Source organism: Acomys minous, assembly GCF_964271855.1.
Source record: "Acomys minous genome assembly, chromosome: 2".
Lineage (NCBI taxonomy): Eukaryota > Metazoa > Chordata > Mammalia > Rodentia > Muridae > Acomys > Acomys minous.
The window spans coordinates 135,028,266-135,172,444 of record NC_140484.1 but is presented as its reverse complement, the minus strand read 5'-3'; the positions used below and the strand labels follow the sequence as shown (position 1 = coordinate 135,172,444).

At 38.4% G+C, this 144,179-nt stretch overlaps 12 protein-coding genes across 14 annotated transcripts; 5 read left to right on the top strand and 7 right to left on the bottom strand.

Annotated features, from left to right (window-relative positions):
• Nucleotides 1–3,570: 3,570 nt before the first annotated feature.
• Nucleotides 3,571–4,596, bottom strand: OR51T1 (olfactory receptor family 51 subfamily T member 1; the record flags this gene model as incomplete). Its single annotated transcript, XM_084753733.1, has 1 exon — nucleotides 3,571–4,596. The coding sequence occupies exon 1, from the start codon at nucleotides 4,576–4,578 to the stop codon at nucleotides 3,571–3,573; it is 1,008 nt and encodes a 335-aa protein (XP_084609859.1). The 5' UTR covers nucleotides 4,579–4,596.
• An 8,608-nt stretch (nucleotides 4,597–13,204) lies between these two features.
• Nucleotides 13,205–14,155, top strand: LOC311578436 (olfactory receptor 51H1-like; the record flags this gene model as incomplete). Its single annotated transcript, XM_084748256.1, has 1 exon — nucleotides 13,205–14,155. The coding sequence occupies one exon, from the start codon at nucleotides 13,205–13,207 to the stop codon at nucleotides 14,153–14,155; it is 951 nt and encodes a 316-aa protein (XP_084604382.1).
• An 8,579-nt stretch (nucleotides 14,156–22,734) lies between these two features.
• On the bottom strand, nucleotides 22,735–23,691 carry LOC311580980 (olfactory receptor 51H1-like; the record flags this gene model as incomplete). The annotated part of the gene is made up of 1 exon (XM_084752815.1): nucleotides 22,735–23,691. One exon carries the CDS (start codon nucleotides 23,689–23,691, stop codon nucleotides 22,735–22,737), a length of 957 nt encoding a protein of 318 aa, XP_084608941.1.
• Nucleotides 23,692–45,933: 22,242 nt separating this feature from the next.
• Nucleotides 45,934–46,902, top strand: OR51S1 (olfactory receptor family 51 subfamily S member 1; the record flags this gene model as incomplete). Its single annotated transcript, XM_084752631.1, has 1 exon — nucleotides 45,934–46,902. One exon carries the CDS (start codon nucleotides 45,934–45,936, stop codon nucleotides 46,900–46,902), a length of 969 nt encoding a protein of 322 aa, XP_084608757.1.
• Nucleotides 46,903–51,552: 4,650 nt separating this feature from the next.
• Nucleotides 51,553–52,491, bottom strand: LOC311581370 (olfactory receptor 51A7-like; the record flags this gene model as incomplete). The annotated part of the gene is made up of 1 exon (XM_084753533.1): nucleotides 51,553–52,491. One exon carries the CDS (start codon nucleotides 52,489–52,491, stop codon nucleotides 51,553–51,555), a length of 939 nt encoding a protein of 312 aa, XP_084609659.1.
• Nucleotides 52,492–66,014: 13,523 nt separating this feature from the next.
• Nucleotides 66,015–90,889, top strand: LOC311578427 (uncharacterized protein; the record flags this gene model as incomplete). The annotated part of the gene is given in 8 exon segments (XM_084748249.1): nucleotides 66,015–66,957; nucleotides 74,440–74,502; nucleotides 75,058–75,297; nucleotides 78,749–79,024; nucleotides 89,926–89,996; nucleotides 90,000–90,341; nucleotides 90,345–90,450; nucleotides 90,453–90,889. Coding segments are annotated over 8 exon segments (2,478 nt in total).
• On the bottom strand, nucleotides 74,153–98,497 carry OR51F2 (olfactory receptor family 51 subfamily F member 2). 3 transcript variants are annotated; one of them, XM_084753016.1, is made up of 2 exons: nucleotides 98,373–98,497; nucleotides 74,153–75,325 (listed from the first exon to the last, which is right to left on the bottom strand). In XM_084753016.1, exon 2 carries the CDS (start codon nucleotides 75,315–75,317, stop codon nucleotides 74,367–74,369), a length of 951 nt encoding a protein of 316 aa, XP_084609142.1. In that variant the 5' UTR covers nucleotides 75,318–75,325; nucleotides 98,373–98,497; the 3' UTR covers nucleotides 74,153–74,366. The 3 variants fall into 3 exon arrangements, with proteins under 3 accessions (XP_084609142.1, XP_084609143.1, XP_084609144.1); XM_084753017.1 differs by lacking the exon at nucleotides 98,373–98,497 and adding an exon at nucleotides 98,195–98,302; XM_084753018.1 differs by lacking the exon at nucleotides 98,373–98,497 and adding an exon at nucleotides 97,715–97,746.
• On the top strand, nucleotides 98,136–99,095 carry LOC311580892 (olfactory receptor 51F1-like; the record flags this gene model as incomplete). Its single annotated transcript, XM_084752719.1, has 1 exon — nucleotides 98,136–99,095. One exon carries the CDS (start codon nucleotides 98,136–98,138, stop codon nucleotides 99,093–99,095), a length of 960 nt encoding a protein of 319 aa, XP_084608845.1.
• An 11,192-nt stretch (nucleotides 99,096–110,287) lies between these two features.
• Nucleotides 110,288–111,232, top strand: LOC311578423 (olfactory receptor OR51C1-like; the record flags this gene model as incomplete). Its single annotated transcript, XM_084748235.1, has 1 exon — nucleotides 110,288–111,232. The coding sequence occupies one exon, from the start codon at nucleotides 110,288–110,290 to the stop codon at nucleotides 111,230–111,232; it is 945 nt and encodes a 314-aa protein (XP_084604361.1).
• A 7,865-nt stretch (nucleotides 111,233–119,097) lies between these two features.
• LOC311581095 (olfactory receptor OR51C1-like) lies at nucleotides 119,098–120,048 on the bottom strand (the record flags this gene model as incomplete). The annotated part of the gene is made up of 1 exon (XM_084753106.1): nucleotides 119,098–120,048. The coding sequence occupies one exon, from the start codon at nucleotides 120,046–120,048 to the stop codon at nucleotides 119,098–119,100; it is 951 nt and encodes a 316-aa protein (XP_084609232.1).
• A 10,321-nt stretch (nucleotides 120,049–130,369) lies between these two features.
• On the bottom strand, nucleotides 130,370–131,320 carry LOC311581096 (olfactory receptor OR51C1-like; the record flags this gene model as incomplete). Its single annotated transcript, XM_084753107.1, has 1 exon — nucleotides 130,370–131,320. One exon carries the CDS (start codon nucleotides 131,318–131,320, stop codon nucleotides 130,370–130,372), a length of 951 nt encoding a protein of 316 aa, XP_084609233.1.
• A 6,577-nt stretch (nucleotides 131,321–137,897) lies between these two features.
• LOC311581236 (olfactory receptor OR51C1-like) lies at nucleotides 137,898–138,842 on the bottom strand (the record flags this gene model as incomplete). Its single annotated transcript, XM_084753335.1, has 1 exon — nucleotides 137,898–138,842. The coding sequence occupies one exon, from the start codon at nucleotides 138,840–138,842 to the stop codon at nucleotides 137,898–137,900; it is 945 nt and encodes a 314-aa protein (XP_084609461.1).
• Nucleotides 138,843–144,179: the final 5,337 nt, after the last annotated feature.

Sequence of the window (144,179 nt, the reverse complement as noted above, 5' to 3'; positions counted from 1 at the left end):
TAATGTGGGCCCACTAGCAAATGGTGAGGGGACTGTCTCTTACATGGACTCATTTACCTGCTTTTAGATCACTTGCCCTAGCTGGGCTGCCCTGTCTGGCCTCAGAGGAATAGGATGTGCTTAATTTTGATGCTAATTGATGTGCTTGGGTTGGGTGGTAAGAGGCTTTCCTTTTCTGAGGAAAAGGGGAGAAGGGAAAGGGGGAAATGGTGGGAGGGTGGGACAGGGAGGAGAGGAGGGAAGGGAAGAGTTCAGGGTGTAAAGTGAATAAATAAATAAATGAATAAATAAGGAAAAGGGCAAAATAATTAATACAGCCAGTAGTCTAAATACCATGTGAACATAAGATTCATGTGAGAATTGACATGTGAGGGATGAAGTTATATAAATGATGGAAACTGAGTTCACATACTTATATGATATTTTGTCTTCACTGTTTACAACGTGAAGTAGTTACTATCTCCTTACAGAGTATCCAAATAAGTTGTTCCCAGTTTCTAGCTATTATGAATGAAGCTGCTATGAACATCGTTGAACAAGTGTCCTTGTGGTGTAGTGGAGCATCTTTTGGGTTATCCCAGCAGTGATATAGCTGGGTCTTGAGGTAGAGCTATTTCAAGTTTTCTGAGAACCTTCCAGATTGATTTCCAAAGTGATTATAGAAGTGTGCACTTCCACACCTTGGTTTTCTAGCATGGCCTCAGTATGGCTCGGGTTGGCCTTGATTTAACTATATAGCCCAGGTCAGCCTCTAATTGCTACATGCTAATTTCTGAATCTCTACTTCTACATCTTAATTATGGAGATAACTGGCCTGAAAAAAATCACACTCATTTTAGAACAGCCATATTGTTAGAATTGAGAAATGGGTAGCTTAATATTACACTCAATATATTTGCACCTAAAAATGTCACATGCTTTCACTTTATGAATACATTGTCATGGAATAAACAAGAAAAATGATTATATCGCTCTTAATTATTTAAGCTGTATAAATTCAAATCTCTGTCAGATAGGCTATTTCTGCACCAAAAGAGTAAGTAAGGTAAGACAAGTCATTTCCCTTAGCTTTCTTATGGATTCCAAACATTTCCCAACAAGTTTACAATATCAGTCCATTTGGAATTTACCCAAATAACTCCAAAACTTAAGTTAAAACTGTGTATGGATTAAAAACTAATAAAAACAAGTGGAAACTGATTTAAGCTGAATGTGATAATGGCATTTATTAAAAAGTTGTAAATTTCTGTATTTCCTTAGTAAATAAATAAAGATAATAGGCAAGAACCCCAATACATTGTTGAAGTCTGCAAACCTAACACACTGAGAAATATCACATGATGGAAACAGATCACTAGTCGGATATCACTGAAAAGACAATGACAACCTATTTAGGTGTAGCTTTGATATTTTTGTCACATGGAAATAAAACAAAATATGTTAAGTCAACTACAGAGATCACTTTACATTTTACTTAGTTTAGAAGCATACATAAGAGAAGTTTTACAAGGAAATAACATGCAAAAGAAAATGGTATTTTCATTTAAAATGTCAGTTACATGAATAACGTGTGAGGTACTACAATTAAACAATGGATGGTTGTAGGACGTAGCTGATGGTTACCAGGATCAGGCACTGGGCTCTGAGTCCATTAATACCAAGAGATGCAGTATGAGCATGTGAAAGAGGAACTAATTGCTTACTCCTCTTCCATAGTAAGAACTTAAAGCTTAAAAAAAATAATTTTAAAAATCTTTTCAAAGAACTAGATTTTGAAAGTATTTAGATATTGAATCTGAGCCCAGAAACTATGAATCTAAAGCATACAACTTTAGACACTTGTCAGTCTTTCAATAATTTTACTTCCTTCTAAATTTGGGATCTCAATTTCTAAGAATCTAAGGATATAATTGGTGGTTTTATATACATATATATGTAAAAATTTATATAGGCAGTCACTAAAATATTAAAAGTAGTAATGAGTAATATACATTATAATTAAATACATGTCACACTGTATTAACTAAGTGATATTCACTAAATCAAATGCTAGGGATTACCTAAAGATGTGGACCCACTACCAAACATGTTAAAGTGTGGTGTTGGAAAGAACATTACATTTCCTGACTGAATGTGGAAACTTTAAGGATTGCCTATTCTGATGGAGAGTGAGCCTTGTGAAATACCAAAACACTTGAATGTTTTGCCTGAGGGGAACCAATACAAATAATTTTAATCATAAGTAATGTGACCATTGCTTGTTAATTATTAACTGAAGAGATATAGTGAGCCAAGCAAAGCAGAATCACTTTACCATCAGTGTTTCATCAAAATAATGGAGTTAGGGCTGGTACTCCCTGCTTTCCAAAGGAGCAGATGGCTCAGACCAGGCAATCAGTTGGTTTACTGTGTCTATTCATGTTTTATTCTAGGTAGAAATAAAGTTTTGTAATCCTATGAGTAAAAAACAAAATATTTTAGAATATTTTAAAGTGGTCTCATGATGTCAGAATTGCATCAAAGCTATTGATTATACACAGCATGAAGTTTCTCATTCAGCAGCACTGACGTCACTGTGTGATGCTGCCTGTCTAGTGCAGTAAAGGGTGGAGCCAGCTAGCTAGGTAGAAGAAGGCATCAATCACTTTCATCCAAAGGCTACTGGCCTGAGGCGGAGTCTGCACTAAGGGGGAGTTGGGAATTAAGAATAAGAACCTATCCTAACATGTCTAGGCCATGAGGCAACCGTGAAAGGCAATGTGTAACTTTATGTATTGCCCTGAATTGAAGTATACAAGCAATTTAAACTCTAAAGGCATTACTTTTTTTTTTAACAAAGTAAAAGGGATTTACAAAAGAGGCATAAAAGCACTTGTGCAAGGAAGCAGGACTCTAAGTAAAACAAGCATGTAAGATTTTTTACTAGACTTTTAATTACACATATCTATGTGTGTGTCTTTGCACATATGAGCAGCTTTTCCTTTCACCAGCATGAGCAGGAAAAAAAATCATCACTCCCTAGGGAATATGACCTTCAGTGGAGGAAAAGAAATGTTTATTCCTGCTTTACAGTGAGCTAGTAGTCCTATAGGAAGGATTTTCAGGGTTGTTTGTTTTTTGTTTGCTTGTTGTGTATGTGTACATATGTATGTTTTCATATGTGTACATATGTGCCATGGTATATATAGGCAGATAAGAGGGCAATTAATGGAAGTCAGTTCTCTCCTCCCTGGGATAGGCCCAGGGAATAAACCCCAGGTATTTGGGCTTAACAGCAGGTGCATCTACCTATGCAGCCATCTCACTGACTGGGGCTTAACAGCAGGTGCATCTACCTATGGAGCCGTCTCACTGACTGGGAAAGTATTATTTTGCATATGAGATTCCATATAAGTGGAATCATCATTTTACACATTTGCTCACAAAATGGCTTTGAAATATGTCTTTAAAAGCCCTCATATACTCAAAGACATGTGGTCCTTCTCTCTCCTGTGATCAAGTTGGAATTTTGTTATTAACTATCAGGCCTGGGGATAACACTAACCAATTATCTTCCCCTTAATCCATAACTCATGTACTAGAAAATCGACTCCTTCTATCCCACCCTTCTCTGAGGTTCCTCATACCGTAGCCCCTTGAACCCTTGAGCCGGAACAGCTGGAATATGGCCTGGCGAATGGCCTTGGTCTTCAAGCTGTAAATAATTGGATTGAGAACAGGAGGCAAGAGCAAATACATATTGGCCAAAATACTGCATATCACCCTGGGTGTAGAACTGAAGAGACGGTGTGCCAAAGACAGGGTGATCATTGGCACGTAGAAAATGGTCACAGCACAGATGTGACAGACACATGTGCTAAGAGCTTTCTGTTGCTTTTGAGGGGCCACAATGCTCAGAACGGTACGAAGGATCAGGACATAGGAGAAAAGAATGAACAACAAATCGGTGCCGTTCAGGTAGAGCTGGAGAAACATTCCCCAGAAGCTGCTGATCCAGGGGTTGGTGTACGTGAATTTGATCACATCTGGATGGAAGCAAAATGGGTGGGAAAGCTCTTGGCCTCCCTGGAAGGACACACTGTTCACAGCCAGAATCGAGGGAAACATGAAAACCACTTGTCTTATGCAGATGATCAGTCCAATCACCAAGCTCATTGTGTCTGTGAGGAAAGTAGCGTACTTCAGAGGGCTGCAGATGGCGATGTAACGGTCGAAGGCCATGGCCACCAACACCGAAGACTCCAGGAATGAGAAGCTATGCACGAAGAACATTTGAATGAGGCATGCTTTGATACTGATCTCCTGGGCATGGAACCAAAGGACGCCAAGGACTGTGGGGAGGGTTGTGACGGTCAGACCCAGGTCAACAACAGAGAGCATGGAGAGAAAATAGTACATTGGCTTATGGAGTCTCCGTTCAATGATAATGACAAGCAAGATAATACTGTTTCCAAAGAGTGCAACGGTGTAGAGACCACACACAGGAATGGAGATCCAGACATGCACAAGTTCCAGTCCAGGGAAGGCGGTAAGAAAGAAGCTGGATGAGGAAGACGTAGTGTTATTGAAGTTCAGCATGGCGAGTTGAAGACACACTCTGAAAAGAAGCAGTCATACTAATATCTGTCATCAGGTCCTTCTCATAAGCCCCAATGTCTTTATACCTCTTTCTCAAATTGCACTACTGTGTTCTGTACTTAGAACTCCCTAACCTCCATAATAGAAAGGGATTAAAACCTCTGATCTACTTTTTACAGCACCTTAGAGTATTCTTGCTAGAGTCTGGTGCTATTTTCTTGCCTCCACTCTCTCTAGATATAACCACCACTTGCATTTCACTCTCCAAATAGCTTCAAAAGTTCACGTGTTAAACTCTTGGTCCCCAGTACAGCATTGTTTATAAGTGAGCTTTTGAAAAGTGATTGAATGACAAAATCTCTGAAATTTGCATGTGATGATCCATTTAGCTTAATAGGATATGAAGTTTAGGTGATGGGATCTGCTTGAAGGAAGCTAGTCGCTGAGGGTGTGCCATAGAAGGATGCCTTTTGATCCTTGCCCCTTCTTCGTTTTCTCTGTATAGTTTCACAAAATGATTAATTTTCCTTTGCTTTGGACTTGCATCATAATATATTTCCTCACCGAAGGCATAGGCAACCAAGACAAATATTGTGGCCTAAAGCCATAAGATTATTTGAGCCCTTCCCCTTTATAAATTATTTCTCTTAGTCTCCCTAGGAGTGTTCTCATCTTATTTTCCAGCCCTAGCTTGAAATAAAATCTTATATATATATATATATACACACCACATAATTGTAGAGTATGAAATAACACTAATCATATTGTAACCTGATAGGGCTTGGCACTGAGTCACTGGGCTGAATTGTTCCAGACTGCTAGAGAATCACATAGAAGCCACACTGCACTTACGATACACACCATACACACCACAAGATGCCCCTGGTAGTATGTTTTAAGATGTTGCTGTGCAGATGAATCCTTGTACCAGAATAGTGGCTCAGCCTCTCATATTCTCCTAGTCTATTTTTAGTATCATAAATTCTTTATTTCACTTCCTATATTGAAATAATTCCAATGTCTTCCTTTTCCCACCACACATATTTGTAAGACTACCTCACTACCTCTGTTTCTGTTCCTCTGTGCGGCTTCCAAACTCTACTAAAGCACCTAGACTCTAGTATTTCCTCCTAATTACACTTTTGCACTATTGGTGATAGCCCTTCCCTTTGAGATGCATCATGCGACTTTAAACTCACATACTGCAATATACCATTTTTAAAAACCCTATCAAGATTCTGAGCATTATTCTAGAAGAATTCTTATTTTCCCTACACGTCCTCCTAATCATAAAAGAAGAAATTTGTGCTCTCTATCTGAACAACCAGGCTGGAGGTTAGCCCATACAAGAAGCAAAAAACAATGACTCAGATAAGAGCCACTGGACTATTCTTTAGTAATTCAAAGACTTGCATCACTGCCTCAGCACCAACATTGACAGCGCCCAACCTCTGCAGTTCCCAGACCTTATGGCACTTTTCAATTTTCAACACTCTGTTACATATTTCCCACAATGCACAACACACTTTGACAACCCCAGAGCTTGCTAAATTGAAATTTCTCCTTTGCTGATAATTTTTTGGACCACAATCTTTGGGCATAAATTTAGATTCGTAAAATATAAGGCAGACATGACACATGACACTGAGAATTGTACAAGCAAGTGTCATCCTTTCATGCTGAAGTGTTCATTTCTTGAAACATATGGCATGTGTGTCTTACATTTCTCAGTGCTAGCTAGTAATATAAGATCTGCAAGAAGAGAAAGATTTGGTTAATACTATTGATTGCAGAATTCAAACTCACTTTCTCTTTCTTCTCTGTCTACCTGTCCTCTGTCTCTTTGTCTCAATAATTATGAGGCTCTAACAATGCCCCCTCTATTTCTTCAATCATATAAACCACACTCCAAGATTTTCCTGAGTTTTCTTCCATCTTTCTCCTCCCATCTCTCACTCTTTAGTCATCCACCCTTTCAATCCTTTCTCTTATACACACTCCACTTACCCGGCCACATCTCTTGATGCTCTTCACAAAGCAGAGATTAAAACAGTTCCCAAGGAGGGGACTATATAGAGAGTCTCACAGAGTCACCAGGCAACAGTAATCTTGATTACTGAACTACACTAGATAAAACAAGACTGATGAGATCAATATGAAATGTCCCCTGAAACCATCTCAGACACAGCTTAACACACTGCTTTCAGACTCAAACAAGCCTCATCAATCAAAGCTAGGAGCAAAGGCCTGGCCCTGGAGGCTGCCCTTAATAGGTGTCTACAAAAACAACCTGCCTATGTCAGATAACTACATCCATTTTTCTTCACTCAGCTCTGGGCAACAGATTCTCAGCCAAAGAAGCTCCCTAAATGTCAGAAATTAATTAGGACTAACAAGCCTCCTTTCCTTTCTCTTATACAGAAACCCTTCCTGAGAAGCAATACTAGTCGAGTCACACCTGCTCTACTTAGCTCCTATGTATAAGCAATTTAATAATTTTTCATCTTTTTAAAACTTTTAGCTTATCCTAATTTATTCAGATTACATCCTGAATGTTATGTCTTGGCTTTTATCTTCCCATTACCAACCTCCCTCTGTCTTTTGCCCTATTCCCCTCCCCTAGACTTCTGACAGAAAGGGACCTTTTACCCCATCACATGACCACAACGTATCAGGGCTCATCCAGATAGCTTCCTTCCCCTTCCTCAGTGTGCCACCAGGCCTCCCCACCAAGGGGAAGTGATGAAAGTGTGGGCAACAGAGTTCATGTCAGAGGCAGTGCCCACTCTCCCCACAACTGTGGAGAATGAGCTGTACGTTGGCTAGATCTGAAGAAGGGCTCTGGGTTTACTGCATACATTGTCCTTAGTTGATCCAACAGTTTGTGCATGCTTGCACAAGCAGAAGCAGATCCACTAGCTTGATGGTCTCCTTGTGGGGTCCTGAAACCTCTGGGTCCTTCCAAACCCCCAATCTTTCATACCACTCAGCATTTCACCCAGAGTCCAGCAGCAACTCTCAACATCTATACCAATCCTGATGGGTGCGGTCTCTCAGAGGACAGCTATTTGGGCTAATATCAATTTATAAGTGAGTATCTACCATGCATGTCTTTATGGAAATGGGTTAACTTATTCAGAATAATTATCTCTACTTCCATCCACTTGCCTGCAAATTTTGAGATGTCCTTGTTTTTAATAGTTGAGTAGTATTCCATTGTGTAAATGTATCACAGTTTCTTTATCCATTCTTGGGTTGAGGGACATCTAGGTTGTTTCCAGATTCTGGCTATTACTAGTAAAGCTGCCATGAATAAGATTAAGCAAATGTCCTTGTTGTATGTTGGAACATCTTTCAGGTATACGCCCAGAAGTAGTATGGCTGGGTCTTGCAGTAGAACTATTCCCAATTTTCTGAGAAAGCACCAGATTGGTTTCCAAAGTGCTTGTATAAGTTTGCATTCCCACCAGTAATGGAAGAGTGTTTCCTTTTCTCCACATCCTTGCCAGCATGTGCTGTCACTTGAATATTTGATCTTAGCCTTTCTGGTAGGTGTAAGATGGAGTCTCAGAATCATTTTGATTTGCATTTCCTTGATAACTAAGTAAGTTCAGCATTTCTTTAGGTGTTTCTCTGCCATTTGATGTTCCTCTGTTGAGAATTCTCTGTTTAGTTATGTACCCCCATTTTTAATTGGATTATTTGGTTCGGTGGTATTTAATTTCCTAAGGGTATGTATATATATATATATTTAGGATAGTAGACCTTTGTGAGATGTAGGTTTGTGAAGATCTTTTCCCAGTATGTAGGCTGTTATTTTGTTCTGTTGACAGTGGCCTTTGTTTAACAAAAGCTTTTCAGTTTCATGATGTCCCACTTATTAATAGATGGATTTGCTGAAGGAGGCAGAGGCAGGAGGATGACAAGCTTGAAGCTAGACTGGGATACACATTTTAAGCCATTTGTGGTGGCATGTAGTTTAATATTTAATAAGTACAGAAAATACACTATACTTTTAAAATATGTTTTTACGTGCATTCATAATGAACCTAGTGAGTTAAGTGGTAGTCCTACAGGTTCTTTTTGTACATACCATTGCTTCCAATTTAACATTTTTGTGGGATTCTTGAGGATTGGAGTGAGTGTGTCTCTGCAGCTATATGTTTCTTATGCTTTTTCTTGGGCTCTTTTCCTTCTGTTTGTATTGTCCTATTACAATGTATTATTTTTGCTTTATTGTAATGTAGTTTATTTTATTTTATTTTCCCTTAGAAGCCTGGTTGTTTCCTAATAAGAGACAAAATGGAGTGAACATGGATGAGAGTGGAGGCTGGAAGGCACAGGAAGGGGTACAGGGAGGGGAAAGCGTAATCAGGATATATTTTGTTTAGGGGAAGAAAACTATTTTCAATAAAGGGGAGAAGTAGTTAGCATTGGTTATTACATTAAATTCAGTGTAACAAGTTCATCCTGTGGATGCTGAGCTAACTGGGCACATGGAGTACACTGTGCTGGAAAAGATTTTGATTACTGTGTAGTACGTAGGACAGTAGAAAAGGAACACACACAGCACACGGTTAGGGCATCATAGCTCAGTGTAAGAATCCAGCATAATAAAACGGAGAGCTTGTTAGACATAGGTTGAAATTGAGATCCAAATTCTGGAAATGCATATTCTTCTAGCTCAACACATGTGCCATTCTTTGCATATGCAATTTCTTGTTAATTTTTTTGTCTTTTGTCTATAACTCTTTACATACAAGACACTTTATAACATATATTGAAATAAATATATGATGACACAAGAAAACATAGCCACATATAACATTGTATACAGAGTGGTTATAATAGACTGAGGCTAATTTAAACGCAGAGTAGGTATGACTACAAGCTGGGAAAGGCAGGAAGGTAGGAAAATACATTCTAATCTTCTATAGCACAGTGGGGTGCTGTGGGGGTTATAACAAAAATAACATTTTATCTGTTTTGCGATAAGCTAGAAGACAGGTGCTTAAAGCCTCCAAACCAATTATAAAAGAATGCTACTTAGGAGTCCTTACTTGATCAGCACACTATGGAATGTGCTTAAATTAAGCTCCATTATTGTGCCAATGAATATGTATTAAGCAGATTTTTTAAAACTATTATAAAGAAAGAATAACAAAAAAGAGATGTTAATATATTATTTTAACTTGCTTCCAGATAGTGTGTGGAGCCTCCTGGGAACATCTAACTAGTTTACAGTCCCAAGGGCACTTAATGCCAGTATTGCTTGTGTTCTGGGTTCCTTATAGACATGCAGGTCCATGAGCCATGCACACGCATACTTGGCTGGGCAGTAAATGGACAGAGAACCTCCTCTTCTGGTGAGATCCAGGTAGGATGCTAGAGCCAGGTAGAACAACCACATTGGGCGGAGATTGGTGAGACCTGAGATGGAAGGAACAGAACAGAGCAGAGAAACTGAGGAAGGGTTGGGAGGGCAATGCCTAGAGGTAAAGGACTGCAAATCAAAGCACAGAAATGTTGAGAGGATGGGTTGGAGAAAGATACACAAACTGAAGGTAGTGGAAAATGAATGAGAAAGCTGCAAGAAACTTGCAAACCTTACTTTTTTCCAGAAGAAAGAAAGAAAGAAAGAAGAGTAGATATGGCATAGATGTGTGGGCCCTAACGTGACACTGTATACTTTATTTCCTCACAGTGGCTTTAAAGTTGGCTAATATCCCTATTTCTCTGAGTTCTTAATAGACTTCTTTTTTTATTTTATTAATTCATTCATATTATATCTCAATAGTTATCCCATCCCTTGTATCCTCCCATTCCTCCCTCCCTCCTGCTTTCCCCTTACTCCCCTCCCCTATGACTGTGACTGAGGGGGACCTCCTCCCCCTGTATATGCTCATAGGGTATCAAGTCTCTTCTTAATAGCCTGCTATCCTTCCTCTGAGTGCCACCAGGCCTCCATATCAAAGGGACGTGGACAAATATGGGACACCAGAATTCGTGTGAAAGTTAGTCTCCACTCTCCACTCAACCTATGGAGAACGTCCTGTCGATTGGCTAGATATGGGTAGGGGTTCGATGTTTACTGCATGTGTAGTCCTTGGCTGGTGCCATAGTTTGAGCATAGCAGCCTTATTCATAATAGTCAGAACATGGAAACAGCCTAAGTGTCCCTCAGTAGAAAATTGGATAAAGAAACTGTGGTAGGTACATTTACACTATGGAATACTACCCAGCTATTAAAAAAAAAGGAATTTCCAAAATTTGTGGACGAATAGATTGAACTAGAAATGATCATAATGAGTGAGTTAACCCAGAAGCAGATAGATTTAATAGACTTCTTTTCATTTGACCCCATCTCTACCCTTTTATGGGGCCTACTCTCTTAGTAATGGTTATTCTTATGTTGAAAGGTATAAAGTTAATCATGATACTTTAGCCATCACATAAACAACTTGAAATAGGCAGAACAGAGATAGATATTTTTAAATTGTCAGTGAGACTCAGTTGGAGGTCAGTAGGATAACATGCTTTTAAAACACACAGTGCCTGAGTTCAATGTCCATGTGGAGGAAGGAAGGAAAGAAGGAAGGAAGAAAGGAAGGAAGGAAGGGGAAGGGAGGAAAGAGGAGGGGAAGGGAAGGGAAGGGGAGGGAAGGGAAGGGATGAGAAGAGATGGGAAGGGAAGGAGAAATAGTAATATGAGGTTAAAGAAAATAAAAATAAGACAATTGATATATGTTCATTTGTGGCATAATAGGTTCTTTTCCCAACTGATATGGTACTAATATAAGACACTATATTTTTTTCACTGAATTTTGAAAGCTCTCATGTTTTGTGATAAGTATTTTTATACATCATCAATATTATGCTTTGTTAATTAAAGTACCTTTATACTGCAAAGTGAAACAGCAAAGAGTCTTCCTTTTTACTCTCAATATTATACAGAATTTATCTGTGCCACTATGTCATGTTTTTCCCTTGAAACCATTAGCCATATCACTCATAAATTTCTTAATCTCTATGGATTTATTCACAGGACAATGATACAATTGTAATGCGGTAGCCTTTATATACTTTGCATCCAACTTATAAATATGTTGTTTATAACATTTGTGTAGGTCTTCATAACTAACTTTGTTTAAGTAGAATGGTTTAAATTTTGGCAGCTTTAAATTTCAATAATTTCAGGCATCATTGCCCTCTGTCTCACTCTACAGTTACGAGTTACCTTTAAGAAGGCCCTGGAAAATAGCTGTTCTGGCAATGATGCAATGTAGGTATAAGAAAATAAATCATACAACAAAGTCATTATATGGAACTGAAATACAAAAAGATAAAATTCCTTTATGAGTCTATGACAGTCCACCATTCCCTATTATGTAAATAACAGCCATATGACAATTTGATTTTAAATCAGAAATAAATATACTGACCAAAAACCCATTCACCATACTTTGCTTTTTCAGTAATTTCTTTCAACTTCCTTCCAGAATAAACATTGCAAATACATGGACACTGAGACAACATACCTGTCAATGTGTATGAATTTAAGATATTAAAGGGAAAAATAAATGGTGTGGTTTTGTGCCAGCAAGGTACATAGGGTTTGAACAATGCTACCTTGAAAGCAAAGATGGTCTAGGACTCTGGAGAGCCTTTAATGAAATTTCCGCTTGTACAGAATATATCACACTTTTGAAAAACTAACATTGACTGCACAATAAAGAACTCACTTTAGGAGAACCTTAGTGGATGCAAATGATCATTAAGAGAATCACACATCACAGATTCCTAACTCTCAGGAAGTCAGAATCTTGTAGTAGTCTTTGTGTTTTATAGAAATGTTTGCAAATAGGTTCATGCTGTGTATCAAGAATAGTTTCTAAATTATGGTGTTAGAATTTTTCAGGTGACATATTCTTGTATGTTTGACATGTGAGTGCATATGGACTGGTAAGTTTTATACCATGCTACTAGCTATATTAAAATAAGATAAAAACGAATTACATATACTTTTTAAATTTATGATGATAAAATGTTAATTTGAACAATTATATCCAATGAAATGTCATTGTCTACATAACTCATTGTGATTACACTTGAGTCAGTGTAAGGCAAATGAGTGAACATATGTACAGGTGGCTTGTATGTATATATTCAAATATTCATACATATGAATATATGTGCATGGGTTGTATAGATGTAGGCTTATGAAATTGGACATCACAGTGGAACTGAGTTTAGTGGCTTTTAAATTATTTTTAACTCACTGGTCTAGGCTGATAAGAAGTTGTATGTTTCTTTTCTTTTACACCTTGAGAATTGTCTAAAGAATAGAAAATTAATTTTTTATAATGTGTAAACATGAAATGTTTAATCTCATTTGCATTTTACAGGTGAACAAATAAATCCCCCGAAAAGGCACCTCATCACATATGAACTTTTGGTAAAAGATAAAAACAACAGAATATAAAAGACATGCGGACACGGTTTTTTTAAACCCTCTGTTGTTCTACGTACACAGTCATCAAGCCATTTACTACTTCTCTCATATGAGACTGTATTTCAGTTTGGGAGGGTGAAGAACTGAGAGAGTTATCTCAGTGGAGAGAACGTCATGGTAAGCTTGAATGGATCACATGCCGGGCGCCCAGTTTTCATTCTGACAGGCATCCCAGGGATGCCGGAAAAGAACCCATGGATGGCCTTTCCCCTGGGGTTTCTCTACACACTAACCCTCCTGGGAAATGGCACCATCCTAGCAGTTGTCAAGGTAGAGCAGAGCCTCCATGAGCCCATGTACTACTTCCTCTGCATCTTGGCTCTGACCGATGTCAGTCTCTCCATGTCTACCTTGCCCACTATGCTCAGTGTCTTCTGGTTCAACGCCCCCGAGATTCCGTTTGATGTATGTGTGACACAGATGTTCTTCATCCATGTGTTTGGATTAGTAGATTCTGGAGTCTTATTATCCATGGCCTTTGACAGATTTGTGGCGATCCGAGACCCTCTGCATTATGCTTCCATCCTCACTCATGGCGTTATTGGAAAGATTGGACTGGTTGTCTTTGCCCGGGCAGTCTGTGTGGTCTTCCCTGTGCCCTTTCTTATAAAGCGGCTGCCCTTCTGTCGTCCTAATGTCTTATCTCACTCATACTGTCTTCACCAAGATATGATGCGCCTCGCCTGTGCCAGCACCCGTGTCAACAGCCTCTATGGCCTCATCGTCGTCATCCTCACATTAGGGCTCGATGCTCTCACCATTCTCTTCTCTTACGTACTCATCCTGAAGACAGTGCTGGGCATTGCTTCCCGGGCCGAGAGGCTCAAAGCCCTCAACACCTGCCTCTCGCACATCTGTGCTGTGCTTCTCTTTTATATCCCTTTCATTGGTGCCACCATGATCCACAGATTTGGGAAACATTTATCACCAGTTGTGCATATGCTCATGGCCAATGTCTACCTTCTCCTTCCCCCTGTGCTGAACCCCATTGTCTACAGTGTGAAGAATAAACAGATAAGAGGTCGAGTCATGCGAGTATTCCAGGGGAGAAAAAGCAGAGCCTAGACAAATGGAATCACATGTAAAATAAAAATTAAGTTAACACTGGAGTGATTCATATTTTCACTTTCAACAGCTATGACAAAATCAAATTCTGAAATCTGATTACAATACAACGTAGGAGTGAGCAAGGCTATGGGCAAAGATAAAATGCGTCACTTTGTTATGCTTGTATTAAATTTTAGAGAGCATGCATTTTGATATCTGTTGTCATACATCAAATTCAATTTCATGATGTACCAATTAGACATGAGCACCAGAAATGATATATTATCAGTTTACAGATAAGACAATCCTTATGAGTGTTTTCTTTATCCCTTCTATTAGTTCTTTGAGAATTTATTCTTATAATGTTAAGTAATATTTGATGTATTGGTTAAACAAGAGTTGCATCAAAATAATTCAATAATTCCCACAATGCTACTGAATACCTGAGTGTATGAAACATTACGTTTTGAAGTAGAGAGCAAGACCTGTTATAATACTGCACAACAATTAAATTGCCTCTATGTCTAGATACTTACTTATGTATTACAATCTTTATATAAACTTTAAATTATACACATTATTCCTAATACATATAATTTCTTTTAAATGCCACCGCTTTAGTTTTCCTTCATATATTTAATACAATAATGCCAAATTCTTTTGACTTAGCGATATTGTTGCTAATTTTACTGTGAACTATGGGTTTTGATAAAAGTTGACAGAGTAAAGCCACTTCTAAGGTTTGTGGAAGTGGAAATGCTGAGCACAAGTGGAAGATTTTAAATGCAAAGTAGACACGTTAGAATGTAATATGTGATTGTATTTATGCTAATTTCTGTTTAAATAAGTATCTTGACAAAATGAACTAGACAGAGTAGGTTTAATGATAATCCTGAAAGACTGAGTTTGAGATTTCACCAAAAATTATCTGACCATTTCTTGATTTATGCAGAATTTGAATGTAAGTGTTTGGAGGTTATGAAACACTATTCTACTTTAAGCAAGAACTCAGTATTGGTGCAATCTAAATGGAAAACAAGCATCAAAGAGAAAGTTAGAAATCATTATAATCTATATTTATGAGGAAAAATAATGGACTTTATTTGTATTGGTGTATATCATCTTTCAAAAATTACAATTTTTATGTTACCATGCATGAGATATAGTGTTACAATAGTGTCTGTGTATACTTTTAAATTATTAGATATAAAATATAATTATATTTAGAGATATTATTTCTTTATTCAATATCAACTTTAATAGTTTATCAACCATACAACATAATCATAATTGCATCTAAATTGAAAGCAAAAGGCAATTGCTCAGGAAATACATTTGTAATGTATAGACTGTAAACACAGAGACCGAAGGTATCTTTCTATTTTCTAAGCCTCTTTTCCTCAATGGGCTGAGGAAACAAAAAATCAAAACTCAAAATTCCTCCTATAAGCCTCTGCATGCTCTGTCTGTAGCTAACCATGTGACCCCTCTCTAGCCTCTGCAATCTGGTTTTATTTCCATTAATATTTCCATAGCTCATATCCCCTTTCTAATTAACAACTCAAATATTTCCTCTGAACCATATGAACCAGATTTCTTTGGGTATTTACAGTTCCATTTATCTATCTATCTATTTATTTATTTATGTATTTTTTGGTCACTTAACTTTTTTAAAAAATTGCTAATTTATTCAGATTACAACTCAATTGTTATCCCATCACTTGTATCCTCCTATTCCTCCCTCCCTTCCGCTTTCACCCTTTTCCCCTCCCCTAGGTCTATGACTGAAGGGGAGCCGCTCCCCCACTATATGGTCATAGGCTATCAAGTCTCGTCTTGGTAGCCTGCTTATTCTTTCTTTGAGTGCCACCAGGCCTCCCCACCAAGTGAAGGTGGTCAAATATGGAGCACCAGAGTTCATGACAAAGTCAGTCCCTGCTCTTCACATAACTGTGGAGAATGCCCTATCCATTGGGTAGATCAGAGTAGGGGTTTGATGTTTACTATTGTGTTGTCCTTGGTTAGTGCAATAGTTTGAGCAGATGCCCCGGGGCCCCGATTCACCCATCACAATGTTCTTCTTGTAGGTTTCTAGGACCCTCCATTTATTCTTGATGATAATTTAATGGTAGCTTTTCACTGTCTACCTTCTTTTCTTCCAGTATGTGATGAGGCTATGTGTTCACATTCCATACTAGCTTTTCATCTTGCTCTCTCCCTTCCCATGTCTCCATTTTCTCTTTACATGTCTTTCTAATATTTTCATTCACTTAGCTCCATAAAATCATGAAAACTTTAAAGTGAGTACTATGTATACATTATGTAGGGCTTATTAATATATACTCACCTTTAATTGTGTCTATATGCTATATAATGTTTAAATCAAATCAAAATTTATTTCTTTGTGGTGAAACTTTCAAATTATTGCTTCCTAGTGTTTGAAATTAGAAGAGTGATTTACACTATATTTATCCTTCTTATATAAATGCCTTTACTTGATTTCCATCTATTTTTAGTTGCCATACAACTTAGAAATAATTCTGACACTTCAGCAACTGTTTTTACTATATATAAAAGTACAAACATTCTCCATTCAAACAACACAAACATTATAAGTTAAGTCCAGGTTCTTTCTTCAGTCAGTCTTTATCATATACGTTTGTGAAAAATCAGTCTTCTTTAGTCTTCTGACAAAGAAAATAAAGCATTCTGTTTTGTAATCTTGAGGGTGACTGAAACACAGGGAGAAAGTTTTCTTAGGAAACAGGAAGTTGGAAAGCCAAGAAAGCAATGGTCAAAATACATTTAATTGTAATTTAATTAAGATGTCTAAAAGAAAACTAATCTTGAGCATATTACCAGTCTTACTATTTGTTAATACAATAGATGCATCAGAAAAAAGGTAAGAAACTAGTAAAGGACCAATGCAAGGCAAAGAGAAAGTGAGTGGGATGGTTATGAAGAGGGGCAATAATGGAACAGCCAGGTTTGAGTTGGATAGAGGATAAAAGGACAGAGTAAGAAGAAGCCCTGGCAAGGATAACTAACAATAAGGACCTTTGAAAATGCCATGTGGAGATCTACTCCTGTAGAGGTGTCCTTAGATGTGCATATAAACATACATATACAGATACACACATACACACACATATGCATGAGGGTATAAATAGACTTATCCTGTCACATGGAGAGTAGTGCTTTCCCCAGACACTATAGAATATCAAATAAAAAAATCCAGGACCAAGTATGGCTTACATATATTACAACTGGTCAGTGGACTCTCAGGCACATCCCAAATATTACAGGCTTTTGGTACTGCTCTTGGTTTCCCTCCAGAAGTTGACAATAAATCCATATTACTGAATTTAGCACCTACTTGAGTCACAGGACATGGAGAGATGAATCTTTTATTTATCTGAAAACTTCATCTATGGTTACTGGCTTTGTGTGCACACTACCAGGCATGCAAATTCATAAATAATATTTTTTTCAGCTGTGAACTATGCACTGCTATAATGACTGGGCTGACAAGATATGTCTAATAGTACCACCGTGGTGTGACACAATGTTAGGGGAGTAACCAGTCTTGTTGGACTTAAAGCATTTACCACAGGCCAGAACCTATACCTGGTACAAAAATCCCAAGGCTGTTTGGTCATAGGCCCCAGGAGAGAACCTATTACTATTGTTCTGGTAAATGGACATAGTACTAAAATGTCAGCTAAATTCTTATCTTTATACCCATAGGTTACTGTCTGTTTCTCCCAACCCTCAACAAAGAAACATTTTTTGTGGTAATTAATACAAATTCCTAACTATGGCCAGAGAAATGGGTAGGCTAACTTCAGTTCTTCCTCCTCCAATTCCAATCCATGTTCTCATCCCCAGCTCTGCAGAAGACAACCAACTATGGCCACCTTCTATCCTGGCCCCATCTCCAGTGGATCCCTACAGAGCCTTACTGTCTATCCTCCCTGCCACACCAACTTGCTGTATCCTAGCCTCTGACTCCAACAGGCATTCCTTGGGAGCCTACAGGTACTCCAGCCATGGAAGCAAGTAGGAGGACTGCAGATGTTCACCTCTGCTCCAGTCCTCCATGTCCAATCTCCCAGTCTCATCCCAAGCTCTACAGCAAACCTTCTGCTTAGTTTCTCTTCACTCTCTGACCCATTACCAGGACAATAAGTAGAACCTGGTGGAACACCCTGCTTTCTTCCTTCCTAAATACAGTTTTCAATCTTATTTGGAATTTCAAGTGGCCACATTAATCAAGACTTCAGAAGAATTTTCTGCCAGTCAACATGCAGCCAGCACTCTTTTTTTTCTCTTTCTTTCTTTCTTTCTTTTTTTTTTTTTTTTTTTTTGAGACAGAGTTTCTCTGTGTAGCCTTGGCTGTCCTGGACTTGTTTTATAGACCAAGATAGCCTGGAACTCACAGAGATCCACCTGCCTCTGCCTCTTTGAGAGCTGGGATTATATGTGTGCACCACTATACCCTGCTCACAACATTACAATCTCCCCAACTCAGATGCTTAGACATTAGCATAAAAACCACAATCAATATCAGCTAGGATAGTATGTTTCCACTAGAGTCCAGTAACCCTACCACTGTAAGCCCTGAGTATTCCAATATAGCTGAATCACAAACAGTGGAAGGAAGTGAATAAAACATTTCAAGACCTGGAAATGGAATTAGAATCAAAAAAGAAAACCCAGACTGAAGAAAATTTGGAAATGAAAAATTTAGGAGTCACAAAGGCAAGCCTCACCAACAGAATAATAGAAATGGAAGAGAGAACTTAAGGCATTGAAGACATTAGGAAAAAAATGGATACATTGGTCAAAGAAAATATTAAATCTAAAAAAACTCCTGGCATTAAACAAATAAAGAAAAAACCTCCTAGAACAAAACATTCAATAAATATGTAACACAATGAAAAGTTCAGATCTAAGAATAATAGTAATAGAAGGGAAAAATGAAAGCCAAGTCAAGGAATGAATTTTTTGGTTTTTTTTTCAATAGGGTTTTTCCATGGAGACCTGGCTGTCCTAGAACTCACTCTGTAGACTAAGCTAGCCTCAAACTCAGAGATAGACTGTCTCTGCCTCCTGTGTGGTGAGTTTAAAGGCATGTGCCTCATCTGCCCAACAAGAAAATATTTTCAACAAACTCATAAAATATAATTTCCTTAACCTAAAAAAGGAGATGCTTCTTAAACCACAAGAAGCATACAGAACACAAAATAGATTGGACCAGAAAAGAAAGTCTCCTCACCACATAGTAATCAAAACACTAAATACACAGAACAAAGAAAGAATAGTTTTAAAAGCTGCAATGAAAAACAATTAATATGTAAAAGCAGACCTATTAGAATTACACATGATTTTTCATGAGACGCAGGAAAGCCCTTGGCAGATGTGATGGAGACTCTGAGACCAGAGATATCAGTCCAGAATACTATACCCAACAAAACTTTCAATCACAATAGATGGAGAAAATAAGACATTCCATGATAAAACTAAATTTAAGCAGTAGCTATCTACAAATAATTAAGGTAATTAAAAGAAAACTCCAAAATAAGAAGGTTAGCAGAACCCAGAAAAACAGACTCAGACCAGCAAATCAAAAAAGAGGAAACATGCACCATATGTTTCCTCACACCACCAATAACAACAGCAAAATAACAAAACCAACAACTTCTTCTCAATATCTCAGTTCCCAGGACTGAGATAAAGGACACAGACCAACAGAATGAATTCAAAACAGGTTCTATTCTTCTTCTGAACCCAACATACACACCTTAATATCAACGATAGACATCATCTCAAGGTAAAGGATGGAAAGAAAATTAGGGAGATAGCATACTAACAACATAAAAGCATACCTGGAAGTTCTTGAATAAAAAGAATAAATAATACTAAAAATGAGGTAGATGGCAGGAAATAATAAAACTCAGGCTGAAATTTAAAATAGATACAATGTACAAAGAACCAATGAACAAAAAGTTGGTTCTTTGAGAAAATCAATAAGATTGACAAACACTTATCTAAGTTAACTGAAATGCAGAAAGAGAATATCCAATTAACAAAATTAGAAATGAGAAAGGGTTATGACAGACACTGAGCAAATCTAGAGAATCATAAGGACATACTTTAAAAGCCAGTACTCCAAAGACTTAGAATATCTAAAATACATGGATAATTTTCTTGACATATACCATTTATCAAAGTTAAATTAAGATCACATAAGCAATTTAAACAGACCTAAAAAGCTCCCAAACAAAACAAGAAACAAACAAAAACACAGGGCCAGATGGTTTTAGCAGAGAATTCTACTACACTTTCAAAGAGAGTTAGTGCCAATATTTCTCAAATTATTCCAGAAAACAGAAACAGAAGGAACATTGCCCAATTCTATTTATGAGACCACCTTTACCCTGATACCCAAGCCACATAAAGACACAACGAAGAAAGATTATTACAGACCAGTTTCCCTTATGAACATAGGTACACAATTTCCAAATAATATACTTGCAAACAGAATCAAAGAACACATCAAAAATATCATCTGTCATGGTCAAATAAGCTTTATCCCAGAGATTCAGGGATGGTTCAACATACAGAAATCAATAAATGTAATCCAACATATGAACAAACCGAAAGACAAAAACCACATTATCATCTCATTAAAAATCCTTTGACAAAATCTAATACTGTTTCATGATAAACTTCCTGGAGAATACAAGGGACAGACTTCAACATAATAAAGGCAGTTCACAGCAAGCCTAATGCCAGCATCAAATTAAATATAGAGAAACTCAAAGCAATTTCACTAGAATCATGAACAAGACAAGATTGCCCACTCTCTCCATAACTATTATAGTACTTGAAGTCATAGCTAGAACAGTAAAGCAATCCTGAATAATAAAAGAACTGCCAGAAACACACACTGGAAAAACACCCAGCATATTCAACAAATGGTGCTGGTCAAACTGGATGGCTTCGTGTAGAAGAATGCAAACAGAGCCATATAGTCACTCTGCATAAAACTCAACTCTAAATGGTTCAAAGACCTCAACACAAAACCAGATACCCTGAACCTGAAAGAAAAGAAAGTGAGGAAAAGCCTTGAGCTCGCTGGCACAGGAGAAGACTTTCTGAACAGAACACCATTAGCACAGGCCCTAAGATCAACACTTAATAAATGGCACCTAAGGAAATTGAGAAGCTTCTGCCAGAGAAAGTAGACCAACATTTGGACAGAGCAGCAGCCTACAGAATGGGAAAATATTTTTCAGCAATTCCACATCTGATAAAGGAGTAGTATCTAAAATATATAATGAAACTAGGTACCTTGTCTGTGATAATCAAGTGTCTTTTAATGACTTCCTCTTTGCCATTTCAAACTGAATGCCTTACAAACACTCTTCAATTATAACAACACTTAACACGCTTATTACTCAACAAGTGCAATAAAATATTTATTTGAAATACTCATAATATACATATTATACAAAATATGCATATTCAAAATATTCAGCTAACCTTGAAATCATTACACCCTTACTATGCATCATCTCTCTGCATGTCATCTCTGTCTACCATAACACTCAATATTCTAGGGGAAGTCTACATGGCTGGGCCTTGACCAACAAAATCAGTTGCTTTGTGGCTTGCTTTTTTTTTCTGTTGGAATTAACGCCTCTCTCCTTGTAGATATGTCATGGCCTTCAGATGAGAAAAGAAATAAAGCAATCTACCACTGTGTCTTTTACTAACTAGTTTATAAGTACAGTTTCTTATGTCCCTTGACATTCAAAGCTCTTAAACAATTCTTATTTTTACAAAGTACTTTATAGACTCCAGATATCATGAATAATAAATCCTTATTTAACTTGTGCTTCACTTTACTTCATAATCATTTTAGACACTAATGTTGCTTCCATCTTCAAAATTCAAACTATGTCTAAAGTAACTAGAAGTAAAACCTAGTGCCATTCATTCAGATTCCACCTAGAACAGCCAAAAGTCAGCTGTTCTGTATTTCATCTGAAGCTGTGCAATAGAACTGTACTTTAATTTACATTTGTAGTCTTAAATATAATATTTGGAAGTTTTCTGTTTAAATTTGCTTTGATAGTGTGTTCTTCCCTTTATCTTTTTATTGAATAAATATGGTTTATTTTACCTACTACGTTCATGCAGGAAACCCTTAACAGAAATATCTTAAATTAAAATGTTAAAAAAATTCATTATACCAACTATAACTTAAAAGGCACAAAAGCCATGTCTTATTTTTTAAAGCAAATTACTTTCAACATATAATTAGTAATACTCCCTGCTTTCATTTAGTATGTAACAAGTCTTAACTATATGTTTAAAGAGAAGTACAGTTTATGTATAAGCTACCCTTTCTGGATTAAGAAAAAGACAATTTGGCACGGGCAAAATGAAGTATCTATTTTCCAAGAAAGATAATGTCTGTTTTTCACAATTCAACTCACACAGAAAACTTTAAAAAATAAATATATTTTATTTTCATAGTCATCGTTGAGTTTTTACAGAGCTGTTTCTTTCTCTCTTGAAATTATAGTTTAACCCTCTGTAGTAATTTTTGTTCTAACAAATATTTGGATAATCTTTCTTCGTATTTCCTTGGTCTTCACCGTATAAACAATGGGGTTTAGAACAGGGGGAACAAGAAGGTAGGCGTTTGCCATGAGGGCATGAGTCAGTGGTGACAAGTGCTTTCCAAAGCGATGAATGACCGACACCCCAATCAGTGGCACATAGAAGATAAGAACTGCACAGATGTGTGAAACGCAGGTGTTGAGGGCCTTCAGTCGGCCCTCCCCAGAGGCAATAGCCATCACAGTGCGGAGTATGAACACATAGGAAAAGAGAATAGAGAGGGAGTCGGAACCCTTGGTGAAGATGACAGCTATAAGGCCGTAGAGACTGTTGACACGGGTGCTGGCACAGGCTAGGCGCATGACGTCTTGATGAAGGCAAAATGAGTGGGAGAGGATGTTAGAGCGATAAAAAGGGAGCCTCTTGATGAGGAAAGGCACGGGGAAGACCACACAGACTGCTCTTGACAGGATGAGTATCCCTATTTTACAGACCACAACATTGGTTAAAATGGAGCCGTATCTGAGAGGGCTCCAGATTGCTATAACACGATCAATGGCCATTGCAACCAGCACCCCGGACTCGATGGCTGAGAAGGTGTGAATGAAGTACATCTGAACAAGACAGCCATCAAAGGTAATGGATTTGTAGTTAAACCAGAATATGCCTAGCATCGAGGGCAGAGTACAAAGGGTGAGTCCCATATCTGCAAATGCCAGCATACACAGAAAGTAGTACATAGGAATATGCAGAGAAGGCTCGGACTTAATTGTAGAGATGATGATACCATTTCCGAAGAGAGCGATGAAGTATATAGCACCCAAGGGGAATGCCATCCAGTAATACTTTTGCTCAAGTCCAGGGATTCCAGTTAAGACAAAGTACTGATGCTGGAATTGGGAATGGTTATGAAGTGCCATGAAGTCAATATGACATAGGCACGAAGAGGAGTGTTCGGAAATCCTGACAAGGGGCTTCCTGAAAAGACAAGGACAGGGTTTACTGGTATGTTACAGTCTGACCTCCCTGACCTCCCTCCATTTTATTTCCTCAATAGTATGTGGAGTCACTGAAATTATCACTCTAAGGAATGTCCTGTTGGAGTTTCTAATGGTCCAGAAAAAAAATGACATACCCATCCACACTTAGATTAAAGAACACACAAAGATAAACAGCAAAAAAAAAAAATCCCCTTTCTTATCCTTTCTTCCTTATCAATGTCCTATATATTGACTAATCAATAGCTGAGGAGGTAGAACATCCTTCTCAAAAATCCTTCAATTGAATGAATAAATAAAGAAGTTATTGAGAAAATGAATAAATAAAATATAGACATAGGAATTTAAATTTTCTACAAAATAAAAATCTCTTAACCCTAAAACATAGTTTTTTTTTATTAATTTATTGATTCAAAATCACTAAGAAGCTGAGAAGCACATGTCTTATATTCAGACCCTAGCACTCCCTGTACAATCACTATGAAAATCACATCTAAGGCAATACAGTGCCAATGACTGATGGGGCTTCAATTACACAGCAAAATTATAATGATATTAGTATAAAATATGAAATTCTGATTTGCCATAACAATTGCCTCTCCAACCAGTCATATTCCTTAGTCTCAGGGCTCTTAAAATACCTAATTTATATTTGTATGCATCTACTCAAAGCATAGCATTCCTTCAGCCTGTAGAGTCTGGATGTAACTTTGGATTTGTCCTGAATCCAAATACTTCAGCTACATTAATCATTAAAATGAAAATATTTATCTCTTCTAAATTGCTGAAATCTTAGCAGAAGGCAGAATAAATCATACTTGTGGAGCAACAGTAAAAATCTTTTCCAAGGGATGGGATAACAACTTAGATGTAATATGAATAAATTAATAAAATATATTTTTTAAAAGAATAAGAAACAAAAAATCCTTTCCAGAATAAACATTCTGTCAATATAGAATACACTGGGGTTCACCTAAACGTCATATAATATTACAGCTTTTATTTCTAAGGCACATTTATCATGTCACCTGATTGACAGAAAAGTATGGTCACTTTAATAGAAATCTGTACTATATGCTTATATTACCAGAACCAGTATATAAGTTTTTCTAAAGACTCCCTTGAAAAAGTAATGATCTTATTCTCATCCAGAAATAAAACATACTCTTTGGAAGTCTCTCAGCATTAATACACTCAGTTGTTTTCTTTATCAGTTGATTGGAATCAGTTTTACTGTCAAGAAATGAAGTATTAACAGTGTACACTCTACAGCCACATATTGTGAATACAAATACCAGAACTCCATTCACAGTCAAGTGATATGGGACAATGACAGTATTCACCCCCAAAGGATCACTGTGAAGAAGAAAAAGATAATGTGGGCTTGGGATAATGATAATTTAGAATAAACACATGTTTTTAGTATTGATAAAAAGTATTAGTGTGTCTTGATTTTGTTGTTATTTCTGGAGTGATTTGTTTTGTTTTTTTTTTCTGGTTTGTTTGTTGAAGTGGGGCAATGTTCTTCTCAGTCAGTGGATGTTGAATCTGATAGATTCTCCCCTAACACAAAGAATCATATTTAATTAATATCTCTTGTAATTAAAAACAACTTCACCCTCTGCTTGCTATTATTACAGTTTGCTCTGTGCTGTGCACCCATTCCTGGCTGACTATATGACATGGTGGAAGAATATGCTTATAACTGTGCTTTAACTCTCCCGGAAATCTCTCTCTACGATTCCCTGTTAGGAGTTCCATGCAGGGCATTATTCTATTCCTATACAATAGTCATTTCTTTCCATTCTGCTTATGTACACTGTTAACTATTCATTAAAGCATTTCATTTTTTATAGTAGCAGCATACATTTCCTATCTCTCCAATAAATTATTGTATCAGATATTTGTGCCATAGTGCTTATTGAGCAAAATACCTGTAAAAGAGAATGGTGATAAAACAAATTTAAGAGCAAATGAAAGAGGGAGAAAGTAGGGTGGGAAAAAAAGGAGAGTGGAGAAAACAAATTTCAGGCACAGCAGAGATAAAAAAAATTGATGCACTTAATAGCTACCTAGGCTAAAGCCTAGATAATGGAATTACCACATTCATATTATTCTTTCATTCTTTTTAGGAGTAAAAGTTCTATGAAGATTAAGAAATTGCATAGCATTGTTGAGAACTACAACTAAGTTTCAGATGGACTACAGATTCAATTAGAAAAAGTAAAGTCAGTGCAGTTCTTGGCAGAGGCCCTTTATGACATGAACCCTCCAGCCTTTCAATTTATCTAAATTACCTAAGATCTAGAAAACAGGTGGAATGAACTCTGTCTTCTGAAAGTTGCGCTCTTGGACCCAAAGCTGTGCCCTTGGCACTTTGATGGGACCCTGGCCTTCTACCTTCTGTACTGCCTCCTTTCAGGTGGCACCACACCATGTAAGCATTCTGCAACTGTACCTTAGGCTCCTTCTAGTCTCATGTCTTCAATTGCACATCTTAAGCCGAAGAAGCAGATAGAATTCTTTATGTTATCAGAGCAGCCACATAGAAACAGAAACAGACTTCAATTTTCTATAAAGCAAAAAGTAACTTCTGGGATTCCAGATAGACGTGGGTATTAGGAGAAAACAGACTATGACAGGATTGAAATTAAAAGGAGAAATGTACTCTTCACTATTTCCAGATGTATAAAAGACAGACAACACTGAAGAAAGGAGAATGAAATAAACTTCTCCAGCATTGCTTAACTGTAAATACCCCTACTTAATAAACCCATGAATAACTACTGCAAAAAAATAGAAATATCCAAACTTAATCAATTTGGAAATGATCACATCATAATTCCACAGGTAACATTTATCCTCTGCCACATTAATTCTATGGCTGAAATTCATTGCTTCAAAGTCAGCGTATTTGCTCCAGAAGACATAATATATTCACCTTCTAAACTACAGTTTATTGTTTCAAACCTTTCCCTTAAAGCAGATGGGAGCACCACAGAGAACAGCACACAAGCCCCTGGCTACTTACTTTGAGAAGTCAAAACCAAGAGATGCTTTTGTAGTGCTAGCTTCAAGTCTTCTCTCCAACAGCCAGCTTGATCTTCTTGTTTTTCTTTCACACTAATCTGACTGTTAAGAGTACCCTAACTAGGTAAAGATGTTAAGTAGCCTAGCCAGACGTCTATGTGGCAAAACCATTGCCAGTACACGATTAACACTTTTATGTACCAACCTGCTCTAAGAATCTCCCCATTATTGTGCCAAATGAGACTTTTGCAGATCCCCTGGGTTTCCAAAACAGAGATCTCTCTAGGGCAACTAAACCATCCCCTGCCATTGAGGTCTAAAAAAAAAATAAGATAATGCTGGGAGCACTACTAAGAAAGTAGGTTGGGGGAGGTTGTTCCATAAACTGATTACTGCCCTATGACATCATCTCATGGCCAGTGTAGGCATCTCTCTGTCTGCATGCATTGAACAAATGGTTCACTTTTATTTATCTCAAAATGCATACAAAATTTTAAAAACTCAAAGAAAAGCATCTTTATTACTATCTAACTTTAAAACAATTTCAAATTATAATAATTTCCTCATCATTTTTTCTTATATTTTGCCTTCATTTTCAGTCATTTTTTTCAGTAAGTCTAGTCATAAGTTATTACCTTTACAAAAAGCAAGCAATGGGATATTTGGGGAGTCATTAATCAATGTCTTCATAACCAAGGGAGAATAATTTCTACAATATCTAGTTATCATTTAAGATAGCAATACAAATAATATGTCAGTAGCAATTATAACAAACAATACCCTCTATAATAGTACTTCTTGCATTTATTCATGGTTCAGTCTTTCATACATATGGATATTCACAAGTATGCTAAGTATATTGTTCTCTTGTTAGGAAAAAAATCACTTCAGGAATCGGCCCAGACTTGGCAAATTTGTAGGAATTAAATTGCAGAAATAACCCAGGATAGAAATAACAACAGAGAAGGAATTCTTTTCTAGCATAAGTGTGTTCTTGAGTCCTGGGATCTGAAAAGGAGGACGAAATGATGACAAAGGATGAAGCTCGTGTACGGATCCCACTCCACATCCTCTGTCCATCTATCTGCAGGCTAGTCCCAGGTTCATCCAGCATTGATGTACACACTCTCGTGTTCTAGGAATCCCTCAAAATATTGAGTTTCCAGGCTTAAGGTTCATCTGTGCATTACATAATCATGCTTTCGTAGGATTACTGGGCTAATATCATGAAGATCTGCTCTGCATACTAGGCTCTGGGTTTTAGTGTTCATGGTAAATACGTCATCCTGCAGTACAACCATACTGTGTTACTCAGTTCCTCTCATTCAAGACACACAAGTGTTTGTGTAACTGAATAATCATACTTTTATTTTAAATACTTCACAAATATTACTTCTTTACTTATCCAGTCTACCAAGTGCATCTTATGGAACCTGATTTCTGTTTTCTTTTTGTCGTATCATGTCAGTAAAATTTATAAAATTTTAACATTACCACATCATCTTATATTTTAATATGTTGATTGATGAAAAACACAACTTTCTATCCACCAATATCTCACTAACCAGTCCTTTAACTTTATAACTCAGTTGAAAACAAACTATGTGATTGACAGCATTATCTACTGTGTTATTCTTTATTCTTCACTCTTATATTGCATTCTGATTGTAGTTTACACTCCCTTTTCTCCTCCCAGTCCCTTCTCCCTCTAATCTCCTCTTCCTCCTTCTCCTTTTCCCTTAAGAAAAGGGCAGGCCATTCGATTTTCCTCTGTTGAGAATTCTCTGTTTAATTCTGAGCCCCATGTCTTAATTGGGTTTTTGGTTTGGTGGTGTTTAATTTCTTGAGTTCTTTATATATTTTGGAAATTAGACCTTTATCAGATGTAGGGTTGGAGAAGATCTTTTCCCAGTCTGTAGGCTGTTGCTTTGTTCTGTTGACAGTGTCTCCTGCCTTACAGAAGCTACTCAGCCTCATGAGGTTCCATTTGTTAATTGTTGACCTTAAGGCCTGGGTGTTCTGTTCAGGAAGTTGTCTCCTGTGCCAATGTGTTCCAGGCTCTACCCCCCATTTTTCCTCTAACCAATTTAATGTCTCTGGTTTTATGTTGAGGTTTTTAATCCGCTTGGACTTGAGTTTTGTACATGGTGACAAATATGGGTCTAATTGCATTTTTCTACATGTAGACATCCAATTAGACCAGCACCATTTGTTGAAGATGCTATCATTTTTCCATTGAATAGATTTGGCTTCTTTATCAAAAATCAAGTGTGAGGATTCATTTCTGGGTCTTCAATTAGATTCCTTTGATCAACCAGCCCATTGCTGTGCCAATACCATGCTGTTTTAATTACTGTTGTAGACACTTATATTCAACTAAAAATATCATCTTGAATGAGGTTACCCAGACCCAGAAAGCAAATATGGTATATAGTCACTTATAAGTGGATATTATAAATAAATGATAAGTAAACTAAAATACATAGACTCGGAAAGGTTAGGTAAAGATGAGGGGCCTAGCTGGGAATCGTGGATCTCCCTGGGAAGAAGAAATGTAGTGGATTTTATGGGTGGACTGTGTCAGATGGGTACAGGATTGGAAGGGATCAGGAGATGGGTAGAGATGGGATGGAGGAAAAGAATACAGGAAGAGACTTCTGGAATTGAGTGGAAACCTGGTGCAGTGTAAACTTCCTCGAATCTGTGAAGGTGATCCTAATGATGACTTCTAGGACTAAGGGATAGGAATTCTCAACTTGCCATCCCTTGTAGGCAGCCAAGGCTTCCAGTGGAGGACTGTGCTTCATCCAACTGAGCTGTTGGCCAAAAGGATCCATGGAAATCTCAAAACATCCAAGACTGATGCTAAGAGAAAGAGTTCCTCTCCACAAACTGGCAGTGAGTTGCCACTGCAGAGGACAACATCCGTACAGCTCATTGCACATGGGTACATTGTGCCGGCCCCTATATGGAGTCTGTACCCCTATGGTCTAGCTTCTTTGGTCTTCAAAGGTGCTCTGCAGGGTACCAAAAGAGAAATGTGGACACTAACCTACCCACAAAACTTTTGACCTACAATCTTATCTGCCTGAAAAATATGCTAGGGCAATGGTTTTGGAGAAGCCAACCAATGTCTGATTTGACTTTACGCCCATTCCACAAGACGGAACCCATACCCAGCACTGCTTGGGTAACCAAGAACCAGAGACTAGATAGACCAGAGTCCTAGATAAAGTAAAACCAAACACAATTGTTCTAAAATGAAAAGCAGGAGGAGGAGGAGGAGGAAAGGAGAAAGAGAAGGAGAAGGAGGAGAGAGAAGAAGGAAGGAAAGAAGGGAGGGAGGGAGGGAGGAAGGAAGGAAGGAAGAGAAAAGTCAATGAAATGATTGTTAATAAAATTCTTCCTATGACAATCTGTTATACTCATAAATACCTTATCCAGTCATCATCAAATAAACCTCATCCAGCAACAGACAGGAACAGAAGAAGAGACCCACAGCCAGACACTATGTGAACAGATAGTATAAATTTGAGGGATCCATCAACTCCCTCACCTCAGAGCTCAGGGAACCCTGTGAAAGAGTAGGTGGAAAGATGAGAAGAGCCAGAGGGGATGGAGAATACTAGGAGAGCACGGCCCACTGGATCAACTAAGCAGTGTACAAATGAGCTCACAGAGACTGAAGCAGCAAACACGGGCCCTATATGGATGTACACCAGGTCCTGTGATTATGTATTAAAGATATTAGTTTAGTATTTTTATGGGACTCCTAATATGAGAATGGGTAGATCTCTAATTAGTTTGGCTGCTCTTGAGACTCTACTTCTTATTTGGTCCAGGAGATCCTCCATGTCCAACTTTGCTACAAAAGGTTTTACCTCATCTTATATTTAATTTGTCATGTTTGGTTGTTATATCTTAGAAGTCTTTTTTTTTTTAATGAAAGACAGAAATAGATTGGATCTGGAGGGAAATGGGAAGAAACTAGGAGGCTTAGAGGGAGGGAAAACTATGATCAGGTTGTATTGTATGAGAAAAGAATCTGTTTTCAAAAAAAATTAAACACTTAATAAATGACTCACTTTGATAATGTTCTTCTTAAACATTTCTAATATCTTCCCCCTTTTGCTAAGAATGTTAATCTATTTTATATCTTTTACATAGACTTGTTCAACACCCTCTTTACATTTAAAAAACAAATAACTTTGCTCATTGTCTTTTCACAAATCTTTATTTCATTTAGTTATGAGTGAGAAATGAAGTGTTCTCATATTATATGCTTGTGAATTCTTTAAAAGAATTTACAGATAATATCTGCCACTGGTTAAACTGATTAGATAAGTTTTATTACAATTAATTAAAGAACTTCACTACTAAATGACTAAATTTTTTGTGAAGCTCTTATGAAAAATTCTAGTCAGGGCTAGTTTTTAAGGCAATAATGCATTTACAAATAATTTGTAGACCTATTTAATACTTCTACCTACCATTAAGTGATTTTCATAATACCCATGAAAGTGTGTATTTTCCCCCAAAGACACTTTTTTTTTTGAGACAGAGTCTTATGTAGCTCATGTTGGCCTCAAAATTGCTACATAGTTGTGGCTGGCCTGAATTCTGTATCCTCCTGTCTCTACCTTTTAGTTTCTAGACTTATAGGTGTGCACCACGACGCCAGGCTTTTTATTGTTTTTTTCTGAAATTATAATGTAATTACATTATCTCCTTCTTTTTTCCCTCAAAACCCTCCCATATACACTCCTTATTATCTTTCAAATTAATGGCCTCTTTTTTCATTAAGTATTGTTACCTGCATATATTACATTCCTAAATGCATAAATATAACCTGTTCGGTATGTACAATGTTACTCAAATGAATATTTTCAAAACTGACCTGAAATAATAATAATTGATTGGTGGGTTCTTCCTTTTCCCCAGGAAAACTAGTTCTACACTCAGCATTCCTCAGCTGCCTTTAGTTTTTTTTTTTACTCCCCTCCATGTTAGATGCCTATTGATGTCACCCTGCTCAGTTCATGTTTAGGCAGTCATGTTGATGAGACCCTAAGGGTGCAGATTCTGATACTCCTAGGAGACACAATCTCACAACAAACTAGCTGATCCTCTGGCTCCTACAGTCTGCACACTCCCTCCTCCAAAATAGTCCCAAAGCTTTAGGTGCAGGAATGGTGTGGTAGCTGCATCAGTTGGGACTACAGCTGCATTTTGATTGGTTCTGGTTTTCTGTAATGGTCTCCATCTGTCACAGAGAAAAGTCTCCTCTTCACCCAGCCAGGTCCTGCACAGTTTTCTCTCCAGTATCTACCCAGTGCTCAGCTATTCTTTTTTTTTTTTTTAGGTTAGTCTTTTTTTATTTCATTAATTTATTCATATTACATCTCAGTTGTTAGCCCATCCCTTGTATCCTCCCATTTCTCCCTCCCTCCCGCTCCCCCACTCCCGCTCCCTTCCTCTATGTCTGTGACTGAGGGGGAACCTCCTTCCCCTGTGTATGCTCATAGGGTTTCAAGTCCCTTCTTGGTGACCTATTATCCTTCCTCTGAGTGCCACCAGGTGTCCCCATCCAAGGGACATGTTCAAATATGGGGCACCAGAGTTTGTGTGAAGGTCAGATCTCCTTCTCCACTTAAAGGTGGAGAATGTCCTGTCCACCGGCTAGTCTGGGTAGGGGTTTGAATTTTACTGCCTATATTTTCCTTGGCTGGTGCCATAGTTTGAAGAGGACCCCAGGGCCCAGACCCGCCTGTAGTCTTCCAGGGCCCTCTGCATCCTTCTGTTTCCTCATTCTCCCAGGCTTCTCACACCTAAAGTCTCAATAGGATGTCCTCCCCTCTGGCCCACTTTTCTCCAGCTATTCTTAACCCTTTGTGAATCACTTCAGAATGACTTAGTAGAGCCTTTTGGATTCAGGTGCCTGAGTTCATAATCCCAAATCAATCAATGATCATGATCACCAAGAGAGATATGAAAGGCAAGATGTAAAAGATGAGTCAACCCTGAGGGCAAATTTTAATGTGAATGTGATGGTTCATTTTGCCAACGTGATTGAAGTAATATCTAGGGCATCGATGAAGCACAGCTTTGGCATATCTGCGAGGAAGTTCCCAGAGACAATTAGCTGAGAGGTGACCTCTCCTGGATGTGGAGTGACTCCAAAGCTGGGATCATATACACAATAAAGAGGAACAATAGGACAAAGCCAGCCAATTGCCAGCCAGCTCGCTTGCTTGCTGATCAGTCTGGATGTGAGCAAGCAACTTCACACTCTCTCCCCTACTTACAGCAAGCATTCCCACACCATGACTTTCTTACCACTGGGGATTGAATAAACTAAATTCTGAGGAAAATTATTCTCTTTTTTCTTAGTCATTCATGCCGCAGCAACAAGAAACACAATCAATACAGTGAAACCTTCAAATGTTTTTGTGAGAATGTTAACTTCATTGTTTTTCATGTTTACACAAAATGAAATTCACACGTTTTATGCTATTTAATAAGTTTTGAGAAATGTACAGAGTCTTGTTAATTCCAACCTACCCATGATACAGAAGCATTCTATCATTTCAAAACATTCATTGAAGTAATTCCTTTGTAGCTAGCTGTTCTCTCTACCCGTCTGGCCCTAAGCAGCTTATACCAGTTCTTTACCTGTAGTGTTTGTCCATTTAAAATATCACATAAATGAAATGATCCACTCATTAGCCTCTGAGAATACTTCTTAACTATATCTTGTCTTTCTATTTTTAACAATGTCTTTTATTTTAACTTTTTTTCAAGTTGGGGTTTCTCTATATAGCCCTGGCTATCCTGAAACTTGCTCTATAGACCAGGATGGTCTTGAACTCAGAGATTTTTCTTGCTTGTGCCTCCAGAGTGCTAGGATTAAAGGTATGTGTCATCACCTCCTGTTTTATTTTAACAATTTGTAAATGTTTCAGACTTTTAGTTTATGAAATAAATTTTATACTTTTTGTTTTTAGAAGTTACGATTTTGGATACGAATTTTTGCACAAAAAGATATATTAATTTTTCTCTAATCTTTTCATCTAGAAGTTTTACAATGTTAGGTTTTACATTTTGATTTATAAGCCTTCTAAGTCACTTTTTGTATAAAGTCTCAGATACAAGTTTACTAATGTATATCAAATTATTCCAGGGTAATTTGTTTAAGGAGCTGTGTGTTTGGCATTATTTTGTTATTCTTCTCTTGTCAAAATATGTTTTATGGATCTTTCCAGATTCTCTGTACTACATACTGATATCTGTATCTATATCTTTCACATTCCCCTAACTTCTATGATCTTACAAAATACTAGGGGCCAAATAGTGCAGTTCCTTCCAATTTTATTCACTTTTCCAAGATAATTTTTACCCATTTTCATTTCATTCTCTTTTTTCATGTGCTCTAGATGCATCTATTACCATCTATATAATAATGGGGGTGGCCCCAATTTCATTAAACTGCACCAATATTACAGCGAATTCATTTTAACACTAAGCTAAGAGTTATAAGACATGAACCAGTGCTGAGTTCAGCCTTTGTCAGAGAATTTTCTCTATGTAGAACGTACCAGTTAGTGCAAATACTCACAACTGGTGAAAAAGCTAAGAATAAGTAGCTATGACGTGGTGAACCCAGGCCCTCCTGCAAAGCCTGGAGAACATCACAGAGAGAGGGCAGAGAGACTGTAAGGGACAGAGGGTAGGAAGAAGGAGCATGGAGTGTTATCTACTGGGTATGACAGCCATTACAGTCAGGAACAAGCAGCAACTGTGTCTCCATGAAGACCCTTATCACACGCATATACATGCCTTGTGCACCATATACACAAATACATGTACATTATATGCACAAAGAATTAAAAATAACAATATGAAGCTCAACTTCCCATGATCACCCTGATCCTGGTTGTAAACTTTAACATGTCTGCCTATGTCATCTACTTCCCTGATGTTTTGTGCACATATCGGCCTGTGGTGGGGCTTTGAGGTAGCTGAAACAGCAGTTAAGCACTACCAGCATTGTAGCTGTGGTACCATAAACAGACAGCAGGGGGACCATGAGACTGATAAAATAGTTGAGAAAGTCTAAGAAGCTCTAGACTGATGGTTGATGGGTTGCAAAAGCACACGATGGAACTGCCAGGAAGAAAGCCAACATACAAAAAACCAGAAGAAAAGAATATTTCCTCAAAGTGTCAAATATTACAAAAAAATACAAGGGTTTTCTAAAAGCATTACTGGGTACATTAAAAAAAGAACTTGATAAAAGTAAAACTCTAGAAGCCATAAAGAAATGTCATCTAAACTGCCTAAACAGAAACAATATAAAAATGATACTGAACAAAACAAAAGAGAACAAAAAAAAATCAGAATCATGATACATCAACTAAAAGAGAATGTTCCAAGGTCCGGTGCAAATAATCCAAAACTCAGGGGCTCAGGTGCAGACTAGATAAGACAACAAATAGTTTTCAGACTTGAAGTTAGGTCATTAGGAATCTTGGATTTAGAGTTACAAAAATTAGAAGTAGGTAAATACTTAATGGATTTGTAGACTACTACCAAATAAATAAAATACACATGGTATTATAATTACAGAAGGAGAAGAGAGAAAATGGGAAAATTTGGTGATCTGAATAAAAATCTTAGGTAGTAACTTGACATATAAATTCAAGAGGTTCAGATAGCTTCAGTTAAGATGAAGCCAAAGAGGACCGTGTTGAAGCCCTGTCTAATTCAAAGAGAAAATGGAACCTTGAAGAACCCTAGAAGCAGCTAAACTCATTTGAGGGTGTTTTTACATGAAGAGAGGATTATTTTTTGATAGAAATCACACTTTAACTCAATGGTGTTGGTGGTGAATGGGGAAGGTCCAGAAAGAACAAGACAACAACAACAAAACCTCTATGGAGCAAGTGAAATGTGCTCAGTAAATGTTTGTAAAAACACTAAATGGGGCCTTTCATGTTAAAATGAAAAACCCCACTGAGCAACGTGAAGTTAAACAAAATTAGGCATGTTTGCAGTATGGCAAATTTGGACACATATGCTAAAACTGCATTATTATAATCTTGACATACACAGTTAAAATAGTAGAGCCATTAAAAACTACAAATCTAGATGAATGATTATATAATATATGAGAATAATTGGTGACATTGATCTATTAAAATGAAAGTAGGTTATATAGGGCAGAATTTCCATGCAAAATATAAAATCCTTCAACTTTCATATATCTGGTATTGACATTATTAACCACAATTAAAAATCTATAGATAACATAAAACCTGAACATGAAATTGTGCCAGTTTGAGGAACCAAGGCCAATTAATCCATTTACCAAATATTTATTTATTTATTTATTTATTTATTTATTTATTTATTTATTCACATTATAGCCTGGTCATATTCTCGTCTCTCTTCTCCTTCAAGTTCTACCCTCCCTTCCTCTTCCTCCTCTCCCCCCTGCCACTCCTCAAAAAAAGAGGAGCACCCTTCCCATCCACCCCAGCTAATCAAGTCACATCAGAACTGTGCTTGTTCCCTTCCCCTGTGGTCTCGCAAGGCAGTCCTGCCAGAGTGGGGAAGATGGGATAAAAAAAGCTGGCATCATAGTCCATATCAGGGACAGCCCCTGTTTCCTTTGCTAGAGGACTCACATGAAGCCTGAGCTGTCCATTGGCTACAACTGTGTAGGGGGCCTAGGTCCAGTCCATGCATGATTCTTGGCTGGTGCTTCACTCTCAGCAAACTCCTCTGGGCCCTGGCTAGTTGGTTCAGATTGTCTTCCTGTGGAGCACCATTCACCTACAGGCTTTTTCTCCTTCCCCCGACTTTTCCATAAGACTCCTTACACATCACCCAATGTTTGGCTGTGAGTCTCAGCATCGTCTGGGTGAAGCCTCACAGAGGACCACTCTGCTAGGCTCCTTTCTGCAAGCACAGCAGAATATCATTGATAATGTCAAGGGATGGCTCTCTCCCATGGGGTGGGGCTTGGATTGGACCAGGCATTGCTTGGACATTCCCTCAATCTCTACTCTATCTTTATCCCTGCACATCTTGTAGACAGGGTAAATTTTGGGCCAAAGTTGTTGTGGGTAGGTTGTTTGGCCTCTGCCTCTAACTTGGAGTCTTGCCTAGTTAGAGAATGTCGTCTTCAGATACTTGGCCCCTGCTACTAGGAGTCTCTGTCAGAGACCTCCTTATGTTCTTCCCAGAGCCTACCCTGACTTAGGTCTCCAGCTTGTGGCAGAGATGCTCCACCTACATTTTTTTTTCTTTTCTCTACAGACCTTCTGTCCTTCCACCACCGCCCCCCCAACACACACACACAACCTCTCCCCTCTCCACAGGTCAGATCTCCACCCTCATATCTCCTTGCTCTCCCTTTCTTATCTTGTTCCCTCTTATCTTGTTCAGTCACTATCTTTGTCTTTTCTGTTTATTGTTTTGAGTGATATTTGAGCATCCTCTCTTGGATCCTCCTTATTACTTATCTTCTTTGAGTCTGTGTGTTGTATTATGTTTATCCTATACTATATGACTAATGTCATGGTAGTGGCATAGAAATAGATTGTGTGATCAATGGAGTTGAATATAAGATCCAGAAACAAACCTACTCACCAACAGACACTTGATTTTTAACACAGAAATCAAAACCATACAATGGAAAAATGATAGCATCTTGAACAAATGATGCTGGTCTAACTGGATGTTTAAATATAGAAAAATGCAAATAGATCTATATTTATCACCATGCACAAAACTGAAGTCTGATTCAAAGACCTCAGCGTAACACTAAATTTATTAGAAAAGAAAGTGAAGAAGAACCTTGAAGTCATTGGCACAGGAGACAACTTCCTCAACAGAACACCAACAGCTCAGGCTCTAAGATCAATAACTAGCAAATAGGACCTCTTGAAATGGAAAACTTTCTGTAAGACAAAGGACACTATCAATAGAACAAAATGACAGTCTTAACACTGGGAAAAGGTCTTCACCAATCCTACATCCAACAAAGTACCAATATTCAAAATATATAAATAACTCAAAACATTAAACACCAACAAACAAAAATAAAAATGGGGAACAGAGCTAAACAAAGAAGTAAGGTAACTCAGACTCAGAAGAGCACACACATTATGTATTCATTAACCAAATATTTAAAGTATAATCAATAAATTTGAGAGCAGCCTCCAGATCCTAAGAGTCACACTAGTTGGAATGGTTTTGACAGAAGTGGAAGGAGCAATACAGTAACCTGAGTCCATAAAATACATGGTGCATTCTGAGGAAAGAAAAACTAATGCACAGTCTCCCAGAAATGAATGTTGGAGTGCTTGAGAGAAACTGAGATACACCAGGGCTTTGGTGGCTTGGGCCTGTGGAATGAATTACTAGGACAAAAGCGTCCCGGAAGGTCTGGAGAAGAGGAGGAGCAGTGGATGATATTCCACACAATGGATACTCAAGGTGTTTTGAAGGATTTAGCCTGATTGTGCCAAGGCTGCAATGGAAAACCCACAATCTGGGGTAGGAATGAGTGTGCCTGGTGATACCCTAGCCACCTATTAAGAACTGGCAAAGAAAAGCATCTATTGAGGACAAGAAGGGAAATAAGAAGGTGTAATGTGCAGAGAAGAGAAAGGAAAGGGAATTTAATGACTGACTCAGAAGAGTCAGAAGAGCTACCTGATCCTGAGACGTACTGTATGATTTTAAACATACAGCCTACATGTATGTAGAGTCAGAGATCAAATAAACACAAATACCATGGTGTAGCAGAGATAAAGTTTGAGTTGATTCTTCCCTAAGCTTGAGGAAGCAAAGAAAAGTGAATAATCCATCCCTGAGGAGACAGGAGCTGTGACCTGGGTCCTATTACCACCATGTGGTACCACACTGTGCTAATAGCAATTAGTCAAAACCAGAAGCAACAAAACCAGAAGGAGTCCCTGAGGAACAAGCCAGGGGCACTCTCTGGGGCTCATTATCCACTGTGTGAAAACAAAAGACTAGGTAAATGTTGTGATAATGATGGTCAAAGGCCAGATAGGTCAGGGGAAGATACAGCACGTAGGCCTATTGGATCTATGAAAATCAGACAAGTATGGAGTAGAAAAGGACCTGCTCCTCCCATTTTGAAATCAGGGCTGAGTGCTAGTGATGATCCTTCTGTTCCTGCAGCAATTCAGAGGTCAACATGGTCTTTCTGCTGGGACAAACAGGCTCTTAACTAACCACAATGTTCTCACTGAGGCTTCCCATGAGACTCTGGCAAAGACAGGCCCGGACACCTGTGCTCACCTTCCCTTCACCCCACGCCCTACCCATTACCCCAGACTCGGTGCAGCCGACATAACTTAAAGAATACATCAGAGGCAGTCCACTACAGCACTAGAGTGTGTGAGGGCCACTGAGAGAAGCCAGGTATGGTGAGTAAACTGTTAAAGGAAGAAACAGGTATGAAAAGAGATGACAAATGGCAGGGGTGTGCGTGACAGTGTAAACAGGGGAAAGGAAGGAAGGAAGGAAATACAAAGTAAGAGAGAAAGGAAGAAGGGGGTGGGGTTGAAATTTTCCATTTCTGAGCCTGGAGGCTCAGCAACAAGACCAGGAAAACACTCTTCTTAGAATGTTACTGCAACTTATTTATTTTAACAAAAAAAGTGGACTAAGGCTTAAAAGTTAAAGTTGGCCAGGTAGAGAGATTTTTTTTAAAAAGTGCAGTGCTCTCAGGGGAGATGCAGAGACATAGGGCCAGGGATCTGGGCAGTGAAACAATCTTCATATAAACAGGTGCTTCAAAAACAGCTGTCAAAAGGCTAGACGCTGTTGCAGAAATGGAAACGAGAAAAGATAAGCTTTGTGTTCAGATCAGTCACAAACTAAAGGGACGATTGGAGAGGCTTGTAATAGTGTGCTGGCTGTGGGCAGGGGTAGGGATGTGTGGGGATCAAACACAGAGATAATGTTTGGAGTAATGCCTCTGAAGGAGCAATGTGTCACAATGCCTGAAGGATCTAGGAGCCTCTGAGCCATAGTAAACTTGTTCCTGTGGTTACAATGCAGAAGAGACAGTTACAGGTGTATGTATGAGGATGTCCAGAGAAGAAGCACACAGCATCAAAGGGGGGAGGGGGGAGTGATGTCTTTGACAAGTGAGGATAAAATGCTGTAAATTTGAACACCATACTTTACAAATATAACTTATTTAGAGCAGGCTTTGTTGACCCAGACTTATCACTGATATATATCTCTAAAATGTATAGAGCAGTTTAGTCAGATAACTGAAAGCCTGACACCCTGGATGGCAAATATGAGCAATTTTGAGAATAGAATCTGAACTGTTCTTTTAACTTCTGTCCTCCACTGAAATCTGCTTGGGATTGCCTTTCCCGGTCCTTCAGGTAAAGGCTGAATCCCACGGTGGCATTAATAGCGAGGCAGCATGAGAAAAAGGTGTAATATAGCGTGACACAGAAATGCTCTCTGAATTCATCCACCCTCAGATATTACAGCTAATAATACTGAAGGTCATCATTTACACTCACTATGTATTGATCATGTTTAGATCGCTTTCTTGTTCAGCTATGGCTCTGCTCTCGCTTTTCATCTTATTGTTTATGTTCACATGGGTATTTTCTCACATTCATATTTCAAATTTTACCTGACTTAATACCTTATTTTGTTTCTCTGTGATGTACACCACCTGTCTTCCAACTGTGCTCAGCATTGAGGAATCTTTTGTTTGTTTGTTTTTTTAAACTGTAGTATGAGTTAGTGCTGAGACGCATGGGAGTCCCTCAGTATGGAGTGCAATCACTGCTCTGAAGAGAAATGCACATCTTAGCCATGCTTTCTACTCTTTCCCATTCTAGACTGCACATCCATCTGTGCAGTCGGTGCTGTAATCCTATCATATCGTCCACACAATAAAGCCATTCTAAGATTACAGATTTGAGAAAGAAAGGATCAACGTCTGCACAGCAGCCAAAGATGCTGTCTAACCCAATTGTGCTGGTAAATGTCAGGAAAATAATTTCACGAAGCATTCGATGTCAGGGCTAGGCCTAGCACACAGACGACTGTACGTTTTTCATATTATCTGTCAAGGAGTCTGCAAGTTGTCTTCATTATAACAGTATGGACTTTCCAGTATGACTAAACATCCTCTTCTAATCACTGAGTCATCACACTCATTTCAGTCTCAGGTGACAGGAAACTAATTTCATAGAGTACGAAGCCTTTTTCTTCTAGAAAATGTGTGTCTTTCAGCAACGATGTCTTAGTTTATAAGTTAGTTATCTAAAATTAAATTCACAGGCATCAAGATTTCATCTGGAGATGCGCCTGTCTTTGTAGAAGTTTATTATATATGAAAACAAAATAAGAATAACTTAGCGCTTTGTGTGACATGAAATACTATCATAGGGGACATGTTTATGAAATAGTGCATTCATGTGTTTATGTACATGAATAGACATGGTTGCGCACATGTATACATACATGCTGCATGTGTGAGTTCTGCAAATGTAAGTTCTGCAAACGGATAAGATGTCTATGAAGTTCCTGTGAACATATATGTATATGAAGGTACAGAAGTTACTAACATTTTGCATAGGCATGATTCATAGAGTCTTTGTGTCTTTCTGGATGTACGAAAAGTTAAGAGATTAGTGAACAGCAATTAACATTGAGGGTTTTAATCCAAGAGCATATATGTGGTAATAATTCATGGGCATGCCCGTTGCTTTTGTTTCCACATGGCTTTTCCAGATGAGTATGTGTTTAAACATCAATACAGTTTTAGAATTATGTGTCTAGGAAAGTTAGCACATATTTGTTACTGTATGCCTTGTGTGTGATATGGGTAGGAACACACAGTTTGGTTTTAATCTGATCAGCAGCAACTTTAATAATTTTTGGTAAAATATAAACAACATTTGTGTAAGTGTGTGAGTGTATATGTTTCTAAGTATGACTTTTTATGTGTGTAACATTTATGAGCACTGTGCATATCTGCTACATATGGATATTCACACTGTCTACTGAATGTGAATATATTTTGATGTGTGGATGGACATGCTACATGTGAACAAGGTATGTATAGGAAAATTTTTGATAAGACAGGATGAGACCTTTGACTTAGTTCTAAGTTCTAAATGACATGTTTCTACCTAAATTTCCCCACAAAATCCTTACAGGTTTTCCCTGCAGGTACCAGTCTCAAACCTACTTTTAACTTTATGTTCTACTAAGCACACCCAGGATCTGACCCATTCTTAAAGCTCAGAAATGTTCTCTGAGGTGCATGCAGACCTCTTTTGTCCTGGCTACAGGCCCACCCATTCAAAATCACTTTCTAAAATATATGTCACACAAAGTCACCTCAGCATCCATGAGGAGACAGTAGTAACCAGAAAGTTGTTGTGTCAAAAGGACTACAGTGACAGTAAGGAAACATCTGTAGAGTGGGGGGGGAGCAGTAGAAGTGGTGGGGATGCTTTGAAAAAGAAATGAGATGAAAGAATTTCAGAGAGAGAGCACCCAGTAGAAAATTTAAGAGAAACACAGTGGGGAAAATGCTACATAGATTAAAAAAAACATTTTATTTGAAGTTGAAAAATATGCAAGGGATGATATTTACAGCAGTAAATAATAAGTCTTCTCTTGAGAAGGTAAAACCCCAATCATAAGACAGACAAAAAAATAAAAGACTAATAATAGAGATGACAGACACTTGTGTTAGACACGATGTGAAGAAAGATGTCACAGAAGGTTTGCAAACAAGAGGAGCCATGTCTGCACTGGGATGTCATGATGGATGTAAAGTGTGATGATGCAGAAATGGAAGAACATTCCTTTATAAAATGCAATATTTAGAAGTATAAAAAGCAACAGCACATCTACATATTTAAAGAATCACAGCAGTGCTGGAAGGTTCCGATACATGTGTTGAAATACAACAGAAGTGACTTTAAACGTACTTGTCTGGATCTCAACAGTAAGGGGATTTATCACAGAGACAGAGGCAGATGTACAGTCATATATGAGAACAAATGCCTGTAATAATCCCAGATACTTGGAACGCTGGAGTAGGAGGATCACAGGAGCTCATTAGTCTGAGATCAGCCTGGGCAACATAAGAGACTGTCTCAAAAACAAACAGAAACAAGGGTGTGGCCCCATTTTTATAGCACTGGATAAACAGATGGTCTTATACAAAAGGAAGCAGCTATATTGTCAGATGGCAACTAAGAAAGAGAAAAATACACAGAGAGGGGACAGGATGGCAGATAAACTGACAACAAAGCCTGGGTATGGCAGATGAGAGTCCCAGCAAAGACAACTTCTTATTAAACGAGTAGAGAGAGTGAGATCCTGAGAACGGCAGTGTAGCTTCATCAGGGACTGACATGAGTGTGCCCTATAAAGAGAAAGTAAAGCCTTAGAACTGAGGCCACAGTCTTAGAACTCTAGAACAGATTCTGTGGGTTTTTTTCTTTCTTGCCCCAAGCCACTTAATCAGATCAAAATAAATCCTAGACTACCTTTCCATGCCCCTTTCTAGCATTTACACACACCTGCAGCTATGTGGGAGACACTGGTTAATTGTTGAGGTTTTAAAATGTACATGACACCATAATTCATAAACATTTTTTCTGAAGCTCTACAGCATTTCTTCAATTGAATTTGACACTGCTAAGGTTCTTTGTTCATTATCTAGAAGCTTCTACTTGTTTCTCCTAAAAGCAAGGACCCATATGCCTCTTTACACCCTGAGAGCCTTACCCTCAGACACCTTATTTAACTGCCAACACTAATAATGAGATAATTTCATTAAGGCCTGCCCAATTGCTCCCAGTGAGACAACACAATTTCATAAAAAGATTTCAATCTAAGGTAGCTTTTAACAACTGTTCCAATAGACATTTTATCCTTTAAGATATTTTTTTTATCTTATACGATGTGTAAAAGTATACTTTGCCGTGTAAAATATACATTCTGTTAGTAATACTGAAATTAATTTTACTGTATGTTTATTTACTATTTACATATTTTCCTATGCTAATTACTAATTATGTATGGCCATCTTTTATATTAGCTTTTCTGTCTATTTATTAGTTACTTATAGTTCTTTAGATAGGCCAAATTCTAAACTTCTGTCAGTAATGGAGGCTGAAATCATTTTCCTGTGAATGAAACTGTTGTCCCATTCAGCCCTTTAGATTTTACCTGTACATAGGTTATGCAGTTTAATATTACCTTTGTTTTGATTCATTTGGTTTTGTTTGGTTTAATTTGACATGGCTTGGTTTCATCAATACTGGGTCTTGCTAAGTTGCTCACAGCTGCACATAAATTCATGATTCTCCACTCTACCTCCCAAGTATTGAAATTACATTTATGAAACACCACATCCAGCCAACTTATTTATTTTATCATTACAACACATGTCAATGTTTTAATTTAGGAGTTAAATGTATTCTCCTTAGTGTCAGGTAAGAATTTTCATGATTTAATGTGGCATAGCTTTTAAACCTAAATTTTAAGATAATCTCTTACAGATTGGAAAAAAATCTGATGGTCTGTTGGGAATTTTTGTGACCTTTTATCTATTGAGCCTTCCAATCTACAAACCAGGAGTACATCTGCATTCCTTTGGAGCTTTTTAATTCCTTAACATTTCTTTGTGCTTTTTGGAATATGTAGTTTGATTTATTTTATGCATCTTATGCTACTTAAAAGCTTCCATGAGTATAATTACCTTCTTAATTTGATATTCAATCCATTCAGTGCTATTGTATGGAAACATAATAATCAGTGCTGAGTAACCTTCATAATATATGCCTTTGTTAAGCTCATTGAACATTTTAACCAGTACATTTTAGTCAACTCTTAGAGTTTCTACATATGGGTTCATGACACATATGGATAAAGATTATTGCATTGGCTTCTAGCCAAACAAAACTGAAATGTCTCCCTTTCATGTGTAACTAAGACCCTTCAGTATAATTTGCAATCCTAGTAAGAGGTGCATATCTTTTCTTAAATCTGTCTATTTTTAAATAGAGGGATATTTCCCTGTGATTTTCTTCTTTCTAAAATTTGCCTGAGTTTAGCACTCCACATAACCCAATTAAATTGTTAAATTAAATCCAAGAGATGTGCTTAAGGAAATGAAAGGGGGGTCAAGAGAGCCAAGAATCACTGAGAAATTAATCACTTAATAAAATATCTAATTATAAATATGCCATTAGAAGTCATTGTATCAGTTTTCTCCAATAGAGTATCAATGGTTTATAAACCACTCTCCAGGTCAGACCTTGTGTGCAGGAGTAGTTGACCAACACACCACAAATTCAATAGCATTTTATGGGCTTTTTGTTTCATTTTACATGAGGGTTTGTTTTTGTTTTTGTATTATTTGGATTTTGTTTGTTATGATTTTCAGATTTGTTTCACTGTTTGCTTGTGTGTGTGTGAGAGAGAGAGAGAGAGAGAGAGAGAGAGAGAGAGAGAGAGAGAGAGAGAGAGAGAGAGAGAGAGAGAGAGAAAGGTGAAGTTGGGTGGATAGGGAGGTAGGAAGGATCTGGAGGAGTTGGGGGAGGGGAAAGAGCATAATCAAAATATATTGTATGAAAAAACAACACTAATCATGGAAAATAACAACAAAAACTAACTTATAAACAAAATAGCAATTGGTGACTTTAGTGAAAGCTGGTAAAGAAGACCAAATGTGGTTGTTAAGGAACACAGAAGACAGGCTGCCCACTATTAAGAAAAGAAGAAAAAAACCAATCATGTTAATATAGCTCTTCTTCTGGCTGTGTGTCAAACAAGGAAGAGTATTAAATTAGAAGAAAGTAGAGACAGAAACAGGGTTAAAGGAATATACATTAGCACAAAAAAAAAGCAGCTATACAAAATAAGCTACAGGACAAGGTGTGGGAATGCATACACAATTTGAATGAGTCTGTACAGAGGGGAAAAAAAGGCTGTGGTAGAGGTGTCATGCAAAAAAAAAAAAAAGATCTTGAAAAAAATGCCATGGTTAAATAAACTTGATTAATTTTCAGGTTCCCAGAGTGATTCTGAGCTATGTCAACCCTGTCCATCCAGGAAATCTCAAATAGGAGCACAGCAATGGCCCCCACTTTCCTGCTAGTGGGTCTGCCTGGCCTGGAAGCTGCACCATCCTGGTGGTCAATTCCTCTCATCACAGTCTACCTTCTCTCTGCCCTGGGCAATGGTACAATCCTCTGGGTCATTGCCCTGGAGCCCACACTGCATCGACCAATGTACTTCTTCCTCTTCTTGCTTAGTGTGTCTGATGTCGGCTTGGCCACGGTGCTAATGCCCACCCTGCTAGGCCTGGCATTTGCTGACACTCATGCTGTCCCTGCCTCAGCCTGCCTCCTACAGATGTTCTTTGTTCATGTCTTTTCTGTTATGGAGTCTTCCGTCTTGCTCGCCATGGCCTTCGATCGGGCACTGGCCATCTGCCGCCCTCTCCGCTACCCAGCACTCCTCACCAATGGTGTCATTAGCAAGATTGGCGTAGCCATTGCTTTCCGATGCCTGAGTCTCCATCTGCCTCTGCCATTCCTGTTGGCTCACATGCCATATTGCCGTCCACAGGTTCTGACACATTCTTACTGCTTGCACCCAGATATGGCTCGCCTAGCTTGCCCAGGAGCATGGGGTGCGTTCTACAGCCTGGTTGTGGTACTGTCAGCCATGGCACTGGACCCTCTGCTTATTTTCTTCTCATATGGCCTGATCGGCAGAGTATTGAGAGGTGTGGGGTCCACTGAGGATCGCTGGAAGGCTGGCCAGACATGTGCTGCTCACCTCTGCGCTGTGCTCCTCTTCTACGTTCCCATGATCCTCTTGGCACTCATTGACAGATTCAAGCTACCACTCCCTCAGCCTGCCCATACTCTTCTCTCCTATGTCCACTTCCTGCTTCCTCCGCTGATAAACCCAGTTCTCTATAGTGTCAAGATGAAGGAGATTAGAGAAAAAATTCTCAAGAGGATACTGCCCACAAAGGTGGGCTGTGCTTGATGAGGAAAGAGCTCCCAAAACAAAGGCACCCATGACTGAAAAATCAATACGCCTGTTCACTTTGGCCCATTCACAGCTGTACACAAATTAGTTATATTTCCTCCAAGTGTGTATGTGCATGTTGAAGAAAACATTAACGTGCAGCGAATGGAAGTGATCCGTTTATTGTGGCACTATCTATCAACGGCATTAAAAAGAGCTACCTTGTAGCTCTTACCACAGTCATTCTACTATGGGCATGATTATTAATTCCATCGTGACTTAACATGGAACTGACAAGAGTGGAGAATTTAAAGCTGCATGGAAGAAGAGAGTGAAGAGAAGCCTCCTGCCCAACTGGATAGAGGATAGTTCCTCTGAGTTGTCATTCCTAAGTAGTATTCTTAGTGGTCCTCAGGGGAATAAAGATTTGTTATTCATGCTCTTCAAATCAAGAAAAGGATCATATAAGTCATCCGCCTGGAAACAAATTTAAGCATTTTTCATTATTCAGTTTTCAATTTTTAATCAAAAATTTTATATATGTATTTTAGTTGTTAAAATCCCTAGAAATTCAGAAAAATTAGCATATACAGGGAGAGGAAATCCCCCTCAGGAACAGTCATAGGGGAGGGGAATAAGGGGAAAATGGGAGGGAGGGAAGAATGGGAGGATACAAGGGATGGGATAACCATTGAGATGTAACAAGAATAAATTAATTTTAAAAAATTGACTAGCAAAAAAATAAGTAATGATGAATTTACATCACTCAAAGTTAACCATAGATGCTAATTGATTAATTAATGTTATAAATATAATGTTCTGAGTGGCATATAATCGTTTACACCTCTAATCCAAGTACTTAGAAGACTGAGATAGCAGGACTGTGAACTCAGGGCCAGCATGATCTGCATAACAAAACTATATAAAATGAGTGTGTATGTGTGTTTGTGTGCTTGTGCATGCATATGCACAATTATATGCAATTTGCAGATTGTCCTTTGGATGCCCTTATTCTTAGTTCTTTACTTCCTAGTGTGCCTGTTGTGTATCTTCATCCACACCAGATATTTTCCACTGTGGCTTTGAGCTTGGACATCTGCTTTGCTCCATTCTGTGCATATCTCAATTTGCTAACTTTTATATGTTATCGTGACTATTAATGTACATATATGAGGAGCTTTCCTAGTTTATAACATAATAGTTAGAAATATTCTACATGTATTTTGGGGGAGCAGAATCACAGTTTTCATTTCTTTATAGACCTCTCTAGATGACAAACATACAAGAAGACAATGTGACTTGGAGAGCCACAAGAGTGATGATTCCAGGGATTCATGGGATACTTGTGAAAGCTCTAAACCAAGACTTGATGCTTTTTAAAATTAAAAACAATATTTTGCATATTGTATATGTATATTCCTTTCCTTTCATCTGCTTGTTCTGATAATCAAAATGCCCCCAAAGCAGTCAGTACAGACTTCATTGATTCAAATGACTATATAACACTTGACAGCATGAGTGTATTTTAGTTTAGTCAACTACTTCCTATTAATGAGCATTAAAGATGTCTTCAGTTCACTGCTACTCCAAACAGTGCTCTAATAAAAATCCCTGCACAACTTCTTATGAATATTTTACATTAGTATTTCTATAAGGGTGCTTTCTAGGTCATTACTAATGGCTCTATAAGACTGTAAAGTTAAACTTTCAGTATAATGGTCCTTTCACAAAAGATCATATGTATGCAATTTTATACTCTAGAGAATCTAGTTTTCTTCCCTATCAATGAAATTGACTGTTATATTGTTTTTAAAATCTTATATATTTTATAATTATATATCTTTTTTTATTTTGAGTGTCCCAAGTAATGAAAAAGAATCTCTTTCATATGTCTGTTAATTATTCTGCTTCCTATCGCTATTTGTATCCTGTCCCATGAAGGGCCTACTAAAATTTTCTATTTATTTTTATTTATTTCTATTTATTTTTATACATTTAAGTTTACATTTACAAGGGATCTTAATTTCATATCTTTCCCATGTGATGTTTGTGTTTAATATTGTTTAGCACACAACTGCCAAACAAGTAATTTTACATAAACAATTTTACTTTTTTACTCCTTTAAAAATTTTTTGCCTTCCATTTACTGTTTACAAGAGGTTTTGACGTTTTAAGTCCACATATTTTTTATTAATTACATTTTGCCTTAGCAACTTAACACCATTCTATAGTGCATGCTGGTTATTTTCACATGCACACCTCACTTTTTCTTATCTCCCTCTCACCTTGTTTATCTCCCTTTCCCCTACAACTCTTTTTCTCACATTCGTGTCTGCTTTGTTTTGCCAACCACTGAATTTAACCAAGACTATCTGTGACCATAGATTTGGTGCTAACCAAGGAAGACTAGTGGGCTCTGCAGTTAGTACACGACTGAAGACAATGACTACCCCTTTACCAGAATCTATCAGTACAAAGCAATTCAGCAGCAAAGGGTGGAGATGTATAAGGCTCTTCCCCATTCTGAAATGTTGGCAGGATCTGTCTTCTGTAGATCCGTTGCAATTGACTACAGTTGCTGTGGACCTGTGACTGTAGTTCCTAGGCCATGCATAGGTGGCGCCACTTCACAGACTTTCTCCCTATCACCTTCAAATTCCCACATTCTTCCCAGCTCCCTCTTTCTCAACTTCCCCTGAACTTTAGTGTAGAAGAGGAAGGGTAACTGCCCTGTTTAGGGTTAAGCCCACAGCTATCAGTTAATTCTTAGCATATTGGTCATCCTTGGGTCTCCATTGTCACTCACTGCAAAAAGAGGATTATTTCATTAAGTCTGAAAGTAGATTTTTCTTTCTATAGGTACACACAGAAATTGGGCATGCAGCTTGATGCTATTTCAACTTATTTAAGCAACAGTAGTGTTTCCACCCTTGGACCTATGGCCTCCCATAGTATGGACTGTTGACCAGTTTTACAATACCAGACATGGCTCCCTTTTGTGGTGTGAGCCGTAATATTCAGTCAGAGTGCATTTAATTACTCCCGTGATAATTGTGCCATTATTACACCAATGGACATATCTTGTCCAGTTTTGTAGTTTGTAGGGCTCACAATTGAGTAAAACCGTTAGTCTTTTTTTTCCTTTTTTTTTTTATTAATTTATTCTTGTTACATCTCAATGGTTATCCCATCCCTTGTATCCTCCCATTCTTCCCTCCCTCCCATTTTCCCCTTATTCCCCTCCCCTATGACTGTTCATGAGGAGGATTACCTCCCCCTGTATATGCTCATAGGGTATCAGGTCTCTTCTTGGTAACCTGCTGTCCTTCCTCTGAGTGCCACCAGGTCTCCCCCTCCAGGGGACATGGTCAAAGGTGAGGCACCAGAGTATGTGAGAAAGTCATATCCCACTCTCCACTCTACTGTGGAGAACGTTCTGACCATTGGCTAGATCTGGGTAGGGGTATAAAGTTTTATGGCATGTATTGTCCTTGGCTGGTGCCTTAGTTTCAGTGGGACCCCTGGGCCCAAATCTGTCTATCCTAATGTTCTACTTGTAGGTTTCTAGGACCCTCTGGATCCTTCTACTTTGCCATTCTCCCATGCTTCTCTCATCTAGAGTCCCAATAGAATGTCCTGCCCTCTGTCTCAGTTTCCTGGTAAGTGAAGGCTTTCGTGGGACATGCCCCTTGGGCTAATATGCAGATATAAGTGAGTATATACCATTTGAGTCTTTCTGCTTCTGGGTTAACTCACTCATTATGATCATTTCTAGCTCAATCCATTTATCCACAAATTTCAGGAATTCCTTGTTTTTAATAGCTGAATAGTATTCCATAGTGTATATGTACCATAGTTTCTTTATCCATTCTTCTACTGATGGACACTTAGGCTGTTTCCATGTTCTGGCTATTTAATAAGAATTTTTACTACCTGGGAGATCACTATTATGAAGTCTGACTCCCAAGCTTGTTTCAGTGCTGCTCTTGCAGTGTCAACAGCTCTCTGGGTGACATTTGCATCCCAACACTCTGAACAGTGAAGAATAGACTCAGACAAACTCTGACATGCTGTAAATGATTTAATGCAGCATAAGACCTGGTGACACTCAGAGGAAGGACAGCAGGTTACCAAGAAGAGACTTGATACCCTATGAACATATACAGGGGGAGGTAATCCCCCTCAGGAACAGTCATAGGGGAGGGGAATAAGGGGAAAATGGGAGGGAGGGAAGAATGGGAGGATACAAGGGATGGGATAACCATTGAGATGTAACAAGAATAAACTAATAAAGGAGAAAAAGAGAAAAAGAAGAAATAAATGCAGAGATATTAAACAGTTTCAGAGTTTTTCAGGTTTTTCCCAGATGCAATGCAAGACTATGTGTCCTTGATTTTCTTTAGAAGATTGTGTAAATTTTTATTCTCCAGTCCTGTACTTAAGGATATAATTCTTCAGCCATCCAAATAACAATGAAAGGATTTACAAGGCTGTATGAACTATGAAGCATCTTACTTCTTCAAGGCAGAAAGGGACAATACTAATTGATTGAAACAAACTATAGAACTATGAAGTAAATTAAACATTCTCCTTTGAGGATGAAACACTATCGTGTCTCTGAAGTAGCTTACTATAGATAAAGTGGAACTTCTAAGAACATTGTTCCCATTACTTAGAATGTAGACCCAGTTTTTCTAAGACTTTAACTCTAATCTGCCGAGTTTTTACACAATACACAATGGGATTCATCAAGGGCGGTACCAGCAAGAAAGCATCTGCTATCAGAATCATAGCTAATGGAGACTTATGCTTTGCAAAGCGATGCATGGTAGCTAAGGTTATGATGGGGACATAGAAGATGAGCACAGCACAGATATGGGAGACACAGGTATTGAGGGCTTTGAGCCGCTCCCCATGGGATGCAATACCCAACACAGTCTTCAGGATGAACACATAGGACACAGCAATGAACGCACTGTCTGACATCATGCAGAGTGCAACGAACAGCCCATAGTAAAAGTTAACCCTGTTGTCGGAGCAGGCCAGCTTCATGACATCCTGATGGAGACAATAAGAATGTGACAACAAGCGTTTATTACAGTATCTGAGTCTCTTTAAAGTAAACGGAAGGGGAAGCACCAGGAGAATGCTTTTAACAGCAAAGGCTAGCCCAATTTGCACAACTCTGGAGCTAGTAAGGATGGAGCTGTATCTCAGCGGGTACCGGATGGCTACAAAGCGATCGAAGGACATAATGAGGAGCACTGAAGACTCCATATCTGTGAATCCATGGATAAAGAATTCCTGGGCAATGCAGGCATCAGCAGAAATCCCCATGGCATTGAACAAGAATATTCTTAGCATAGTGGGGATGGAGGAGAAAGACAGGCCCAGGTCAGAGAAGGCCAGCATGGAGAGGAAATAGTACATGGGCTCATGCAGAGAAGGCTCTGCTCTGATGACACAGAGGATGGTGCAGTTTCCCAGGATGGCTGTAAGGTACATGAGGCAGATGGGGATAGAAACCCAAAGGTGCATATGCTCAAGGCCTGGGATCCCAATCAGTAGGAATGTGGAGACGTCAACCTCTGACGTGTTGAGAAGCATCACAAATATGTATCTTGGTCAGCTGCTCCAGGACCTACAGTGCCATCAATGATCTACAAAAAAAAAATCATCTCTTAGTTGTAATGATTACAAAACATGAGTTAAATTTTGTGTAGCTAAAACTAGGAGATGAAAAAATAATATAACTTTTTAAACTGTTGAATGTATTTAAACAGTTTCTTCACGCTACTTATTTAAGACCTTTACATAATTGAGTATAAATATTTATTTTTATTTTCATATATTTCTAAATAATTATAAAGCTAGAAAGTACGAAAGTGTGTGTGTGTGTGTGTGTGTGTGTGTGTGTGTGTGTGCGTGTGCGTGTGCGTGTGCATGTGGGCATGCAGGTTCCTCTCTATACCTGTGGAATCCAGAGGTCAACATCCAGGATGCATTCCTTTATCTCTTTCACCTTCCTTTTATCAGGTAAAACTTCTCACTGAATCTGGAGCTCTCCGTTTCAGCTAGACTAGCTGACAAGCAAAACTGAGGAATCTCCTGTTTCTGCAGCTCAGTCCTGGGATTATAGACACAGGCCTCCATGCCCAACTTTTAGACATGGCGACTGGAGAATTTAACCTAGGTCCTCGTGTTTTCATAGAACCATCTTCTTAGCACTTCAAACTACATATTTTAATATACAAATTATGTAAATCAAATGTAGGATTTTATAGCATAGAAGAGCTCCCTGAAGTGCATTTGTGTTCACACAGACCCTGGTACTGTGTGAACAGAGGATTAAAGAAGACCCACAGAACTGAAGTAATCCTGAAAACTATACATCATTTAAATCTGACCTTTTGGAGAAAGATTTGATGACACCTAGGATAGAAAACTTTGCAGTAACAACATATCTACACAAAGGTATGATACTGTAAATTAATACAGTGAGGATGGAAAACAGGCCAAAAGAAATTAAAATTTAAGAGTGGTGTTCTATTTCCTTCATTCAAATGAGCAAGATAAAAATCGTATGGAGCAAATATGAAAATCTTACAATTATCCACGTGAATCATGAATAAAGATACTCTTAAGATCCTTATGGAGCATCTCCCAGACCCAAAGACTCACAACTTCAGAGAAAACTCAAGCGCCCCAAGCCATCTGCCAGATCTTTATACTTGTCACCGTGTAAGAATATTCCTTCAAGATGCAGTGGAGGAAGGACACCTCTGGCACTAGCTATCACTACTCATCAAAGAGCTGTAAAAGAAATGACTTACATTAATGCATGCCCCTCATGAGGGAAGAGAAATAGAAGCTTGAATCTACACAGAGGGAAGTACTGGTAAAGGTTAGAAATAGAGCACTGTGAACAAGAAATGCAAGGGAAAGAGCTTTTATCACTAGGGACTTTTTTTTTTTTTTGCCTCAAGTTAACTTAGTTAAGAACTATGAGAGGGTTGGTATAATGCATGGACATTTCATGTGTACATCAGAAGCAATAACCCTTGGTTAGGAGACTCTATTATCCATTCAGTGTTGGTTGTCCATTTTATCTCACTGTCCCAAATTGTGACAATGTAGTTTATGCTGCTACTAACAGGTTTAATGTGCTACAGCTGCCACTTGTGTGGAGTTTAAAACCTACACAGTCAGTTGTTATTTACCCTACTCAGAATATTCATAACTCTGGTCCTTTTCTACCTAATCCTAGATTCTTTCCCTGGTTCTATTGAATTCCGCATCCCCAAGTTCATAGTTAATCTTGATTAGGAGGAACTTGATTGGATTAAGACCTGCCTGTGGAATCCAGCACACTCTGAATGTATCTGTGAGTTTATCTCCAATGACAATTACTGAAATATCTCACATAATAGATGCATTAATCCCTGGATGTATTGGTATACAGTAAGATCTAGTTGGAGGGAATGGGTCACACAGGATATAGAACTAGATTTTGTTCTGGTCTCTTCCTGTGTTTCCATATTTTCTCAACTTCTTCTCCATCATGAAGATCCTCCACCACACACTCCCAACACCATAATAATTTGCCTGATAATTTTTGGGGCCCAGAAACAGAGCCAAGTTTCACCCATTGAACCATAGACCAAAATAAGTTTTTCCTCCACTTGCATTAGCTTTGTGAGATATTTGAGTATAGGAGTTACGAAACAGAAAACGTTCATTAGTTTAGTGTTGACTGTAGGTTCTTGTCTACAGTGTTTTAAACTGGCTCTGCTTGTAACTCTAGTAACAGTATCTCTGGCATCCCTGGTACCTGGGAGAGACATATGAGAGAGATTGGAGGAAGAAATAGGGACAGTTTCATGAATGGAATCAAAAGAGAAGAAGAAAAATAAACATCATTCAGAACTGTGAGTTCACTATCAGCAAGGCTTATCTTGATAGAAGATTATGTAAACAGTACTATCATAATTCTTCAAATATTAGTAAGAGAAAATATATGTGCATTTCTCATTTGAAAAATGATCTAACAAAGGACAGTGTGATATTTCTCCCAAAGTTTTATTTGGTAATACCGGGAGTCCTTCTTGATGGTCATAACATGGGAGGGATTGATATAGGAATCTAGAAAGTAGAAGCCAAAGATGCTACTATATGCCCTAAGGTGTGAAAACTCTTTCCTCAAAGCAAAGAAGTATCACACCAATTCTTTATGGAGCCAGACTTGAGAAATCCTAGTACAGAGGAAACTAAAAGATCGAAAGTCGTTGCTCTGCTTACTCATGAAAACCTCCAAACATCGTAAATAACATGTGAGTAAGTAGATGGGAAACCTTTGTAAATGTTGCATTTTATGCCAAAGATTTTGCCCTATGAGTGAAAAATCACATTAATAAGTATATCTATGCCCTCCACCCAGTATTATATTGAATAAATTAATGAATGAATAAATAAATAATTTTTTCTGGTACCATCGAGGCTGGACCACAAGCCTGATTATCATTTCCTGCATTCTCTGAGTCTTCAGCAGTAGTGCCCACCTTCAGTCCCTGAGGGGCAGCCAAGGGCTACACCAACAGTCTATTTTGTTTGGGGAGTCTCTTGGACTACACTAACCAATCATTCAAAGAATGCAACTGATACTGGGGCTTTGTTAGTCTATGGTTCCTGTGGTGAGTGTTGTCAGCCCAAGTTCACCAGCACTATTTCCTTGGCTATTCATTTAAAACAAAAGAAAAAGAAAAAAAGAAATTATATAATTGATAAACTACATTAGTGCTTATGACTTTACCTTAACAATAGTCATTTCTTTGCCTAGCTTTTAACCTCTCTGTAAACTTTGAACTGGTGCCCAGTTGGAAGCCTGAATCTGTACAATAACAAATAATTTCTAACATTGAGGAATAGTGTCTTTTTTTATTTTGTTATCATTTATTCAGCTTACATCCCAATTGTTATCCCCTTGCTCGTATCTTCCTGTTCCCACCCTCCCTCCGTCTTCTGCCCTATTCCCCTCCCCCTAGACCACTGAGAGAAGAGGACCTCCTCCCCCATCATATCACCACAACCTATCAGGTCTCATCCAGATAACCTGCTTCCACTTCCGCTGTGTGCCACCAAACTAACCCACCAAAAGGAAGTGATCAGAGTGGGGGCAACAGAGTTCGTGGACATCCAACCCAGCTCTCAGCAGAAGCGGCATCTTCCTACTGCTGCCCAGCTAGAGGATTCTTCTGGTGACATCTGAAATCTTTCAGACCATCACAGCATTAGAAATAGGAAGTAACAATATTAAATGAACATTTCAGTGGCTGGTGGGAATGTGGACGCTGAAACTTATGATGGCGCATAACAGCAATAGACAAAGAAACAGGTCCTGGTACTGAGGAAGGTGATTAATGCCAGCACTTCCTCAAGATACTGTGGCAGGATGATTGCAATTTCCCCACTATCCTACATTATGAAATCTAATGTGAAAACACATATAACATGCGTGCATGTGCACACACACATACACCTTTGAATCTTTATCTACTGAAGAAACTTACTCATTTCTACATAAAGTCTCACCAGAGTAAAACCAGAACTTCAAAGTATATATCTGATATACCAATTTCAAGTTGTTTCTATAATGGCTAAATTTGAAAAAATATTTTTATTTTTTTTCTAAATATGACAGGAGCTAGAAAGAATCTGATGGCATGAGGCTCTTATGAAAAGTATGTCTAGAAGATTCTTTCCTAAGAAAGGGTTCAGATCAATTTAAAGCCCACACAAAGAATAAATAAAGTACACAGTGTCACATTTGGAGCTTTGGTGAGCTGTAGAAGTTCTACCCCAGGTATAAGACATAACAGGCTTTGATGTTTTCTCCTGGAAACAAATATTTGCTTGAAATTTTTATGCAGATATATCACTTAATTACTTTAGTCTTTGGTTTCTATCACTTAACCCAACCTTCTCTTTCCAATACTCCTGACCTTTGCCTCCAATTTGTCATCTTTCATCTCTAAGCACTACCTGTTCTACTGGTGCATTTTACCTTATCTCTCAACAGTCTCTGTCTTGTATGATTTGTCCTAGTATCTTACCTGGCTGTCAACACAAAAGTAGGTACCTGTTACACCTGCTGCGAAGTCAACTATATGTTATGTGGCTGCCGGTCTTTCCCCTGTATAAGGAACCTGCTATATACCTTTTATTGCGGCCAAGAGCTCTTGGGAGTCTACAGCAGGTATCAGCTAGAAATTCCCAGGAGAACCCACACACTACCCTGAATGTTGACAACTTCCTCTTAATTATCTTATTGACTTTATAATAATTTTCAAATATTTTTTTCAATTTTTATTATATTTCTTTTTACATGTACATTTGTTATTACAATAAATAAAATAAACTACATACAGCAAGAAGAACCATGAAACAATCAGGAGTTATATAAATGTTACATTCATAGTGATTCGGCTATTTGTATTTGGCAATCTTGAAGAAAACATCTTTCCTATCTTGGTGAGTCTAAAATTCTGAATGAAAATCGATATCCATCATCTCTATCAACTTAAAACATCTATCTAAAACCTGAAACACCTATCTAAGACCTAAAAACATCTTAACCCCTAAACAACTAGGATTAATGGTAAGACTAAACAACTGGTCTTCAATCCCATCAGAGACTGGAGAAGGAATAAAACTTAATTACCTGAGTAAACCAGAAATGTAAGTTAACAGCTTCCAAAATGAAAAAATGACAACGATAGTTTGCTGCCTGAACAATCACCCAAAACTCTTTATAATGTTGGAGCATCAGCTTCAGCCTTCTGGCCCAATATATCTGACAGACATATTTGGAACTATTGAGGACTTGCTTACTCTGTCTTGGCAGAGTTTGGCCGTTGACTCTGCCTTCATCCAAGCTTGTCCATTTTTAGACAGAAATCTGTCTGTGGCAGAAATGAGGACATTTTTCCCAGTGGCTGGTTTGCCGCATTTGAAGCCACCTCCATAAGGAGGCTCTTTGATGCTTATCATCTTCCTTGAGGTAGTCTGGGTGTTGCCAGGAGTTAACCTGTCTTGTTGTCAAAGAATCTTTAAAATAATATTTTAAAAAATCTATAAGTGCTCTACTATGTAGGTCTCTAGGGCTTCTGAAAACCTTATATAACTATTTTACTTTATATATCTGTAGAATCATATCTATCTGTTAAACATAGGATGTATATTCTTGTGATAAAAATAAACTAGTAATTGATATAACCATGATTTGATCAACTAACAATTAGCTTGTATTACTTAATTATCCTAAACAGCCTATATTACCACTTTCAAGGTATTGGAAGTAAACCTTGTATGCATTAATCTGCACATTTTATGGCGTAGTGGGATATTTAACATCCATACAGCTTATACTGACCAAGGAAATTAATAGACATTTTCTTTTCCTTATAGTCTCTGCTTTGAACCTTCAGGCTTCTCTACTACAAATTTTCATAAAAATGTATGAAATACATTATATCCATTGTTCTGTAGTGTGAAATGCCAGAACCTAATCTTTCTATCTAATTGTGTTTTGCTGCCTGTTATTCAACACCCTGCCTTTTATTTACCCACTCCTACCCTCCACACTTCTCAGTCTCTTGGGTCCACCACCCTGCAGCTAACACAGCATTATTTGGCTTCTACATATGAGAACAAAATGTGATATTTCTCTCTGTGTGTCTCTTTTATTCCACCCACTGGTAAATGCTTCAGTTCATTCATTTCCATGCCAGTGATGGGATATGACACTTTGTGACCTTTATAATATTACATTTTTCATATAGGCTATATTTTCTTCATTCATTCAGCTGTTGATAGACACCTCAGTTAATTCCATATTTTACGTTTGTTACAAATAGTCCTGCAATAGATATGAGAATGCAAAGCTTTGCACTGTAGTGATATCATTTTCTTTGAGTACATAGCAGTGTACATAATTGTGTTTTATGACAGATCATAAACCAGTCTCCATAGCATCTTCCACATGACTATACTAATGTATATTACACCTTCCAGTGTAAAGGGCTCTTTTTGCACAGCTCTACCAATGCTCACTTGTAGGAAGATATATCTAAGTTGTATTTTCCTGATGGCCACTGATACCAAACATCACTTTTTTCCTTCCTTCAGACTTGGGTTCTACTTTCTACTATGCAGAGTCCAGCATGCTCATATAATTCCTTGGTTCCCTTCTTTCTCCCTTTCCACTCAGTCAATATAGCATAACATTTCCTTGGAGAAGATATAGCAATTGGTACACAGCCTTATAACAATGTTTTCATATTCAATTTTACTTAGGTTATTTGCATCTTAAATGCAAATAAATTATGACTGGGGTGCAGCTAGACATTTAAACACAGAATATGTGTTATGACTAGAGAAAAGGAGGTCACATCAGCCTGTATCATGAAATCACTAGAAAAGAAATAACCAGAACATCAAAAACAAAAACAAAAGCTTATCCTTTCCTTTTTTACTGATTCAATTGTCCATAGTTATACCAAATTTCTTTTTAATTTTGACCATAGAATTCTGGAATACTATTTATGTATTCCTTAAAATGTAAATTTTGTTTCATGTCTGCTCACAGATTTCTTCAGCATCTCACTAATAAATGTGACCTTCTGCTCATAAGGATATCAAATATATGGTATATCTTAGGACCGTACAAATGTATCTTCTTGCAAAGAAAATTCGGATTCACTGGTTCTGGACCAAGGTCTGAGTTCTGAGCTCTGATGGTACTGCGGTCCTGAGACCACGTTTGGTATAGATTCTAAGGTGATTTATGAGTTTCACTAATTCCTGCAATTACCCGATATCCTTAGGTCCAGTTAATTCATATGTGATTATAAGGAATTAAATCTTGTATATTTACAAATATGGACTCCATGTTTCCTTTTGCTTTGTTTTGCTTTTAAGAGAGCAAACATGAGAGAATCTGAGTAGGGAAGTGAGGGAGAAGATGGGAGAGAAAGGAGTGTAATCAAAGTACACTGTATCAAAATCTCAAGAAATAAGTAAGCACATTTAAAGCATAATTGTTTCATATTATCCAGTCTTACTAGTAAATTCAGGATTTCCTGACAGCAATAAAAAGGATCCTGCCTGTGAGATGTGCAGGAGCATTGGAAGCACAAAACTTGTAGGAGTAGTCAACCACGGCTCTAATTTGAGGTCCATGCCACAAAGGAAGCCCATGCCTGACACTGCCTGGATGACCAGAACCACAGGCTAGATAGCCCAAAGACCTCGAATTTAAAAATAAATAAATAAATAAAATATTCCTAATAATATTCTGCTATGTTTATAGATTGGTGCCTAGCTCAGCCATCATCAGAGAGACTTCCTGCGATAGCTGATGGGAGCAGATGCAGAGAACCACAGCCAAACATTAGGCACAGAGAGGGCATAATTCGAAGATGTCCATTTGGTCCCACCCCTCGGAACTCAGGAAACCTAAGGGAGAAGGGGAGGAAGAATTGCAGAATCCAGGGAGGTTGAGACTCCCAGGAAAATATGGCCCACAGAATAAACTAAGTGGGGCTCATAGGGGCTCCCAGAGACTGAAGCAGCAATCACAGAACCTGCATGGTCTGTGCTAGCTCCTCTGCAAATAAATAGTTGTGTCTGTTTAGCCTGATTTTTTGGGGTGTTGTTGTTGTTGTTGCTTTGGTTTTTTTGTTTTTGTGGGGCTTCTAACCATCTGAATGGAGGGTGTCTCTGACTCTTTTCCCTACCCTTGGGACCTTTCCCCTCCTACTGTGTTGCCTCACTCAGCCCTGATACGAGAGTTTTTGCTTCATCTTACTGAAACATTTTATACTGTGTTTGATTGATATCTCTGAGAGGCCCACTCTTTTCTGAAGGGAACCAGAGGAGTGGGTATATAAAAGAGGGGAAGAAAGACTGGAAGGAGTGCAGAGGAAACTGCGGATGAGGTATATTGTATGAGATAATAATGATAATTTTGAAAATTAAATATATAACCAGCAAGACCCTAATAAGGCCCTGGAGAGAGGGAGCCTGTGCAGGCTTGGGATGTTCATGTTGCAGGAAGAGAGCCTTCCAACACTAAAAAGGCTGAGGAATGACTGGCAGAATTTCTGCTGAAATTCCTTTTCTTTTCTGGATCATCAGCCCCTCCTAAGAGAGAGGTCTTGGAATCACAGCTACCACAGAGTACACTAGAGCCCTGAGATTGCCTGCATGTAAAATACACACACAAAATCACATGTATGTTCACACCTATGCCATCCCATACTGTCAACTAGAACTGTGCATTCTCAATGTACATGTATTCCATAACCATTAAGTCAAAAGTGATGTTATCACACTAATTATGTATCACAAAATAAAATCTTCCATACACTTGCACATAAACTTTATATATATATATATGTAAATCCAGACTCTTCTATCCACACTTATTAACAAAGCTCACATGAACACGTCAACATATATTAGATACCAATAAACTTTTTAAAACTACATAAATAACTGTATGTATACACCCTCAGATTAATTAGGCAATGCATAAACACAGCTGCTCACACTCTTGCATTCACACCACACCTCTTGCACATGCATTCAGCTCTCCAGCCTTTACATTCACATGCACAGAGGGGAAGGGAAAGTTAGGAGTTAACACTGCAGCTACGGAACCCAGTCTCAGAGGAAGCCAATATGAGAATGAGACAATGAGCCTTAGGAATGGAGAGACAATTATCAAGGGAGAGAAAAAGCAAGACATGTTCCTTCAAACAGACCCTAATTTTAGGTCTCTGCCAAATGCTGACTCCCAGGGGCTTGTTAGACCTGCCTCTAGTCAGGCCTCATCTTAGCTAATAAAAGAGACGTCTTCGTGGTAAGAGATTTTCTGTGCCACAGTCACGTCTGCCTTTTCTAGAAAGCATCCGGACTCACGGAGCCTCCATGAAGCTAGAAGGCGAAGCTGTGAATGGACCAACCTGGGATCTTGAGTTCTAGAGCCCTGTGGACACTAAACAGCATTCTGGGATGGAGAGAAAGAATCACGACTCCCACTGTGCCCTCCAGTGAGACCTAGGAAGGTAGGAAGACTACTCCAGACGTGAGCCTCCAGAAAAGAGGTCAAGCATGGACCTAACATGTTCAGTTATCGAAACTTAACAATCAGATTAGATGCTTTAAAGGGAGAAAACAAAGCTTCAGTGTCCCTCAAGCTATTCGGTAACAAGGTCTTGTCCAATTTTTTTCCATTACCTCTTTTAAGTAATTTCAGGAGTGTTTTTGACTGCTGGACACAAGGTTTTACGTTCATAGTAAAATGAAGGCTCTCCAACAGTGACAACAGGTACCTTGGATCCAACCCCCATATTCACTGATAAAAGCTAGGTTTTACTCAACTTGAGGCCATAGTCCTTGTAAATAAATTTCTACACATGTGTTACAAGCTAGATTTTATGTGGACAATTTAAAAACTGAGTCAGGAACCCATACACATGTGTTACAAGCTAGATTTTATGTGGACAATTTAAAAACTGAGTCAGGAACCCATACACATGTGTTACAAGCTAGATTTTATGTGGACAATTTAAAAACTGAGTCAGGAACCCAAAGTGTGGTCATCCTAGTCAGAATGCTTTCAAAGTACATAATTCAGTTTCATCAGTACACATAATGAAGAAAAGAATTCTACCGTATTAGAAAAAAAATAAAAGAATATATTTAATAACAACTTAGAGAAGAAAAATGTATTTTCAATGGGAAATTATACTGTTCCTTTACCTAAAAGCTTAGAAAATGCATATTTTGATTCCCAAATCTAATAGTAACTTGATAAACTTCGTTTCCATATTGAATGTCTCACACTGAAGTTAATCAGCCAGATAATGGTTAAATTCTTGTTTATTATCCATGACATGTCTTTGATTTTTGTCTTTGGTTCTTAAGTCTGTGTAGGGAAAACAAGCAAAGGAATTTACAATAGTGAAGGCCCTGGGTTCCATAATACCCAAAGAATGTAGTGTGGAAAAGAAACAGAGGCACCTAGCAATGGCTCAAACTCCCACTCTACACCCAGGTCCTAGTTTGGCTTTGTTTTTCTATGAAATCCAATGAAGAAAATCTGATTCCGAGCTAGCAAAAGAGAACAGCAAACTTGGCCTTTTCATCATTGTCTATTCTTGAGGGTTATTTGTAGGCAAAAGAGAAGAGACAGACAAAATGTATTTTCAGAGATTGTGCATGGGCAGCTGAAAGTTCATCATGTGGGGTTACCAGACCACAGACATGTACAGAACAAGTGACTCCTGCATCAGTCCTCAAAGACGGACTCACAGATGTTAAGAAGAAATGACATCTCACAGAAGCCCGCAGCACAAGCCAGAGCTTGATCCACAGACTCAGTCCAGAGAGGTAGCATGGGTCACGGTAGAAAATGCACATTAATTGTGCAATTGAATAAACCCCTTTCATAGTCAGCCTTTGTTACCATGAGGTGCCACACTCTACTTGACCCAACTAGGATGGGAATTCCAACAACTCACTGCTAGTGAAGGCACCAGCATGTGTTTCCGGAAGCCTTGACTGTAGTCAGTGCATATCTCTGACACTGACTTGGTGTGTGATAAGAAGTAAATCGCTTAATGATTCTGCCTTTTTTCCCTCATGGTAAAATGAAGGTGAAGGGGTTTGGATAAGTTAGAACAGTTCGTTCCGTGCTTTGTAATGCAAACTCTCAAAAGGCAGCGGTCCTTTCACAGTGAGAGATGCCCTTGCACAGAGAAAAGTTGTACATTTAGCCAACATCTTTTCCATAGTCTTCCACAGGAACAAGGAAGTAATCATCTCAGAAAGCTTTTCTGAGTGGCTGGGAGAATCAGTGACTAGATTCCAGTGAGCTAATATCGACATATACAAAACAAAAAAACAAAAAACAAACAAACAAAAAAAAAACCCAACAACAACAACAAAAAAAAAAAACTGTGAAGAGAAAGCCTGGATCAAACAGAACTTTTAACCCTTGAGAACATAAGACTTGGAAAATGAAAAAGTAAAGTACAACCCCTGAGTCCAAGGATGGTGTGTGTTTATGAAATATCATGATATAGTAAGTAGCAAGATTTGCTTAAGAAAACCTTTAGCTCTCTAAGACAGTAAAATTTCCAACTTAGAGCATATATCATAATTTCTGAGCCCCATTTCTGTCAGACCACAGTAAATCTAAGGAAAATTAGAAGGAGGTTAGCACATTTGTGAAGCTGGGGGCAAAAAAACCCTCAATTATAGGCAGCATCTAGACTGGGAAATTAAAGTATTTGTTAGGTCCTCAAAATGATTTGATAAGAGGGATGAATTCAAACTTTCTTGCTAAGATTTTGTCTTTATAGGCACATGATAACTAAAGCTTTCAAAGAAGACAGAATCAGAGGAAAGATGCTAAGGGAGAAGCAAGCGAGAGCCCTTGTACCACTCACTCTGAGGAAAGTGGTAATCCACAATAGACTCAGAGTAAAGCCAGTCATGTACAGCATGGGCAGAGGGTATTTTCTGCCAGAATACACTGATGCAAGGCAAGTTCTAGAAGGATAAAGAAGCCTGTCCTGTGGGTATGGCTCAAGAACAGGGTGAAGTGAGCAATGGTGAGACAATTGGGGAATTTCCAGCTGGTGAATACAATACACCTGTTGCTACTGAATAACAGAGTTCTTTTCTCATTCCCTTTGATAAATACTTGATAAAGTCCTAATCTGCATGAGATATGGAAGTGACAGAGACAGAAAAGGGTTCCAGGCTTACTGTTTAGCAAGTAAGGGCTGCTAAACTGCAGCCTGAAGGAGAAATACAGCTTGAAATCTTTAAAAATATTGTTATTGGAATGCATCAACACACACACACACACACACACACACACACACACACACACAAACATTGAAGATCTGAGTAAGGCTGCTTTGTACTCAAGGATAATGTTATGAGTTGCAAAGGAGACTATGCTGCTAACAGAGCCAGAAATAGTTGTTTTATGTTCACAAATATTCTTTATGAACATGAATGCAAACATTCTCAGTAAGTGCTTGCAAACCAAATTCTAGAATACATCCTATAGAGTATGTACCATAATCAGTTGGCTTCATCCCAGATATACAATGATGGCTCAACACAAGTAAACCAGTAAACATGATTGACCATGAAAAGCGCCTACAATACAAAAATCACGTAATCATCTCACCAAATGTAGAAAAGGCTTTTGAAAAACAAAACATCCCTTTAAAAGAGTCTCAGAGAGGCCAGAGTTAAGAAGAACAGATAATAACACAACAAAGCCAACTTACAGACAGTCCAGAGCCAATCATATTCTATCATATTCTAAAATGAGAGAACTCTAAAATATTTCCACAAAAATCAGGAAAAAGAAAAGGAAGTCCATTTTCTCCATTACTGTTCTATATACTACTTGAAGTCTTATCTGGAACTTTAAGCTATCTTATGAACTATTTCTGGGATTGTGTAATTTTAATCAGAAATAGCTTTTAATTGACCTTTACAGAGAACATATGCTGTCTTCCAATCCAGTAGGATGCATAGTGTGAAAGGAGTGTGTTGATTGACAGGTAGGTGTACACTCAATTAATTTTACTCTACTCCAAAACTTCTTTAAGTTTCCCTTAGAGTAGATGTTAATTCATCATCTCCAAATAGATAAAGTCCTTTCACCAGTATTGCCCTCCATCAGAGAAATGAGGTCATAAGGACAAGATTGAATTATCCTTTTTTGTTGTAAATAATAGAAAAATGGGGCTGACTATAGCACTATCACTCACGCTATATTTCCATCAATATAATTTACTGTCCTGAAAATAACTGATTGTGAGCATAATTACAATTACAGCTCATATGTTCAAAACTTGCCCAGACCAACATGTGAACTAAAATAGGGAGCTATATCACTTCATGTTGCAAATTTGTTTGTATTACCACAAAACCCCTAATAGAGTCATTCAAAGATTTGTAATCAATAACATCTATTCCTTTGTCACCATCTACAGATAACAGATTATCTTCACTTCTGAGAACACTGTAACCATCCCCTCATGCTGGCATCAAATAACAGCTCTTCCCATCCTCTTTTCTTCATCTTGCTCGGAATCCCAGGGATGGAAAATTATCAGTTTTGGGTTGCCTTCCCATTCTGTCTCATGTATATTGTGGCACTGGCTGGAAATATCACCATCCTACACATAATCAGAATTGACCACACCCTGCATGAGCCCATGTACCTCTTCCTGGCCATGCTGGCTGTCACTGACCTGGTCCTGTCCTCCTCCACACAACCTAAAATGCTGGCCATACTCTGGTTTCATGATCATAAGATTGAATACCATGCCTGCCTCACCCAAGTGTTCTTCATCCATGCTTTTTCTTCTGTGGAGTCTGGTGTGCTCATGGCCATGGCCTTGGACCGCTATGTGGCTATCTGCTTCCCTCTCCGACATTCCAGCATCCTGACCACATCCGTAGTCATCAAACTGGGGGCAGCTGTCATGGTGAGAGGGCTGCTGTGGGTGAGCCCCTTCTGCCTCATGATCTCCAGGATGCCCTTCTGCCCCAACAAGGTCATTCCCCAGTCCTACTGTGAGCACATGGCTGTGCTCAAGTTGGTGTGTGCTGATACCAGAGTCAACCGTGGATATGGGCTCTTTGTGGCTTTTTCTGTGGTTGGCTTTGATGTAATTGTCATCGGTGTATCTTATGTGATGATTCTGAGAGCTGTGCTGAGGCTGCCCTCAGGTGAAGCCCGCCTCAAAGCTTTTGGGACATGTGCTTCCCATGTCTGTGTTATTTTGGCTTTCTATATCCCGGCCCTTTTCACCTTCCTCACCCACCGCTTTGGGCACCATGTGCCCCGAGTTGTGCACATCATGTTTGCTAATGTTTATCTGCTGGTTCCTCCCATGCTCAACCCCATCATATATGGAGTTAGAACCAAACAGATCAGGGACAGGGTTACCAGAGGATTCTGGAGAAAAGACCCTTGAGCAAGAAATTATAGTAGCTCCAGGTCAATGATCAAAGGACATAATCAACACTCTTTTTCAAATAAGCACACTTTTCCATAGTATTTAGAAGCCCCCCTGAAGAAGTGGAATAACTTTCAAGTTATTCAAAATGAGAGATTTGAGACCTTTAAAGCATAATAGATATTTACTTACATGTTCTTGTCATTATAAGATAAACAAATATATTTCCCAGTATTAAAGCATTGAATGTTTTACAAGAATGCCATCTTTTATAGATTATTAACTTGAACACATTATTTTTAAATCTTAATAGAAATATAATTTTATATATAGTTTGAACAGAGATAAAAAAAATATGCCTGAGACATATAACAATTTGTACATTTTCCCCATTTTTGTAATTTCTGTATAGAAACAAACTTTTGAAAACTAAAATGTGTTAAAAGCTTAGTCATTGCTTATAGCAATAAAACAGAAAATTCTTTAAATATGAAACAGGTAAAACATGGAACATGTGACTTTTGTGTGGCACTTAACCTCACCATCACAATTACATGAAGATGTGCAACTAGTCCATATATAACATTAAAAACAACAAAAACACCAAAGTACCTGTAAGTCTTGAAGGCATTTTTAAAAACTGAGAATATTTTGTTGGCATAATGCTCTTGTGGACTGTGGACTGTTTACCCTTGTGCACTCAAATGCTGGCTTCTTCACCCCACTCTCTGGATCAATCTGGACATTGCATTGTGATGTTTATTCTAAGTATCTCCAGTTTCAAGTTAGTGTAAACAGATCACCATTTGTTCTCTGTATTGCCAATAAAACAAACTAGCCAATGCTGAGCAATAACAGAGAATAGGGTGGGACATCCTGATCCAGTGAGGTGAGGAGAGAAAGAAAGGAAGAGAGGATGGAGCCACAAGGAGAAGACCCAGAAACAGCAGGAGAAATGAACCCAGCCTAGGAGATAATTTAAAAACAAGTATAAAGTGGGAAATCAGAATGGAAGGAAACTACACTAGCATGGAAGCGTAGGCTAATTAAGTATATCCTGGCCTCTGTGTGGTTATTTGGGTATAAAGTTCGTTAGTGAGTAACCTTTGATTTCACTAAAATAATAATTAATAATAAATATTAATAATCCTTTAATAATATTTGGAAATGAGAAGCTATGCTAAATTTAAGATGATGTTATTAGTGGCCACCGAGAAGTATGGATTATGGTAGGTTTTGAATTTTATTCTTTTAAAAATATTATGTTTCATTTTGTTTGGATAACATGTTTCATTTTGCAGAAAAACATAATTTAACACTAATTTTTAATAATTAGGTTTGGTTGATACAGAAATATGTTAGTGTAAGATAAAAGTAGCTAAAATATCAAAAACATATGCAAAAGATGTTGGTGCCAATGACTATGAAAAGTGATTTAATGGTCCTTGTAGAAAGAGATGACACAGATTAAATTGTATAGCAGTTTACAAACATCCGGACAACATTGTTACCAAATCTCAAACTTCTTGAGACCACTAACAATGAATATTAACTGGACTGAAGAATTAGTCTCTCATATCTAAAACTGACTGTCTCTGAGATAAAAAATGAATTTTATAATGAAGGACACATTCTTTAAAAAATAAAGAACAAGTATGTCATAAATAAAATATATTCTAGGGTTTAAGTTTAATGAAAACTCTTTAAAATTCTGGTTACTCAATTAAATGTTAATTTCCTTAAGAGTTACCATCTTAAGGCATTTTAAAGCATCCTTCCTTTGGGTCACTGCACTAGAATAGCTCAACTTTCTTTCCTACCAAAGCTATGGGAAAAATTTCTCAGAACACTCTTGGAAGCTGGTGGGATGCTTCCCAGTAAACTCTTTCATCAAATGAATAATGGGGAGGATGCAAATACAGCTATAGATGTAAGGCTAGGGCTATGAAGAAGTATGCAGTCTTTGGATCTGGTCAAAAACTTAGAAAACTATATTGGGAAGACTATTAAACTGAATACTGTAGTTTTGAACTAGGAGGTCATACATCAGTGTTTTATAGGCAAACATTCCTGAGGGTAAAATGTCTAAGAACTGTAAACTGTACTTCTCAATCTACTCACAGCCAAAATTTCCAGATGGTAGATTTTAGAAACGCTTGAAAATTCACAGGTGGTAGCTCCCACTTCTAAATGTGGGCCATTTTTTCTGACTTCCTCACCCCAACAATAATGTATTGAAATCTTAATTTTCAAGTCTTTCAGGTAAAGCTGAATTCCATGATGTCCCTATTTAAAATACTTCAGGACAAGTAATGAAAATCTGGGAAGATACAGAATTGACTTAAGTCACAAATTCTAACACTCTTAAAATTGAAGACCAGTCATAGAAAGGTTTATATCTATATTTAAGATATATGGCTCATTTAATTATTTATGTTTCCTAGGTTACATTGTCTCAGCCTTAGTTGGTATTTTTGTTTTGTCTTCTACTACTCTTAAAAGTTCTCCATAGCATAGTTTAAAAAAAAACCATACCTGTTTCATAATTTATACAATTTGTTATATTCTTTGTGAGGTAATTCATCTTTTCATTGTCTCCACTGCTCACCACTGAAGATGGTTCTATTAGTGCATTCAGAGTTAATATGGAGATAGTGAGGCTTTCTCCAGACACAGGGTGACAACCACTACCTCAGAAATGAGCTCACTCTCTCAGCCATTGCTTCCCATGCTCTCCCTTAGGCATGACACTCACCATTTTCTATCCTCTAAGGCACTGGATCGCATTCCAATAAAGTCACATCTGGCTTAAAGGAAAATGGTTATGTCTATAATGTGCCTTCCTATAATTACAGAGAGAATTTTGTTGTTGGGGTGTCATACCTACTGCAAACAAACACCAAGAAAGTGAAGGAACTCTAGTTGAAGAATTATTATTAGTGAATTTGAGCCCTCATAAAACATGAATAAATTTTGATTCTAATGTCTAATGCCTCTGAATGTGATCTTTCTCAGGGAAGGGTCATTGCATTTAAGCTCAGATACAGAAACAATATGCCATCATCAGTGTACAGTGAACCGCTCCTCCAGAGTAACTGGAGACCTTGCATAAATGGGGAATTTGGCATAGATATATATATACACAGTATTGATAGTATGCAGACACAGAGACCAAACTGATACACCTAAAATCAAAGATTTCCCTCAAGTTGTCAAAACCAGAAACAAAACAAGGAATGAATTCTCTTTACAAGACTAGAAAAGAGATCGATCCTCTTGACCCTGTGATCTTGAACAGGGTTCTAGAACTGAGTCACTATGAAATCTATTCTTCAAGCTAATCTGTGTGCCTTGTTGTAGAAGCATTGGCATGGTAATGTAAGAAATATATTTGTATTTTCTGCGATAGGTCTGCATCTATAAATTACTCCATTCCATCTAGGAAATTAGGAAGCTGTGTGGTAAACTTTGGCCAAGGAGAAAGGCGGCCAGATGGATAAATTACTCCCCTCATCGTTTCCTGAGTAGACTATCTTCAAGTATATTTAATGAACATGTAGATGTAATTATACAAGATTAGGCAATACCCATTCATAACAGTGCCTGGCATGTTTTGATTTGACAACTCTCATTTTCACATTACTTTTGTCTGTGATGTGGACACAGTAACTATTTGTTTTCTTCTGCCATCTGGTGCACTGTTAATTTTTTTAATTGTATTAATTTATTCAGACTACAACTCAGTTATTATCCCATCACTTGTATCCTCCTTTTCCTCCCTCCCTCCCACTTTCACCCTATTCCCCTCCCCTAGGTCTAAGACCAAGGGGGACCTCCTCCCCCACTATATGGTCACAGGCTATCAAGTCTCTTCTTGGTAGCCTGCTTGTTCTTTCTTTGAGTGCCATCAGGCCTCCTCACCAAGGGGAGGTGGTCAAATATGGGGCACCAGAGTTCATGTCAGAGTCAGTCCCCACTCTCCACATAACTGTGGAGAATGTCCTGTCCATTGGCTAGATCAGAGTAGGGGTTCGATGTTTACTACTTGTATTGTTCTTCGTTAGTGCAATAGTTTGAGCAGACCCTCCTGGGCCCCTATCCACCCATCACGATGTCCTTCTTGTAGGTTTCTAGGACCCTCTAGGTCCTTCTACTTCCCCATCTCCTATATTTCTCTTACCTAGGGTCTCAGTAAGATGTCCTCACATCTATCCCAATCTCCTGGTAAGTGAAGACTTTTGTGGGACGTGACTTTTGGGCTAATGCCCAATTATAAGTGAATATATACCATGTGAGTCTTTCTGCTTCTGGGTTAACTCACTCATTATGATCATTTCTAGTCCCATCTATTGTCCACAAATTTCTGGATTTCCTTATTTTTAATAGCTGATCAGTTCCATGGTGCAAATGTAGCACAGTTTCTTTACCCATTCTTCAACTGAGGGACATTTAGGCTTTCTCCAGGTTCTGGCTATTATGAATAAGGATGCTGTGAACATGGTGGAGCACATGTCCCTGTTGTGTGGTGGAGCATTTTATGTTAATTCTTGTCTGTTGGTAGTAGTGAAGAAGCAGGGGAAGAAGGAAAACTTCTCTGCCTACTTTCTTTGTAATTTCATGGTAAAAGATACGCTTTTGTCCATTTTGTGGTCCTGCATTCTTCTCTTGAGAGTGATTCCCAGAAGTGCACAACTCTCTTCAGCACTGACCTATGGAGGTTGCTCTCCACCTGCCCTCTGTGACAGCAATGGCTAAACTGACATAAAAAGCAGTCGTCTGGATGAGGCAGTTCCTCCTATGCCTTCTCTGCTCTGGGTATGGGTGTGCATTTCAAAAGCTCCTGGGAAGCTGAGCACACAACTGTCAGGAGTATCAGTGCCTGCCTCCCAGCAGCAGCTTCATGTGGAAGGTCTTTCAGGCAAGAGGGGGGGGGATGATTTTTCTTTTGAAATGCAAAAAAAAAAAAAAGGTACCTCCATGACTTAGTAAACATAGAACAGGAGAGCTCTTTGGTAACACCATCCCATCGCCCTTTGTTCCCTGTATCTGCTCTACTAGATTATGTACAAATTATGGTTAACTATTTTTTAAAGACTTATTTATTTATTTTAGGTATATGAGTGATTTGTTTTCATGCACACAGAAGAGGGAGTCAGATTCCATTACACATGGTTGTGAGACACCATGTGATTACTGGGAATTAAACTCAGGACCTCTAGAAGAGCAGTTAGTGCTCTTAACCACTGACATCTCTCCAGCCCAGTTAACTCTTTATTATTAGCCAAGTTTTTTCACTGCTTTGCTTCCATGTTAATAATGATTTATTCTAAATTCTACCTGTTCAAGCTGTGGTGTGGCTTTTGTCCTCATGCTGGACCGTGACATGGCATTTCAGATAGCATCTTAGCTTCGATTTGACTTGACACTTCTCCCACTCATAGCCTGCAGTCACATTATCACTACTAAAAGCAATCTGTAACTAAGACTCCATTGCCCATGCTCAGAAGGCTGAAAATAATCTTTGAAGTGAAGTGACAGGGTAAATTAGGAAGATTCTTATTTGTAATTGGCATGGCAAATTTCTGATAAAAGACAAGAAATGTGTTATATATCAACTATGGCTCTTGTGTGTTTTCTTCTAATTTTACCTGCAAATACTAAATCTAAAAATTATAAAATACATTAACTTATCATCAAGATTAGAAAACTTCAAAAATAAATGGTTAATTTGGCTTTCCAGGTGAAAATTCAATCAAAGGGCTTCCTTCAATAGATACTAACATTTTTAATTATTCATATAGGGGCTGGAGAGATGGTCCAGCTGTTAAGAGCACTGGATGCTATTCCAAAGGACCCAAGTTCAAATCCCAGCATCCACATGGCAGCTCAAACCTGTCTGTAACTCCAGTTCCAAGGTTTCTGACACCCTCACATAGATATGCATACAGACAAAACACCAATAAACATAAAATAAAAATAAACTTACTTTTTATAATTACACATGTAGATCATACAAAGCAAAATGTCAGAGAGATGGGTTAATGGAAAGAGGACAAAACTATTTGATAAAGGGCTGAATGTTCTCTTTGGAAAGTTTTGATAAAATAGAAATACTTAAGAGAGTAACATAATGAAAAGGTTACATAATCCTCACTCCAGAAATAGTTACTGAACTGTTTATTTTTTTATTACATGAGCCTCCAAATACTTAAATCTTCCAATGTCCCCTGACAGCAAGTAGCATCCTTCTTAATTTCCATCAGAAATCTACTTGTTCCTATTTAAGGACATGCCAAAATCAAGCCTGAACATTGTATCTCACACGTGGTGTTATTCCTTCAGGAGAACTGCCCATGTAGTTCTCACTGCACCCAAGCCAATCACCATTCACATCTCGTCAAAGGCCAAGCAAGCAAGAAAACTTCATTAATATCTCAGGAAAAAAAACTATCTGCTGAAAGTATCAAAAAAGAAGCGTGCTTACTTGCATTGACTGAAACCAAATAAGTCTCAACCACCAAAATGGGTGGGTCACTCATGTACGCACTACACTAACTAAACATGAACCCTGATCTGTGTGACATAAATTGCAGTGCCAATGCCACTGTAAAATAGGAATTATCCAATGTTTTCCCAAATATATGTGTCCATATACAAAAGCAGTTAAATTCTACACAAAGGAAGATCTGGATCCTTTGATGACTATTGCACATGGGTGTAGTTTCTCATGATAATAAGCACCTAAACAAATAATCACTTCTGTTATAAAACTGTTGAAACAAAGTGATTAGTAGAGTTTTGCATAGTTTTTATTCAGCAGTGATCCCAGTGACTTTCAGGTCTTCTGTGGTTATTCTTTATCTGTTCAGGCATACAACTGGGGTTAATATAATTGTCAACTGAGAAGCTCCCAGATTTTATTTAGATCTGTGTTTTCTTTAGTATATAATAAAATGCAAGACAGATTCACTGATACAAGACTCACAGTCAAAATGTTGGTGTGTATTTTAGGATTTAGAGATAATATAGTAATTTAGGAAGCAGTCAGAGAATCAAAAGTTTTGAGTAAAAAACACATGACTCATTAAAATATATTTGTTTTCATTGAAGATAGAACAAATGACTCATCTACAATTTCCCACATTAAATTTGGACTTTTTGAATTGAGTGTAGAGTCAAATTATTACTTTATACAGATTTATAATGCCATTTACAAATGAGTAGCTAATAATCTACAGCAGCTCACGTTGTACTGAAAATGAAATAATAATTTAAATGACATTAGTATGTATTTACTGACAGAGAAACTGAGTAAGCAAACATCATACAACCTAGAAGTTGCATAGCATGTTTGTACTATGAGTAAGATTACCCCATTCTACAAAAGCATTAATTCATAAATGATCTTTTCTAATGAGGTAATTACTAGATTTGGCTCTGCTTCTGATTTAAAACCTTGATAATAGCCTTTCGAATCTGCTTCGTCTTCACGCTGTAGATTATAGGGTTGAGCACAGGCGGGATGAGCAGGAAGACGTTGGCCATGATGGTGTGGACAAAGGTAGGTGCTGAACGGCCATAGCGGTGTACAAGAGACAAGCTGACGAGAGGGATGTAGAAGATGGCAACTGCACTGATGTGGGATACGCACGTGCTGAAGGCTTTGTGTCGCTCATCTGAGGAAGCAATGCTGAGGACAGATCGGATGATCAATACATAGGAGAGTAAGATGCAAGGACAGTCGAATCCTGTAGTGGAGAAGAGTGCAAACAGACCAAGAATGCTGTTGATTCTATTGTCCGTACACGAGAGCTGAATGACATCTACATGGTAGCAGTACGAATGTGAAAGCACCAGAGAACCGCAGAAGGACAGCCTCTTGACGAAGAGCACCACCGGCAACATGACGGCAACATTCCTTATCAGGACAACCACTCCAACCTGGGCGATCCTAGCATTGGTAAGAATAGTGGTGTACCTTAGTGGATCACAGATGGCCACAAAACGATCGAAGGCCATGGCCAGTAGGACTCCTGACTCCATGAAAGTAAACCCGTGGAGAAAGAACATCTGCACAATGCAAGCATTTAGGTTGATCTCTCGGGCCTCAAACCAGAGGACACCGAGAGTGGTGGAAAGTGTGCAGAGACACAAGCTCAGGTCTGTGGCCGAAAGCATAGAGAGGAAATAGTACATAGGCTCGTGGAGGCTCTGCTCGCGAAGGATCACCAGCAGGATCATGCTGTTCCCAGAGAGGGCAATGACATACAGGAGACAAAAGGGAATGGAGATCCAGACCTGAGCTGTTCGCAGGCCTGGGATCCCAGTAAGGAGAAAGATTGGAGGCTGCGAATTGGTATTATTGAGGATGAGCATATTGAAGGCTGGGAAGAAAAAGGAAATCAGATAATTAAACATAACAGTGCACGAATACCTTATCATATAAATATCCCTCTAACCATCAATACTGCTAATTCTTAAAGAAGTTTAATATTGTCTGATATTAAACTATAGGCTTGGTTTTTCACAGTTTTTTTTCCAAGAAAATAGATTTACCAGGTTGTTCCAAATCAAATTTCTTAAATATTCTGAACCAGCCTTCTTTTTTCTCAAAGGCATTTGAGTTTTATCTATTTATAATAAACTACATATAGTAAGAACAGTTATGAAACAATCAGAAAAGCCACATGTAAGAGTTACATTCAAAATGCTTAGCTCACTTGTATTTGGCAACCTAGAGTAAAATACCATTTATCTTATGTAGCTGAGTCTAAAGTTTTATATCTATCTCATTCTCTAGTAATTTTATTCCTTCTCAAGTCTCTGTTGCAGTTGACACCTAAACAGTTATACCTTCTAGGCTTACATTGTGTAGGATTTAAGAAAATGTTTTAAGGTCTAGAAAAAAATTTTTAAGTTGATAAATGCACGATATGCCAGCCTTCTCTTCAGTAGTGACAAAAAGCCACAAGAAAAATTACTCTTATCTTAAAACTTCCCAGTAAATACATAAATAATATAATGAGAAGTCCAATTTCCAGTATTTTTTAAAATAAGTTCTTGAATGTAGTACATGACACTGAAAAAACGAAGTCTGATTTTTGAAATGTGACCACTAGACATTCTTGGTAAACATTCAGAGCAATGTCAAAGTGTTCCTGGGACATGCAAGTCTGCTTTTGTGGTTGTAGACTTGTTCAAGAAAAACTGACATTTACAGATGCTTGTGTTCTTTGTATTTTATCTGTTCTATGTGTATGATTCTGTCCATGCTCAATTATAGTATTTAGATAGTAGCACATACATTTTACATATGAATCAATTAAATCTAACTAATTTAATCATTAAATAATTGCCCTGTTACTTTGAATAACTCACTGCTTGACTCTTGAGAGAAAACATCAGTTTGAGAAAAAAAATAATAGAAAAAGAAAGAAAGAAAAGAACAAGAATGTAAGGGAAGACAGAGAAAGAAAGAGAAGGAAAAAAAGCAAGGGAAATGGGGAAGAAGGAAGGGAGGAAATGGATGAAGAGAGAAGTCCTTGCCCTTACTTTTAACACAATAAATTAAAGAGTGTGTTATAACAAATAGTGACACAAGATACTACTGACACCCAGACAGGTGTTGTACCCAGAACATATACAATGTGTTAGATGCAGTTGTTTTCTCATCTATAGCCATCCAATCCACATAAATGTTCAAGAAGTAAAAATTTCCCCCTCCCTTTCCCTTATACATTTACAGCAAGGACTAAAGTAATTTTCCTAAAAGTGTTCAATTGGTCAGAGAATAGTTGGACTTTCTATATCTAATAAAAGTCAGAAGCACATAGGAGGAATCTATCAACCATCCAGGATGATGAATTCTGATGAACATTTCTCAAATCTGTCCTTTTCCAGAGACACACTATATTGGTGTATATTGCTTTATGTCAAATATAATTCTAGGTAAGCTGGCACTCTTTAGTTTTTCTGGGAAGTGGCCTTGGCCTTGATGCTCCCTTGTGTGGTAAGACATCCAAGCTCTACTTTCAACAGAAGCTCATTAGTCCAGTGGCTCATTTTAATGACCCTCAAATTCTTAGTGTATGTTGCTGACAATTCTTCCTAGAAAATTTCTCTCCCTATTCTCTTGGGAAACTAGTCTCTATCAGTTATTTTCAGATAGTAGATCCCTTCTTTTTTTGTTTAGTTTTTGTTTCCTCTTGATAAACCCATTTTTCAGCTTTATCTACATCTCTTTCTGATGTCAATCATCTGCCTATTGTCAAATCAATCTTTAAAAGTGCCTTGCCCATTTACATGATTTCTGTTTCATTTGCAGAATGACAATTTCAAATAAATATTAAAATTTCAGTTCTAGTTGCCAGAATGTGAATATGAAAATAAAAATTATTTGAATAAAATACGTGTGGCTTTTCATAGGTAAAAGAAATATCAATATGCTGTGGACTCCATCACTCTGTCATACTCTGTAACTTCCCTTTATAGCTTTCATGACCACATAAATATATATGTAATATAATCATATATTGTTATTTTCACAGAAATGGCCCCACTTTTAGAAATTTCACTCTTGTGTTTTATCTATTTATCTGGAACCATTTCCAATCAGTTATCAAAAACACTTTTAGTCAAACTTTCTTTCTAGATCCACCTCAGCTTTCTCTGAATACAATGTCTCTTATAAATGTTTGTACAAGCTAACATAAATTATTAAATTAGCTTACTAATAATTACAACTTGTTTCAAATTACAAATTTCTCAAAGTGATACTAGTATATTAGACTAAGATGGAATGCCCCAAAAGCAATGACAACTATTGCTATTAATTAGTATTTTATCCATACCAGAAAGAGTAAGCGAATTAAGAAAAGGATCTTTTAAACTGAATAACAGTAAGAAAACTATAGATCAGCATTTAAGTGAAAATTATATCCTAGAGACTGCATGTTTATTAGAAAATAAATATTAATTATTCAAGTTATCAACACAAAAACTAGGGAACTATTGAATAAATATCAAAATAAACAATAAAGATTTTAAAAGTTAAAATAAATTCATTGGCAATAAAGCCAGGATAAGTAAACTTTTAAAAATTCAGCAAGAAAAATAATGTAAATGACAATTTAAACAATATATACTCAAATAAATGAACCTTTAAATATGATGGAATGTTATGTGTAAAAATAAAAATAATATGTATGAAGTAACTATTTTGATAAGAAACATAAATTATCAAACTGATATAGCAAATAAAATTACAAGTAATAATGAAATAAAATATGAAACCAGATCTCAGTCAGCACCAAATAAATCCAATATATGGAGAAAATGGCTCATTAATTTGCAATAGACTTTCTAATTGAGGGTGACCGAGTTAGGCACACACAGAGAGCTACAAAATCAAATACATGTATCCATACCCAAGACTAGAGTAGGTCTGAAGCCAAACCTGCTTGAAAGCTTACTTCCCAGCAAAGGAAAGAGTGATACTGAAATGACCTCCTTTTCAAAGCTAAATAAAAGTGAAGAAGAAATAAAATACATGATGAGTGCAGCTTTTAAGACTGCATTGAGTCAAAATATTTCTGTCTGTTTTCCTTCGTTGAGTCAAAATCCTTCTGTCTCTTTTCCCTAGCTTTGATGCTGTCTCCTGAAAAAAAAAAGTATGTCTGCCGTCTTCCTGATGATGTATTTAGTTCCAACAGCCCCACAGGTTGCACTCCTCCACCTGTGGCCTGTGGCTCTTCCGCTCTAAGTACTTCCTCCCCACTCATGTGCTTCTTGTCTTTGCTTTGTTCCAGCCTCTCGTTATACTGCAGGAGTCTATTGCATGGGCTTTGTCATAAGGGTCTTCGTAACTTACCTGGTCCTACTGTTTTACCAACAAAATGGCCGGTGCACGTTCACATTCCGCCAGGTCGAATGCATGTACTGGCTGATTGCTCTGGTAGTTTACGGACCTGACCCACTAATAAGTATGCCACCATGTACTTCAAACCTGCTGCCCAAAGGCCCATGGGACTCCTACCGAGTGCGACAGGGGAAAATAACCTACGAGCCTCTTCACACTGCACTAAGTACATCAACATGACTGTTTACTTCTGCTCCTTGTTTTGTTATCTTCAGAATATGTTTAAATGTATATGTCTTTTACTATTAGGTTATAGGTTTTTAATAGAGTTCAGAGAATGAGCCATCATGAACTTCCTCCCCCCCCCCCCGTTCCCTTTTCTCTTCTTACTCAAATTGAAGTACCAACCACAATACTCTCTTAACAGCACATATAGACTAACTACAGACTCCTAGCTACTACTTCATGGTGTGTTTAAGTTATTCAAGTTTGAAAAGAAGTTAACTGCTGACTGGAATACAATTAAGCTTTAACTGACGTAGAATTTCAGTACGCCGTGCCCACCTGTTATCCCAGCCACTTAGGAGACACAGTAAGAAGAGTTAGAAGTTTGAGTTCATCCTTGGTTACATAGTCAATCCAAGGACAGCCTGGGTTACATAAGACCCTTCTCAAAAAGCAAAAATAATTTTTAATATAAAATAATAGCTAAGACAGAATTAGCCATGAGACTAAAAAAAGAATGACTTGTGCCATTCCAGTGGTGAGAAGAAAGCTTTCTCTCTTAGAATGCCTCACTTTCTCATTTTTGCTTAAATTTGGTTAATTTATTTTGGAGCGTGCTTTTCTAAAAATAGTGGGGGGTTTTTCTTAGAAACTTAAATTGTAGCTACAAAAAAAGGATAAGCTTTCTCCATTGCCTGACTAATGGCTTATGACTATTTGTTAATAAAAAATTAAATCTTTGAAAATCACGATTTGTATGTAAATATCTTTTTAATATGAAAGTCATAATTCAGGGCTGGAACTGGGGCTACGTTTTTTTTCACAAGATATATATTATTTTATTAATTTGTTCTTATTACATCTCAATGGTTATCCCATCCGTTGTCTCCTCCCATTCTTCCCTCCCTCCCATTTTCCCCTTATTCCCCTCCCCTATGACTGTTCCTGAGAGGAATTTCTTCCCCCTATATATGCTCGTAGGGTATCAAGTCTCTTCTTGGTAACCTGCTGTCCTTCCTCTGAGTGCCACTAGGTCTCCCCCCCTCCAGGGAAAATGGTCAAATATGAGGCACCAGAGTACGTGAGAAAGTCATATCCAACTCTCCACTATGTTTTGATTTTCTGATTTTTCTTCAACTGCAAGGTCATACAGTGTGCAAGATTCCAACATACTGCTGATGACATGCCATGTCATCCTCACTCCTGTGACAACATTAGGAAGCTTCTCAGGCCATGTCACTCACACTTGCTTAGCATGGGTTCAACATATTGGATACTTGTTTATGCATTCCAGCACCTGCTCCAGATTTCACTTTGCTTCAGAAAAAAAAAGTCTACATAAAAGATAAATTCTCTTTATTGTTGCTTGTACAAACCCTCTTTTATATTTTTTCTGTTCTGTCTATACTTAGTTTGAAAATATAAGGATCTACGGCTCAAATGACTTTACCTAAGATTTAGGTTAATGTAGTGGACATGACTACTAGCTCTTTTGCTGACTGCAGATTGAGTTGTCTTACTCACTAAATTAGATTAAGCTATAGTATTTTCAGACAAGTTATTTAAAATGCTTTTCACAACTTATTTCTCAGATCTTTGTTCCTTTCTATTCTTGATACAGTGTGTGTGTTCTTATGAGAAAATTAAAAATAGACTTTATGATTGACAGATTTTTTATATGTACATTGACATATGTACAATGACTTCTAGCTGTAGTTTGTTTTTATTTTTCTAATGAAGAACAGTGTTGTGTAAATGTTCACATCTGAATTGGCCATTCGCCTACCTCTCTTTGTGAAATGCTTTCTTAAACAAGTTGCCTTTAATAGCTTGTCTTCTTTTCTATGAACGGATCACAGGCTTTCTCTGTCAGACAGTTTTATTATGAATATCATCATTTTGATTTGTATTTTCAATTTTATAATTGAACATTTTTTCCTCTTAATGAAGTCCATTCTTGCTTATATTTTTTTCTCTTGTAGTTAATGTCTTTGTATTCTTAAGTCCTTTCAGAAAGGCTTGCTCTGGCAACTGATGGGAACAGGTGCAGAGACCTAGAGCAAAGCATTAAGCAGAGATAGCCCAAATTGTGTATCTCCGTTGGATCACTCTTCCCAGGGGAGGAAGAATTGTAGGAGCCAGAGAGATCAAAAACACCAGGAGAACATGGCCCATAATATCAAATAAGCAGGGTTCACAGGGGCTCACGGAGACCGAATCAGCAAGTATGGAGGCTGAATGGGTATGAGCTAGTTCCTTGACAAATGTTATGGTTGTTAACGTGGTGTTTTTATGGGACTCCTAACAGTGCTAGTGGGGGTGTCTCAGACTCTTAATTGCCCTTGGGACTCTTTTCCTCTTACTGGGTTGCTTCGTCCAGCCCTGACATTAGGATTTGTGCCTAATCTTACTGTATCTTGTTAATCCATGTTTGGTTGATATCCCTGGGTAGCCAGCTCTTTTCTGGAGGGAAGGGGGCTCATGAGTCCCCATCCCTCCCAAAAGATAATTGAAAATGAATGGTTGTTGGAGTGATGCCATTTTCTTTAGTGCTGTAGTGACAGATAATGTGCCCTTGCTCAACTAAATTACCTCCCACCTACACTAAGGCAAATAACTTATTAAACTCATTGACCCTATTTCAAAATAATACCATACTTAGGGCCATCATATGTATGCATCATGATATCTCATTTTGCACTATATAGACTGTAAACAAGCTTTACTTTCTTAAAGGTGGTACATTCTGTAGCCCTGAACTCATAAAGCCCTGAACACATGCTTAAAACAAATAATTATCAACACTTCCAAAAATATACATATATGCTAACATACATGTCAATATCTCTCATGTTTATAGGAATATCTCCCACAGTCATACACAAACATATGTGAAGTATCAATGATTTTTCATGTTGCATACAATATGCCTAAGATGAGATCTATAAATACTTTAACAGAAAATTTAAGTATAAGCATAAGCTCATTTATGTAATCCCAAAAACACAACTTCATGTGTTTTTAAACTTGTCTTGAGGAGATCCAAGATGGCGGCAAGCAGTGTGGACTGTGTTTGAAAGCTCCAGTGAACAATTCAGGGAATTGCACAGTTTTCTGAGCCAGGAACACCAAGGTCCCCACACCACGGCAGCAGAAGTGCTCCACGGTTCGGAGGGACCAGGGTGCGGAGGACCTGCTTGCCCCTACACACAGGAGGAGCGCGGACTTTCTCGGATCAGAGCAGCAGCGGCAGAGACAGCAGTGTCACCAGCGGTACCAGCGGCTGCAGCGGCGGTGGCTGAGGTTTGCAGCTCAAAGCCTTCCTGTGGAGGCGATTGGTGTGGTGGACAGTGGGAGTTGCTGCGGGAGAGGGGACTCTGGACAGGATTTGGGTCGCCTGGTGCCTTGAGACCCAAACTGGATTCAGCAGACAGTTCAGCCCCAGAGTCCTGGGTTTGCTCAGTGAGCTGTGCCGTGGAGAAGCTGGCTCAGCTCAGCAAGCAATTCTGCCCGAGGCACAGCTCCCCTGCTGTGACATAGGCTGGGCTGAGTGCTCACTTCCACCCTAGGCTCCAGATCAGCGCAGCCGCAGTTTTCCTGCTGTGACACAAGCGGGACAGAGCGCTCACTTCCACCCTAGGCTCCAGATCAGCGCAGCCGCAGTTTTCCTGCTGTGACAAAAGCTGGGCAGAGTGCTCAGTTCCACCCTAGGCGCTTGCTCAGCGCAGTCGCAGTTTCCCTGCTGTGACACAAGCTGGGCAAAGCCCTCAGTTCCACACTAGGCACTTGCTCAGCGCAGACGCAGTTCTCCTGCTGTGACGAAAGCTGGGCGGAGTGCTCAGTTCCACCCTAGGTGCTTGCTCAGTGCAGTTGCAGTTCTCCTGCTGTGGCAGATGGTTCAGACCCTGAGAAACTAGCTGAGCTCGACGCGTGGTTCGGGCCCAGTATCCCTGGCTGGACTTGGCAGGGAACCCAAAAGGCTGTGGATACCTTGGCCTGATCCAACGATCATTCAGAGACCCAGAACGATTGCAGGACCCACAGCAAAGGGGAGCTGAGGATCACTGGCTGTGAGAGTCCAAAACGACAGGGCTAACATCCTGACATCCACACCAGTGAAGTATCAGGGCTTACAGCCTACGGAAATCGTGAGAAAACAAGTGAATCTATCATCAGACTCCCTCCACCCAACTCTGGAAGTTACCCAACAAAAATAGACGGCAAGATGTCTAAAGGACAGCGTAAAAGCATACGCAAAAAAACCCAAAACAAGATGGCGTCTCCAGTTCCCAGCTATCCCAAAGAAAACAACCCAGAGAACTCACATACAACGGAAACACAAGAAAATGACCTCAAATCCTTGGTAATGAGGATGATAATGGAGGAAACAAATAAAATTCGAAATCAGATGCAGGAAGACGAAGCCAAGTAGGTGCGAGACATAAAAGAAGCACATAGAGTGGAACTGGAAAATTTTCAGGAAAATGTAAACAACCAGATGAAAGAAATAAAAAAATATGTTCAAGATATGAAGATGAAAATGGATTCAATGATAAACACACAGACAGAAGAAAAACGAGAACGTGAGGCCTCAGAGAAGAAGGCGAATGACACAGTACTGAGCTTTTCTAACAGAATCCAAGAGATGGAAGAACGAATCTCAAGTCTAGAAGATACAATAACAGATCTTGAAGCAACCATTAAAGAAAATGCCAAATCTGGAAAACTCCTGACACAAAACATCCAAGAAATTAAGGACACCATGAAAAGAAGAAATCTGAGGATAATAGGCATTGAAGAAAGAGAAGATATCTGACTCCCAGGCCCAGAAACTATTCTCAACAAAATCATAGAAGAAAATTTTCCCAATCTAAAGAAAGAGATGCCTATAAACATACAAGAGGCATACAGAACACCAAATAGAATTGACCAGAAAAGAAAAACTGCCCGTCACATAATAATCAAAACACAAAACATACAGAACAAAGAAAAAATATTAAAAGCTGCAAGGGAAAAGGGCCAAATAACATTTAATGGCAAACCTATCAGAATTACACCCGACTTCTCAGCAGAGACCATCAAAGCCAGAAGGGCCTGGACAGAGATCCTGCAAAACCTAAGAGACCACAGATGCCAGGCCAGACTACTTTACCCAGCAAAACTATGAATAACCATTGATGGAGAAAACAAAATATCCATGACAAAACCAAATTCAAACAGTACCTATCCACAAATCCAGCTTTACAGAAGGTACTAGAAGGAAAACTCCATCCCAAAGGGTCAAGCTACAACCAAAACTACTCAGGAAATAGATAACTATACCATGGCAAAAACATCACTACACAAATGCTCGACTGGAACCAACATCAAAATTAAGACTCTTAATAGTAACTGGTCATTAATATCTCTCAACATCAATGGTCTCAATTCTCCAATAAAAAGACACAGACTAACTGAATGGGTGCATAAACAGGATCCAACATTCTTCTGCATTCAAGAAACACATCTCACCCATAAGGAGAGGCATTACCTCAGGATAAAAGGTTGGAAAAAATATTCCAAGCAAATGGTCACAAGAAGCAAGCAGGCATAGCCATTTTGATATCGAACAAAACAGACTTTCAACCAAGATTAATCAAAAGGGATGAGGATGGACACTTCATACTCATCAAAGGTAAAGTCAACCAAGATGACATCACAATTCTGAACATCTATGCTCCCAATACAAGGGCACCCACATTTGTAAAAGATCTGCTAAAAAGGCTTAAACCACACATCGATCCCCACACAGTAATAGTGGGAGACTTCAACACCCCACTCTCACTGAAGGACAAGTCATTGAAACAGAAGCTAAGCCGAGAAATAACATCATTAACCAATGCCATGGGTCAAATGGATCTAACAGATATCTATAGAACCTTCCACCCAAACAAGAAAGAATATACCTTCTTCTCTGCACCCCATGGAACCTTCTCCAAAATTGATCACATCGTAGTTCACAAAGAAAGCCTCAACAGATACAAGAGGATTGAAATAATACCTTGTATCCTATCAGATCATCATGGGCTTAGGCTGCAATTCAACAACAACAGAAATAACAAAAAGCCTACACGTATGTGGAAACTAAACAACTCTCTGCTAAATGACACCTGGGTCAGGGAAGAAATAAAGAAAGAAATCAAGGAGTTTCTGAAATTCAATGAAAATGAAGGAACAACATACCCAAATTTGTGGGATACATTGAAAGCAGTGCTAAGAGGAAAATTCATAGCACTAAGTGCCTTTAAAAAGAAATTGGAAGCAGCGCACATAAACACCTTAACGACACAACTGGAAGCCCTAGAAAAGAAAGAAGCAGAAACACCCAAAAGGAGTAGACGTCTGGAAATAATCAAACTCAGGGGTGAAATTAACAAATTAGAAACTAAGAAAACAGTCCAAAGAATCAACAAAACCAAGAGCTGGTTCTTTGAGAAAGTCAACAAGATAGACAGACCATTAGCCAAACTAACTAAAAGGCAGAGAGACAGTATTGAAATCAACAAAATCAGAAATGAAAAGGGAGACATAACAACAGACACTGAAGAAATACAAAGAATCATAAGATCCTACTTTGAAGGCATATATGCCACAAAATTTGAAAATCTAAGGGAAATGGACGATTTTCTTGTTCAATTTCACTTGCCAAAGTTGAGTGAAGAACAGATAAACAAGCTAAATAATCCCATTTCCCTTGCAGAAATTGAAGTAATCATTGATAGTCTCCCAACCAAAAAAAGCCCAGGGCCAGATGGTTTCAGTGCAGAATTCTACCAGACCTTCAAGGGCGAGCTAATACCAATACTCTTCAAGCTACTCCAAAAGATAGAAAGGGATGGAACATTACCAAATTCATTCTATGAGGCCATAGTCTCATTGATACCTAAACCTCACAAAGATTCAACAAAGAAAGAGAATTTCAGACCAATTTCTCTTATGAACATCGATGCAAAAATACTAAATAAAATACTTGCAAAATGAATACAAGAGCACATCAAAGATATCATTCATCATGACCAAGTAGGCTTCATTCCAGGCATGCAGGGATGGTTTAATATACGGAAATCCATCAATGTAATCCACCACATAAACAAACTGAAAATAAAAAACCACATGATCATCTCTTTAGATGCAGAGAAAGCATTTGATAAAATCCAACACCCATTCATGTTTAAAGTTTTAGAGAGATCAGGAATACAAGGCACTTTCCTCAACATAATAAAGGCTATATATAGGAAGCCAATAGCCAAAATCAAAGTAGATGGTGAGATACTCAAGGAAATTCCTCTAAAATCAGGAACAAGGCAAGGCTGCCCACTCTCTCCATATCTCTTCAATATAGTACTCGAAGTTCTAGCCAGAGCAATAAGACAACAAAAGGAGATCAAGGGTACTCAAATGGGATAGGAGGAAGTCAAATTATCCCTATTTGCAGATAATATGATAGTCTACATAAGTGACCCTCAAAATTCCACCAGAGAACTACAGCTGATAAACACCTTCAGCAAATTGGTTGGATACAAAATTAACTCAAAAAAGTCTTTAGCTTTCCTATACACAAATGACAAGCTTGCAGTGGAAGAAATTAGGAAAACTACACCCTTCACATTGGCCACAAGCAATATAAAGTACTTAGGAGTTACTCTAACTAATCAAGTGAAGGACTTGTTTGAAAAAAATTTCAAAACTCTAAAGAAAGAGATTGAAGATGACATGAGAAGATGGAATGATCTTCCTTGCTCATGGATCGGGAGAATTAACATAATAAAAATGGCCATCCTATCAAAAGCAATCTACAGATTCAATGCAATCCCTATCAAAATACCTACACAATTTTTAAAGACATTGAAAGTTCAATCCTGAACTTCATATGGAAAAACAAAAAAAACCAGAATAGCTAAAACAATCTTGTACAATAAAAGGTGCTCCGGAGGAGTCTCCATACTGATCTCAAACTGTACTATAAAGCAATAGTAATTAAAACAGCATGGTGCTGGCACAGCAACAGGCTGGTTGATCAGTGGAAGCGACTCGAAGACCCAGATATGAATCCACACACATATGATCACTTGATTTTCGACAAAGAAGCCAAATCCATTCGATGGAAAAGGGATAGCATCTTCAACAAATGGTGCTGGTCTAACTGGATGTCTATGTGTAAAAAAAAATGCAACAGGACCCATATTTGTCACCTTGTACAAAACTCAAATCCAAGTGGATTAAAGACCTCAACATAAAACCAGAGACACTAAGTCACATAGAAGAAAAAGTGAGGAAGAGCCTGGAACATATTGGCACAGGAGACAACTTCCTGAACAGAACACCAACAGCCCAGACATTAATGTCAACAATTAATAAATGGGACCTCATAAGGCTGAAAAGCTTCTGTAAGGCAGGAGACACTGTCAAGAGAACAAAGCGACAGCCTACAAACTGGGAAAAGATCTTCACCAACCCTACATCTGACAAAGGTCTAATATCCAAAATATATAAAGAACTCAAGAAATTAAACACCACCAAACCAAATAACCCAATTGAGAAATGGGGCTTGGAACTAAACAGAGAATTCTCAACAGAGGAATATCAAATGGCTGAGAAACACTTAAAGAAATGCTCAACCTCCTTAATCATCAGGGAAATGCAAATCAAAACAACTCTGAGATTCCAACTTACACCCATCAGAATGGCTAAGATCAAAAATTCAAGCGACACCACATGCTGGTGAGGATGTGGGGAGAGAGGAACACTCCTTCATTGCTGGTGGGAATGCAAACTAGTACAACCACTTTGGAAATCTATCTGGTGCTATCTCAGAAAAATGGGAATAGGGCTTCCTCAAGACCCAGCTATTCCACTCCTTGGAATATACCCAGAAGATGCTCCAGCACACAACAAGAACATTTGCTCAACCATGTTCATAGCAGCCTTATTCATAATAGCCAGAACGTGGAAACAGCCTAAGTGTCCCTCAATAGAAGAATGGATAAAGAAACAGTAGTACATATACACTATGGAATACTATTCAGCTATTAAAAACAAGGAATTCCTGAAATTTGTGGATAAATGGATTGAGCTAGAAATGATCATAATGAGCGAGTTAACCCAGAAGCAGAAAGACTCAAATGGTATATACTCACTTATGTCTGCATATTAGCCCAAGGGGCATGTCCCACCAAAGCCTTCACTTACCAGGAAACTGAGACAGAGGGGAGGACATTCTAGTGGGACTCTAGATGAGAGAATCATGGGAGAATGGCAAAGTAGAAGGATCCAGAGGGTCCTAGAAACCTACAAGTAGAACATTATGATAGGCAGATTTGGGCCCAGGAGTCCCGCTCAAACTAAGGCACCAGCCAAGGACAATACAGGTGGTAAACCTTAAACCCCTACCCAGATCTAGCCAATGGACAGAACACTCTCCACAGTAGAGTGGAGAGTGGGATATGACTTTCTCACATACTCTGGTGCCTCACCTTTGACCATGTCTCCTGGAGGGGGAGGCCTGGTGGCACTCAGAGGAAGGACAGCAGGTTACCAAGAAGAGACTTGATACCCTATGAACATATACAGGGGGAGGTTATCCCCCTCAGGCACAGTCATAGGGGAGGGGAATAAGGGGAAAATGGGAGGGAGGGAAGAATGGGAGGATACAAGGGATGGGATAACCATTGAGATGTAACAAGAATAAATTAATAAAGGAGAAAAAAAAGTAAAAAATAAAAAAATTTAAAAATTAAAAAATAAAAATAAAAATAAAATAAACTTGTCTTTGTGTTTCTATATACAGACAGTAGAGGAAAGTTAGGGGTTACTGCTTCCATATTTATCTTCTAGTCTCAGAGGGACTCACTGGAGTTATTTAGATATGAGGCATTTGGTGTAGAAAGAGGGAAAGAACCAGTGCTTAGGGAAATAGTCAGACTACACAGTTCTTTAAATAGATTCTGACCCTTGGTCTCTACTTGAGGCTGAATCCCAGAGGTTTATCAGAATGTTTTAGTTATAGTCAGCTCATTTAAAGATATAGCATAATTCAGGGTGAGTTATTCCTTTTGCCTAGCATCCTTTTCTTTCTCAAAAGCCAGTGGGACCTTCTTCAAGAATCAAGAAAGTGAAATGTTGTACAATATAGAAGTCCTAACATGACTGGAACAACCTGTCTAGAAATTCTGGTTCAATGAGCTATACTCTGAGATGTGAGGAAGAAAATGGCTTCCACTGTGTCAAAGCTAGAAAGGTAGGAAGATGCCCTCAGATAGAAGCTCCAAGCAACAGACTGATTCTGAGACTTGCATTTTCTACACTTATTCCACAGTGAGACTCATAATTTAATTATACTTTCACTGTATTACAGGCATATAACTTTATTTCATCTTCTATTGTGTAGCATCATATAATATATTAATAATAGTTGTATCCTGTAAATATAATAGTAGAAGAGTAGAAGAACGGGAGTGTTAGGCAAGGGGGACATTGTATGAGCGACCATTGCTCACAGAACATAACACTGAGATAAATGGTCCTGTGTGATGTGTAGACCAAGTCATTTGTTAATGAGAAAATGGCAAAGTTTATTGTAACTTATTTATCATAATAGTTTTCCCTTAACAGATTCTACTTCCAAGAAAATATTTTGTCTTTAGGAAATAATTGCCTCTGAACCTGACATGTTCTAATATTTTGAATATTACAAGTACCAATAAAATATTAAGTAGCATCATTTTCTGTTACAAAATATTATTTTAATAAAATATGATTTTACTACAATTTATTACTGAATTAAGTAGTAATATTATACAAGTGTGAATAATCACTCATCTCTTGATTGTTATAATCCTCAGACAACAGATTAACATCACACAGGAAATATGACCCATCCCCTTATGCTGGCTTCAAGGAACAGCTCTTCCCATCCTCTGTTCTTCATCTTGCTTTGACTCCTAGGGCCAGAGAGTTATCCGTTTTGGGTTCCCTTTCCATTATGTCTCATGTTTGTTGTGGCTGTGGCTGGAAATATCACCATCCTGCACATAATCAGAATTGACCATACCCTACATGAGCCCATGTACCTCTTCCTGGCCATGCTAGCTATCACTGACCTGGTCCTGTCCTCTTCCACACAACCTAAAATGCTGGCCATACTCTGGTTTCATGATCATAAGATTAAATACCATGCCTGCCTCACCCAGGTGTTCTTCATCCATGCCTTTTCTTCTGTGGAGTCTGAGGTGCTCATGGCCATGGCCTTGGACCGCTATGTGGCTATCTGCTTCCCTCTCTGACATTCCAGCATCCTGACCACATCCGTAGTCATCAAACTTGGGGCAGCTGTCGTGGTGAGAGGGCTGCTGTGGGTGAGCCCTTTCTGCCTCATGATCTCCAGGATGCCCTCTGCCCCAACAAGGTCATTCCCCAGTCCTACTGTGAGCACATGGCTGTGCTCAAGTTGGTGTGTGCTGATACCAGAGTCAACCGTGGATATGGGCTCTTTGTGGCTTTTTCTGTGGTTGGCTTTGATGTAATTGTCATCGGTGTATCTTATGTGATGATTCTGAGAGCTGTGCTGAGGCTGCCCTCAGGTGAAGCCCACCTCAAAGCTTTTGTGACGTGTGCTTCTCATATTGGTGTCATCTTAGCCTTATATATCCCAGCCCTTTTCACCTTCCTCACCCACCGCTTTGGGTATCACGTGCCCCGAGTTGTGCACATCATGTTTGCTAATGTCTACCTGCTGGTTCCTCCCATGCTCAACCCCATCATGTATGGAGTTAGAACCAAACAGATCAGGGACAGGGTTATCCAAGGGTTTTGTGGGAAAGGCTCTTGAACCAGGGATTACAGCATCCTATGTCTTCAGTTACCCACTCTGACATAGTAACAGATGAGAACACTTCCCAGCCTCTTACTCACTATCACAAAGCCCTCCCTATGACTAGCCTACAGACTGAAAGCCTTCTAGAACAGGCAAGAATAAATGCTATTGTACCCACATCCAAGCATCTGAGAGATGTGATGTATGATACAGACTTAGTTGATGTATATTCCTCATGAAAGAATTTACTTGGCGTCCATTAAATAAGTAAATATTTTATTAGATCACCATAGTTTAAATAGTTTGCCATGCAGTTTGTAAATTTAATCAAACAGCTTAAAATATGTATTTCTTCCATCTGGGAATATCTTCATTGAAAAAAAACCTTTAGAAGTAGTCATATGTTTAAAGTCTGTTCTGAATCCCAATCTATAAAATAAAACAAAACCATTCAACCCAGCCCGTAGGAATGGAGTGTGGTGGCACCTGACGTAATCACAACATCCGTGAATCAGAGAAAGGAGGCCAGCTTAGACAATACAGAGACTTTGCCTCAGCAAAGTAAAATAAAAAAGAGAAAGGGAATAGGGAGTAGAGAACTAAAGGGGGAGTGGAAGACAGGGAAACTGAGAACAGATAAAGAGAAGAAAATGAGGGAAAGGGGGAAAAGTGGGAGAGAAAAATAAATGAAACCACATAAAGAGATGTGATTGAGTACTAGGTGTTGGCTTATTTGTAGTAAAGATGTGAAGAATTGTTGATATGTTATTAAGTTTTAGAAAACATAAATTAAATTCCCATAATTATCTATACTAACTATAAAATGAATTCACATGTATGGTGCTTGTTTAATGAAGACACACAAATGCTAATAATACTCTCTGTTATTAATAAGACTTAGGGAATTCTAGTTTTCTTTTTCACACTAATATTTTTCAATGTGTATTGTCACTTGCTGAAGTTTAATTTGGCTATGTAAAAAGTAATTAAAATAAGGTTTATATGACCCTGGGATCATAGGAATACAAAAATACATTTTACTAATAATAAATTATAAAAACTGAGATCCCAAAAAGTTACTTTTAAAAATGAAATGGTGGCTATTCGGGTTCTTATACAAAGTAGTTTTAATTCATCATATATATGGTGCAAAGGAATGGGCCATAAGAGCTCTAAAGAAATAGGACCATGGTTTTAAACAAATAAAGATCCAGCAGAGCCTCATACAATGGCTGTGTTCTGAGGATATCCAGTTTAGCTTACAGAATATGGAGAGATTCCTCACTGTTTATTTACACCAAGAATTCCGTAGCAAGGTCAGAAGAAACATCCTGAGGAAATTCTTTAGAAATCTTGTGTTTTAGGAGAGGGGAGACAGAACCTGAAATAGATCTGACCCCCAGATCAAGGGGCAACTTTTTTAAAGTTAAATGAACGTTAAGGGAACAGACGAGATTCTGACAGAATTCTCTCTCTCTCTCTCTCTCTCTCTCTCTCTCTCTCTCTCTCTCTCTCTCTCTCTCTCTCCATCTCTATTTCTCCCCCTCTCTTTTCTATTTCTCTATCCTCCATCTCTTTCTCATCTCTATCCTCTCTCTCTCTCTTGTCTTTTTCTCCCCTATCTTTTATCGTTCTCTCTTCTCTCTTTCTCCTCTCTCTTCTGTCTCATTTTCTTCTTCTTTCTACCCTCTCTCTTTTCTCTTTCTCTCTTCCCTCGCTCCTTCTCCTCTTTCTTGTCCTTTCTCTCTCCTCTTTCATCATTCTCCTCTCTCCTCTCTCTTTGCTGTCAACTCTTTATCCTCTTTCCCTCTGTCTCCATCCTCTCTCTCATCTCTTCTCTTTAAGTCTCTTCTATCTCTCTCTTCTCCTCTCCTCTTTCCTTTCTATCGCCTATCCCTTTCCCATCATCCTTTTCCTTCTGCTCTAGGTTATTGATTTTTCTACTACTTTTCCATTTTAATTATGTGTGTATAACTGCAAGGTGTATTCAGACCTCCAAAAGGCATAGTGAAAACCTAACTTATTGCTATGGATGTAATCAACTTTTATGTTACAAAAATTTACAATGGTTAATGCAGCATTTGCTGTGACAAATTTCTGCTGAGAAGTGTCACATTAGAAATGCTTACTTTTTAATCTATAAATCTGAATTTGTAACTCATACATATTTCTACTAGACTAAACTAGATATAGTCAAATTCACAATGATTAATTTAGGAAATTGAGTGTTTCTGTTCTTATAATTTCATATTCACTTGACACTCACAATTCTAGCCTCTGTCAAAAGTACTATGTTTGTTAGTTGGTTAGGCTGTGCAAAGGGTTGTCTCCTCCTCAGGTGCTATTGTCACAGTCATCTCCTATTGCCATAATTCTGAATAACCACCCTCACTGCCCACCACATACATCTGCCTCTCTGTCTTTCCAGGGTGGAAAATGTCCCAATTCTGAGCCTATTTCTCATTTTTATTAGTTTACAAAGAAATACGTTTCTGATGATATTTTCACGCATGGTTACTTATGGTGACTTTCCACACATACCCCTTCCTCTTCCTATGTCCCCACCTCCTGCCTCTACTTAGTACTGTGATTTAATATATTATGATTTAACTAGACACAGAACTTTTCTGAGGACAATGTATAGAATAATTCACATTCTAGATTTTCCAAGGACTACATTAACACACTTATTTCAGTTGAAAGAGACAAAACCTAAAACTACACTGCTACACATTACTTCGAATCAATATATAAAAACAAGAATTAGTAGTTTATGTGAGAAAGACAAAAACATTTGAAAGTTTGTTTTGCTTCTGCATTTCATAGCAACATTTGCAGCTGAGTATCAGATAGTAAGCACACCACATAACTTCCATTGATACCAAAGATCAAGTAAGAAGATCTCAATTCAATCCCTATAAAGTATGACATCTGTAGCTATGTTAAAGTGTGACTGCAAAATTAAACAAAGGTGATTTATGTAAAAGCAGGGATACACATAATCCTGCCCTGCATACTATCCTCCCACACACCAGTCAGTGGAAATGTGTTAACTATCAGGAAGATTGGTGAGTTCAACCTAGTTCTGTTTCATTTTGAAGAGTTATACCATTTTTATTCTATTATATAATTTTGGTAGAAATATTGCAGATGGAGGTGGTTGGCACCTTTAATCCCTTCACTCGGGAAGGAAGAGGCAGGTGGATCTCTGTGAGCTCAAGGCCAGCATTGTCTACAGAGAAATACTGTGTCTCAAAAAACCAGAAAGGAAGAAAGAAAAAAAGAAAGAAAGAAGAAGGACTGTTAAGATGTCAAGGTAACACAGTATACTAATTTTATAGTATTTTAATGAAACCAACTACCAGTCATTTGGCCCATAGCAATCAGCAATGCTTTTCTGTGAATGTCTAACAAAAAATCTATAGTCCCAGCTCAGTCAATTAAAGATCACCCCTTCCAGATATGCTTTGAATATGAAATGTCACCCACAGGCTCCTGGTCATCAGTTAGTGGCACTACATTGAATGTAAAATGTGGCTGGATAAAGTCAGGCACTGAGATCCTGTCCTTGGAGCTAATGCCTTTCAATGGTCACTTCCTTTCTTTCCCTTTCTACTTCCTGCTCATCATTTAGAACAATGCTATTGTCCACCAGATGCTCCTGCCATATTTCAGCCTCAGTCTAGGTCTTCAGCAATGAAACCTGCCAAGTGTGGAACAAGTAAATCCTCATTCCCTTAACGTGTTGTTTTTTTTCCCCTTCATAAATCTGTCACTGTGATGGAACACTAGTGCACATACGGCTTACTGGAGGGTTAAATTCTATCTCATTTTCTTACATTTTCTGATGCCCTGTGTTCTATTGATAGCTCCCTTACTCTGCTGAAGATTATTTTCTTATCAAATCCACTCGTGACCACAAAGAGTAGTATGGTGTCTATTTCTTTCTCATCCTTTCCTAGGAATAACACAACTCAATAAGGTTCCATCACCACCCCAAGATCAATTGAGATTAGCCAACAAGGCATTGTAGCAACCAATTTACCCAGAAAACCAAACTAAGAAAATATTTACAAACTAGTTTTTTCCTAAGTATATGGCTAACAAGTAGTGAAGGCCTAGCAGCTAGACAGTAGAGTACTGTTGTGTTGGGATCCATTATGACTCTTCCTCTCTAAGAGAAAAACTGTCTCTCAAGGATATAATTCCACAATTATTTTTATTAGTTATCTGCATTTCCTTTGTAAATTGTATGTCTTTGTGAACTGGGGGCATTTGTATGTAAGTATGTATACAATTTAAAACCATAGGCATATGTATCAATTAATGGTCATGATTTATTCTCACAGTCAAATGATTCTATTTTCTTCTTATTCTTTAATCAAAAACACCAAACATCAAAACACATAGAAGTGTTTTATAAAGAAAATGTACAAATGGCTGAGGTAATGCGTATACTAATTACCTGGATCTGAGAATGATACCTTGTGTACATGTATTAAAGTATTACATTGTGCTCCATAATTGTGTACACTTATAATCTATCATGCTCTATTGCTGAAGATACCACATATCTGAGTCATAAAACATAGTGAAATCAATGATGTGCTGGACTTGAGGCTTCCTTCCTCCTGGCTAGCTTTCATTAATCTAGAAGACCCTATGCACATTCTTATTCATCTATGAACTCTATGAGCTACAGCATTGATGATCTCGGCAAGGTATGCCCACTGGGGTGGTAGTGGCTCAAATGTAATGGGAGTAACTGACTGCTCTCAGATCAGATTTAAAGTGCCCTCCACTAGATATAAACCATGCCTGGCAACATCTCTGGGGCCAAGAATCTGTGAACAGGTATGCCATAGGCCCTAGGGGACAACTTCCAATTATTTTGATAAGTGGGCACAATATTAAGTGACTTCGAATGCTATTGCTATACCCACAGATTAGGGCTCCCATTAATTCTCATCAGAGTTTTACTCACGTTAGATTGTAATTGGTCAGCATTCAGAGAATAAGAGATTATGGCGTATTAAGTATTGAGTGGTACATAAAGATAGCAGCCTTACCCTCAAAGACTTAGAGATCATCACAGAAGAGAGTGTGAAAATACCACAAGAGCCAGAAGTGATGCTGGGCAACTACAATAAGACACTTTTAAGACACAACAGAGCACATATGAACTCAAAGTGAGTATGACAGAGCACACACACACACACACACACACACACACACACACACACACACACACACACACAAAGCACATCAAAATGGAAATCCAACTGTTTATGAATGGTTTGTTTCCTGTGTTTATCATTCAGGACTTCTAGGTACCACCGCTCATCAGAGTTAATAGCTTAAAACCTTCTGGGATTCAATCAATGGTGATACCTTACATTTTTATACACGTTGTTTGTTCTTTGTCAGTTCCCCCAGAGAGATCCACATCTTGCATATAACCCCTCAGTTCAGTTTAAATGTACTAAAAAGTCCATTGGTCACAGCATGAGAACCTGTTTTATCTCTGCTAGAAAACACAGAAACTTCCTGTTTCCACACGGCCCTGGTAAGGTAGTTAAGGGTGTTCACTGTGTTGGCTTTGTACTTAGTTTATGATCTATACATAATATTCAAACCTTCTTACAAAAAATTCAGGTAATCATATATTCTACCCTATCTTTGCATCGTACAATTTTATCAGACAGTTTGTGGATGTATATTGTAATTCTTCTCAAATAAAGTTGAAACTCATGAAATTAGAGATTTAACAAAGAAAAATAGCAAGAAAGCATGACAAAGTAAAAACAGAGTCCAAGGTATTTATTAGCATACAGCAAATTCATTCCAAATTTGATGGAATATCTGGACAGGTTAAGTTATACTGCTACTGTTTTATTTTAGTCCCCCTGGAAATTAATTATATAATTTATAATGTCAACTAAATAGGGCCCTAAAACACTTACGCCTGTAGAATCATTTGTGTGTCCCACTCTATCTTCTATCTTGTCCTCAAGCCAAAAATCCATCACTCCATCCTTTTTGGAAAGGAGCAAGATCTACCCTTCATAATTCCCTGAGAGAGCTGTAGTTACCTACTTCCTTGGCATACCCTCATATCAATGAAAATGTTTAACCTCATCTTTCTGCTGTCTAATTAGTCTTCTTTGCTGTGTTCAACTACCCGATGCTTTCAGACATTTATGTATCAGCCAAATCCTCTCATTCTTTGCTTAAAACTTCATGACTATCTATTGTATTTATAATCACAATTTACAAATTTGTATGTTTACCTAAATTCTCCCTTTTTCAAAACACCTCCATACCTCTTACAGCCCCCTTTATCCACAATCTATCTCTCTCATTGCCTTAACTGCAAATTTCCTGAAAATGAAACCACTATGGCACCACAATTTCTCCACCAGTTCCCTAATCCACTGTCCATGATTGTTACTTTCAGTTAGCAAGTACACATGCTTCTCTCAAGATCAGTAACATACTTTGAACCATATTGAATGTTTTAATACCTACTAGACGTGGCTGCTTGAGGGCGTCAGCACTGTTATCAAGATATCCACAGGGGGATACCATGGTCTCTTTGTTTTATAGTTATCATAAAACATTAAGACTCCCCATAGCTTAGGAGATATAATTCTCCTCTAAAAGTTCCACAGTACTCTGTATGCATTATGTTTCTGTTAATAACCCACTCTCTTTGCCTGTTTGCCCATTCCATAAGATTAAAATGATTATTTCTAGAGGTCTATGACTAGATAGATAGATAGATAGATAGATAGATAGATAGATAGATAGATAATTTCTATGTGAACTTGAGAGTCACACCTGCAGGTCCGTTTCAAGAAGATAAAATAGGTTTCTCCTGCTCACTTCAAATATGATATATCCAAAATGCAATGCACTTGATTTTCTGTGTTCTAATGAGTCTCCAGCATTGAAACATTCCTATTTTCTGCATACCTAGAAATGACTATGCACACAATCTGCTAGAATTTAAATGTCTGTGAATATAAAAATAAATACACAAATTTCAAAATTATATTAATATATTTTCTTGGTTTAAAGATAAAAAATCTATTGTATGTCCTAATGTCTCTAATTATAATTGCTAGATTAATAAATTTTAGTTCTCCGGATAACAGAATTTCTTTCCTAGAGTAGTTTTTTCTATTCAGAAAATTGTTTAAACACATTTTTATCACAGTACAATCTGTTACTTTTTAGGAGGTGAGCACTGTAAAAGCAAATGCTACAAATGCAGGACAACACGGGATTCCTAAGCAACTTCACGTCAAAGTTACCAACCTTCATGCTGACTGGCGTTCCTGGCCTAGAGTCTGCTCCTGCCTGGATCTCCATCCCCTTCTGTTGTCTTTACGCCACCGCCCTCTCTGGCAACTGCATGATCCTCTTTATCATTGTGGCCCAGCACAGCCTGCATGAACCTATGTACTATTTCCTCTCCATGCTCTCCGCCACTGACCTGGGTCTGACTGTTTCCACAATGTCAACCACCTTAAAGATACTGTGGTTTCACGCGAATGAAATCAGTCTAGATTTATGCATTGTTCAGATGTTTTTTCTTCATGGATTCACATTTATGGAATCTGGCGTGCTTGTAGCTATGGCGTTCGACCGTTATGTAGCGATCTGCAACCCTCTTAGGTACACTATGATTCTTACTAATTCTAGAATCATTCAGATGGGTGTCCTAGTGATTATGCGCACTGTAGTATTAATTGTCCCACTTCTTTTGCTCCTTAAGCCTGTCTCTTTCTGTAAGATGAATATCCTGTCCCACTCCTACTGCTATCATCCAGATGTGATTAAGTTAGCATGTTCAGACACTCGGGCCAACAGCATCTGTGGATTAGTTGATCTCATTCTGACCACAGGGGTAGATATTCCGTGCATTGTCTTGTCTTATATACTGACTGTTCGCTCTGTCCTCACTATTGCCTCCTCTGAAGAAAGGCACAAGGTCTTCAGCACCTCTGTGTCCCACATTGGTGCAGTTGCTATTTTCTACATTCCTATGTTTAGCTTGTCTCTGGTGCATCGCTATGGTCGGTCAGCCCCCAAAGTTGTCCATTCAATGATGGCCAATGTTTATCTTCTTTTACCCCCTGTGCTCAACCCCATCATTTATAGCATAAAGACAAAACAGATCCGAAAGGCTATTCTTAGTTTCCTCATTGCAAAATAAACAGAGATTACTCTTAACTTTTGAAAACCCTGATGTGATTTTCATGCTGCAAAAGCAACTGTGTTTGGAGATTCTCCATTAGATGTGGGAGTTTTCAAGTTTTTAATTTATTAAGAAAGGTTTAAAGAATATTTAGATATTTTCTGTTTAAAGTGCAAGAAAGTTATGGTTTCCATGAGTTTTACAGTTGAATTACAGAAATGTAAATAATAATAAAGAAATAAAACTGTTGCTCAAAGTAACTGACATTTCCTGATTTCTGTTTTGTTTTGTTTTGTTTTTGTTTTTTCAAGACAGGGTTTCCCCCAAGTAGCCTTGGCTGTCCTGCACTTCCATTGAAAACCAGGCTGGCCTCGAACTCACAGTCCATCTGGCTCTGAGTGCTGGGATTAAAGGCATGAACCACTACTCTTGGCACATTTCCTGATATTTTGTGCTAGATTTTCTACTAACAGCTCACAAGACAGATTCCACCTATCCTTCAAAACAGTTCAAACTATATATAACTATTTAAAATATACACTGTTTGTTGAATGAAAGTCTGGAAACATTTAGCCGCACATTTAACAAGAAGCAGAGGTGGTACTTTGAGCTACGATTCCCATATCCTAGGCACCATTCTCTGTATCGCACACTCTGCCAAATGTACCTGGGAGAAACTGTGCATGGTCAGATGTAAAGTACAGATCACCATGAACCCTACCTCATTTGTAAATGTTTCATAGCTTTTTCAAACCTATTTTACCTTATTGCATTCACAGGCCATACACAATATAAATGATAAGAATAAATAGTTCATCCAAGGAACAGTAAAAAGAAAAGTTTGGTGTATTAGGGATATTTATTTCTTTGTTTGATATCTGAAATGGGTGTCCAGTTCCATCTCCAGAAGAGATCGTGAAGTAAAATGCAAAGAATCATAAAGCAGACATTGTCATTTCGTTCCCTAATGGTCCACTAAGAGAATTTTATTCTGAAATTGTATATAATGAACAAAGGCTCATTGAGAATTTGATACAATCCACTTTATCATCATCAAAGGAAAATAAGATCAAAGCAACGTCCACATATTCATATTACTGTGTTGTTTGCCTTGCATGGAGTAATAGAGATTAGTGGACTAATAAACATATACACTTCTGTTCAATGAAGTTTTGAATGTGAAACATAAACATGGGCAAAACATTAAATTAATTTGTTTAATGTTATTATGGCTGATAACTCAAAAGTAGGAAGGACTGTAGGACACGAAGGCGTGGAGGACGCCGGGAGAACATGACACACAAAATCAACTAAGCAGCGTTCATGGGGACCCACTTGGACTTTAGTTTTGTGCAGGGTGATAAATATGTATCTATTTGCATTTTGCTACATTTAGACATCCAGTTAGACCAGCATCATTTGTTGAAGATGCTATCTGTTTCAGAAATCAAGTGTCCAGAGGTGTGTGGGGTTTTTTCTGGGTCTTCAGTTTGATTCCATTGATCAACCACCCTGTTTCTATGCTGGTACCATGTGTTTTTATTACTGTTGCTCTATAGTTCAGCTTGAGATCAGGGATGGAGATTCCTTAGGAGGTATTGTACAGGATTGTCTTAGCTATTCTGGGTTTTTGTTGTTGTTGTTGTTGTTTCATATGAAATTGAGTATTGATCTTTCTAGGTCTGTAAAGAATTGTGTAGGTATTTTAATAGGGATTGAATTGAATTTGTAGACTGTTTTTCATAAGATGGCCAATTTTAGTATGTTGATCCTCCTGATCCATGAGCATGAGGGATCTTTCCATCTTCTAATATCTTCTTTAATTTCTTTCTTCAGAGACTTGAAGTTTTTTTCATACAAGTCTTTGACTTGCTTGGTTAGTGCTACACCAAGTTACTTTATATTATTTGTTGCTGTTGTGAAGAGTGTAGTTTTCTTAATTTTTTTCTCAGCTCATTTGTCATTTGTATACAGGAAGGCTACTGATATTGTTGAAATAATTTCATATCTAGCCACTTTGATAAAGGTGTTTTTCAGCTGTAGGAGTTCTCTGGTGGAATTTTGGAGGTCACTGATCTATACTATCATATCATCTGCAAATAGTGGTACTTTGACGTTTTCCTTTCTGATGTTGATCCCCTTGATCTTCTTTTATTGTCTTATTGCTCTGAAAAAAGTGTCCCATTTCTCCAATATTTCTCTTTTTCATTCAATATTGATTAATAACAGAGGGCCTTCAGTGACTAGCCCAAATCCAGATATAAGGCTCTCTGACCCCAATGACATACCAACAACCTTAGTTCTTCAAATTAGGGTGTAATGGATCAATTGTCACAATAGTACAGTACATAGACAGCTTGATAGAAATAGGATCTTAAACTGTTGTGTAGTTCTAAGCAGTGACTCAAGGTCATTGGATGTCTTCAAGTCAAAGCTACCTACCAGGAGAGTCCTCTGTCGTCCAGGAACGAGCTTCATTTAGTTTCCAAACTATCACCATTTCCTAGAAGCAGTTTGTAGGAAAGAGGTCAATATGGTATGTGATGATGTTCTGGACCATTTGCATCCATAACCTGAAAGGTGAAGGAAACATTTAAGTGTCAAGCATATCAAGCTAAGAGGAACAAAGGTAAGGTGAAACAAAGAAAGGCCAAACAACCAAACCTTTAGACAAAGAAATCAGAGCGTCTACGGACTGCTTAAGAGAAGTTCAGTGATACACCATTTATCAGTCTTAAATTTTCTAAAGCCCAGGAAGTGATATATAAAAACATTAGTAACCTTGTCACAGCTTTTCTACAACTTTGAAAAGTTTTGAAATGCATTCATAAAGGGGAAATACTTTGCAAAGGAAATACCCATTGTCACAACTATTCATCACCTACTAAAGATATTTAATAAAGGGCATGTCCTTTAGGGCAATGATGATGATTCTAGGAATTAAATTGACTAAAATACAGAAGTTTACAAAAGTCCAAAACAACATGGATTATAAAATCACTGATCATAGGAGCAACAAAACAATTTCATAAAAATTAGAATACACACCTTTTGCCACTTCATGCCTTTCCTACTGGTCATCGGGGCAGAGCCAGATACTTTAATGCAATCAAGATTAAAAATTTATGCTACTAGGCAAAGAAACAATAAAATCCTTTATATATAATTTAGATTCTTCATAAAATTCTCAAGCTTGTTATATTAAAGAATTGCTTATTCTGACAATTATTGTTTTAGGAATCTCATTTAATATTAAAACTTGGCTAATGACATAAGGTGTTGTAAACTATTAGATTTTAAGAATGCTAATAATTCTTAATCTGTGACAATTTAAGAGAATTAAAACTTGCAAAACTAATTACAAAAAGTCTCAATAATAGCTTAAATTTGTTTTTGCATTCATTGCTCTATGATTTGGTAGAAATCCATCATTCAGAATTAATTCCACAAAACTATGTACTTGTTGTTCATTATTCATTCACCGATATTCCTCACCACCTTTTCCGTACGCAAGTTAAAATGCACTTTTCTAAGCAAACTTGCCTAGACCATCCACACACAAGTCCCATCAGTCCTTCAGATTCAGAAAGTGAAGTCAAGTCAGTATAACGGGCCTTACACGTCCCTATTATCAGTAAGGCATTTTACTTTCAGAAAAAGGGCAGAACATTTCTCAGACTTTTCTCTCTCTCTCTCTCTCTCTCTCTCTCTCTCTCTCTCTCTCTCTCTCTCTCTGGTTTTTTTTTATCAAAATAATATTTCTTATTTCCTTTTTGGGATCCATCCTGTTTAGCCAGCTAAGCAGGATTTATTCGTGTAACCTTTGACTCCTCTTTGAAGTACCATTCAAACAGATTACATCTTACAGAAATAAAACAATTTTGGTTTCATGCTTCATATAGTTTCCCATTTTGGTTTCATTTTTCCATCTTGGCAGGCTCTTTCACTATGGACATATCTTATCAGTAGCCCCTAACTTCATCCATTTCTCATTTGAATTTTCATCCATGCAAATATCCAATTGATCTTATTCTAAAATCACATGTTAAAATAAAATAAGATAAAATAAAATCACATGTTGAAAAAACAATCAACTTCCCAAGGTTTCCTTGTTCTCTACCTGCAAAGAAGATACTAAGTCACAAGAATATATATAATAGTCTTTTTTCAGAAGCTATTTATGCCATCAATCTATTCTGCTGATAAGAAAACTAACGCCTATAGCTATGGGGTGTTTTCTTCCAGCTGCAGGTATTATCAAGGCAGAGTTTTCCTGCTTTCTGCTTGTGTAACACAGAGGTCTTTGTGCTCTAAGAAACTTCTCTCAACAGCAGGAGTATTTAAGCTAGCTGCCTATCCTCTTCCAATATATCACCAATACCAGCAGCTGGATCCTGGGAGCTCGCCCTCTAACTAGCAGCACCTCACTACCCCATTAAGTACCTACCACCATTTTTTCTTCTTCTCAATGAGAATAATTATCATAATGGAATTTTTACATGGCATGTTAAACATTTTGCTAACAACAAGGAAGATGATATAGACTACTAGTTTTCAGAGCTTCATTGAAAGGCTCAACATGAAAGCACAGACGCACCTGTAAGTTCTAAATTAAAATAAAGTGTTAAGCATAGGTTAAAATACTCCTGGCTCGAGCCAGGCATGGTGGTGCACTCCTTTAATCTCAGTTCTTGGGAAGCAGACACAGGCAGATCGCTGAGAGTTCGAGGTCAACCCTGTCTACAAAGTGAGTTCAGGGTAGCCAAGGCTACACAGAGAAACCCTGTCTCTAAAAACAAAAACAAAACCAAATACTCCTGGCTCATAGTACCTAAGTTTTGCTAGTTTATTAATCTACTGTTCAACATAGAATTGAACAAAATGGCTTCCACTTTCTTTATTCCCATAGTTGTCTTTTCTTAGATTGAAATCTTTGTTAGAGCAAGGATAATATGCACACTGAGAATCCACTGTAGAAACTTTTTTTCTTTTGCACGGAGGTATCAATTGTCCAGAGTAATTGACCAACACAAAACTAGCTTGATGTGTTTGTTTCTTGGTTACTGCTTTGATTTTGAATTTTTGTTTTTAAAGAAAGAGGGAAAAAAGATGAGGAATAGAGCAGGTGAGGATGTGCAGAAGATTTGGGAGGAATCAGAGGAAGAGAAATTTGATCATAGTATATTTTATGGAAATTTTTTTCAATAAAAAAAGATCTTTCAAAAAGAGTGAGGACAAGTTAATGTAACAGATAATATGGGTAGCAATTCAACTTCTTTTTAAAAAAAAAACTAAGGTATGAACATGGGGTTTCTGTGTCTATGTTTGTATTCTTTATTTGGAACTTTTCCATATGTCTAAGCCTCCATGAGCCCAGATGTTAGTTAAGGGCCCTGGGGACAGAGCTCTGAGACAGTATTGTGACACAGAAATCCCATATGCTTGTGTTTACTCTAGCTAAGTGATTCTACTGCAGAAACTTCTTATAAAGATTCTCCATTCATAGAGACAAGTGGGTGACCTTCACATACCCCACCATGTAAGAGTAAGATAAGCCTCTACTCCCTGTGTAAAGGTCCAGACAACCAGCTACATTCTGGCAGGAAACCATTCTTTCTTTGTGTGTAGTAAGTCTGTCTGTTCATCTTAAGCTGAACTGTAACTCATCTCAAAAGACACAAGAAGATTTCAGTGGACGTGAGTATAAAAACAAGTGCAAATTTTGTGATGACTTTCCTCCAACACATCCACCTGAAAAGCCTCTAATTTTCCTCATTGTTAAAGGTAAGGCTCTCCCTTACTTGGACCTTGACATTCAGCTCCTTTGAATTCCTCACTCTACTTAATGCTCCACTGTTCTGTTCACTCCCATGAGACTGCCTATTCAGAAACTTCAAATTCCATGTACATGGTTCACTTAAATATGTTTAAGTAGCCATAGTAAATGTGTGCACAGGTGTGAAAATGCCCAATGAAACTCAACATTTCGTAAGATATATATTCTGTATTTAACTTATAATGTATCCTGCCAAATGTAATAATGAAACTCGCAAATACAGACATAGGCACACCCTCCCTATTATTAACTTACATTTCTAGCTGATTTGCATTTCTACAGCACATTTATTCCATTTAGGGTCCTAGATAGCATCATCAGTTGAATTACTAGTTTTAATTTCATTCTGAACAGCAGAAAGACAGCGTGGCACAGCAATGTCGACACTGAGCAGACCGGGACTCACACACTGGGTCCATCACAGGCTTCCGAGGAACCTTCAATAGGTCTTTACTCTGAACTGCGTTGTCAGTCTTTTGCCTCTTGGTGGTATCAAGTCATCCTGCATTAATGTGTAGCTATCTGGTGAGTTCCACTTTTATTTTTCATTAACCCATGAGTTCTACTACAGTTACTTACAGAATTATGGTGAAAGGCTGTGAACAGAAGCAGAAATGACTTCCTATGCTTCCTTGTTTCTGCAGTGAGCTTATTGTCTAGCTGAATATTGTGCATTTCTCAAGCATGTCTATCACTTTGCGATTAGCTTTATAAAGGAGAGAGATGTTTTGCTATAAAATAATTCTTCAAATTTTACCACATGTTAAACTTCAAGCTGCACCCCTTTAGCATTTAGCTTTAGTTTTGATATTTACTTATTTAACTACCAGGAAATAATTTCAATATAAATTTTGGTGATGTGTTTTATTTGGTTTTCTTTTTCAAATCAGTTTACCAAACACCTTTTACTCACTACTTCATTCTACTGTTGCCGGTTTTAAAGTCCAGCCTACCTGGATTTCCTTCTGTACTTTTAATTCTATCCCAAGTTTCTATTTGTTTCCAAATAAGAATTTTCCATTATGCCAGTTTCTAACACATTAGTGCAGAAGTCACAGCAAAATCGTTTTATGTTATTAGATACTTGGCAATCATTTTAGGTTTAAAAAACGAGCAATTCTTGTCTATTTTGTTCCATTCTTGAAAAAATTGCAGCATTTCATGTTTTATTTTAAGCTTATATGAAGCTATATATTTTGACTTTTGTTTATTGCTTACCTTTCATAGAGAGATCAACTGGACTGGACACTAGATTTTGACAGAAACTTTATTGATGTTGTCAACCAATTACTTTCTACACTCAGTATTTACTAGAAGCGTTTTAAATGCAGCTTTGTATTTGAAAGTTGTGAATATAATATATGTATTAGAAAAGTGTGTGATCCAAATATCAATCTGTTTGTAGTGTAAACCATCAGCACTACCCAATTTTAGAACATTTTCCATCATCCCAAATAGCTTTCTGGTCGCTGTCCAGATCTCACCCGAGAGATACACAAATATTAACCTGTTTTCTGTCTTCAAACCAAATTTCCTTTCAAGACTAGGGACATAGTCCAGTAGATAAGAGGGTTTGCTAGCCAAGCATAAGGACCTGTGCTTGAATCCCAAATACCCTTGCAAAAGGTTAGACACAGCCACTCAAACTGTAACCCCAGGCCTGGGGAGACGAGGCAGAAACAAGTGGATCACTGAGGCTTGCTGGCCACTAGCCTCATTGCATCTTCAGTGACAGACCTTATCGCATAGGAATAAAATAATAACTGACAGGGTGGGACACCTGGTGACCCCTCTTGTCTCTGAGCACACACAAGTATATGCACCTGCACATGCTACACACACAGTCACACACCAAATTATTTTCTCTTTTCTCTTTATTTAATTAAAATGGGTCACACTGTGTGTGATTTTCTACCTAGGGCTTTTTCTCATACCGCATAATGTGTCTGAGGTGCACCCATATGGCAGTAATGGCAGTATTTCTTTTCCTTTGATGTCGGAACACTATTCCACCATAAAGATGCTTCACAGTTTGTTCACCATGCAATCGAAAGATAGGGCTTGGGTTGTTCCCAATTTGGAGCTATTGTAAGTGATGCTGTTATGAACATTAGTGTATAAGGATGTACACATAGACTTTCATTTGTCTGCAAAGTTTCTAGAAGCTGAATTTCTGAGTCCTGTGGTAAGTCTACGGTTGAATACTTAGAACACTGCCCATTCATTTTTTTTTCAAAGAGAATATACAATTACATGCTACCAGCCCTGCAACGCGTTTCCAGTTTTTCCATGTATCGTCAGAACTTAGCATTTTCCCCCTTGACTTTTCAGCTGCAACCATTCGAACACATAAGTAGTCATGGCTCATTGCATTTAGAGAACCGCCATCTTGCTGATTCTGGCCTGTCTAATCCATCACCCTGTGGTGACCTTCTACATACTCATATCTCACAGTCCATCGTACAGCTAACCTTCTACTTATTTATACCTTATAGTTCACAGTATCCAAGGCTTATTCATTGGGGAGTGGATACATTTGGGGAAAGTTCTTTTTTTCTGCAGCTTAATTTAGATATTCCTTTAGTTAGCCCATCTTCTAAAAAACAGGCTTGATTTAAACTTCTTTATAGAAATTCATATTTTTTTAAATTTTTATTTATGTATACAGTATTCTACCTGTGTGCCAAAGAGGCCACCAGATTGTTGTGAGCCACCAAGTGGTTGCTGGGATTTGAACTTGTGACCTTTGGAAGAGCAAGCAGTGCTCTTAACCTCTGAGCCATCTCTCCAGCCCTAGAAATTGATATTTTATTCTGAAATATATATATATATACATCTTTTTGAAAACTTTTTAAAAGGATGTTTAACTTATCGTTTTCAGGCAGTCATGTTGGTGACACTTTATCGGCATAGTTTCTGGTATTGCTGGAAGACAGTATTACAAAAAACTCCCAGATTCTCTGTCTCTTAGAATCTTTCCTCCTCTCTCCTGCAATGTTCCTTGAGCCTTGGGGGCAGGACTATTCATTGTAACTAGGATCCCAATCTGCAATTTGATTGGTTTTGGTTTTGTGCAGTGATCTCCATTGCAAAGAGAAGTTTCCCTTTTGAAGGCTAAGGATTATATTTATACTTGAATATATGGGAAAACTGGCCTACTTTTTTCTTTTTCTTTTTTTTTCTTTTTGTTTGTTTGTTTGTTTTTGTTTTTGTTTTGTGACAGAGTTTCTCTATGTAGCCTTTGCCCTCCTGAACTCACTTTGGAGACCAAGCTGGCCCCAAACTCACAGAGATCTGCCTGCCTGTGCCTCCATGAGTGCTGGGATTACAGGCCTGCACCATCACACCAGGCAGGCTACTTTTTAATCAATCCATCTCCATATGCCTTAGTTTAACGCAGTTACTCTCAACAATATTTGATTTAGGATAATCAGTTTTAGCAATAAGTCTTATCTCATCTTGATCAGTGTTGAAAGTTTAATAGAAATAGACTAGTAGAAAAATACTTTCTTTTGCATTGTGCAGGTAATAAGGTTGCTCTGAAACGGAAGTTTTAGAAAACAGACAGTGATGTGAGCTAGACACAATTGCAACAAAGCAGGAATTGATGATTAACAACTAAAGAAAAAGAGGTTATGAATTTGGGGGAGTTGGGATGAGACTACATGGGAGTAGCTAATGGGAGAAAATTATATAACTATATTTTAACTTCAAAATTATGTGCAAAAAAACCAGATGGAGTGAGGATGTGTAGAGTTTGGGAGGATATTTCTGAGTTGGGGAACATGCCTTATGGAAATTCTGTGGATCTGATATTTACCAACAAAGATACATATATAGATGTATATATATATCACAGTTGCTTCATTTATTAGTATAAAAGAACATTATTAATTGGACCAATTTATATCATAATTACTGCCATTATCACTATCATCAGACAAGGTAATTTAGCTTGTAATAACACAGATGGTAAAGTCTTTTATTCTCTGACTCCCAGTGCAATCTCTCTATTTTTATAAACTTGAAAACTTTATCCAAACTCCTAAAACTTATCGATCTAGAAGACAAACACATCTCTTAAATTCATCAGAAGGCTCAAAACAAATTTATGCAAAACGTTTACAGGAGTGTGTGAAAAGTCTTATCACTGACACATTGGTACGTATCACTATAATCCTGTAGCAGATCAAATTCAGATTAAGAGTTAGGCCATATGTGTTAAAAAAAAAAAAAAAGAAGCTTATAATTTGGCTCAATGGCCACCACTACAAAAGAAAGGGGTTCCATAATCATGAACAAGGCAGGGTTTTAGTACCACAAAACAAAAATTCCAAGCTTACGATTAGTAAGAATTGCAGCATCTCCTTTCTAATAACACATAGGAAGGGGCGTGGCAGCTGGGTACTTTCTAAGTACCTTAGGCACACCCTGAAAACACTTATTCACTGCCTACTAAATGGATGAAGCAAAACTTAGAATCACCATTTGATACTCTAAAACTCCAAATAAAAACTATTTTCCTAAGCTAAGCCTTGACTGCGGTGCAATAGCATGTTTTAGAAAACGTACATAAACAGTATAAATCAATTAGCAAGTGCATATTGAAGAATACACACTCTGAGCAAGCAGTAATACTAAACAAGGATTAGCTAAAATCCCTCTTATTCATAAAACACATTAACAAATGTGTTAAAGGGCACACTTTTTAATTAACTTATATTTTTACATTTATGTGTATGTGTGCATGTATAGTATATGTACAAAGGTGCCAGTGGCCAGATGTGGAGCTTGATGTGCAGGAAGCTGTGAGCAGCCAACAGAAGTACTGGGAACTGAACTCTGCAAAAGCAGCGAATGCTTTAGCCCTGAGCCCGCCCTCCAGCCCCTAAAGATTCAAAGTTTTAATTACAAGTAATTGGTTGATGACTATATAAAATACTAAATAATCAATGTGAAATGAATTTAGCTGAATGAATTTAAATTAGTTCAGACCTCACGCAAACAGCTGAGCTTTCTGATAGATCTACATATAATTTTGAATGAAAAGCCCCCAACCAAAAAAAAAAAAGTACCATTTGTATGGTTCTCCTTATGTCAAGTTCAAAAATAAGAATTGGTAATTATGGCAACAGAAGTCAAAAGGAAAGATGACAGCTAAAGTGACAATGGATAGGGTGGGGCATTAGGAAGCCTTTTTCTAATGTCCTCTTAACTGAAGTCAAAAGTAGTTCCTGGGCACATAAAGATGTCAGACTTAACTGAGCCATGCCCTAAAGTTCTGCGCACTTTATTGCATGCCTATCAGACTTCAACTAAAAATAATTTTGAAATTCTAGGCATAAGAAGTCCAGATCTGGTTGGGCAGACCACAATGCCATTCTTCTATAACTCCACCTCTCCTACTTTTCTCCTGACTGGCGTCCCCGGCCTGGAATGGGCTCATTCCTGGATCTCCATCCCCTTCTGCTGCCTCTACTTCACTGCCTTATCTGGCAACTCAGTGATCCTGTTCGTGGTCCTTACTGAGCAGACTCTCCAAGAGCCCATGTACTACTTCCTGTCCATGCTGTCGACCACTGACATTGGTTTGTGTATCTCTACTATGGTGACAGTGCTCGGAATATTCTGGCTCAACGCCCGGGAGATCAGCTTCAACGCCTGCTTGTCCCAGATGTTTTTCATTCACCTTTTCACGTTCATGGAATCCTCGGTGCTCCTGGCTATGGCCTTTGATCGTTTTGTGGCCATCTCCAACCCCTTGAGATATGCCACCATTCTGACTCATGCAAGGATTTCACAAATTGGCCTGGCGGTCGTTACTAGGGCAACTGTCATTTTGGCCCCACTAGTCCTGCTCCTTAAGCGTCTGTCTTTCTGTCGTAGCCATGTGCTCCATCACTCCTACTGCTTCCACCCTGATGTGATGAAGCTCTCATGTTCAGACACAAAGATCAACAGTGCGTTTGGACTAACTGCGATTATTTCCTCTGCTGGCGTGGACTCGATCTTTATCCTGCTCTCTTATGTCCTGATCATCCGCTCGGTTCTTAGCATCGCATCCCCTGGGGAAAGGAAGAAGGCCTTCAGCACCTGCGTCTCTCATATCACTGCGGTGGCCATCTTCTATATCCCCTTGATCAGCCTGTCCTTTGTCCACAGATTTGGAAAACACGCCCCACCCTATGTGCCCACTCTCATTGCAAATATGTACTTGCTCATCCCTCCGGTGATGAACCCCATCATCTACAGCGTGAAAACAACGCAGATTCAGAAAGCTATTCTCAGGCTTCTACACTGCAAAGGATCTCACATTTAAACTATGAACCACATAAAGACTTATTTCAAGATGAGAAACAATTACCAACACTAAAGGTTATAATTACACGGATCTAGGTATAATTCAATCAAACAAATTTAAAATAGTTTTTCCTAAAGCATTTTTTTCTAACCACCAGAACATTTATGTAGATTCTCCTCACCTCTCATTATTTTCCATTTTTTGAGCTTTTATTTTATTTTTAATTTAATTTTTTCATACAACATATTTTGATTATTTTCACTTCCCCATGCCCTGTCAGATCCCTACCTCCTTATCTATGCAGCTGTGTGTCATTTCTATTTGTCACTCCAAAAAAAGCAAATATAAAACACTAAGAGCAAAATGAACAATGAATAAGACAAAAAACATCAAAAATAAAACAAAATGAAGCAAAAATCCCACCCCCCGAAAAAGCAATGAGTCAGTTGTGTTGGCCAACTGCTCCTAGGCACAAGGCCTGCCCTGGAGTGTGGCTAATATACCCAGAGACACACCACTGGCAAAAAATGATTTTCCTTTTGCCAGCAAGTATCAACTGCAGATGTTTTAAATTAATTTTCCAAGAACTCTGCTGGAAAAAGCTTAAAAAGAGAAATAAACCCGAGGCATGTTTATCATATACAAACTGAATGAATTAATAACTATTAAAATCAGGCTTCAACCTCCTCTTAATTTTAATGCATTCCTCGCAGTCTCAGGGGTCTCAGAAAATTAGCCTAACTGTTCTGGGCAGGTCTGCACCCTTCCTGATGGTCAGCTTTACTGTCCACCCCACTTCAAGCTTTCACCCAATTTCCACCTTGAAAGTTTACAGTTTGGGGACTCATCTTTACATATCCTCATTAAGTTTGTCATAACCTCTAGTGACATTATAGCCCTGCATTTGCATCATCTGCCTTTTCTAGTGTTTTGCCTTTATCTGTTCACTTGTCACTCAATTTCTCATGAGGATGCAAGTTACATAGATAAAAATTGCCTTGATTTGTAAAGCGCCTACAGTACCTAGCCCATCCATGTACTAGACATCCACTGATAGTTGTTGAATTATATTGTTCCTAATAGTCTTTCATATATATTATTAGAACAATTCTACTGTGACTAATCCCATGTGTGGTTGTATGACCTAAGAAATTGCTTTTATAACTGAAAGCAAACTTTCTGCCTTTTTACTTTAGTAATTTACATCTAGCAATTTACCTTAGTTCTGACATAGCTAACGTTGAAAAAACAAAAAACTACTTGAGAAACTGAGGCTTCCAAAAACTTATTCCAGTTTGAATAAAGTCAACTCTATGAATGACTTGAACTATGTGTTCTCGTGAATGAGTTTCTGTTTGGGTTTTTAATTTTCTGATTTTCTTTAACTCTCTAGATGCTTGAAAGCTAACAAACTAACTTCTCACCACCTGTTCCCACATACACTGGTTTCCTAAATGCTCTAACCTTAAATTTCCTCTTTATCTTTCTACTTAGTCTGGAGCTCAATAGAACCTCAACAAAGTCATGGCTTCCTACATAGGTCTCCAACTTTCTCACTTTTCTTCTGTGTTCCTATAAAATAATCAGAAAAAATCTTTTCATATGCCGTTCAGCTAAATTTTAATTAGAGAGGGAATAATGGTTATGCTGTCATCAATAAACTATAGTACAGAAAATGCTAAGGTCCTTCTTGTCACTTTCTACCAGCCTAGTCTGGAGTTCTACTTTCTCAGGTATACTTCCTTCTGAAGTATAAAATTTATACTGAATTTATACGCATGAGTAGACAAAATATCTTTAAAAGAGTAACATTTAAAGCAAAATTTTATTTAAAAAAAACACAAATATTTTTTCAACTAAGCCCATAAAAAATACTTGTTAAATAATAAAAATTTTATATTTGGTATTTATAACTGTTTAAAGACTGTAGGCAAACATTTTAGCAGGTGCTGTTAAAAACACCAGGTGATACCCAGTGAGCAACAGCACTTTCTGAGTGATACAGGCTGCCCTTTATTATGTAAGTGGTGTTAAACACAGCATGCATGGAAATTGATCTTATAAAAGCAAATGCAGCTTTTGTTCTTTAAGAGTTGCTGACTTTAAAACAGCCTTTCCTGACACTGCAGACAAATGAGACAGGCAAACTCAGCTTTCTGACCTCACTAGGAAGTAGAAAGTCTTGTGAAACCAGTTATCAATTAGAAATGTATAAACGTCAGTTCAATAAACAGATTACTGTGTCTTCAGTCAGAAAGACTCCCTTCCAGCTGTCTGTTCTGTATGTAGCTGGCTACACTTGGGCCTCTGGATATCAGGAAAGATGGTGTCTTCATTTTGACTCACATCTTAGGAACTAATTTTTTTTAACATTGCCAAACTCAAATTTAAAGGGAGATAGAAGACATAAAAACCAATGGAGCTTTCCTGGTTTATATGGCATTATTATATGTTGCTTCCATATTTGCTATGTCTAGAGATTTCAGCTACTGACTCTTTTGGGTGTCCATCAGACCCCCTACTAAGCAATACTGCTTTCTCAGGGGCTCCTTTGGTGTGGATATGCTTCTGTGAGGACAGTCTTAACTGTCTCTCATAAATGCAAAGTTTTCGTAGGCCATGCTTGTGCAACTTTTGTAAAAGCGGTGAGATAAGCATTGGTCCAGTAAGCAAAGCAACAATTCTCTTAACACCACAGCAACTGCCACTCCCCAGTGCCTCTGCTGGCTCTTCACAGTCCTCTCAGAAGGAATCAGACATCAGTCTACATTCGTATCCCTTTCTCTCTAAAGGCACCATTATGTATTCCCAACCTCCTTGGGTTTTTTTGTTTTTCATTTGTTGAGCTAAAAAAAAAAAAAAAAAGCATAAACATAGCTTTTTCTAGAGTAGTCTTTTTTTTCCAAGCTTATAATAAAACCCCATCTGACAGTACTTCCCTCTCCATGACGTCGAATATCTTTTCGATCACAATACCCTGACCTCAGTGAAAGAAAAGTTTTTAGGAAATGAGGCTAAGAGAAGAAGGCCTTGCAGAGAAGGCCATTTGCCTCCAACTTAAGATGCTGAGCTAGATCTCCATTATGGTGAACCTAAGGACATTTATCCAGATCTCTGAGTGAAATCTGCTTTTTTCTTTTTCTTTTTCTTTTTCTTTTTTTCCTTTCTAGTTTTAGGACCTAGTAAGATGTGAAGAAACAGCCTACATAGCCCCTCCGTGCCTGGAAATCATCTCAGTGGGGCTTTTCCAGAGACATTACATGAGATAAAGCTAGGCTTGAGGCAATAAACCTCTGTTAAGGCTCAAAAACAAGATTTATGTCATACAGTAAGTGAGATGGACCGTGTGCACCAATATTATGCATCTCAAGGCCCCAAAGAACTTCCAGATTTGGTTCATATTGACACAGTAAAAACAAGGAGCTCTTAACCTTTCTTATTCAAAGCACCGTGAATACTCAGGAAATAAAATGTATCCAAGTGACTTTGAATTTTTTTTATCTTATTACAATCTTTTTCATTCAAGATATTTTTATTATAGTCTTCCTCCTTCTCCAAATTCTTCAAGATTCTATATCCACGTCCTTGCCCACTCAACTTTGTGCCAATTAAACATCCAGTAGAGAGATAATGTATTAAATAGAAAAATAAATTATTTTCTCCCTCTATCCCCTCCTAGGTACTCCTCCCTCCAACCTCCCCAATACCTTCACTATCAAATTTGCAGCCTCTTTTGCTTTGATAATATATGCATGTATATGTATTTACACAAATATGTAAATTCAACCTATTGAGTCCACTTTTGTTGTTTGTGTGCACGTGGTTTCAGAGCTGACCACGTGGACAACTAATAAAGGTGGCTTATCACTGAGAGAAGCTAATTTTTTTCTCTCCAAACAGTCATAAGTTGCTTGTTGTTCTTTGTCAAGGAGTGCGGCCCTGGCAAATTTTCCCCTTTCCACGGTAGCATATCTACTGATACGGATTCTGGCTTGTTTGTGCAGACATTTCTAGGAGAGACTGCTTCCACAGCAGACTTCCTGCTACTCTGGCTCTTAGCGCCTCCTCCCCACCCCAGCCCTTTGTGATGGTCTCTGAGCTGTTGATTCCGAAAACTGCTTGAAATTTTTTAATGAAAGAACTATTTTTAAATTGATGATAAAGCTAAGGAAGCAGTAAGAGGTACTAAGAACCCAGAGGACCAGTAATATTAAGAAATCATTACTATATGATGGGCCAGATAGGAGAAAAAACACAGTCAGTGTATCTTTCTTCAAACTCCACAGTAGTCTGCCAGTGTCTTCCATCTCATAAAATAGTCTGGAGTCAGCCCAGAGTAGAATCTGAGCAGGATGGTCTCAAAGAGACCAACACTATGGTGTATCAGTAGATATGCAGAGGGGTGGCAGACAGAACTTAGGAAGGCAGAATAATGAAAATAATGAGCCCAAATTTCCAGTCCATCATCTAAGCACAGAAATTCTCAGCCATTGTGGGGAAAATCCATTAATAATCAGAAAGAAAAGCAAAGCGCAGTATAGTTAATTCAGAGTCTCTGAGGACCCTATAAACTCCAATACAAAAGTGGATATGACACAACCTGTAGCCATCATTGGGGTTTTAAATTAAAACTGAGTTAGTTGTAGAAAAATAGGGGTTTCTTTTTAATATATAAAGCAGGAAAACTGCATGTCTCCAGGGCAGACCTGAAATTTATCCACTAGCATCTTTATAGATTATGTCATAACAGTCTGTGGAGCACGGAAACATCAGAGTAGTTACACGTACTACTTACTGCTTTTATTATCAACAGTGTGGGTTAAAGGACCAAATAAAATCCTCTTCATGGCCATAGTCCGCGTACTTATGTAACAAGCACCTTGGGGCATCCTGCCTATTTTGAAGATATCATATTTCAACTCCAAATTCTATAGCATGCAGCCAACAAGTAGTTGTCTGCCAGTGGTAGGTAGCAATCAGACAAGTCATGACTAACACTAATTATTTGACAGACATAGAATGAGTTTAGTAAATGTTCCTTCTGTTACTATTTTGTGGAATCATTTGGAGAGAATTGGTATTAGGTATTCTTTGAAGGTCTGGTAGAATTCTGTGCTGAATCCATCTGGCTCTGGGCGCTTTGTTGTTGTTGTTGTTGTTGTTGTTGTTGTTGTTGTGAGACTTTTGATGACTGTCTCTATTTCCTTTGGAGATATAGGACTGTTTGATTTGTTTACCTGATGGAGGATTTGGCCCAGATGCAGAACATTAGCAAGTATTTATGATTGGGGCAGGTATCCTATACCTGCCCCCCTATGGAAAATAGTTTAGGAGATTAACATCTGCCCTGCCCCAGGTTAACTAAGGATATTTTAAAATATTAAAAAATTTTATTTGACAGACAGTTTTTGGTTAGTTCTCTTAATGGAGGATGCTCGAAGGAGATTAGATTAGGATATTAGAATTACGTGTTTGACTGACATAATGCCAGGGCCACTACAGTAATATCTCCCTGCACAATGACATTAATTTGATGCCTGTTTTTATTTTTACCATCATCCAGTGCAATATAATCCTGCTGTCTCAAAACACAACAAAGTGCCAGCCCCTCTTCAGGAACTGGAACCTGCACCCTAACAGTGCCCTTCTATTCCCCTAAGGAGCGGGGTGTGGTGTGGAAACCATTCTTTCTCTGAGGTTGAGTAATGGCTCTAGGAAACAACCTCAGAACTTCAATGATCAGAGTGAGCAGAGCTACACAGTCTCAAGAAGGATCTGAGTGTCAGCTCAGAGGAAGTCTGCTGTCAAGATTCCAGGTTTTAATAAGCTTGATTTTTCTTTGTTCCCAATATTGTACTGGTGAAGGAAACTTCCTGGAGTTACTCATTCTATAGCCTTTTGTCAGTTTCGTTGTCTATTAGCTTTTTATACAGTTACTTGCATTACATACTCCATACGTTTATTATTTGGTGTCATTTCTATTATCCAAATGGATGGGCGATGTCTCCATCATCATTTTTATTGATGAAGAGGTCCAAATGTAACATTACAAATATAATCACATTAAAATATTTCTATGTGCCATTTCTTATAGTTTTGGCAACCCAAAGAAAACTGATATACCACATAAATATTTTTATTTTCTTTACTTTTGAGAATGTCATGCTTGTTTATAACGAGGTATGATTATATCTACCTTGACCTCCTCCAACTTTCTCTATATCCCCTATCACACCACTCCCAATTTCATGTATTTTATATAAATCATTAAATCCTGGTAGTATTGCTCATATTTGCCTGGGTGCCAGGAGGTGCTAGTCAGGCTATTTGGAGGGAAGACATTAATAGTATCATGACACTGTATTACTCAAATGACCCTTCCAGACAAGATGTGTGTACCTTCTCTTACAATGGTGACACAAGTATTTTGGAATAACTAGCCACTTTCTGATTAGATATGAAGCCTGCATGACAAAAGGCAATTTGATACCTAGTAGTGTAACCCTGCTCAAAGCACATGTCCAGGAAACTCATATGTCCAAGTGTAGAATCTAATGTTGTCATTTTGCTCAATGATCATGATGTTAAATTGGCTTCAAAATACTTATGCTTATACTCACAGACCTTGGCTGCTCTCAGAGTTGGTCAGAAAATATTCTTTATGTACTGGGTAACAATCAACAAGGAAATATATAACTCATCCAAGTACTGAAAACAATGACTGAGTGCTCAGTCCTAAGCAGGACAGTTATATTGCCCTCACACCTTCACCACCAAAGCTCACAAAAATTAATTTATATGTAAATTATCATTGCAAAATTATGAGAACAGAATTATCAAGTAGTAAACACAACCCTACTACTATAAAAGAACTCATACGTTAAAATTGAGTGAGTAAGACAGCTATTTTTAACAGGATGCTTATACTAAAACTCTTTCCAGAAACTGGAAAAATTTATGAATATTTATCAATTGTTCATAGAGACAAACATTTTGTGATTTGATAATCCATATTAGTTAATATAAATTTTAATTTTTACTTCTGTATCTCTGTGTATGTTTACTATCTGTGAAATTTTTAGATATCCATGTGTGTGGTATTGTATCACAGGAGTGTGCTTTCACACAGGACTATATCACACTGAGGACATTACCACCACAATTTCCTGCCCTGCCATTTCTCACTACTCCACTTCTTACTAGTCCCCTTTATTCTACTTGGCAGTTTTTTTTCTGTTACTATGCCACGTATTAATGCATGATTTTTTTATATCTCTATAAAACCTAGAAACCACACTAAGAGAAATACAGTATTTTTCATTGGAAATTAGATTAATTTGTTTAATATTTATAACTCCAGTTGCGTCCATTTTTCTACTAGCTATAACTTTGTTCTTTATGAACAGAAGAGAATCCATTGAGTATGTACACCACATATTTTATCCACCCTGTTGTTGGACACCTAGCTTGTTTGATAATTTAGCTATTACAAACAGCACAGCAATAAAGTTTGAAAAGGAAAATGCATTTCTTTCCATAAGGAGATATGTAAGCCATTTAGTAGATATGCCTCTTCTTCTACTTAAATAGAAACACTCTACATTGAGAAACAAAGCAAAATGATTAGTTATATAAATTACTGAAAATATTTGATATTCCAGTAATGAAATGTCCCTAATACCATGAAAAAATGTTTCGGGAAAACATATAGATCTAAATAGATGTGGTTCACATTACTACACCTTAACTCATTGTCTTCTCGCTTAACTCAGAAACAATATTTTCAGACTTCCAACACATGCATCAATCCACACATAATAATTCCCTCTAATAACATTTCATTCATTCGTACAAGGCTAATAGAACAACAGTGAAGCACACGTCTAGCTCTTCGCCATGCCGGAATGGAGAACTTTCAGCACAGCCTTGCGTATCTGCTTGGTCTTCACACTGTAGATGATGGGGTTCATGACAGGAGGGATCAGCAGGTAGGCATTGGCAATCAGAGTATGGACATAGGGAGGAGCTCGTTTCCCAAATCTGTGGACAAAGGACAGACTGATGAGGGGAAAGTAGAACACGGCCACAGCCCCGAGGTGGGAGATACACGTGCTGAAGGCTTTCCTCCTCTCTTCCGGGGAAGCAATGCTAAGGACAGTCCTAATGATCAGGACATAGGAAAGGAGGATGAGGACAGAGTCCACTCCAGCAGTGGAGATCAGGGCAGTGAGCCCAACGGCACTGTTGATCCTGGTGTCTGTGCATGAGAGCTTCATGACATCGGGGTGGAAGCAGTAGGAGTGATGGAGCACGTGGCTGCTGCAGTAGGACAATCCTTTAAGAAGGACAACCATAGGAGTCAGTATCAACGTACCCCGGGTAACAATTGCCACCCCAATTTGAGCTATTCTGGAATCAGTTAAAATAGTGGCATATCTAAGAGGGTTGGAGATGGCCACATAACGATCAAAAGCCATAGCCAACAGCACTGACGATTCCATAACAGTGAAGAGTTGAATGAAGAACATCTGTGACAAGCAGGCATTGAAGCTGATCTCTCTGGCATTGAACCAGAATATCCCCATCATGGTGGCCAGGGTGGATATGGACAGCCCGAGGTCAGTGGTGGACAGCATAGACAGGAAATAATACATGGGCTCGTGGAGGCTGGACTGAGTGACAACGGCAAAGAGAATCAGGCTGTTCCCTGAGAGGGCAGTTGCATAGAGACAGCAAAATGGGATGGAGATCCAGGTGTGGAAGGCTTCCATGCCAGGCACACCAGTGAGCAGGAAAATGATGGAAGACGTTGTGCTGTTCTGCAGAGTTGACATATTCAAACCTCGGTATCTTCAGCTAAGTGTCCTGCAATGACAAGTTTGATCATTCAAAGACTTACTATTTGGAATATAAAAAAAAAAAAAAGCTGTGGAAATTTTCCAAATCTTCATTTTAAGCCACTATGTATTATGTAAGTATTATCGGCAGTTTGATGTTATAATTTTATTGCACGACTCAGGCCAATTTTCTTACAACTGCATAGTCTACATCTGATGAGGTTCAAATATTCGGCCTTTTACTAAGTTGCCAGATAAATTATTAGCGTGGGTGTGCCTCAATTTCCTTACAGCTTCTGCCCTTGGAGCATCCAGACTCCATTGCACAAAGAGCTGTGTCTGTGTGTTACAATTGGATGTTTGGGGTGAAACAGGATACTCTGCCCCAAACAGGAGGATAAACATGAATATTCAGTCCCACTTGTCGACACTACTCTTATATGATGATCTTATCCCATTCCCCCAGCCGAGCATGCTGCAAATTCAGTGCTCAGTTGCTTTGAGTCTCTCTCTGGATATTGGCCATGTTAACATGGGCATGGTGTCAAGTAAACCTAGGTTGCAGTGCTGCCCTGCCACCCGCACAATGAGCTCTCCAAATGAGCCCTTCATAGCAGAGGCTACTTCTGTGAACTTGAGACTTCGAAAACAGAGGTTAGAAAATAAAAGCAAAATCATTTGTAATTAGCCTAACATGCTCTCCAGTGTGTAGGACATAATAGTCACCGGACAACAGTCAATGAAGATGATGGTAGCAGTGGATAGCAGTGACAGTGGCACTGACTGTAACTAGCAGTGTTGAAACGCTACTCACCAGAAACTAGAATGACAAAAGCTCTTTAAAGGAGCAGGAAAGAAAGACCCCGCAACAACTAAAGCCCCTTTATGCAGAACAGAACACCCGGAAATCCCATGTTTCTGAAAGAAGCTTTCCAGTGTTCATTAGAGATAAAAGACACCTTTGGAGTTACTGATACCTCTCAAGTTTTTCAGGAATTTTACTTACAAATCACACAAGCGTGTTTCTCCCTGCCTTCCTCTGCAGATGCAGGCTGAGGAGCTGGGGACGTGCTAGGAAGCATATATAGGGAGCCATGTCTCAGGTCTGAAATCTCATTAAAAAACTCCTTGAGGAGCTAACGCAGCCCCTGAGGGAGAGGCTTCCCAGGGGCACCTTGTGCTTTCTGGTTTCCTTCCCATCTACTTCACTTCATGTGTCTTTATACTTTCATTGAAGAGGCTGGTATTCTAATCCTTTCACCCATTGCCTAAGACAATGTCCGTAAGTAAGAACAGCTTCTGTACCTGTCACCTCACTCCTCACTCCTCACTCCCACACACTGATGCTCAACCCACCTGGTAAATGCATCTTTCTCTTGTACTACATTAGATTCTATAATTTTGTTGAAACTTTTCCCTTCTTTAGCCACAACCAAGTCATTATTCTATGATATTTCTTTATTATATTAAGATGCTATTGCATCTTTTCCTCTTTGTATTTCTTCCTCCAATTCCTTCCACATGTCCCTCCTTTTACTCTCTGTCAAAATCATGACCTCTTTTTCTTTAAGTTTTATATTGCATATCAGTATGTGTATATCTAAAAATATAAAAACAGCTAGTGCATTGATTCATTGTTACTTGTATGAACATGACTTCAGGGCTTGACCTTTTGGTGTTTGCCAAGAGCCGCCCTGTTGAGGGGGCTCACTAGGCATGTGGGCTGTCTAGGAGGTGATCTGGTGTTTGCAAGGTCTTATACCACGATGTACCCCAAAACTGCTTCCAGCCTCTGACATGCTGTCAGGAGCCATTGACTTGGGAAAGTCCAGGAGGCATGAGAGATCTTTGGAGGTGATCTGATATTTGCAAGGCTGTATCGTGATGTGCCCCAGAATTGCTTCCAACCTCTGACTACCCTGTCAATTGTGCACTGCTGCATCTCTCTGAAATCTGGCATTAGAGCCCGGCATGGTGGCGCATGCCTTTAATCCCAGCACCCAGGGAGGCAGAGGCAGGTGAATCACTGTGAGTCTAAGGCCAGCTTGGTCTACAAAGTGCGTCCAGGACAGCCAGGACTATATTCATGGCCAGCCCAGTCTACAAAGAGAGTCCAGGATAGCCAAGATTACACAGAGAAACCCTGTCTCGAAAAACCAAAAGTAAGTACATCTGGCATTGGTGTGAATTGTTTTTTTCTGGGTACTAACCAGCTCTGATTGAGCAAACTTCCTAGAGGATCTTATTGAAGATGTACTTTTTGTTATCCAGATGAATTAATCCCTGAATATGGAATTCCTGATTTGGCTCAAATAGTTTTAAAAGTTAAAGTTAGTTTATGGCTGCAATAAATACCTTTGTGGACCTCCAGATGCCTCACTTAGGATAGCCTACCAGCAGATTTGTGGCTTCAGATAAGCCTCCACCGCAGATGGCACCACGAATCCTGGTATTTCACCATAAATATAGCCAAATTTGTTTAAACTCCATGTGAACCTATGTGGAATGAAGTTACCTAGAGATGTCTGAATTTACTCTGTTTCTTAGAATGAAAGACAGACAAAATTATTGTCCTGCGCTCATAACGAACTAAGAGATAGCTGGATAATGTATAGTCAGGTCCATCCTAACTGATAAGTTGTATACTCTTGTGAGTTTCCGACCCTATTAACCCTAGACCCTGCCAACCTTCGTCATTTTGAACTCACCATGAACTTATATAATGGATACATAGATAAGAAATGTTTAGATTTAAAACATGTAACCTGTCGTATTTTTAGAATTCATCTGTTTTGTGATTAATTGTACTGTTTTGACTATGAGGTAATTCCCTGTTCTCAGAAGTATAAGTATGGTCTACAATAAACGTGAAAGAGAGAAAAGTTGGAGAGAAAAAATGGAGCAGCTCAACTTCAGTGAAGTTAAAATGCCTGACTTCATTCACCTTTTCTCTTGATCCTCTTCTCTTGAATGTATGTGTGTGAGTGGTTTATTTTCTATCTCTCTCTCTTACTTCTTATTTCTCTGTAGATTCGCAAATAAGTTAGCAGACTCAAGGGCATCAGCCTTCTATGGCTAATAAACCTAAGTTTACACCAACTTATTGGAGATCTCTGTAAAGAGGCCTATCTACAGATCAAAGAGCCTCCTTTTATGAACCCCGTGCAGCTTCTAGCCAGAAGCCGCTTTTACAGCCTCAGCCATAGGGGAAAAGGTGGTCAGTTTAAGTTCTCCTCAGCCGCAGTACAGCCAGTCCCTAGAGAAGAAACCTTGGGCTCTTTTTCCCTTTCCTTCCTTTTTCTTCTTTCAATCCTGATCGGTTGCCTGAGCCATCAGCTCTGGCCATCCAAGAGATAAAGTGAACAAGAAGGGCATCCGCAATCCAACACCAGAGAGAAACTACCCTGGACCCTCTCCAGAGCACTAGCCGGACATTAACAGGTGTTGAATAAACAACTAGCAGACTCATCATTGAGAAAAACTATTTCTCACATTCTCAGAGTTCTTTATTTGCCTGTAGTTCTGTGTCTACTGATGAAGCCATGTTAGCATGCCACTTCCCCTCCGATGTAATGTGTCTGTTGGTGCTATACTTCTTCGGGTCTTGTTTAGGCAGCCATGTTATTTAAGTATGTTTTGTGGGTGAAACTTTCCAGTCATTTTTAAAAGATACAGTCTCATAGAAAGTTCTGTTTCACTGGCTCTTGCTATCTGTCCCCTCTTTCACAATGGTCCCTGAGCTTTGATATAGGAGGTAAAAAAAATTTTTTTGTTGTTGTTTTTGTTTTTTCAAGACAAGGTTTCTCTGTGTGACATCCCTGACTATCCTTTGTAAACCTGGCTGGCCTCAAACTCTCAGCGATCAGCCTGCCTCAGCCTCCAAAATACTGGGATTAAAGGTGTACACCACCACACCTGTCAAAATAATCTTTATTTATTCTTTCATAAAGTACCTTAAGTGTAATACATTCCAGGTTTAAGTACTGCCAACACAGAAAACAAACCTGAAGCTCCTGTGCGTAAAGTTAAAAGCCAGAGACCATACAGATATCAAACAGAGGCATTGCAACAGGCAGAAACACATTTACTACTCTTTATCTAAGCATGTACCTGTGGGATGTAGTGTCATGATTCACTATATTTATATAGAACAATTTCTGATACTGTGTTATAATAATTATACATTTTAGGTGTTACAAGGTCAATTTCAACAATTGCCTATGATATGCTCAGACCTATTTAGTGTCATTTTCCTTTTTAGGTACATTTATACAAATATTCACCTCAGTGACCTTTAGCAATTAGAAATGTATTCTTCTACTCATATTACAATTTACATATTGTGCTTATTATCAATTCAACTGTAAACTATTTATGTTTATAATAATAAACAATTCCTCTTAAAATTATTAAATAATAAAGGTTAGACTTTACCCAGGATCTAATTATATGAAACTTCAGAAGGCTATTATATTATATTCTGGAGTCAGTAAGACGCCTGTGACTCCAAAGAATGATTTAATTTTTCCATGCTGAAGGATCATACTTCTATAGTATACCAGGCATAGATTTGTCAGAAGGAACAAACTACACAAGAAGTTTCTCTAAAAGGGGCTGACAGTCTAGGCCTGATCCCTCTAGACTCTCTTGTTCTCTGCACCATGCCAGCGTGTACATGTGTTTCTCATCAGCTACTGCACACAGAAGCTTCTCTGATGAGGGTTGAGAGATGCATTAGTAATCACGGGAATAACAACACATCACTAGGAGTCCGTTTAATACTGTGTCCCTTTAACAGAATAATAGTAGTGGGTCCTCCGCTAGGGCCTCTGACCTACATGTCTGTACTTTTATTCTTGTCACGTAATGTGTTGGACAAGGCCTTTATCTTATCTGTAAGAAGTGAACTAATAAAATATATTTTAAATTTTATTTATAAAAAGGAATCCACAATCTACGACGAAAAAAACCCAGCAAATTACTAAGTCACAAAAACAGATAGAAAATATAAATTTGCAAAGTTTAAAATCTATAGTATACTATTTACTCTAGTGATTAAGCAAATTTGAGTCAGGGTACATCTAAAGATGCATGAATATAAAAGTTTCCTAAAATAGCTTATGAAGGAAAATCTTACCACAGCCTTTGATATTCAAATCTATCACAGCATAAAGTATAAGGTACATTACATGAAGAATGAGAGGCAATGGCCAGCAATGAAAATGTACAGAGAGGGAGCAGCATGATGCACCCAAGATCTCTGTACCAGACAGAGATTACTATGTAGATGGAGAAGATGGCAGCAGCACTGAGCATGGGACAAGCAAACACCAAGGATCTGTTCCCATCCATCCCAACACAGAGCACAGAGTGGATGATCAGAACATAAGACTGACGGAACATGTGACCACAGCAAAAAGACAGATGCCTGAAGAGCAAGAGTAAAGGAACAAGAGCTGTGGTCCTTGTGATGACATGTACAATGCCCACTGTGATTATCCATGAGCTGGTTGTGATCATAGCACACCTCAGTGAGTGGCAGGTGACAGTGATGTGGTCAAAGACTATCACCAAGAGAACTTAGAGTCCATGAATATGAACACATAACTATTAACATTTGACCCATGCAGGCATCCAAGCTGACTTCTCTTCCTTGGGGCTCTTTTCCCATTCATATTTTAGGTTTGACTTGCTTCACGTTGTGCAAGCTTTGTACAGATAGCTATAGTCCCTATGAGCTGATGTGTGAAACAGTATGTCCTGTCCAGCAGGTACCTTTCTCAGCATTCTTCCTCATCAGCCATCGGTTAGATTCTTTCTGAAGCTGAGAGTAAATGGGGCTCTAAGAGATGGTGGAAGAAGGTAGTGCTAGATGGATATGAGCAAAATGCATTGTACAAATATACTAATTTTCAAAAAATATCATTTTTAAAAGGCTAAGTTCTCAAACATCAAATCACATGACTGTCAGCATGATGACTAACAGGGAAAGACAGAGACCCAGGTCTCTGGACATCATGGATAGGAAATAGTGGATGAGTTCATGGAGGCTTGACTCAGTGGTGATGACAAAGAGGACCATGCCATTCCTAGAGATGATGTTGGCATATAGACAGCAGGAAGAGATGGAAGTCCAGGTGTGAAAGGTCTCAGGATCAGGAATGCCAGTGATGCTAAAAAATGGATGGTAGGCAGACAGTGCCCTGGTTGAAGGATGGCATAGTAACGGAAGAAAGCTGATGCCCTTGGGGGAAAAGCAAACAACACTTACCAGTACAGAACAGAGATGTTCCAACCTCTGCTACATACCTCACAATTTAGGCTCACTAATGAATAAGATCCTGACCCTGTTTCTCAATGGAAATGCATGGCCTTTTCCTGGCTTTTCTGCTATGTGATGTCAGATAAACTAGGAAAAGAGACAAACGTGACCTCTGGGAAGAGACTCTTGCTTTCAGAAGATGACGTTGTATTATATCCAGGTTTCAATGTTTCAAGCAATCATTTAAAAGAAGAGTGTAAATAAATAAAAAATGGAAAATATAATTCAGCTCTATGATAATTAGGACAGCATATAGGATATCTCTCAGCAAGAATAATAAGCCAGCACACAAAGTAATTTGCCTGCCTTTCACTATTTCTGAGCTTCTGAGTCATTTGGGAGTGGGGCAATACAGAGTCTCCCTGTGTGGCTTTGGCTGTCCTGGACTCACTTGGTAGACCAAGCTGGCCTCGAACTCACAGAGATCAGCCTCCCTCTGTCTCCTGAGTGCTGGGATTAAAGGTGTGTTCACCACCTCTGGATAGGTCATTATTAATTGCAAGTTCTTTTGTAAATAAAATAGGACAATAAGATGTAAAAGTAAATGTAAATATTATAACATAAGTGCTTGTGGTTGAATAAATACATAGTAACTATTGAATAGAAAAACTAAACATTAAGAAGAACATAGTCATGCCAATAGACCTAGTCGAGTGGCAAAAGCGGAAGTGTTGCTTTTGCAGGTAGTGGTTGAGAATCTGATTCTGTTTAAGGGAAATTCTGCCTACAGGAGGATGACTTAAAAATGTCCTCAACAAGAAGAAATCACCTCACTGGAAGCTGATGAGGAAAATTTGTGGATCAGATTTATCTGCACAGGTTTCTTGATTTTCCATTTCAGAAAGGTTGGTTGGTATTTAATTAACTGACAGATGGCTTTCCCTCTTGTTTCTGTGGATGTACACACCCAAGTTAAAAAGAAACTTTGGGACTGAAGAAATTTCTTGATATTGGTTCTTGCCTTAAACTTATTGACTTTAGTTTTAAATTTACAAAAGAATCATTGCTTTTAATATATGTATTTTCATTGGACTCATTAGTGCTTCTATTTATTCAACAAATATTAAAATACAAGCATTGTTAGTGCTTGTAACAGAAGATGGTTCTACAGGGTGGTCTGTGTCTAATACCAAGAGAGTTGCATGGGAGTGAAAATTAGTCATCTTCATTGCAATCTGAAAATTAATGTACAGGTAGTTAGATTTCAGTGTATAAATGGTCAAACAGGAAGACATTTTACAAATCCCTAAAGAGAGACATTGTACAGAAGATCTATATGGTACTCCTCAAAATGGCTGGCTATGATGACACACTCCTGAGGTCCCAGCCCTTGAGCAGTGGAGGCAGAAGATTCAGAGTTCAAGGTAATTCTTAACTACATACCAAATCTGAGACTACACTGCAGTACCTAAGACCCTGTTTTAAAAACCAATACCTAATGGCCATCCTTGAAAAACATACATACAAGTAACATTGACACATTTATGTTTATGTATCAATGAATGTATATGTATGTAATGAAAATTTAAAAATAAAACAGTGGACATGAATTTGAAAGAAGACAAGAAGATGTATATAGGAGAATCCGGAGGGAGGTATGAGAAGGAGGAATGATATAGTTATACTATAATATCAAAAATTAAAACAAATAATTAAAAAATAAGCAAACCTAACCTATGCATTCATAGGTAAGCAAGAGCGTCCAGAGAACTCGTAGCCAGAAGAATCTAAACACAATATGGCAATTAAATGTAGTAGAGTTGCCTTGATATAACTCTAAAATTTTCGAAAAATATTACACACAGAGAGAGAGAGAGAGAGAAAGAGAGAGAGAGAGAGAGAGAGAGTCAGATAAGCACTAATGAGTTCACACTGGCTTCTTAGCGTATAAAGCACTCTTCACTGATACAAAAATACTAATGATCGAGGAAACATCTCCAAACTTCTTTTTTAAATCTAAACTTACTTTTAAACTAAATTTATTTTGCAAAATCCAAGAATGTCCAAAAACCTGAGAGTAGGTAAGCCATGGGCTTAGGAGAAAATCAAATACTATTGTTCGGCTAAGAAATATATAGTAATAAAATTATTTTAATGACATTCTGCCATAGTCATAGATCAGTGTCTCACTCAGCCAATATCAGAGAATGTCCCCCTGCAGTAGACAATAATTAACAGAGAGACTTGCAGCTGTATAGTGTGCAGAGAGGAGGAAACTTTGCAACAGTTCATCTTAAGTGAATGTCTTCATCAGAACCCTCCTCCCTGCAGTATTGACAAAGCTACACAGGAGAAGAGACAGAAAAAAAATTTAAGAGCCAGAGGGGAATGGATGCCACCAAGGAAACAATGTCTTCCAGACACAACAGGGACTGTGCAAGCATGAACTTACAGAGACTGTCAACGCACAGGGCCTGCACTGGTTCAAGCCAAAAGGGATCGCAGCACAAAAAGCGATGTGGATACAAGCCTCCATCTCTAGCCTGAATGCTCTCTCCAAGTGATATCTACTTGAAAAGAAAAACTTAGTTTGCTGTAATGGAGTCTCCGTTGGTATATTAGCCACACCTCAAGGTAGACATCATACCCACCAGGAGATGACCAACAAAAAATGAACTCAATGTTATTTCTGTAGATGTTTGTCTGGTATTGCTCTGCTTGAGCACATTTTGCTTGTATACAGATATTTTACTCATATGTTATGGTTTCAGACTTTGTATTTTTATAGGCTTTTTGTTTTTGTGTGTTTGTGAGTGTAAGCATGTGTGCACGTGTGCATGCATGTGTATGAGTGTGTGTGTGTGTGTGTGTGTGTGTGTGTGTGTGTGTGTGTGTGTGTGGTGGTTTCTGTTTTGTTTTGTTTCATTCTGGTTGTTTGACTTTTTGTTTGTCTGTTCTCTAAAGAGATAGAGAAAGAAGGCGTGGAGTTTGGTGGGTGAGAAGGGGAAGAATAGGAAAGGAGTTGAGGGAGAGGAAAAAAATGATTAAAATATATTATATGAAAAAGTTTTTTCAATAAAAACAAAAAATATAGATGTGATCTCATAGGTTTCTCTCTCCATATGGCTGCTATGAATAGAAACCCTGAGAGCTATACTCATTAACAAGCAACACATTCCCTTAAGAAATACCCAAAACAAGTACAAAATGCATATTAAAACATTTCTCCATTTGTTTCTTCATTCATATAATACTATGCTTACTCCTAAATCAATCTGTCTTTGTCTTGGGCAAAGATCAGCTCCAAAAAAAATTAACTTTCTTTGATGTCTCAAAATGACCAAAATAGCCTGAAATTTTGGGCATTTTGCCTCCAATTAAACAGTATGACCAGGGCATGGGTATGCCTCCATAATTAGTGTATGCTGTGGACTGAAACTATACACAAGAGTGAAAATTAAGTTATTTTGTCATAGGCAGCATACACTAAAAAACCTCTGAATTGATGAAGACATGAATGTTTGAGCAAACTGTTCCCTGATGGCAACATTGCCTGTTCAATAAGAGTTTTGAGAATAAGAGATAGTTGTAAAATTAAGTGATAATGGACAAGGCCAGATTTCATGCTACACTTAGGTGACAATATTTGATAATTTAGAATGACAACATATATTTTATTCCCACTTATCAATGGAAGTGATGTTGTTTCCCTCAATAAGGAAGACATTTAAATCAATATGCAGACACATTCCCTTTTACAATAAGAATGATGTGATAAATCTACATAGGAAATCTTTATTGGGATTGGTTATCAATATCATTGAAATCATTCATTCTAAATGAGGAAATGACACTACTATAATGCATTTTAGGGAACTCTCATATATTTGAAAATCTGTCATTTACATTAGTCCCTTTTGGTTCATACATTCTTCTTGCACCTGAATCTACCACTTTGATAACTCTCAACACAATGGCTCCCAGTATTGTAACCCCCTTACAGGTCAATTTCCTCATCCACAAAGTGACAAAAGGAAGAAAACATGAAGCACATGTCTAGCTCTTTGCCATGCCGGAATGGAGAACTTTCAGCACAGCCTTGCGTATCTGCTTGGTCTTCACACTGTAGATGATGGGGTTCATGACAGGAGGGATCAGCAGGTAGGCATTGGCAATCAGAGTATGGACATAGGGAGGAGCTCGTTTCCCAAATCTGTGGACAAAGGACAGACTGATGAGGGGAAAGTAGAACACGGCCACAGCCCCGAGGTGGGAGATACACGTGCTGAAGGCTTTCTTCCTCTCTTCCGGGGAAGCAATGCTGAGGACAGTCCTGATGATCAGGACATAGGAAAGGAGGATGAAGACAGAGTCCACTCCAGCAGTGGAGATCAGGGCAGTGAGCCCAACGGCACTGTTGATCCTGGTGTCTGTGCATGAGAGCTTCATGACATCGGGGTGGAAGCAGTAGGAGTGATGGAGCACGTGGCTGCTGCAGTAGGACAATCTTTTCAAGAGCACTGCTAGGGGTGCCTGTATTAGGGTTCCCCGAGTGATTATTGCTACTCCAATCTGAGCTATTTTAAAGTCAGTTAAGATAGAAGCATATCTAAGAGGGTTGGAGATGGCCACATAACGATCAAAAGCCATAGCCAACAGCACTGACGATTCCATGACGGTGAAGAGTTGAATGAAGAACATCTGTGACAAGCAGGCATTGAAGCTGATCTCTCTGGCATTGAACCAGAATATCCCCATCATGGTGGCCAGGGTGGATATGGACAGCCCGAGATCAGTGGTGGACAGCATGGACAGGAAATAATACATGGGCTCGTGGAGGCTGGGCTGAGTGACAATGGCAAAGAGAATCAGGCTGTTCCCTGAGAGGGCAGTTGCATAGAGACAGCAAAATGGGATGGAGATCCAGGTGTGGAAGGCTTCCATGCCAGGCACACCAGTGAGCAGGAAAACGATGGAAGACGTTGTGCTGTTCTGCAAAGGTGACATATTGAATTCAAACATCAATATCTTCAGCTGTGTGTCCTATAGTGATAATATATATTTATTTGTTGTGTGCTCAGAACACAGTGGGTCACTCAGTAGTAAATATCGCTGAAAGACAATAGCTGTTAGTATCGTGTGTAACAAATGGAGTAGGGTAACTTAAGAAACAATGAGAATATTTTCTTTAAGTAACCAAGTCATGATATGAATAATTATGTATGAATGATACAATATACAAAAATAATATACTAAGTTATGTCAGACTCAGAAAAGCATAATTCACATTTCTCCCCCCATGTGTAATTATTTTTAGAAGCATATGAAAACATAAGAAGGAATAAATATGGCTGTGTATTTCTAAAGGGTATGACTAGTGGATCATCTGTATACCTGTATGAAAATGCCATGTTTTTATAAAAAATAATGCAAGTAGTATTATAAAAACAATAAGGACATTCATGTTGTTTATATTCACACATTTGATTAATTATCCAGGCAAAAAAATTTGCCTATTTTTTTCCTAAATAAAATTAGCAGCCAGTTTAAAAATATTGATATTTGAAATACGGAATTTCATACAAATAGCACACAGTATATGCAATGAATCTGAGGTGGCCCATTTACAATGTTAAAAATTCAGCTGTACTTAAGCAATTTCAAACATTGTATGTGTGAAAAATTAAGACTCTCAGTACCAAAATGGAGAAGTATGGAGAATGCTCAATATGAATTTTAGGAAAATTTGTATCTTGAATTTTTGTTTTGTTTTGTATTTTGTTTTTTGAGACAAGGTTTCTCTGTGTAGCCTTGGCTGCCCTGGACTCACTTTGTTCATCAGACTGGCCTCGAATTCACAGTGATCCGCCTGCCTCTGCCTCCCGAGTGCTGGGATTAAAGGCGTGTGCCACCACACCCAGCTTGTATTTTGAATTTTTATACTGCATTGCCAGCCAAATTTCTTCTAATTTAATATCGTAAGCTTTGAGTTGATTCAAATGTTCTGACATTTGCCATGGAATGAGGGACTGAACTGCACCATACCCAGTTTCCCCATCTGTTGTTACATGTCATCCACAGGGACTCTGCGACAGTTAGGCTAGCGAATGTCTGTGGAAATCTCCAGAGTTGCACTGACAGGAGTGTTTGCAATTAAATAACAAGCTGAAGCTTAAAATTATGAAACTATTTCTCTCTTCTTTTTTCTGTGTCACTGCCTACATGTCTCTACTCTCCAACTTCCCTGAGGCAACTGAGAAATAATCAGGAATATTATCTAAATATGCCTGGTTAACATCTGCCCATGAGTCTCTTCCTCTCTTAAACTTTTTAATCCACGATTAACCTTTCTAATTCTTTCTGTGAGTTTTAAGACTTGTAGGACAAGCCATTGCAGCTACAGCAAACAGGCATAATTGAGTTTTTGATGACTGGTGGGGTCTTAGGGGTGTGTGGCGGGGTGAGTATAGAAGTGCAGCTGGCCTCTGAAGTCTGCAGGTGACAGATTTCCCCCAGGAGCTGGGGTAGAGTGCTGAAAGGCAATATAAAAGCCAAAGGGTAAGGATAGATCTGGCCCAGCAGGAGAGCATTTACCTAGTAGATGTGAAGCTCTGGGTTCTTTTCCAGCACCGTGGGGTGGGGGTGGGGGGAATAAAAAGCGAAGAAAATATACTATAACTAAAATCTATACAATAATGCTTATTTCCTCAGCAGCTTAAATTCAATTTTAAAATACCTGTCTCTTGCGTCTGTTCCCCTGTTCCTTGCAACTTCTCTCTTTTACTACTCACAGCATTCTGCCTGTCTGCCTTCATTTTCTACAACCATAGTTCACGCATGCAGAGGAAACCTAGCATCTGGCATTAACTGACAGGTAACATGCTGCTGCCTGATGCCTATCCGGCCACATTTAAAAGTACTAAGGCTTCCATGGTTTGAAACAAGGCACACCCCTTACGTTCTCTGCTAGAGCACAGCAAAACAGGGTTCTCAACCCAGGATCTCACAAAGCAGAGCTTGAAATTCCACTCCCAGACTGTCTTCACCTAGAGCCCGTAGCCCTCCTCTGAGATCAGAAATCAAACCTTGGTGGTACAAATTTGAGGTCTCCAGTTTCTTGCTGGTGATGAGGGAGGAGGAGTCTGGTGCATCCTTGACACCACTTTCAGTCTCACAACATGGTGTTGTCCCTCTTTAAATCCAAAACATAAACCCTCTGCAGCTTCACCTAGCCTCCAAAAGCTCCTATGATTAAGTCACAGGGCTCAGTTATTCTTTATTTAGGTTAACTTGATGTAAAGCAACCTTATCTGCATCCCTAAAACTCTTCTGTAGTCTAAAGTGCTACAATCAATAGAGCGGTAAGCCAATACATTGGCGTGCCTTCCTCCCACCAAGAAGACCAAAGGGATTGTTTCTTATACAGAACAAATAACTTGGGATGAGTGGTAAACTTTAGGGCCCATGAAAATTCTATATACCACAATTCAATTAACTGAGCCACCAACTCTCCAATCTTTTGTTACTTCTTTTTATTTTTGAGATTATAACATAATTATATCACCTCACCTTTCCCTTTGTCCCCCCGCCTTCCCCTCATGTACTCCTCTTTGCTCTCTTTCAAATTCAGGGCCTCCTTTTTCACTAATTGTGTTATGTGCATATATGTGTATTTATATACGTATAGTATCCATTTACTGAGGATTTTTTTCCTTGTTCTATGACCACCACTTTATATAACACCTGTATCAGTTTTGCAAGAAGTACAGGCTCATTACTGCAAGAAGTTTCTTTGCCTTGTGTTCCCAATTTCCATACTTTCTCCCCAATGACGTCAGTGGGATCTATGCAAACATGCCTGCGTACTCCCGCTCTGTAGCACTTTTCACCTGCCTTCAAAATGAAGTCAAACTCAGTAGCTCATCACTAAAAATAAACAGTTTTCTCAAACCAGCAAACAATTTTTTTTTAAACTCTGAAAAGCTCAATCTGAGGTTTCCCTTCCATGACCAACCACCCAACAGGGCAAACCTCCTTCAACTGATGTACTTTACTTAAATGATGTAATTCTCTATTTTCTGAATGAGACTCACTCTGTAGACTCACTGTCTGATCCATAGAGTTACTGATAAATTCAACATAAATTTCTGTTTATGGAAACAGTGACGTCACCTTCACTAGAGTGAATCATAAGAGCACACTTCTTCTGGAATTATAGATATATATAAATATTCTTTTAGATTCATACACACAGACTAATGGTTATTCTATTGTTTGATGATAAGTTATCTGAAAATATGCCTTTCTAAATAACGTAATCTGGTGGTAGATGGACAGTTGCTTCTTAGTCATTTTATTCTTTTCAAAAGATGTATCTTATTTTTAATTATGTGGCAGGTGTCTGCTGGAAAGGTGTAGGGTTCTGTATGCTAGCGCAGGTGTCGACAGAGGCCAAAGCCACTGGACCTTGTAGCATTGGGCTGTTGAGGGCCCCTTTCCATGGATGCTGAAAAACAAATTTGGCCTCTGTAACACTTATGTTCTCTTATCTCTCCAGGCTTTCATCACTATTCATTAATGCCTTTCATTATATTACAACAAATGGATAGTATAAGTGTAGCATTTATCCAATTCACACACTTAGAGAACTGACCAGTGATGCTGAACTTACCCCGGGACCTCATTATATGGCCTTCCACATTTTCTCTCTCCTGTGCTTGAAAAGTTTGCGTTCTGGTTGCACTGCTTGGAAAAATAAAGGTGTGTGTGTGTGTGTGTGTGTGTGTGCGTGTGTGTGTGTGTGTGTGTCTGTGTGTGTGTGTGTCTGTGTGTGTGTGTCTGTGTGTCTGTGTGTGTGTGTCTGTGTGTCTGTGTGTGTGTCTGTGTGTGTGTGTCTGTGTGTATGTCTGTGTGTCTGTGTGTGTGTGTCTGTGTGTGTGTGTCTGTGTGTGTTCACATATTTGTGGAGGTGGGCCTGCCTATGCACATACATTTGATCTAGGAGAACTTCACATCTATTCTCTGTCACCCTTCATCTTATTCTCTTCAAACAAGGTCTCTCGCTGATCCCAGGGCAAGACTGGCAGATAACAAGCCTCAACAAACTGCCTATGTGTTCCCCCTCAGTGCTGGCTTTTTATATGAGTACTGGAGATTCAAACTCCAGTCCACATGCTTGCAGAGAAACCGCGCTTACTCACTGAGCTGTCTCCCCAGGTCCCTCCCACGAAGTGAGACAGAGCCTCAGATATTTCCGGCAGGTGTAAAACTCTCTGTGTAGCCAAGAATAACCTTAAATTTCTGATCTTCCTGCCCCCAACTCTAGAGTACTGGGATTGCAAGGGTATGCCATTTCATCCCATTTTGCAACCACACCTCAATCCAAGGCTTGGGTGTATGCTGCCAACTGAGATATATTATCTCCATTCCCTCTATCCGAAATTTCAAATATGATTCATGGAGTATATCCATAGTCTCTAAAAACTCTCTCCCTCTCTCCCTCTCTCCCTCTCTCCTCTCCCTCCCTCCCTCCCTCCCCCCTCCCTCTCTGTGTGTATGTGTCTAATACTGACGTACTTACATTAAGATGATGAAATACCATCTAAATTATAACACAGTATTAAAGGTCCTATGCTGAAGCTACTTTGAGTTGACCTTTCTCTGGCTAACAATGCAGCAAACTGTTAGAATTCTGTGCAATCCTAGGTCCCACGAAACTTCTTCATCAACCAGACTAGTTTCTCCAATTGAGTACATAACATTCCTCTTGTATGAAGTTTGGTAGATCAACAATAGCATGTGGGGATGGAAAGTGGCAGCATTTGGAAACAATCAATGTACAGGGAGCAAACAGGATATGGGAGGTATACTGTAATGAATGTGTATAAAGATGATGATAAAGGGAGCAGTGCATATAGGGTAGGGGTGGCAGGAGATTTTGGATGGGAGTTTTGAATGTCCCCAAACTACCTGGAAACTCAGATTTGTAAGAGTACTTTAAGCCACTCTGTACAGCAAGATGATTTACTGAGTCATTACTAAACTCACTTACATAGAATCGATGGCCCAAAGTTACAGATTTCGGATTTTTCTAGGTCTCCTTAGGAGTCAATAAGACCCCCATGAGGCTAATGAAGCCTTGTAATTCTTATGAGAAAAAGCAGAGGCAAAGTCTATTGTTTTCCTGAATGCAATAGCTTTACTTACAAGTACATAGATTCTGCCTTTATTTCAGAGGGGCAGAGGAGCTGAGGTCTTCTGCTCGGGCATACAGAATATATATGGGGAGACCCGACTCAGACCTTGTGAAATGTCTTCATCGGAAAACCTAGATGGATATGTGTGGATCCCAGTGGATGAATCTCCCCACAGGCTCATTCTGCTCTATGATTTCCTTGCCCTGGGCTCCACTGAGAGCTCCTTTAGTTTCTATGCAGAATCTGATGCTATAATTCTTTCTTCCAGTGTTGGAGACTCTTCTTTTAAAAGCATCTTCGTAAACGTCTCCTCCCCATTCGTGCTGGAATGTTTAGTTCCTTGATCCTATGTAGGTCTTCTGCAGGGAAACATAGCTGCTGTGAGTCAATTTTCCTGTGAACTTGAGAAAGATGTTGCCATCATTACTCCCTCACATAGACCAAATAATCTTTATTCATTTTTTTAAAAATCACTTTAAGGATTTAACATATTCCACAGTTTTGCATTAGAGTGATTCAGAGAACAGAACACAGATTTTCTCCCTCAGAAACTAGATGTAAAAAAAAAAATCAGTGCTTTATCTCAAATACTTAGTTTTCATTAATTATTTTTAAATAGGATAACACGGGGTACAGAATGATAATTCAGCATATGTACTCAGTGCATAATGATGATGTGCACTGTATTGTCATTGTCATTAGTGTATAGCATAATAATAAAATTATTATAGTTAGCATTTTATCTCTATTTCAGATTATGCTGCGGTAGTTTCATAATTATGTGATAAAACTTCAATTTCAATGTATGGCTGCATTGGGTAGTGAACAAATCAGGAAAGGTTCCCTACTGATACATGTTAGACAATACATCACTAGGTCTTGCATTTAACAAAGAGATCTCAAAGCTTCTTTAAAGAACAAGAAATTTACTCATTTCAATTACTTTTTCTTTACAGATTCTTTAGTGATTCTATTTCACTTTATGCAAGTATGAACATTTGATTGGCAATTATAATCATTTTAATAGTATTATGTAAATTATACAATTATTGAAATATATTTTAGGATCTGAGTTATTGGAACCATTAATAATTATACAATCTAAATCACTAAAATCAATTTATCAATGACCATAAACATACTGTAACCATGTCATACCAGGTACAGCAGTAATAAGGGGATAATAACTGTACAACATGATATCTCTGTCATTAGGGAATAGACAGTCTAAAACTCTGTAGGCAGATAATTACAAGATCATTAGAATAAAGAAAAGTGTATTATTAACAGGCTCTTTTCAAGCAACAGTGTTAAATCACAAGAGTAAGTAATAAAACAGAGATTCAGGGAAGATCGATTCTCTTTTTAATAAGAACTCTAAAACTTCCCTAAGATGCCTTAATGAAGAATATTTTAAGCATAGCCTTGCGAATTTGTTTGGTTTTCACACTATAGATTATGGGATTCATTACAGGAGGAACAAGCAGGTAAACATTGGCAATTAGAGTGTGCACAAACGGAGGGGCATGTTTCCCAAACCTGTGCACCAACGACAAACTGATCATAGGGATGTAGAAGATGGCAACAGCACTGAGATGGGAGACACAGGTGCCAAACGCCTTTTTCCGTTCCTCCCTGGACGCAATGCAAAGCACAGAGTGGATGATTAGAACGTAGGAGACAAGGATGAGAACAGAGTCCAGTCCCGCAGTAGAGATGACAATAGCCAAGCCAAAGGCACTGTTGATCTTGGTGTCTGAGCATGAAAGCTTCATCACGTCAGGATGGAAGCAGTAGGAATGATGGAGCACATGACTGTGACAAAAAGACAGACGCTTGAGAAGCAGGAGTAAAGGAACAAGAGCTGTGGTGCCCCTTATTACGATTGCAAAGCCCACCGCAATGATTCGAGAATTGGTTAAGATCATAGCATACCTCAGTGGGTTACAGATGGCAATAAAGCGGTCAAAGGCCATCACCAGGAGGACTGAAGATTCCATGAACGTAAAGCCGTGGATAAAGAACATTTGGCCAATGCAGGCATCGAAGCTGATTTCTCGAACACTGAACCAGAAGATGCCCAACACAGTTACCAATGTGGAAAGGCACAGCCCCAGGTCTGTGAAGGACAACATGGACAGGAAGTAGTACATAGGTTCGTGGAGGCTTGACTCGGTGATGATGACAAAGAGGATCATGCTGTTCCCAGAGATGGCAATGGCATATAGACAGCAGAAAGGGATGGAAATCCAGGTGTGAGAGGCCTCAAGACCAGGAATGCCAGTGAGGAAGAAGACTGGTGGATGGGCAGTGCTCTGGTTGAGGGATGACATAGTGACTGAAGGAAGCAGATGCCCTTGGGGGAAAGGCACACATCCTATAATGACAGAAAACAGAAACTCTTCCAATCTCTGCTATATACTATGCAATTTGGGAACTCTAAAGAACCAGTTCCTGCCCCTCATCTTCAGCGGAAAAGCATAGCCATTCACTATTTTATTAGATATCGAATTGAGCACAGGTTACCTGGGGGAAGAAACAGCACTAACATCTGTGAAGAGACCCAGATTTCGGAAGATCTCTATTGTATTATGTATGGGTGTCTGTGTACTTAACATTAAAAGAGGAGAGAGAGACTAAGGTAATGAGGGCTGGCAAGACAGTTTCAGTGGGAAAGGCAAGTACGGTCAACGCCAAGGACTTCAGCGAGCTGTCATTTCCGGTTGTCATTTGACTTCCTTCCACAGCTTTGGTACGTGTTCATGTATACACATGCATAGAGCAGACACACACACACACACAAATTACAAAGTACAAAAATATAATAAGGGTGCTGGAGAGATGGATCAAACAGTTAAGAACACTGGCTGCTCTTTCAAAGGACCAGGTTCCCAGCACCCACACGGCAGGGCACACTGCCTGTAACTCTCATTCCAGGGAATCTGACTCCCTCACACATTCATACACGAAAGCAGAACACCAATGTAAATAAAATAAAACAAAAAATTTAAATATATGTGTGTGTATCTATGTATATATTAAAGTGTTAACTAGGTAATAAAAGTACCTTCCAGCAGGGCAGTGGTGATGCACACTTTGTTTCCAAGATATATATTATTTTATTAATTTGTTCTTGTTACATCTCAATGGTTATCCCATCCCTTGTATCCTCCCATTCTTCCCTCCCTCCCATTTTCCCCTTATTTCCCTCCCCTATGATTGTTCCTGAGGGGGATTACCTCCCCCTGTATATGCTCATAGGGTATCAAGTCTCTTCTTGGTAACCTGCTATCCTTCCTCTGAGTGCCACCAGGTCTCCCCCTCCAGGGAACATGGTCAAATATGAGGCACCAGAGTATGTGAGAAAGTCATACCCCACTCTCCACTCAACTGTGGAGAATGTTCTGACCATTGGCTAGATCTGGGTAGGGGTTTAAAGTTTACCGCCTGTATTGTCCTTGGCTGATGCCTTAGTTTGAGCGGGGCCTCTCGTGGTGCACACTTTTAATCCCAGCACTTGGGAGGCAGAGGCAGGCAGATCTCTGTGAGCTCAAAGCCAGCCTGGTCTATAGAGTGAGTTCCAGGACAGCCAGAACTACACCGAGAAGCCCTTTCCCAGAAAAACAAGCAAATAAAGTATCAAGCAGTTCTGTGGTGTTGGACGTGGCTGACAGGGTATCACTGGGCAACAATAAATTAATTTACCCTGATTTTCACCACTTCTCAGTTTCTGAACCAGGAATTCTAGGAGCCATTAGTTTGTCAATCCACTATCTCCTAGTGAAAATAAGAGAATAAGAAAATGTTAAGGTCTTTTTTAATAATCATGACGGAATAAATATATTACAACTGTCAGTGTAAAACAATCTAAATACTAGAAAAGAACCAATAAGTCTACACAAATAAACCACCCTGGGTGGTAGAAGGAAAAGGTTTGTTTACACAGGTAGTAATTGCAAACCTAATTATGTTTAAGGAAAATTCTGCCTGCAGAAAGATGATTTAAAGATGAGCTCACTAAGAACCAACAACTCATTGGAAGCTTGTGGGAAATCACTGGAACAGAATTACTTTAGCAAATGTTGGTTTTCTACTTTTCAAAGGAATAATAATGTTATCCTTTCTCTGTTGATACATAAATCAGAAGGAACTAATTTATTTGCATCTCAAGCTTTCTAACACCATAGTTTTCTCTTTGGCATGTTTGATTTTAATATAAATATCTGCCCTTTCCATTCATTGATGAGTATGTTTATCGTGTGTCCACACATGTGATGAATATGAGTTAAAATCATGTGTCGTGGCAATAAAGCCTACAAATGACCCTATGTTGTTTTCACCTTGGTGGCCATGACTTTGCATTAGAATGGGTTTCCTTTTTTTTGTTTTGTTTCTTAAGCTCTCCTAAACTTTCCTGGTGCTCTGCTCTCAGACTTTCTTCTTTTAGATTTATTATCTGACCTTTCCCCCACCAGTCTGGTAATGCCAGTTGCATTCATCACTTTGGCAAATGTCAAAAACACTGAGAGTTGGGCAGTAATTGCTTTCCCCAGGATGCAGTGATAGGCTCCTGACTCAGTTCTTCCACGAGTTGTAGGTAAAAATGTCAGTCTTACCTTTCAGCTAAGGTCGGCGGCTCTGAAAGCCACAGATTTTGTTTTAAGTGGCTTTGCCTCTCAGTTTAACATCCCCCTCCTTTTCCCTCTCCTTCTCTATGTGTGAGAAAGAGACCTTAATTTGACAATAAATGTACGTAAACTTTTAGAGTATTTTAAAAATGGAATTAAAGTAAGTTTTCCGACCAATTTGAAAGTAAGACTAAGACCTCACTTTAGCAGACTCAGAACTTTTTTTTTCTTGGAAAAAGTCGAGAGTTTTTAAGGACCTTAATATTGTGTTCACTTTGTTTTAATACTGAAGAATTAAAATCTCAGTTCTCTTGTTCTGTTGTTTAGTTCTGTGGTTTTTATCACTTTTTAAAATTTATTTTCAGAAAAAAAATATTTATTTCAGGAAATTAGAAATAGTTCTACCTCAAGACCCAGCTATACCACTCCTGGGCATATAACCAAAAGATGTTACACCTTACCACAAATATGCTTGCTCACCTATGTTCATAGTATGTTTTATTTGTAATAGCCAGAAACTGGAAACAACCTAGATGTTCCTCAATGGAAGGATGGATAATGAAAATGTGGTATAGGGCTGAAGAGATGGCTCAGCAGTTAAGAGCACTGCCTGCTCTTCCAGAGGTCCTGAGTTCATTTCCCAGCAACCACATGGTGACTCACAAACATCTACAATGTGAGTAGATGACCTCTTCCGGCATGCAGGCGTATATGCAACTAGAGCACTCATATACATAAAATAAATAAATAAATTTTAAAAAAAAGAAAATGTGGTATATTTACACAATGAAATACCATTCAACTATTAAAAACAAGGTCATCATGAAATTTTCAGGAAAAAGGGCTGGAACTAGAGAAGATCATCCTGAGTGAGGTAACCCAGACCCAGAAAGACACACATGGTATATACTCACTTATAAGTGGATATTTGCCATAATATATAGGATAATTATGCTACAATCCACAGACTGTAAGAAGCTAAGTAACAAGGAGGATCCAGGGGAGGATGCTTGAATCTCACTGAGAAGGGGAAATAAAATAGGCCTTGGAAGTGGATAGAGGGAGGAAACTGGGTGGGAGAAGGGATGGAGAGGGGAACCAGATGTGGAGAGACCATAGGGGAGAGGATTGGGAGAGAGAACAGAAATGGAGGCACATCTCTGGAATGAGACAGAGACTTGGAATGAGGGAAGCTCCTGCAAGTCTATGGGGTGACCCTACCTGAGACTCCTAGCAGTGGGAGACATGGAGCCCGAAGTGGCCATCTCCTAAAGGTAAACAGGACTCTAGTGGAGTGTGCGGGGACACCAAACCCACCCACAAAACCTTGGAAGCAAAATTTGTCATGCCTATAAGATGTGTAGGGACAAGGATGGTTCAGAGATTGAGGAAAAGGCCAAACAGTGACTGGCCCAACTTTGAGACCCGCCCCATGGGAGAAAGCCAACTTCTGTCACTATTAATGATACTCTGCTATGATTGCACACAGGAGCCTAGCATAACTGTCTTCTGAGAGGCTTCATCCAGCAGCTGATGGAAACAGATGGAGAGACCCAGAGCCAAACAATAGGTTGAGTTTGGAAGATTTTGCGGAAGAGTGGAAGGACTGAGGGAGCTGGAGGGGTTTATTCTGAAGACCTACAGAGTAAACTAACCTCGGCTGATGGGGACTCGCAGAGACTGAGCCACCAATCAAAGAGCAAGCATGGGCTGGACCTAGGCCCCTTACACATATGTAACATATGTGCAGCTTGTTTTTCCTGTGGATCCCCTAACAGTTGGAGAGGAGGACTGTCTCTGACTCTGTTGCCTGCCTTTGGATCCCTTTGCCCTAGCTGGGCTGCTTTGTCTGCCCTCAGTGGAAGAGGATGAGCTGACACTTGGTGTGCTATGGCAGGCTGGTACTCATCGGGGAGGGCTCCTCTTCTTTGAGGAGAAGGGGAGGGTGGAATGGGGAGAGGAGAAAGGGGGAGTAGGCTGTGATCACAGTGTAAAGTGAATAAATAAATTAATTAATGGAGAAACATTTATTTTATTATTTTTGAGAACTTTGTGCGTATTTACATCCTTCCCAGCTCACATTCTCACCCTTTTAACTCATCCACGACCCCTCCCAATTTCACACTTCCTCTCCTTACAGTAAATGATTAAGAGACCTCACTTAGAATTGATGTTCATAAGACAGCACACCATGAAGATAGCTACTATTCGAGAGTGTGGGTAATACATACCTGTAATTCCAGAATTTAGCAAGTGGGGGATGAAAAGATCAGAAGTTCAAGGTTATCCTCAACAATACAGCATAAACTAAAGAGCTGGTTTATAAAAACAAAAGTGTCAAGAAGGCAAAAAAAGTTGTCACCTTTGTACACCATTTGGGAAAAGTGTGAAAATTGTGGACTCTTATGGGAAATATAATAGAATTTCACTATAAAGCTAAAATATAACTTTGGTCAGATTGAGTAAACCCATTTCTCAGTAAACATAAAAAAAAAGTGGATGTTGAAGAGACATCTACAGTCCTATGTTCCTTGCAACATTATTCATAAATAGTCAAATATAGAGACATCCAAATGCCCACTGACAGATAAATGAATAAGGAAAATATAGTATACACCATGGGTTTTAAAAAATAATAAAGTTCTGAAACACTCTACACTGTAGAGAGACATCATATTTGGTGAGATGAGCCAGCTGCAGAGGGATTAATACTGCATGAATCTTCTTTGAAGTGGGGTATATTAGTTAAATTCATAGAAACAAAGTGTGAATGGTAGTTACTAGAGTCTGGGGACAGGGAAAATGGCAATATTTTGCTCAGACACTAAAAACACATAAATATAATTAAAAAGTAAAAAGCTCCAATGGATTGTATAAGCATTCAAGATACATTTCTTCCTAGCAACAATGGTGATAATGCTTCTGAAGGAGTTTGTGCTTGCTGTTTGCTTGTTTGTTTGTTTGTTTGTTTGTGGAACATTTTAGTACTCCCGGACAATGTCATCTCTTGATCCCTCTACCACTACCTTTCTAGTGCCAAGT

Excerpts from the sequence above, each read along its gene's own strand:
- OR51F2 (XM_084753016.1), bottom strand. The coding sequence starts at position 75,317 with ATGCTCATCCTCAATAATACCAATTCGCAGCCTCCAATCTTTCTCCTT.